At 41.2% G+C, this 107,150-nt stretch overlaps 1 protein-coding gene and 1 pseudogene across 5 annotated transcripts; both read right to left on the bottom strand.

Annotated features, from left to right (window-relative positions):
• Nucleotides 1-5,285: 5,285 nt before the first annotated feature.
• Nucleotides 5,286-13,139, bottom strand: LOC144604601 (tumor necrosis factor receptor superfamily member 6B-like; annotated as a pseudogene). The gene is made up of 4 exons (XR_013548747.1): nucleotides 13,128-13,139; nucleotides 10,490-10,874; nucleotides 8,565-8,759; nucleotides 5,286-6,452 (listed from the first exon to the last, which is right to left on the bottom strand). The product of XR_013548747.1 is annotated as a tumor necrosis factor receptor superfamily member 6B-like (transcript).
• Nucleotides 13,140-17,937: 4,798 nt separating this feature from the next.
• rtel1 (regulator of telomere elongation helicase 1) lies at nucleotides 17,938-102,027 on the bottom strand. 4 transcript variants are annotated; one of them, XM_078419027.1, is made up of 36 exons: nucleotides 101,898-102,012; nucleotides 94,921-95,030; nucleotides 89,306-89,501; nucleotides 88,247-88,337; nucleotides 85,781-85,862; nucleotides 84,414-84,474; nucleotides 82,078-82,153; nucleotides 81,545-81,629; nucleotides 79,148-79,213; nucleotides 77,206-77,359; nucleotides 76,789-76,827; nucleotides 76,098-76,176; nucleotides 72,095-72,192; nucleotides 70,736-70,791; nucleotides 68,752-68,826; nucleotides 68,295-68,376; nucleotides 63,762-63,894; nucleotides 63,032-63,145; nucleotides 61,598-61,638; nucleotides 60,215-60,300; nucleotides 59,446-59,523; nucleotides 59,210-59,287; nucleotides 57,705-57,851; nucleotides 56,659-56,774; nucleotides 55,206-55,329; nucleotides 53,688-53,841; nucleotides 50,531-50,682; nucleotides 44,466-44,552; nucleotides 40,351-40,561; nucleotides 38,574-38,717; nucleotides 30,980-31,114; nucleotides 30,294-30,548; nucleotides 28,247-28,447; nucleotides 24,780-25,001; nucleotides 22,767-22,852; nucleotides 17,938-18,229 (listed from the first exon to the last, which is right to left on the bottom strand). In XM_078419027.1, exons 2-35 carry the CDS (start codon nucleotides 95,020-95,022, stop codon nucleotides 22,770-22,772), a joined length of 3,903 nt encoding a protein of 1,300 aa, XP_078275153.1. In that variant the 5' UTR covers nucleotides 95,023-95,030; nucleotides 101,898-102,012; the 3' UTR covers nucleotides 17,938-18,229; nucleotides 22,767-22,769. The 4 variants fall into 4 exon arrangements, with proteins under 4 accessions (XP_078275153.1, XP_078275155.1, XP_078275154.1 ...); XM_078419029.1 differs by lacking the exon at nucleotides 94,921-95,030 and having other exon boundaries at nucleotides 101,898-102,027; XM_078419028.1 differs by lacking the exon at nucleotides 22,767-22,852.
• Between the last annotated feature and the right edge of the window lie 5,123 nt (nucleotides 102,028-107,150).

Below are 107,150 nucleotides of genomic sequence, written 5' to 3'. Positions count from 1 at the left end.
CTTAAATTAACTAGTGACTCAATGGTAATATTGAATGAATAGGTGACAATTTTATTTGGTGTATAAAACTTATATTCAAATTATACAATGTATTGCACAGTAATAAGTCAGCCTAACATTGGGACTGAAATACCACTCCAACAGGCAGAATAAACTCAATAAAACATGGGTCTGAAGAAGGGTCTCGACCCGAAACGTCACCCATTCCCTCTCTACTAGATGCTGCCTGACCTGCTGAGTTACTCCAGCATTTTGTGATACCATCGAATATGGGTGTATCTTGGTAGATAATACATAAAAGAGAAGAGCACAGTTGGTTTTTAAAATCTAATGTTAAGCAGATTTTTTAATCGATTTCTAAAACAAGAAACCCTTGCTTCATATCACATTGAACTGATAGTTTTGTTCACTTCAAACCAATCCACAGTCTGCAATGCTGTAGCTTAAACTTAATGGATAGCTAAATGCAACTGACATAATTGTAATCAGCAAAAAGTGTTCAGTACTTAAATTGCCAGATATGCATAAGCCTAGCCTCTCAATTCAAAGTAGTGTAAATAGACTCAGCGGGACAGGCAGCATCTCCTTATGAAAGGAATGGGTGATGTTTCGGGTCGAGACCCATCAGGGGAGAGGGAGATACAGTGATAGGGACTAGTAAGATGTGAAAACGAGACAAGGGGGATGGAGATCAAGGAAAATGTAGAACAGATCATTGACAGCTAGGAGAAGGTAACAACAAACTAAACAGATGCAGTGCCCTCCATAATGTTTGGGACAAAGACTCATCATTTATTTATTTGCCTCTATACTCCACAATTTGAGATTTGTAATAGAAAAAAATCACATGTGGTTAAAGTGCACATTGTCAGACATTATTAAATGGTATTTTGATACATTTTGGTTTCACCATGTAGAAATTACAGCTGTGTTTATACATAGTCCCCCCATTTCAGGGCACTATAATGTTTGGGACACATGGCTTCACATGTCCTTGTAATTGCTCAGGTGTGTTTAAATGGCTCCTTAACACAGGTATAATGGAGCTCTCAGCACCCAGTCTTTCCTCCAGTCTTTCCATCACCTTTGGAAACTTTTATTGCTGTTGATCAACATGAGGGGGGGGGGGGGCTATGTATAAACACTGCTGTAATTTCTGCATGGTGAAACCAAAATGTATAAAAATGGCCTTTATTAAAATCTGACATTGTGCACTTTAACCACATGTGTTTTTTTTACAATTACTAATCTCAAATTGAGGAGTACAGAGGCAAATAAATAAATGATGGGTCTTTGTCCCAAACATTATGGAGGGCACTGTACAATGTAGACGAGGACCATCAGACTAGTCGGAGAACTGGGAAGGGGGGAGGGGATGGAGAGAGGGAAGGCAAGCAACTTTGAAATTATCGTACGACAACCATTTCAGGTAAATTGCATAAAGTCTTACTCATCACTGTGTGCTTGCTGACTCACGTTGATGCTTTAATAAATAGACGATACTAAAATTAACTTTCCCAATTTCATTTCTAACCCTGTAATTATTGTTACCCTATGGCACAATTAAATTAAGATCACATCTATGAACGCAAGTAATGGTATTGGCTCCCACAACATTTTTAAAGTGGTAAGTTCTCCTTGTGAAGGGTATCAGTGGCCAGAGAGCAGTGTTGGGATGTCCTGAGAAAGTGAACATTAATAAAGGATTCAAGTTCCGAAGTTCCTTTCAAACTTCCCTCTCAAGGAGTTTTGTCGAAACATATCAGGAAATTCTTTTCAACTCTCAGAATAATTAAGAAGATATCATTAGATGAGCTGGTAGATGCAAAAACTCCAGGATAGTTTCAGAATGAAGAGAAGCCTACTTAGTGGGTGGCACGGTGGCGCAGCGGTAGAGTTGCTGCCTTACAGCGAATGCAGCGCCGGAAACCCGGGTTCAATCCCGACTGCGGCTGTTGTCTGTGTGGAGTTTGTACGCTCTCCGCGTGACCTGCGGGGGTTTTCTCCGAGATCTTCGGTTTCCTCCGAGATCTTCGGTTTCCTCCCACGCTCCAAAGACGTACAGGTATGTTGGTTAACAGGCTTGGTAAATGTAAAAATTGTCCCAAGAGGGTATAGGATGGTGTTAATGTCAATGTTAATAGGCGCGGACCCGGTTGGCCGAAAGGGCCTGTTTCCGCGCTGTATCTCTCTCCAAACCAAACCTTAAAATAAAAGCAATTGTTTTTCTCATTTATTAAAAGAACCCTATAGATTATAATTACTAAACAATGCAAGGAGAAGTGTTTTAAGGATGGCACAGTGCCTCATTGCTGGTGGAGCTGCTGCCTTACAGCGCTAGAGACCCGGGTTCGATTCTGACCGCGGGTGTCCTTGGAGTTCGCATGTTCTCCCTGTGGCCACGTGGGTTTCCTCTAGGCCTTGTGGTTCCCCCTCCCATCCCAAGGCGTGTGCGGATTAGGAGGTTAATTGGCAGCTGTAAATTGCCCCTAATGTTGGGAGTGGCCTATTTCCACGGTGCGTCTTTCAATCAAAAACCATTTGTTGTTTAAGCTTGTTTAAGATATGTTACAATAGAGAATGGTAGAATCTGGGAGGAATTGATAATATGGAGAGGCTAAAGTTGGATTAGATTAGTATATGATTAGTGTAAATAGTGGATGGTCGATGGTCAGCAGAGACCTTGTGGGACAAAGGGCCTGTTTCCGTGCTGTATCTTTTCATCTAAGTGCAAAGGTATACACACTAAAAAATCTGTAACGTGTCATACAAAACTCAGTAATCAACTGCGTCCTGCGGATTATTCCCATGTTATATATTTTCTTAAAATGAACCCTGTTATTGATTTTGAGGTAAAAGAACAATTTGTATACCTAAACTATGGTGCCTCAGACAGCCTCAGGACAACATGAAGTGCTTTAAGTCAATTAAACATTGTAGACCCTTCTCCTACTTAAAATAAAATGGCATACTTAAATTAAATATTAACAAATGGAGAAAAGCTGTTACCTTACATGCAAATATAGCAATGTCCCAATCATCAAAACTTGACGCCTCTTGCATGCGGTCTCAGTGGACTATTTCAATGCACTTTGCTAATCAGGGCGGCACAGTGGTGCAGCAGTAGAGATGCTGCCTTACAGCGCCAGAGAGCCGGGTTCGATCCTGACTATGGGTGCTGTCTATACAGAGTTTGTACGTTCTCCCCTTGACCACTTGGGTTTTCTCCGAGATCAATTTCCTCCCACACTCCAAAGACTTACAGGTTTGTAGGTTGATCGGCTTGGTGTGAATGTAAAGTGTCCCTAGTGTGTGTAGGGTAGTGTTGATGTACGGGGATCGCTAACCGGTACGGAATCAGTCGACCCAAGGACCTGTTTCTGTGCTGTATCTCTCAACTGAGCTACAATAAACTAAAAAGATTCAGGAAGCAGCACAGTTCTGCATTATTTTAAAAGTTTATTAGAACTTTATAAAAACATAGCATCTAATGTAACATAATCCACAACTAATAATGTCACATGGAATGTTCCCAAAACTTATTTGCAATTAGCTACTGTAAAATATCATAGACTGAGGAAATTGCTGGAGTAAATTATTAAAGAGGTAATAACGGCGCATTTGGATAGTGGTAAAAGGATTGGTCCAAGTCAGCATGGATTTATGAAGGGGAAATCCTGCTTGATTAGTCTTCTGGAATTTTTTGAGGATGTGACAAGTGAAATGGATGAAGGAGAGCCAGTGGGTGTAGTGTATCTAGACTTTCAGAAAGCCTTTGATGAGGTCCCACACGAAAGGTTGGTGAGCAAAATTAGAGCACATGGTATTGGGGGCAGGGTATTGACGGATAGAGAATTGGTTGGCAGACAGGAAGCAAAGAGCAGGAATAAACGGGTCCTTTTCACAATGGCAGGCAGTGGAGAGTGGAGTGCCGCAACTATTTACAATATATATAAATGATTTGGATGATGGAATTAGAAGTAACACTAGCAAGTTTGCGGATGACACAAAGCTGGGTGGCAGTGTGAACTACGAAGAGGATGTTAGGAGGTTGCAAGGTGAATTGGACAGGTTGAGTGAGTGGGCAGATGCATGGCAGATGCACTATAATGTAGATAAATGTGAGGTTATCCACTTCGGTGGTAAAAATAAGGAGGCAGATTATTATCTCAATGGTGTCAGATTAGGTAAAGGGGAAGTGCAATGAGACCTTGGTGTCCTTGTACACCAGTCACTGAAAGTAAGCATGCAAGTACAACAGGCAGTGAAGAAAGTTAATGGCATGTTGGCCTTCATAATGAGAGGATTTGAATACAGGAGCAAAGAACTCCTGCAGTTGTATGGGGCCCTGGTAAAACTCCATCTGGAGTATTGTGTGCAGTTTTGGTCTTCTAATTTGAGGAAGGACATCCTTGCTATTGAGGCAGTGCAGCATAGGTTCACAAGGTTAATCCCTGGGATGGAGGGACTGTCATATGAGGAAAGATTGGAAAGACTAGGCTTGTATTCACGGGAGTTTAGAAGGATGAGAGGGGATCTTATAGAGACGTATAAAATTCTGGAAAGGACTAGACAAGCTAGATGCAGGAAAAATGTTCCCAATGTTGGGGGAGTGCAGAACCAAAGGTCACCGTCTAAGAATAGAGGGGAGGCCATTTAAAATTGAGGTGAGAAGAACCTCTGAGATTGTCAGCGTAAGAGCAGGGATGATCACACGTTGAGTGGGGTATAGTCAGTGATTAACACCGACTGAAAATAGATCAAGGTTGCTAAGCCAGCAGGCAATAGGGCGGCAGGGTGGCGAAGTTGTTGCCTTACAGCGCTTGCAGCACCTGAGACCTGGGTTCGATCCCGACCACAACAAGAGAGCAGCGGTAAACTACTATCCATCTCATTGATGACCCTAGGTCTATCCTTGATTGGACTTTGTTGGCTTTACATTGAACTAAACGTTATTCCTTTATCATGTATCTGTACACTGTAAATGGATCAATCGTAATCATGTATTGTCTTTCTGCCGACTGATAGCACGCAACAAAAGCTTTTCACTGTGCCTCGGTGCACGTGACAATAAACTTAACTGAACTGAACTAAGTATACCAATCGCTGGCTTTCTCAGCTAAAGTTTGAATTTAATCTGAACCCGTTTCGGTTGAAGAAAACAAGTCAAGACACAGAAAGCAGCATACTTTCGAATTCCTTTAAAGGTTTATTGAAAATAAATTAAAACTTTAAAAAAACATTGGTTCGATTGAAACATAATCCATATGAAATAACGTAGCATGTAATGTTCCCAAAACCTATTTGAAATTAGCGACTGTAAAATATCATGTGCTGATAGTTCCTTTGCAACTTCAGACTTCGTTAACACTTAGTTGTAACGATGTCTTCTCCCATTTCTTTGTCATGGAGTATCACTCGTTCAAAGCCATCACTGGAAGAAGCTTGTTCCTGGTGATGAATAGGCTATCAGTCCAGTCCAGGTTGAACTCAAATTGCCCCAATACATCTTTATGATAGCACAAAGAATCACACTTGCAACAATAAATATTTCTTGCTAGCACCATCTGTGTGCAAGGAAGTTCCTATAATTCCATGATTTGCTGGATTCAATTAGACTGTGTTCGCAATTTTCACAGAAACTTCGTCAACATTTCATACCACTGGGTGGCGCCCACAATGGCTGACTTCGCCAACTATCTCGTCCCTTATGTATGTTTTAGTATTCTTTAGCTTATTTATGTGGGGGTTGGGGGGGGGGGGGGGGGGAGTGTTGGGGGAAACTTTTTTTTAATCTCCATATTTTCCTGCCCCCCCTCCCCAAGTTTTGTCTGAAATATTTTACAACTCTCTGCTAGAAAGTCGCACAAACTGCAGTATTTGTCTCTTGATTCTTGACTCTCTTGAAACTACAAACCCCGCCACTGTGAGCTGCTGTGTAAGCTGCTGCACAGACTTGCAGGATTGACAGCAAAAGTGGGAAACCAAGTTTGTTTTTGCCTTTCTCTCCCTTGCATCTAACAATGGCCAATAAACGAACTGGAACCTGGAATAAAATAAAAACCCTCTTTCAACGTACAATTTCCTAATACCTTGTCCTTAAACACACTGCTTTTGGGGACCATTCAGGGCGAATGACTAAATATGACCTTAACTGACACCTCACCAAAAACGACTTTGGACCTTTGCTACGACATTATTCAACTTTGCTCTTTCAAGTATTAAGATCATCAACTCTGCAACAGGCAGATTTGACGATTGACTGTTGACAGTTTCTTTCCATTTCATCAGAAGAGGATATAACTTTGCATACATCATATCCCTGTTCCCTTTTGACATTTCCTTAAGTAATTTATGAACATTTTCAGTAGTAAGAGGACGAAGAAGCCTTTTGAGTTTTCTTCTTGCGATCTTCTGATGTGCCACAAACTGAATAAGTGCATCATCACACGCTGTTGAAGGAGAGAAAAAAACATAATTTTACTTTTTATTAGACACCCTGTGTTGGTTTTTAGCAGTAACATTAAATCTTATGCTTTTTTTTTCCATTAATCACAAAAAAAACAATAACATCTTACTTGAACTGTAAACTCCAGACACGTTAGAGAGGTAATATAATGTAATAATGTACTATATAGATTAGTTGCAATAATTCCCATGTTAAGTGTATGAAGTTAGTTTAACTTGGCATCAGTTTCAGCATAGACATTATCAGGTCAGAAGTGATAGGAGCAGAATTAGGCCATTCCGCCCATCAAGTCTACTCTGCCATTCAGTCATAATCGATCTCTTCCCCTCTGGCCCCATTCTCCTGCCTTCTTCCCATAACCCCTGACACCCATACTAATCAAGAATCTGTCTATCTCTGCCTTAGAAATATCCATTGACTTGGCGTCCACAGCCTTCTGTGGCAAAGAATTCCATAGTTTCACCACCCTCTGACTAAAGAAATTCCTCCTTATCCCCTTCCTAAAGGAACCTTTATTTCTGAGGCTGTGATCGCTAGTCCAACTAGTGGAAACACCCTCTCCACATCCACTCTATCCAAGCCTTTCACTATTTGGTATGTTTCAATGAGGTCCCCCCTCTTCTCCCAAACTCCAGTGAGTACAGGCCCAGTGCCGTTAAATGCTCATCGTATGTTAATCCACTCATGCCTGGGACTCATCCCACTCAGTCAATTTACAGAAGCAAATTAACCTACAAACTTGCACGTCTTTGGAAAGTGGGAGGAAACCAGAGCACCTGGAGAGAAACCCACGTGGTCACAGGCAGAACATAAAACTCCGTACAGACAGCACCGTGATTAGGATGGAACCCGGGTCTCTGGTGCTGTAAGGCAGCAGCTCGACCACTGTGCAACCGTGTCAATTGGTTACTGCATTTCATACATTTCCATGATTTAACTGTGCAATACATCAATTCACATTTATTATTGTTACGTGTACCGAGCTTTGAAAAGCTTTGTTTTGCATGCTATCCACTCATATCAAATGATACGATACATAATTTAATCGACAAATTCAGGTCCAATGGGTAGAGCAAAGGGGAAGATATAGAGTGCAGAATGCCGTTTATATTCTTTCATGTTATAAACAGACATAATTAGTTAATTGTAAAGAACTTTGGGTCATCAAAAAATGTGTAATATAATGTGTAATATTTGAACAGGTACATGGATAGGACAGGTTTAGAGGGATATGGGCCAAACGCAGGCAGGTGGGACTAGTGTAGATGGGGCATGTTGATTAGCGTGGGGAAGTTGGGCCAAAGGGCCTGTTTCCACGCTGTGTGAATCTATGACTATAAAAACACGAATTACATTTCTAATGCCATAAAATGTACTACTTAAAATAAAGTTGCAACATTAAGATAAGTGATCAAAAAATGCCTGTATTGGATCGTTAAACTGTTCACACCAGTAGCTGCTTAATCTGATTAGCAAGCAACTATTTCCGTCTCATTTGGCTCAGAGAAAGGTTTGCAAATGTGCTTGGTTATCCGTGAATTATTACTCTTTCATGGATTTTCTGAACAACAGTAAAGTGCTGCATTTATCTGTGAAATAAGGCCTGATTGTATTCATGTATAGTCGTTTCTTTGACTGGATAGCACACAAATAAAGCTTTTCATGTATCTCCATACACTTGTGAATAATAAAAAGTAAGCTGAACTAAACAACATTAAACTAAGCTAAACTAAACTAAACTGCACACAGCTCTCCAATGAGATTGGTATGAATGAATGAATGAATGAATGAATGAATGAATGAATGAATGAATGAATGAATGAATGAATGCTTTGTTGTCGCATGTGACAAGTCACAGTGAAATTCTTTGTTTCAAGGTATGCAAAGAGTCACCACATAAAGGGCGCCAACAAAGTTACAAAGTATCCCAAGCCAGGTCGTACCTTTCTTCTCTCCCCCCCCCCCCATGCCGGGTCCTCCTTTGTCCTAATTTCCCAATTATTTATTCTGATTCACGAAATATAATTCATAAAACATATATGTTAATATTTAGTGATTGTATTGTAGTTACCATACAAAAAAAAACTTTACGCACCTGTGTTTCTGACAGATGGTCGAACATATTTCTTGCAGGAGGTACACAGGGTGTCGTGGTAAAGGTTACCTGGAACATTGACCACTAAACCATCAGTGCACTTTGTGTGTGCAATGCAGTGATCCGTACTAGAGATTGTTGGAGAGAAAAAGCCACTGGGACATTCCGCACACGTTGAATCGCGATAATGGGTTCCTAGAAAACACAAATTCCAAGGGTTCAGTTAAAATTCATGGACAATGCCACGTAGGAATTTTATCCAAAAAAGAACTTTCAGAGAATAAAATATATATACAAAAGAAAACTGTGCATAAATATTCATACATTCATAGAAACATAGAAAATAGGTGCAGGAGTAGGCCATTCGGCCCATCGAGCCTGCACCGCCATTCAATATGATCATGGCTGATCATCCAACTCAGTATCCCATACCTGCCTTCTCTCCATACCCCCTGATCCCTTTAGCCACAAGGGCCACATCTAACTCCCTCTTAAATATAGCCAATGAACTGGCCTCAACTACCTTCTGTGGCAGAGAATTCCACAGATTCACCACTCTCTGTGTGAAAAAAAACGTTCTCATCTCGGTCCTAAAAGACTTCCCCCTTATCCTTAAACTGTGACCCCTTGTTCTGGACTTCCCCAACATCGGGAACAATCTTCCTGCATCTAGCCTGTCCAACCCCTTAAGAATTTTGTAATTGTGTATTCACTACACATTCAATAGCATCATACTCAGCAAAACACCTATACCACTCATGTGGCCCCTGGGGTGATATCCCTGCCCCAGACCTTGATGGTCTCCACCGGACTCTATCCCTCAATGTCCAGCAGCAGAGGAACCCTCGACTGTGGTCCTCCCCCAGAGAGTCTAGATGTTGGCTGCACCGAGCTTCAGTGCCTCCCTCAGCACGTACTCCTGCTGTCTGGATCGGGCCTGTCGGCAATATTTCCCGACAGACATCTCACTCTGCTGGGACACCAACAAGTTTTGGCCAGACCAAAGACCGTCCTTCACCGAGTTGATGGTCTTCCAGCAAGTGTGTCCCTTGAAACAGTCGGTGAATCAGAGAGTGCTCTGTTATGGAACTGTTCGGGATGAACTATGGAAATGCAGATGCTATTGAATGCAATATACATGGTATTGTGGAGTTTAACATTTTTGCCCAGAAATAATCGATTTCCTGTCTATGATGAATTTAGAAACCCGATTAATTTTCAAACAAAGTAGAATAAAAGCAAATAAAATAGTGGGACACTTGTTTGAGAATTATCTCCTACATGCCAACCTCTTAAAATGTCCTTTCATTAAATGAAACATTATATTAGTGGTTGAAATGACAGCCAAATTCAGCTTTGTTACTGAGAATACATAAACGGTTACTTTGAACTAACTTCATCAGTCGAACTATTTATTTCATTCTCTGGTTCAGGATAACTTCACCAGCACACAATCTTCCCAATTTCCCACTCATCTGGAATTAGTGTGCTGCACATATTGTAGTTTAGGCACAAAATGATGGAGTAACTTAGCGGGTCAGGCAGCAAGTCTCATACCTTTTCACACCTCTAGTTTCCCCTCTCCCCTGACTCTCAGTCTGAAGAGATGTTCAGACCCGAAACGTCACCTGTTTCTTTTCTCAAGAGATGCTGCCTGACCTGCTGAGTGACTTCAGCATGTTTGCATCTGTCTTCGGTGTAAGCCAGCATCTGCAGCTCCTTTCTATTCATATTTTAGTTTGGGCAAGCTTTGCAGAAAGATAAACCATGGTCTCAAGGCGATGGGTGAATAGAATAAAAATTAAGATAGACACAAATTGCTGGAGTAACTCAGCGGGACAGGCAGCATCTCTGGAGAGAAGGAATGGGTGGGGTTTCAGGTCGATACCCTTCTTCAAATTGAATATTGGAAATATTAAACGTACCTGTTATCACCACGCCGTGACCATAGGTGCATTTGGCATGTCTCTGGCAGAACTCAATCCGGAAGAAATAGTCAGTGTCGCATTGACAGACCCTGTCGTGCGAGTTGTTGCAGGGGTGAGTTTCGTGCTCATTGTATCCGCACCGGTAGCAGGCACGGCATTTTGTGTAGCGGTTCCAGTATTTAATGTATTGGTCGTTTATGCAGGGCCTGCACACTGTTCGTTGTGTGCTGGTGCACGGTGTTAGCACAACTGAACCTGGCGGGCAATGTTCACATAACAATGTCTGACCAGTATTTGGATCGGTCCATTTGTAAGTAAGCTTGCTGATCACCAACCCCGTTGAACTTGAAACGGTTTCAATCAGTACAAATACGACGAGGCACTGTGGAGGAAATAATAACCCAAAAATAATAATTACTGAAACTACCCACCATTACCATTCACAGCGTCATATCTGAAATAACTTTACTCATTTTGGTTGCCTTAACTTAGAAATGGTAACACTTAAAACTGCACCATCAGACAGACATCTACTGTAGGAAGGAACTGCAGATGCTCGCTTTACACCAAAGATAGACACAAAATGCTGGAGTAGCTCAGCAGGTCTGGCAGCACCCCTGGAGAGAAGGAATAGGTGAACTTTCGGGTCGAGATCCTTCTTCAGACCGCTGAGTTACACCAGCATTTTGTGTCGACCATCAGATCTCTATCAGCAATAAATAGATGATGGAAGCTTTTATTTGATGATGATGATGATGATACATTATTGTCACATGTACCTTAGGCAGTGTGAAATTCTGTGTTCAGTATGCACTGCACAAAGTATGCAAAGAGTCGCCACCTACAGGGCGCCGACAAAGTTACAAAAAGTATTGGCTATAGTCCAATGCTATATTGGTCCCTCTTCATTCATTCTATTTGTGAGGCATGAGGAAATGCACAGGCACGATGGGCCGAATGAACTCCTCCGCTCTCTGATTGCACAAAGTAAAATTTAAAACGTGTCTCTCTTAACTTAAATATATTAAGTTATTTATACAATCCGATTCAAGATCTCAGTAACGGGATGACTCGAATCAATCCCCGCCATGCGCGCGAACCCACAATGTTCAAAATATCAATCAATAAATGAAGCGCAAATGGATGAGTTATATGCATTTTGTAGATCTGTGTCTGGTTTCTACGAGGTCATCTTGTGGCAGCTTCTAGCTATTCTTCAGATTCGAAGAGGAGTTTGAACTTGGAGCAGCTAAGTGTTTGTACTCCATGTGTTCTGCTAATAAAGAACTTCTATACGAAGCTGAATGATTCGGTGTTTATACAGCAACAAATACTTGACACGCAGAGATTCTGAACCTTTCATCCAACTCACTGCCGTGGAAGCAAGGAACTCCAGTCGCTGGTTCAATACACACAAGGACACATGGAGCTGGAGTCTGAAGAAGGGCCTGGACCTGAAACGTCGCCTGCCCATGTTCTCCAGAGATGCTGCAAGACCCGCTGAGTTACTACAGCGCTTTGTGCCCTTTCATCTACTGGAGTAGCAGCGTTGACTGCTCGGATCAGCAGAATGTTTGGGTACATAGAGTTGCGATGTAACACTTTACAGTGTAGGACGCAATTGCCAACATTGAACTCAAAAGATTACTGTAATAACAAGGAACTACAGATGACCAAGATGTAGATACAACTGCAGATGCTGGTTTACACACAAGGACACAAAAGGCATTTAAAAATATAAAGATTGTCCAGGGGAGTGCATTTTCCAGATCCATCTTACATGGAATTCCCTTGTAAGAAGTCCAAATTATTCATATCTGCAACAATGCTCCAACTACTCAACTGAAATCACTGCAAACAACTAACAACGACCTGCACATGCTGGTTTACAAAATAAAAGTACAAAGTGTCGGTGTAACTCAGCGGGTCAGGCAGCATCTGTGGAGAACATATGCTATCCGAGGCACTTCGTCAGACTGGCTGCTATAAAGATCAATACATATCTAGCTTGAGCTGCGAATTGATTAATTGTAACTTATTTTATATGTATGTATATATATATATATATATATATATACTCACAAAATGCTGGAGTAACTCAGCAGGTCAGGCAACATCTCGGGAGAGAAGGAATGGGTGACGTTTCGGGTCGAGACCCTTCTTCAGACTGAAGAAGGGTCTCGACCCGAAACGTCACCCATTCCTTCTCTCCCGAGATGTTGCCTGACCTGCTGAGTTACTCCAGCAGTTTGTGAATAAATACCTTCGATTTGTACCAGCATCTGCAGTTATTTTCTTATATATATATATATATATATATGTAAAACAAAAAGTCTTTTGTTTTCTTATATATATATAAGAAAATAACTGCAGATGCTGGTACAAATCGAAGGTATTTATTGATAAGGTATATATATATATACGCACATACATATAAAATACGTATATATATATATATATATATACACACACACACATACATGTAACACAAGTAACAATTAATAAATATACTCATGTTTCCTCAAAATAAAACTTTCAGAGTAAAACCTTCAGCATCATTGAACAACGATCTTAGCACTGGTGCACCATAGAGTTGATGTGAAGCGAAGCTGTTTGATCTTGTATGCCACCTTACCTTGAGGATCATGCTTGCTCGCTGTGGACGCGCTCAGTTGTTGAGGGTCGAAGTTGGAAGGGCTGGTTTTATCAGCCGAATGACGCGCGGTGGGTGAGTCACTGCGATACCGGCGATGTTTCCGAAGGAGGAACCCCTAACGTGGAATTCCCCACGTCATCCCAGTTCTCTGGTTCATCACGGAATTATGTCTTTTTGGGAAATGTCTGGAAATTTCTTCGGTGTACTGGAAACGACGGCGAGTACGTTTAGTTTAACAAAGGAAGTAAAACGCGTGTTCAATGAACAGAGAGATCGGGACTGCTTCCAACTCAACGAACCACGGCGCTGGGTGGACAATAATGCAGGTGACTTTTTGTTTTACATTGCAAGCTCGACCCAAGTTTGCAGATAATGGAATTGATACTGAAAGCATCAAAGTGGTGGCGTTTACAATGGTCAAGGTTCATCCAAACTCCAGTGAGAAAGTAAAGGATGATTGATGTTCGCATGGATACTTTGTGTGGTTATGAATCATCTTTGATCAAACCCTCTCCTTCGACAAACACATCACAAAGACAGCCTTCTTCCACCTCAAAAACATTGCCCGTCTCCGTCCATCCCTCTCCTCCACAGCTGCAGAACCCCTCATCCACGCCTTCATCACCTCCCGTCTGGACTACTGCAACAGCCTCCTCTATGGCTCACCCTCAAAAATCATCAGTAAACTTCAATACATTCAAAACTCCGCTGCCCGTCTACTCACCCACTCCCCGATCCGTGACCATATCACCCCCGTCCTTTACAAACTCCACTGGCTCCCCATCCCCCAGAGAATCCAGTACAAAATCCTCCTCATGACCTACAAAGCCCTCCATAACCTGGCCCCATCCTACCTGACTGACCTCCACCACAGGCACACTCCCACCTGCACGCTCCGCTCTGCTGCTGCCAATCTCCTGTCCCCCTCCATCCGGACCAAACTCAGATCCTGGGGGGACAGGGCTTTCTCCATCGCTGCTCCCACCCTCTGGAACTCACTACCCCAAACCGTGAGAGACTCCTCCTCACTCACCACATTCAAAACATCACTGAAGTCTCACCTGTTCAGCACTGCCTTCAACCACTGACCGTCACCTCACCTTCTGTCTCCTTTTTCTGTTCGTTTACTTATTTATCTATTTATTCAATTCTCTATGTTCTAGAAATCCCTGTAAAGCGTCTTTGAGTGTTTGAAAAGCGCTATATAAATGTAATGCATTATTATTATTATTATTATGACATGTTTGTGGGACATGGACGATGGTCAACGTTGCGGCGGCCAAGGGGCTGCACAAATCCAGATGTTCACAGAAAATAAACTGTAAATGACGATGGCAGCCGTGCGGTAACAGTGGGGGGGGCAATGTGGTTGTGACCAACGTCCAACCCGGAGCGTGGCAAATTGCAGAATTGAAAGCTGAGATAAGGTACTCCCAAACTTCTTAAGGGATTGGACGGGGTAGATGCAGGAAAAATGTCCCCGATGTTGGGGGAGTCCAGAATTAGGGGGGGGGTCACAGTTCAAGAATAAAGGGTAGGCCATTTAGGACCAAGATTAGGAACATCTTTTTCACCCAGAGAGTTGTGAATCTGTGGAATTCTCTGCCACAAAAGGCAGTGGAGGCCAATTCACTGGATGTATTCAAGAGAGAGTTGGATATAGTTATTTGGGCTAACGGAATCAAGGGATTATGGGGAGAAAGCAAGAACGGGGTACTAATTCTGGATGATCAGCCGTGATCATATTGAATGGCGGTGCTGGCAGCATCTCTGGAGAGAAGGAATGGGTGACGTTTCCGGTCGATACCCTTCTTCAGACTGAGAGTCGGTGGAGAGGGAGACTAGAGACATGGAAGTGTAAGGTGTGAAAACGAGACATCAAAGGAGATGCAGCTTAAGGACAATGTAGAATAGATGTACAAGGCAGTAACAAATTTGGGGTCAATTCCATTGGACTGATCAATGGTTACTGCAGAGTTATACTTGTGGATGAGAGTTGAGAATATCAGGAGCAAGTTAAAGGAACAGTGACCCCATAGAATCACAGACACAGAACCTTCGGCCCATCTTGCCTATGTCGACCAAGGTGCCTCATCTTCACTAGTCTCACCTGCCCTCATTTGACCCATATCCCTCCAAACCTACCCTATCCATGTACCTGTCCAAATGTCTTTGAAATGTTGTTCTGGTACGTGCCTCAATTACCTCCGCTGGCAGCTCGTTTCATATACCTAATACTCAGTATGAAAAAGTTGCCCCTCAGATTCCCTTTAAATCTTTCCCCTTTCACCTTAAACCTATGTCTTTTGGTTCCAGATTCCCCAGCTCTGGGCAAATTACTCTGTACATCGACACGATCTATTCCCCTCATGATCTTGTACAATTCTATATGATCACCTCTCATCTTCCTGCACTCCATGGAATAGTCCTAGCCTGCCCACCCTCTCCCTAGAGCTGTTGCCCTAACGTCCTGGCACCCCCTTGTGCCTGGAAAACAGGGGCATTTGAAATCTAGACATTTCCATGAAGGAATTCAAAAAAACGAAATTTAAAAAATAATCACCATTCAGTAATCAAGCACCTGTAAGCTTCAGAAGGAAGCGTGTTTATTTGGGTGCCAATGTTGGTCTGGTCTGTGGTCTAAACAAGAATAGGACAACCCATTTTCCTCAACGGCCAGAGTTTATCAGAAATTAATTAATTAAAAAAGTAATTTAATTAATTAACATCGTTAAGACATAAGCGACACAGTGGTGCTAGTTACTGACGGGCACGGTGATGGACACAACCCACATCTGTGTCCTCCATACAGCTGGCAAGCTCCTCTTTTGTCTCTACATATGCGTCTTCCATCGACGTCTTCAGCATCGTCTTGTTTGGTCGTTCCGGGTTCTCTTATCAGATCTGCAGTTCGAATAATCTTTCTTGTAATTGAATCCTTTTGGTTTCACTAGAACATTCATGCCATTAAAGATTGTAACCAGTAATACGTTCCCCAAGGCAGTTTCGAGGAATTAAAATTAATGAGAATTGTGAGTCAGTGTTGAGTGCCACATGTAAGATATGACATTCTAAATTAATGTGTAGGAACGAGCGGCAAATGCTGGTTTAAACTGAAGATAAACACAAAATGCTGGAGTAACTCAGCCGGAGAAGCAACATCTCTGGAGAGAAGGAATGGGTGACGTTTCGGGTCAAGACCCTTCTTCAGTCTTGAACTGAAAAGTCACTCATTCCTTCTCTCCAGATGCTGCCTATCCCACTGAGTTACTCTAGCATTTTGTGTCTGACACTCTAAATTAATGTCTAGCTTCAGAAACATGGCACTAAACCTGTCCCTAAACACCTCCAAGACCAAGGAGCTGATCATCAACTTCCGTAGATCACACAACGAGAAATACGCCCCGATCTTTATCAATATGGACAGTGTGGAGAGAGTGTCCAGCTTCAAGTTTCTGGGCACTCACATTTCGGAGGGTCTCACATGGTCCACTAACACCGCTGCGCTGGTCAAGAAAGCACAGCAATGACTGTTCTACCTGAGAACACTGAAAAGGTCTGGTCTGCCACAACAGCTGCTGACGACCTTCACCGCTGCACCATAGAGAGCATCCTCACGCATGGCATCCCTGTGTGGTACCTCAGCTGCACGGAGGCAGGGAGGAGAGCTCTTCAGCGGGTAGTGCACAGAGCTCAGACTATCGGAACACAGCTACCAGCCTTGGAGGACATCTACAGCACACAATACCTCAGAAAAGCCACCAGCATTCACAAAGACTCCTCACACCCCTGCAATAGTCTGTTCGAAATTCTACCATCAGGCAGATGCTACAAGGTCTTCTACGCCCGTACCTCCAGACTCAGGAACAGCTTCATCCCCAGGGCCATAGCTGCTATAAACCGGTCCTCCTGAGCCGGATGGTCATATCGCACAGTGAACCGACACAGACCTACTTGAACTTTATACTGTTTTAAAACTGTTTCTAATTTTGTTTCACTGGGTTGTATAAATTTATACTGATTAGCTAATTAATGTATTGCATCTTATGGGAGGCTCATTCCCAATCTCGTTGTACCCTTGTACAATGACAATAAAGATATATTGTATTGCATTGCCCAGGCTTACATTCCAGTGCAGTTCTGAGGATTGTCTTTTGAACAATAATGTAAAATGCCAAAAAGTATAAATAAAGAACTGTGCTGGAGTAACTCAGCAAATCAGGCAGCATTTCTGGAGAACATGGATAGGCAACGTTTCAGGTCAAGACCCTCCTCAATTTGAATAAGGGCCTCGACCCGAAACATCATCAATTCATGGTCTCCAGAGAAGCTGCCTGATCTGCTGAGTTACTCTAACACTTGGTTTCAATTTAAAATGCCATCTCGTCTGAATGCATGCAGAAGATTCTGTGGCAATACTATTTTTCGAAGACTTGTGGATTAACTCGGATGTCCTGGCCTATATTGATTCCTGTATCTACGTTTCTAAAATATTAACTGATTATAATAACAGTGATTGTTATGTAATCTTGTTAACAGCAGAACAGCAATGCATTTTCCTCCATTTTTCGAATGTACTACATTGATTAAAAAGCACATGGGGGAGAGTCTGAACGATTATCTTGTATTTATGAAATAAATATTTGCATTTACAAATTATAATGAAAAATCTAAAATGTAATTTACCATTCTTTAACAAGTCAGCGCACTATACTTAGTAAAAAACACTTCATGTCAAAGTATTTATTATTTCATGCAAAGAAAATTCAGTGACATTTATCACACTTGAACAGTTCAGAGCACCAGTTAGTAAAAAACCCCCCACTTCATATGATAGTATTTATTATTCACAGACGCTGTGACACAGATACAAAAATAAGATAGAAATTACAGTTCATCGTTTTGACACTTTTAAAAACATATTTATGTTCAAATAAACCACAATTTTCATGATATTCATTGTACTATCCAGTCATTTAAGAACATCCATCAGAACTCTGTGATTCATCTCTCTCAAACAAAACTTGCCTCAAGTATCTTTTCGTGGTGGTTACTTTGCATTTTGGACACATCTTACTTTCCTGGTGGGATGACAGTACAGTAAAAGTTTAAATCATGCGGTATTTCAATATAAACTGTGGACAGCTGAGAGAACAATCTTAGCCATTCATCCACTCAATTTAATTTGGTTCACAATGAGGAATAATCATAATTATAATCAAAGAGATGTCAGCAAAAGCATTAAAGTGGTTTCAAGTTTATTTATTTCAACTCGAATTCCCACTCAATATTCTCATTTCTCAATATTCCCATTTCTCTTGCCTGCCTAACCTACCTTTGATTTTCTAAGGGTAAAACATTGCAATGTTGATGGATAAATAAATAAGTGCGCAGTAAAATGGTGGAAGTAGACAGCAGATCAAGTTAACCTGAAGTGTTATCCGTTTCTCTCCAGATGCTGTCTGATCTGCTGAGTATTTTCAGCATTAAAAAAAACCCGATCTTACTTCCTGGTTTTCATCTTTAAAGAAAAATCATAACATCCATTTATAGTGCAAGCAGGTTGAGAATCCAAGTTTTTTTATTCAATAGTGGTCCTGAAACTTCACCTATCCATTTTCTCCAGAGATGCTGCCTCGTCCGCTGAATTAGTCCAGCAGGTTGAGTCTATCTTTGGTATAAACCAGCATCTGCAGCACCATTTTATTACATTAAGGTTTTGTATTCAGTTGTCCAAATAACAAAGATTAATATTGGTGCAATCTGTGAACCGTAACATGTTTTTGTACTTCAAAGCAATGAGGCTGGTGAGTAATGCTCCGAAGGAAAATGCAACCATGTGAAACCTTAGTGTGGCCAGAATTGGGGGGGGGGGGAGAGGGAAATGGGGAGAAAGGCATCCAGTTGGGGCACAGGAAAGAGAGGGGTGAGGAAAAAGAGAGGGAAGAAGGTGAGGAAGGAGCAGCGCTTGCAGTTTAGATGCCTAAATTTGTAGAATTGAAAGTTTATACCGTTCGGTTATAAGCTACCCAGACAGAATATGAGATGCTTTTCCTCCAGTTTGCATGTGGCCTCACTCAGGCAATGGGGGGAGGCCCGGGACAGTAAGGATCAGTATGGGAACGGGAAAGCAAATTAAAATGATCAGCACCGGGAGATCCAGTCCGTCTTGGAGAGTAAGTGTTCAGCAAAACAACGGCGGTGAACCTCAAGAATTAATAATGGTTACATAAGGCAGCAGATATTTCACATTTGATTTTTCTAAATTAAGGTCTACCATAGACAAAACACAACTGTGCATTGTGCAATTCTAGATAAAACCTGTCTAACATTTAGTCAGCTAAATGCAATTCCACCTACATGAAAGTTGTTTGCACATGGAACTTGAGGGAATCAAAATAAAAATCTATATTTTTCATTAAAAATTGAACTAATTTTAATTTCATCCAAACTGGATTGGAGTGTAGAGCACTTGAGGTAGAGTGGCAGGATGCCAATGGGAAGTAGAGTCTACGAGTGATAGGAAACAGTCTCTACTTTTAACTGCCTCCCAAATTGCGTGAAAGTTGGAGTCACAAGGAACTGCAGATGCTGGAATCTTCATCAAAAACCAAAGTGCATGAGGAACTATAGGCAGCAGAGTACAGAGAATGTACAGACGCCATTTAAAAAAAAACAATGAACTATATAAATTTACAGAACTGGTGCCCGTTTTATCTACTGGATTTAAATGAGCTACTTAAGGATATTCCATAATCCCACGACCTGATTCTTTCTTCAGAGCCCTGTAATTGTTTAGTTTTAGTTTATAGATACAGCGTGGAAACAGGCCCTTCGGCCTATCGAGTCCACACCGACCAGTGATCCCCGCACACTAGCAACATCCTACATACATGAGGGACAATTTACACTTATACGAAGCTGATTAACCTACAAAACTGGACGTCTCTGGAGTGTGGAAGGATACCAAAAATAACGGAGAAAACCCACGCGGTCACGGGGAGAAGGTACAAACTTGGTACAGACAGCACCCGAAGTCGGGATCGAACCCAGGTCTGTGGCGCTGCAAGCGTTGTGAGGCAGCAAATTTGCCACTGCACCATTTGTATGAAACATTTATCCTGCAATAATTATTGCTGCAAAGCATTCAATTTCCAACAAGTTTGTTGTTCTCTTCATCTCTTTCCTCGCTTTGTCAACAACTCTCAACCACAGAAAATACTTTTAACATACATGCAATCAAATCCTTGATATTGAATTGGCTATATTATTTCATCTAATCTCCTTGGTAACCACCACAGCATTCCTAGTGTTTCATGAAAAGATTTTCAACCACTGTATCATTACAGCTATTCCACCACATGTTCAAAATGCCTTTTAATCCTCATACAATCCAAAATCTACGTTACATTGACTGCGCCCTGATAATTTTCTTGCATGGTATGTCCACACATGCCAGAAATTCAATTCATTTGGAAGTGGATGTTAGCATTTTTGGGAAAGTTTTTATACAGTCTAAAGCTTTAGAGTTCTCTTTGCTCCTTTTCAACATTCTTCTTTATTTTTATATATTTCATCAGGTGGATTGTTATGGGAGTGATCCACTCATAAGAGTGGAATTGAGCCATTCGGCCCATCGAGTGTGCAAGCAACAGGCAGGGGTAATTACCTCCAATGGAGCAAATATTGTAAGTGGTCAGAGTTTTGATGCACTTCCTAATTTCCACGTAGCAGAGAAACAGGTGTACATTCAGCGCAGGTTACAATTAACATCCAAAAGCATAAAAGAAAAATCAGACAAAAAATGCAGGATTTGAGACTATGTTTAAGTGTGCGCATTTATGTGTATGTTTACGTGTGCAGTGTATCTAGGTGGTGCAGCAGTAGAGTTGCTGCCTTACATAGTCAGAGACCTGTGTTCAATCCTCCATACGGGTATTGCCTGTACGGAGTTTTTACGTTCTACCTGTGACCGCGTGGATTTTCCCTGGGTGCTCCGATTTCATCCCACACTCCAAATACGTACAGGTTTGTATGTTAATTTGGTTTTGGTAAAAATGGTAAATTGTCCCTGACGTGTAAGATAGTGCTAGTGTTGGGGAAATCACTGGTCGGAGCGGATTGGTGGGCCGAAGGGCCTGTTTCCGCACTGCATCTCTGAACAAATTCAAAGCTTTAGCAATATAGTAATTAAACCAAGTTAAATAAACAAATACTAAAGAAGGGTAAATAACCATCTGTTTTTGAATGCACATGCACTAAGTAACTGTGTTTTTAGTTTACTGCCAATTTTCTCGGATGTAATTTGGTCATGGCTTTGCATAAGCAGGCTTCCAAAATTCAACATCTGTACTCAATGTTCCCTCCTCCCACCACCACAGATTTTAAAATCAGTCTAACCTTTAATAACTGCTTCCAGCAACACATGCAGCAGGTGAATTCACAGTTTTGACAACTAAATGGCACTGTTGCATCAACTCTACAAAGTATACAGTGGAAACCTAGCAGAATATGTTGCAAATTTTAGAATATTTCTTTAAAAAAGATAATCATAAATTGACAGTCTCATTGTCAGACCTTTCCGTACAGTCTATATGTAAAAACAAACAGCAAATCACAGTAAAGGAGCTATCCTAAGATATCTTCAGAGAGTTGAGACAGACTGGAGAGTTTTAAGACAGTAGAAAACTCAGAGTGCAGGAGTAGCTCAGCAGGTCAGGCAGCATCTCAGGAGAACATTGATGGGCAATGTTTCTTGTTGGGACCCTTCAGACAGATGAGGAGGGTGTGGGAGAAATCTGGAAGAGAGGAGGGGCAGGACAAAGCCTGCAGGTATTAGGCTGACGCAGATGAGGGGGGGGTTATTTGATTGGCAGATGGCTGGACACGCCAGAGATGAAGACACAAGGTGTGATACAAAAGGATGGAAGAGTTGCAAATTGTGAAGCTGGAGGAAAGAATGTAGGTGGAAGGAGTGAAGTAGATGCAAGTCCAGGTGGGGCACAGAGAAGAGGTGGGTTATATGGCGGGAGGGTTATGTAGTTACTTAAAATTGGAGAATTCAACTTTCAAAGGGAGTTTTAAGGCAGATTCATGTTGTTCTAACAATTTGGGAAAGTGTTTCCACCAAAATTTTCATACAGTGGTACCTGCTCAGTAAGAACAACTCTAGAACTGTATTGTGCTTTGTTAAATTAACTAGTGACTCAGTTGAATGAAATGGTGACTAATTTTTTTTTGGTGTATAAAACGTATATTCAAATTATACAGTGTATTCCACAGTATTAAGTCAGCCTAACACTGGGACTGAAATACCGTTCCAAAGGCAGAGAAAACTCAATAAAACATCAAATATGTGTGTATCTTAGGAGAGAATACATAAAAGAGAAGAGCACAATTGGTTTTTAAATCTAATCTTAAACAGATTTTTTAATGGATTTCTAAAACAAGGAACCCTTGCTTGTTACCACATTGAACTGATAACAGTTTTGGTCACTTCAAACCAATTCACAGTCTGCAAATGCTGTAACTTAAACTTTATGGATAGATAAATGCAACTGACATCATTTTATTCAAGTGTTCAGTACTTTTAAATTGCTAGATATGCACAAGCCTTACCTCTCAATTCAAAGTAATGTACACAGACTCAGCGGGACAGGCAGCATCTCTGGATAGAAGGAATGTGTGATGTTTCGGGTCAGGCCCTTCATCAGGTTACATCAGGGGAGAGGGAGATACAGTGATAAGGAAGTGTAAGGTGTGAAAACGAGACAAAGGGATGAGATCAAGGAAAATGTAGAACAGGTCATTGTCAGCTAAGACAAGGGAACAACAAGCCAAACAGATAAAATGTAAACAAGGACTATCAGACTGGTCGGAGAACTGGGAAGGGGGGAGGAATGGAGAGAGAGGGAAGGCAAGTATCTTTGAAATTAAGAAACCATTTCAGGTAAATTGCATAAAGCCTTACTTACTCATCACTGTGTGCTTGCTGACTCACGTTGACTCTTTAATAAATAGACGATACTAAAATTCCCAATTTCATTTCTCACCCTGTAATTATTGTTACCCTATGGCACAATTAAATTAAGATCACATCTATGAACGCGTGATGGTATTGGTTCCCCCAACACCTTTAAAGTGGTAAGTTCTCCTTGTGAAGGGCATCAGAGAGCAGTGTTGGGATGTCTTGAGAAAGTGAACGTTAATAAAGGATTCAAGTCCTCAAATTCTTTTTAAACTTCTCTCTCCCTTCTCTTTTCAAAACATATCAAGAAATTCTTTCAACTCTCAGATTAATTAAGAATAAATCATCAGATGAGCTGGTGGATGCAAAAACTCCAGGATTGTTTAAGAATGATGAGAAGCCTACATTAGTGGCAAGTAACCACAAAATAAAGGCGATTGTTTTTCTCATTTATTAAAAGAACCGTATAGATTATAATTACTATGCAATGCAAGGAGAAGTGTTTTAAGGATGGCACAGTGCCTCACTGCTGGTGGAGCTGCTGCCTTACAGCGCCAGAGACCCAGGTTCGATCCTGACCGCGGGTGCTGTGCTTGGAGTTTGCATGTTCTCCCTGTGGCCGCGTGGGTTTCCTCTGGGTGTTGTGGTTCCCCCTCCCATCCCAAGGCGTGCAGGTTGGGAGGTTAATTGGCAGCTGTAAATTGCCCCTAATGTCAGGAGTGGCTTATGTCCATGATGCATCTTTCAATCAAAAACCGTATGTTGTTTAAGATGTGTTAGAATAGAGAGTGGTGTGTAAGTAAGTGGTAGAATCTGGGAGGAACAGATAATATGGTGAGACTAAAGTTGGATTAGATCAGTACATGATTAGTGTAAATGGGGGGTGGATGGCCGATGGTCAGCAGGGACCCTGTGGGACAAAGGGCCTGTTTCCATGCTGTATCTTTCCATCTAAGTACAAAGATATACAACATGAAATGCTATACAATCAATTAAACACTTGTCGAGTGTGGTCCGTACTATAATCTAGGAAACAGCAATTAACACCCTGAAACAAATAGTCAGATCCTCAGTGTTAGAGTTTGATATGGAGACAAAATTCTGTTTTAGATACTGCACAAATTTAGTTTTGTTTTTTTCTGCAAGTATTTTTAAATCCTGGAAGCCACAAATGACATCTTGGTTCAATGTCATATTCAAATAGAGGCATTATCACTGGAGAATGTTCCCAGCTGTTATCAGGCAACTGAACCATTCTACCAACATCTGGACTAGCTACTATCTACTCATTGGAGATCCTCGGACTATCTTTGATCGGACTTTACACTGCACTAAACATTATTCAGGTTATTCTCTTCATCCTGTAGCTGTACAATGTGAATGGCTCGATTGTAATCATGTACTATCTTTCCACTGACTGGGTATCACACAACAAAAGCTTTTCACTATACACGTAACAATAAACTAAACTGAACTTATTTTGTCCAGAACAGAGTTAAGCAGAGGGAAGGACAAAAGACTGAAAGTGAGGGGTTTGAAATTGAATAGAGAAAGCACGGGTGTGAAGAGGATGTGGTTGTGAGGGTATGTGGAGAATTTCATGTTTCTGAATTCACTCTTTTTATCAACTTGGTCTTAGAATAATTGAATTCACTATAACTTACCAAGCTTCACATTTGAGGAGAAAGGCAGCAATGATTCATTTGATGTTGCAGGTCGTATACTTTTTGTTGGCATTTCCTGACCTTTTGACGGGCCGCTTTTTACTGAACTATCATAAACACAATGCCAAGAACTCGATGTCTCCGAAGCACTTGTTTGTTTTAATTTCTCACTCTTTGGAAAGAACGCAGATATCTTACTTTGTGTCGAAACAGATCCTTCACCTACATAAAATAAAATGGCATACTTAAATTAAATATTAACAAACGGAGAAAAGGTATCATCGTACATACAAATATAGCAATGTCCCAATCATCAAATAATCAAACATACTTGTCCTCTCTTATTGAACTACTTTATTTGCTTAGATTGCATGGGATCCAGGGAGAGTTGGCCAGCTAGATAGAAAATTGGCTTCAGAGGATGATGGTGGACGGTTGCTTTTCGGACTGGAGGCCTACAACTAGTGGTGTGTCTCAGGCCATTGCTGTTTGTGGTGTATATCAACCTTTTTTATTGAATGTACAAAGCATGATTAGTTTGTTTGCTGATGATCATATGTGGGGAATAGACAGGGAGAATTCACTTTAATGCACAGTCCTTTACCCAGAATAGGGAACAGGGCATAGGCTTAAGATAAGAGGGGACAGATTTAATAGGAACATAAGGGGAAACTTTTTCCACACAGAGGATGGTGGGTACATGGGGAAAAGCTGCCAGAGGAGGTTGATAAGGCAGATGTTATAGCAGCATTTAAAAGACACTTGAACAGGTGCACGGATAAGAATATGGTCCTTATATAATATGGTTATACGATGTTTTCAAGAGCGAGTTAGATATAGCTCCAAGGGCTAACTGAATCAAGGGATAGGCAGAGAAAGCAGGAACAGAATACTGATTTTGGATGATCAGCTATGATCATATTGAATGGCGGTGCTGGCACGAAGGGCCAAATGGCCTACTCCTGCACTTATTTTCAATGTTTCTATGGTTATATTATATGGTATGTAATATCGTATGATATGATCCAAATACAGCAGATGGAATTAATGTTGGTCGGTATGGGCCGAAGGGCCTGTTTCTGTGCAGTATGACTATGGCTGTGACCTACATAGATATATAGAAAATATAGGTGCAGGAGTAGGCGTCTCGTTGTACTTCCCCTTTTCTGACACTATTCAGATAATAATCTGCCTTCTTGTTCTTGCCACCAAAGTGGTAACCTCACATGTATCCACTCTAAATTTACAGCTCTGTTGTATAATACCGCTGTGAATTTGCTATTTCATTTTAGAAGAGAACGATTTTCAAAGATTATTACTGCTAAAAAATCACTTTCGTTCAAAACCTCATCAAGGGTTTATTTCCTGCTGCACTCCTGAAAGCCTAGTTCCTCACTATACAGTTGACTGAAAAATCATTTGGATCCAAGCCATCCAAATTTGTGCAGCTTATTGATTCTTTTTACCAAGTTTCCCTATTTTAGTATCTACTCGACCAAGTGGACCCGTTTGGCCCAAACCTCTCCCCCCACCATCTCACCCCTCCCCCTCTCTGCCCCATACCCCAAAACCCTCCCCCCCCATCCTTCCCTAGGAGATCGATTTAAACTTTTAAATGTGAATAACTTAAAAAATATAACATCGATTTCAATGAAACTTCTTCCATTAGCACCAAAGGGACGATGGTGAGTAATGTGGGCCTAAAATTGTCGTGCTATCCTGTACCGTTTTGGCTGTAGTTCAGGAATAAACAAACCAACAAACAAACAAGAGTTTTAGTATAAGAAAATAACTGCAGATGCTGGTACAAATTGATTTATTCACAAAATGCTGGAGTAACTCAGCAGGTCAGGCAGCATCTCGGGAGAGAAGGAATGGGTGACGTTTCGGGTCGAGACCCTTCTTCAGACTGATGTCGGGGGTGGGACAAAGGAAGGATATAGGTGGAGACAGGAAGATAGAGGGAGATCTGGGAAGGAGGAGGGGAAGGGAGGGACAGAGGAGCTATCTGAAGTTGGAGAAGTCGACGTTCATACCACCAGGCCGCAAACTGCCCAGGCGAAATATGAGGTGCTGCTCCTCCAATTTCCGGCGGGCCTCACTATGGCACTGGAGGAGGCCCATGACAGAGAGGTCAGACTGGGAATGGGAGGGGGAGTTAAAGTGCTGGGCCACCGGGAGATCAGTTGCGTTAATGCGGACCGAGCGCAGGTGTTCAGCGAAGCGATCGCCGAGCCTGCGCTTGGTTTCGCCGATATAAATAAGTTGACATCTAGAGCAGCGGATGCAATAGATGAGGTTGTCCTCCAATTTCCGGCGGGCCTCACTATGGCATCCTCCAATTTCCGGCGGGCCTCACTATGGCATCCTCCAATTTCCGGCGGGCCTCACTATGGCATCCTCCAATTTCCGGCGGGCCTCACTATGGCATCCTCCAATCTCCTCTGTCCCTCCCTTCCCCTCCTCCTTCCCAGATCTCCCTCTATCTTCCTGTCTCCACCTATATCCTTCCTTTGTCCCACCCCCGACATCAGTCTGAAGAAGGGTCTCGACCCGAAACGTCACCCATTCCTTCTCTGCCGAGATGCTGCCTGACCTGCTGAGTTACTCCAGCATTTTGTGAATAAAAGAGTTTTAGTATATAGATGTTTAACCTCCAAGTATCTTTCTGTTTAATTAAAATCGAAAGGAGACCAGACCTTGCATTTTTGAGGGTGACAGAATGATTTCTATTTCTATTCATTATAATACATTTGCTACCCGAAGCAATTTAGACTTTAGATACAGCACGGAAACAGGCCCTTTAGGGCACAGAGTCCATTGCGACCACTGATCATCCCATACACTAGCACTATCCTACACACTCGGGACAATTTACTGTTTTACAGAAGCCAATTAACCTACAATTAACCTGTACATCTTTGGAGGAAACCGGAGAAATCGCAAGCAGTCACAGGAAGAACATGCAAACTCCATGCAGGCAGCATCCGTAGTCTGGATTGAGCCCGGGTCTCTGGCGTTGTAAAGCACCAGCTTTACCGCTGCGCCACTGTGCCACCCATCAATTGATGAGATTCATCATTAAGATATGGTTTACAATGGCCTTATCATGGAAATATTATACTTAAGAAAACACATTTGAAGTCCATCAGCAACTTACAAGACTAATAATAACTCAGTTGGTATTTATAATAAATATATAATCTACCTACATTATAAGGAGTGGGTATTATGGAAGCAAAGTATTCTTCTTAAATGTTGTAATTACTGGAATATTTATATAGTTCAGTGTCACTGATTTGAAAATTAAGAACTAGCTGGCAATAGAAATAGGAATTCTCTACTTCAAGGCTTAAAAAAGCAGAACTAATTGAAACATTAAAAAAATGCACCAATATGTTTAGAATACACAATATTACTGGCAATGGTTACAGTACGGGGACACTACATATCCGGGATATTCTTACCATTCTCATTATTACTGGCAATCTCATTTTTTGTCACAAGTGCATGTTCATGGGGTTTCTGTTGGTTCTTGTTCAGACTTTCACTTTGTCCATCAGGCTGCGGCTCCTTCTCAATCGACTGCTTGCAGTCCATTCCCGTTAGGTCCTTGCACATCTGATTAAAATGTGTCTTATGATGTGTTCTAACAAACATATAAAACCCTGTGAACGTACAATGAGTAAAAATTGCAAGTCGGTATTTTGATTTTATTGTTTTACGAGTTTGACATGAAAATGCAAAGATGATCCCCCCCATAGAAGAGCTGCAAATCCTAGATGGTCTGAATTGCCCCCACTTACTTGTGTGTGGATTTTGGTTGCTTAAGCAAAGTTTCCCAGTGGGATGTCCTTGATCCATAGGGTATCCATAACCACATTGAATGCCAGCGTATGCTCGAGGTCTACCCTTCCTCCTACGTATTAGATAGGAAGGAACTGCAGGTACTGGTTTACATACAATGTAGACACAGAATGCTGGAGTAGCACAGCGGGTCAGGCAGCATCTCTAGAGAAGAGGAACAGGTAACATTTTGGGTCGAGACTCTTCTTCAGACTGAGAAAAGGGTCTCAGTCTGATGAAGGGCCTCGATCCAAAACAGCACCTATTCCTTTTCTCCAGAGATGCTTCCTGACCTGTCCTACTGATTGTGTTCATTTCCTCATCTAAATGCAATCTCTGGGCCTGATGTTCAACAGATATGGATAGATTCCACTTCTAAACTCAGCCCATCATCTCTATCACCACTTCCAATGGATTTCCTACAGGCAGTGGATCTTTACTGGCAAAGTACTAAAGGAAAAAGGATTGATAAGTTACAAGTGGAAGAAACAGGATATTGTCTATTGCAAGTAGATGCAGTGTCAACAATTGCTCAGAATGTGCTCAAAACAGCAAGTCATGAATTCTTCAAACCTTTACGGGCAAACTATTCTCAGAACCCCAAATGGGATCCCACAGAGTTTAAGGGCGGCACGGGGGCACAGTGGTAGAGCTGCTGCCTTACAGCACCAGAGACCCAGGTTCTATCCTGACTAAGGGTGCTGTCTGCATGGAGTTAGTACATTCTCCCTGTGACCGCATTTATATGGGCTCTCTGGTTTCCTCACACATTCCAAAGACACGCAGGTTTGTAGGTTAATTAGCTACTGTAAATTCCCCCTGGCATGCAGGATGCGAAACTGGAATAACAAATAAATAGTGTACGGGTGATCGATGGTTAGCGCGGACTCGATGGGCCGAAGGGCTAGTTTCCACGCTGTATTTCTAACTAAACCAAGATCAAATACAATGAAGCTCGTTTCAGCATACTCATCTAGGCTATTTGCAAAATACTATTTTAAGTGGAGATGAAGAACATGCCATAGTTTAAAAAAATAAGCCACATTTTTAAAACCAAATTGAACTAGACGGATGTATATTAAACTGATATGGAATCTGGTTTAAGGGGGATTAACATTAAATGAGAAAAAATGCAGACACTGGAACTTGAAATAAACAGAAAATGCTCAGCAGGTCAGGCAGCATCCGCAGATGAAGCACAATACCTCAGAAACAAGTCATAACTTCTTCCCAAATCACAATTCAAGCAATAATGTAATATTAACTGTGTAGCCAGTGCTTTGTAAAATTGTTTTGCAATATTTGGTGAATTTAGCCACTTTCAGAAGAGCACCGTTAATATCTTGAAAGATCAACAATAAAAATGTTGAATTGGAAACTACTTACAGACCAGATACAACCTTACTGTTGTTAGTAAGCAATTACTGTAGAACTCAGCATGAATAAATACCGGAGACACAAGAAACTGTCTATACTGCAATCTTGAGCAAACAGCCGGAGGAACTCAGCAGGACAGGCGGCATCTGTGAAGGGAAATGGACAGACTTGGGTCTGCAGAAGGGTCCTGACCCCGCAAAATAGCTGTTCATTTCCCTCCACAGATGCCGTCTGGCTTGCAGTGTTCTTCCAGCAGTTTGTTTTTTGCTGAACTAAATATTGGTTACTTACTTCTTAGCAAATGAAAGTCCTCAGATCTTTCTGTAAATAGGGCTGCTATTTCAGATACCATGTTTTCATAGTTATCGGTCCTTTTATAAGTCTGAAGTATTGTTGAGAATGCGCTGTATTTACAAGGCCCTAAAGCTTTCTTAGCATCGTTAACATAAGCAGCAAGTAATTGTTGTTTTTTCTGCTCTGCAGTGGTCACTGATGTTTTTGAAGATGCATCTGAAGAACTGGTTGGTTCGTGATTACAGATTTCACCTGAATTCAAAGGAGACAAAAGCCTACATGATATAAAAGTTTAATAAAATTTAAAATCCATTTAGATAAAATAATTTTTTGAAAATCTCATGCACTTTTTTTGATATAGCAAGGACATTAAAGAAGTTTAAATATAAATATTTTTATCTCGTTTCCTTACAGGATTTTAAAGTTTCATTATGATGCAAAACACAGACTGTAATATGGAATTTATATAAAAAATAGACAGATGAATCAGTGACCTATGTATCATTAAATTTACAAAATATTGCACATTTAGTTTTTCCAAATAGGATCATTGATTATATTGGACTAAGAATCAACTTCTTTGACAAAAACTATGGAGAACACAAAATAGGAAAATTAGTTAGCAATAGAATTTTTAATATACTTCAAAATCCAATCTAAGTAATCACAATAAATTCACTTACCTTTGCTAACAGGTCCATACGTTAAGTGTTGACCCCCTTTGTTCAGGTGTGTACAAGCATTTAGCTGTTGAGATGAGCTTGTGCATTTAGTCAGATCAGATAATGCAGGCTCAAATTTCCACTCATTTTCACAGCCTAGATTTTTCATGAAATGATGAATTAACAATTATCCTTTTCAAGCACACAGGCTTGAAGTAATTTGCAGCTTTTCATTCACTCTAGCTAACAATAATTTTGTATTCAAAGCCAATTGTGAAATTCTAGTAATAATTCATGGACAGTAACCAATTCTTGGGAAAGGACAAAGTTCCTGGGAGTAACACAGCAAGTTAGCCAACATCTCGGCAGGCACATGGATGTTTCAGGTTAGGTCCTTATTGTGGTGGGTGGTGGGTTGGGGGGTGGCTGATGAGAGAAAGCTGGAAGAGAGGAGGGGCAGGACAAAGCCTGGCAAATGATGGGTGCATACAGCTGAGGGAAGCTTTTGATAGACAGAAGATTAGGCAAAGGCCAGAGATTAAAAGACAAAGGTGTGAGACAAGGATAGGAGAGATGCGAATTGTGAAGCCAGAGGAAGGAATATAGGTGAAAAAGGGTCTGGACCCGAAACGTCACCTATCCATGTTCTCCAAAGATGCTGCCTGACGCACAGAGTTACTCCAGCATTTTGTGTCTTCTTAGTAAAGCAGCATCAGCAGCTCCCTGCACCTAACTAAGACATGGAGCTCGGCATGTTTCAATTCATTCTCCCAATGATATAGAGCTTTGCCGCTTCATTTCCTGGTGAATTATTACTGGAATTTGACTTGGATCCTAATTCAGACAGACAAAACATTGCGGTGTGGATTTACACAATGCGGCTATTATTGAAAACACCCACCCACGATAACCATTGCTTCTGAAGACCGGGAAACTATTTAATGGTTTTGAATAACCCTGCCAATGTTTACGACGGTGCTTATTTAAACATTTCCAGACCAGTGAGTGTTTCTTTGTAGAGTGAGAGGATCAGAGTCAAGCTTGACTCATGGCCTCAACCTGGACAGTTGAAGAGCGAGCTAAGATTTGGAATCTTAGTTCAGTTTATTGTCTCCTGTACCGAGGTACAGTGAAAAGCCTTGTTGCGTGCTAACCGATCAGTGGAAAGACAATGATTACAATCATGCCATCCACAGTGTGCAGATACACGATACAGGGAATAACATTTTGTGCAGTAAATCCAGTAATCAAAGATAGTCCGAGGGTCTCCAATGAGGTAGATAGTAGTTCAGGGCGGCTCTCTAGTTGTCGGTAGAATGGTTCAGTTGCCTGATAACAGCTGGGAAAAATCTTTAACCCAACCCATTGGCAATACAAGCACAATATAGGAATCAAATCCGAAACCATTTAGCAGTACGATAAAAACAGACCACATGTGCATGCCTGGCTTACAAGCAAGGAAGCAAGTAGACAATAAACACAAAAGTGAAAGTAGCATGACTTTGGGAAACCGAGGTATGCAATACGAGAAACAAAAATATTTATATGCACTTCCTGGCAAATTAATCTGGTTGATTCTGTATTTGAGAAGAACTGCTGGTCACAGCACAGTGGGAAAACTTCTCTGAAGAAACTAAAGGCTAAAAAAGATAAAGCTTTTGCTGCATGCTACAATCTTTGCCAATAAAATATGGTTGTATGTACTGTGATTTTCATTTTCTGGTTATTAACCATATCACAAAACACCAGAGCATGTAACGATAGATGAAATCATTCAGTTTTGTTTTAGTTTTTTTTAGACAAACAGCAAAGAAACAGGCCTTTCGGCCCATCAAGTCCACGCAGACCAACGATCACAAGTACATTAGTTTTATCCTGCATAATAGTGACAATATACAGAAGCCAATTGACTTGCAGACCCAAGCGGTCACAGGGAGAATGTACAAATTCTGTAGATAGCACCCATTGTCAGGATCGAACCTGGGTCTCTGGCTCTGTGAGGTAGCAACTCTATCACGGCGCCATTTAATCATGCTGGCTACAAAAAGATACCAAGACTAATTTAACTCAACAGCTCTTGGTCTTGCAGGTTAAAGCGCATAAATGTTCTTTTGAATACATTGAGGACTTCTACTTCCATTGTGACCAGTGGGATTCCTCTCACCATCCTTTCAGTGACAGAATGTTAGTTTAAATCCCCAAAATTTATCTGCATATTACCATTAGTTAGTGGGCTACTGTCAAGGGAAAAGAGCCCATCCTATTTACATTATCAAGGCTACACATTATTTTGTACATTTTCATTACGACTGTCCTCTGCATTCTAATTTAAAGAAAACAATCCAAACCCAATAATTAATCCTCACAGCAAATATTTTCCAGTCCCGACCGATCCTTGTAATTCAACTGGAACCACCCCAGTATTCTCGCTGTGATGTAAATAGTGTATGCAGTTCCATCATCCCCTTCTTGTTCTTGTATTGCTTTGTAGAATGAATCCACCCTGTGCTTGTATTCAAGACCTTGTCCAATAAACCCTCCCTTTCTTGTAGTCAATCGCTCGTCTAATAAACTGTTCTTGTTCTTATATTCAAAGTATTGCCCAAGAAAGAAAGTTACTCTGCATCTTGGGAGAGAAGGAATGGGTGACGTTTTGGGTCGAGACCAAGGTCTGAAACGTCACCCATTCCTTCTCTCCCAAGATGCTGCCTGACCTGCCGAGTTACTCCAGCAATTTGTGTCTATCTTCGATTTAAACCAGCATCTGCAGGTTTTTTTTTCCTAAAGAAAGTTATCCCACTATTCCACTTAAATACCCGATCTTCTTGCCCAGCAACCTCCTGGGATTTGTGCACATGCATTCCAAAGTCCGATTCCTCTACACGTCCCAGTATGCTACTAAGCTTAACTAAATGCAATTCTAAATGTTCTTTTATATCAAAAATATAATTTAATTCAGGAAATATGCAAAGGTACAGACCTTAATAAAAATGTCACAATTTTTTAAAAAAACGCATATTATTCCATTTCACTTCCAGTAGAAGAATCAGAATAGCCTTTATTGTCATCCAATAAAAAACAAGTCTTTTGGACGAAATTCCAATACCCACAGTCCAACAATTGTCTATTGAAGTGCACAGGATCATGAGCCGTCTGAATCAAATGAATGCTCATTGCATTTTCCCCTTAAGATGAGAGGGGAAGGATTGGAGAAGGAACTCTTGGACAACTTTTTCACTGAGAAGGAAGTCCGTATCTGGAATGAGCCGTCAAAGGTTGCTCCAGAGGCAATACAATTACAACTTAAAAAATACATTTTGACAGATATATTAATAGGAAGGAAGGATTTTGAAAGACATGGGCCAAAGGCAGGCAAATGTGACTAGATGTGACTAGCCCAGAATGCCAACATGGTCATAATGGGGCAAAGGGCCTGATTTAGTGTTGTATCGATCTACGACTATTGTTCTAGGAAACAGAGTTATGTAATACGAGGAAGTACATTGTTTGCATTTCCAAGCAAATTGACCTTTGGATTCTCCCTATTTTTACATTTAAAGGTCACAACTGTGAGTAAAAAAAACACAAGGAGGCCTGTTGCAATCTTTACAAATAAAAAGTAGTTGCACTGTGATTATCATTTCCTATTTATGAAACATATTGAAGATGTAAGAAATGAACAGGCACTATCATTACGTGATACTGAAAGATCCAAAACTCCAGGACTTTATTAACGGAATTTATAAATTTGAGGTGCATACGAATCTATAGGTGACTGGAAACAGAGCATAGTGTGAAGTGTCTTTTTAGAAATTAAAATACTTTGTTTAAAGCTTTACAAACTCAGATTTTGGGGTCAATCTGGACTAATTTACACTGCCTCTCTTGGCCCAAGACACCTGGCAGACATTTATATACCTTTCACCAATAAAATGGTGCCAGGTACTATAAAATCCTCAAAATCCATAGAGCCAAGCAGCATGGAACAAAACCCTTTGGCCCAACCTCCTCATGCAGACTCTTACACTAGTCCCTTCTGCTCACGTTTGGCCCATTCTCTCTAAACCTTTCCTACTCACGTATCTGTCCAAATGTTTTTAAAATGTTGTTCTTCAGTCTGAAGAAGGGTCTCGACCCGAAACGTCACCCATTCCTTCTCTCCAGAGATACTGCCTGTTACGCTGAGTTACACCAGCATTTTGTGTCTACCTTCGATTTAAACCAGCATCTGCAGTTATTTCCTACACATGATTACAATTGACCCATTAGCATTAGATGGAGTTTAAGAAGATCATAGTTAAAGTAAGAAATGTTGCTGTAGGAATAGAGATATAAGGGTACAGAGTGATTGTAATACGAGTTTGTAGATCTGCATCTTTGGCTAGCACGCAATTGGTTGCCTGGGTTGGGCGCCATCTTGGAAGATTTGTTTTGGATCGAGACCCTTCTTCAGACTGTTTCATTCTAAAGAAAACAATCCACACCCAGTAATTATTTCTGACGGCAAACATTTGCTAGTGCTGACCAGTCCTTGTGATTTAACCAAAATCATTCCAGTATTGTAGCTGGGATGTGACTAGTGTTTACAGTTCTACCATCCTCTCCCTGCTCTTGTATTCAATATCTTGTACAATGAACCCTCCTTTACTTGTATTCAATATTGCATGCAATAAACCCACACCATTTTTGCATTCAATTGCTTGTCTAATAAACCCCAAAGTTAGCATCATGAATTTTCCTTTATCTACATTTCTTCAGCAGGCCAAGGGATATTTTTAAAGAGCACAGGTTCCACTTCCTTGGAATACAAATGCAGCATGGCCTGAAACTGTGGACTTCTCCCCAAAGAGCTTGTACTAGCCGCACAACATTTCAGTGGATTGCTCAGTTTGTAGTCTTGCAACTTAACAGTTGGAAGCATTCCATTGTGGATAGCTTCTTAAACTGGAGGAGTTTTTGGACAGAGCAGAGGGCATATTTTATCAAATTGAAGGCTTGCAGCAGCAGTTTACATTTACCTCAATATGCATCCACGGAAATAGCCCTTAGAAGGATCTCGACCTGAAACGTCACCTATTCCTTTTCTCCAGAGATGCTATCTTACCCGCTGAGTTACTCCAGCTTTTCGTGTCTACCTTAGAACACAGAGTTCTGTCCTGCAGTTTTTATTCAGAATGGACAAAGACCATGGGATCTCCCTACAAAACATGTATTCCTAAAGTAAAAGGATGACAGTCCCACTTCCAACATAATTACCTCGAGGGCAACAAGTGACAGCATTAAGGCTCCAGCTGTACACAACGTATCTAACAAGTGGTCATTCTCACCACCAGCCAGGCAAGGTATGGCATTCCTTTGAGAATTTGGATAATGCAATATTCTGCCTAATGAGTTTAATGGACAACCCAAGAAGACATCCAACTGGATCAATCATTTTCTTTTTCCACATATGCTTTGAGGCTTTTCTTGGCAGACATAAGACGTGCTTCAACCAATTTTTCTGGATGAAGTGTTCCATGAAGGACAGGTGGAATGGCACGGTTCTGCCTTGCCAATTATTGTCACCGAGATACAGTGAAAGGATTTATTTGTATGTTAACCAGTCCAATCAGATAATATAAAACAACTGCAATACAGCCCAAGTAGATAGTGCAAAGATAAAAATACCAGAGTGCAAAATATAGTATTGTAGCATTGCAGCATTATAATTACAGAAGAAGTCCAGATAAAAATAGTGTAAAGTCCACAACGAGGTAGCTTGGAAGGTCTGGACTGCACCCATGCTTATGTGAGGACCATTCAATAGTTTGATAACAGAGGGGGAAGAAACTGTTCCCAAGTCTGATGGTGCATGCTTTCAAGCTTTTGTATTTTCTGCCTGATGGGAGAAGAGGAATTGGCTGGTGTGAAAATGGACCTTGTTTATGTTGGCTGCTTACCCGAGGCATCGTGAAGTTGACGATGGGAAAGGCTGGTTTGTGTGATGGACTGGGCTATATCCACAACTCTCTGCAATTGTTCGCAGTCTTGGGCAGAGCTGTCGTCAAAGCAAGCTGTACAGAATCTCAATAGAATGCTTCCTACAGTAAATTTGAAGTTATTGGGAGTCATTGGAGACATATCGAACACCTGTATCCTAATGAGGAAGTGAAGACATTGGTGTGCTCTCTTGGCCGTAGCTGCAATGTGGTTGGTTAAGACATTTTGGTGATATATATGCCTCCAAAATAGCTATAAGGAAGTAACTTGTATTGTTTCTGCTGAACATATACTTCCTTATAGCTATTTTCCTTCCTCTAACACCATTGTACTCAAAAAATATTGTTGGGCAGCAGAGCAGTTTGCTCTGCTATCCCACAGCTCCGAGGCCCCAGAAAAGAAGCTGGTCATCAAATACAGTGTCCTTATTGTGTGATCCATACCATGCTACAGCATATACTCCATTTCATCTGGAGATCAAAATGGAGCATGTCTGCGGAAATGCAACGTACACATCTCCAAATAACATGGTGGGGAAAGTATCTAATATAATCCTGAGAGGTAGTTGTCAGAATCCCGGTTTCTACTTCATCTTAAACTACAGGGTGTTTCCAGCTTATGGTGAACATCCCACCTCCTGTGTACCATATTCCCAGTAACTTCAGCTAGTCCGAGCTGAATGTATAGGCAACCAAAGATTATTCTGAGCAGTTACGAAAGAACGTGGTGTGGCGGATCAGGCCATTCCTCGGGTCAGCCCCCTCGTTACGTGACGGACAGGTGAAAGGGGTTAAAAGCCAGACCAAGGGAAGGCGTGGATCATCCCTTGGAGAACTACGCTGTGGGCACCAGCTCACAGCCTAATAAAGAATCTAACTAAACACTGCCTGGCGTCTTGCCTTTTCTCTGGCCTCCGCCAGGCCACTACAGTGGTCTCATTTCTGCTATAATTATCCCTGAACCAAGAAGCCATTACAAATTGGTCACTGATACGAATCATCTGCAGACCAATGGTGAGTCAGCATTGAGGATGAAGAGGGGAGATTGTGTTTCGTTGTGTGAGATCACACCATTTTATGCCCACATCCTTTTTCAATAGTTTCAAAGGGTTTGATGTAACACAAGGGAGAAATTGTAACCATGTCTAGTTCTTGAATCTTCGCTAATTTACTGGAAGGTAAACACTTAGGGGGTTTAGTGTATTTCAGACTACATTTCCTGTTCAAAATCCTAAACAGAGATGCACATTGTCTGGTTGTACTTCTGTTGGAAATTACCCTTCAGGAACTTCCTTTTTATTATCTGCAAGGGCTCAACAGGGAGCATTTAATATAATTCACGCTATAACTCACTGGAAAATAAAAGCTGTTTTTTGCACCAGCACTCTCATTATTCCCCAAACACAGTGCAAATTGGAGAAAATGTAGAAACATGGAACTGCAGATGCTGGTTTATACCAAAGATAGATACAAAGTGCTGGAAGTGACTCGGGGAAAGGGAGGGGGAGGGGCGGGGGGGGGGGGGGGGGGGGGTGTCGGGCAGCATCTCTGCAAAATGGACATCAATTTGAGAGAAACAGACATGAAACCAGCATATTCCAGTTATTAAAGAAACTTTGGTCTTTTGAACCACATACCTGCATTAGCCTCTTGTTCTACTTTCTGCCTCTCTTCTCGTGGTAAAACATGTTCAGGTTTAAACCCACAGCCTTCACCAGTCAAATTGTAGCAGGCTTCATCAAACATTTTTTTATGATGTGGCCGAACAAACTGATAAAATTCTGTTTGGAAGAAGCATTTGAAATGCATTAAAACAAGTATGTATTTCAGGTGCGGAAAGCAGGAGCAACAAAAAGCTTTTTACTGTACCTTGGTAGACACGACAATAAACTAAACTGTTAAATGACCCTGCCTTTTAAATGTTTTTTACTTATTTATAAAATCACTTACTTATTTTCCTTTATAACCTGACAATTCAAAAATATTTTACTTTTCAAACCATTGTTTCCTCTTTTCATTTTCTATACTGTTTAGCTTTCTGTCTTAACATGAATCTGCTACATACCATAAAGAATAATTTTAATCTCTTAATTTCACACACAAATTTTTCTATGTTACTTTTTCTTTTATTTCTCATTGCGCTAACCAAGCAGATCAGTTTGAAGTTCAGTACATGATACACATCACCAGCATATACAATGCCGGTGATTATATTTATATGGGACACCTTATTTTATCACTAGAGTAGGGAAGCAATGGTACAAAAAAAGACACAAAGTGCTTCACAAAGAGGGTGGTGGGTAGATGGAATGAGCTGCTAGAGGTGGTAGTTGAGGCAGGTACTATAACACCATTTAAAAGATAATTGGACAGGTACATGGATAGAAAATATTTAGAGGGACGTGGCCTAAATGTGGGCAGATGGGACCAAAGACGATGGGACATCTTGGTCGGCATGGGCAAGTTGGGTTAATTCCCGGAATGGCGGGACTGTCGTATGTTGAAAGGCTGGAGCGATTGGGCTTGTATACACTGGAATTTAGAAGGATGAGGGGGGATCTTATTGAAACATATAAGATAATTAGGGGATTGGACACATTAGAGGCAGATAACATGTTCCCAATGTTAGGGGAGTCCAGAACAAGGGGCCACAGTTTGAGAATAAGGGGTAGGCCATTTAGAACGGAGATGAGGAAGAACTTTTTCAGTCAGAGGGTGGTGAAGGTGTGGAATTCTCTGCCTCAGAAGGCAGTGGAGGCCAGTTCGTTGGATGCTTTCAAGAGAGAGCTGGATAGAGCTCTTGAGGATAGCGGAGTGAGGGGGTATGGGGAGAAGGCAGGAACGGGGTACTGATTGAGTGATCAGCCATGATCGCATTGAATGGCGGTGCTGGCTCGAAGGGCTGAATGGCCTACTCCTGCACCTATTGTCTATTGTCTATTGTCTATTGAAGAGCCTATTTCCATGCTTTATGACTTTGTGGCTCTATGTTGGAGTGACTCAAGAGGTCAGGCAGTATCTCTAGAGAACAGATAGGTTGTGCTATGGGTCGGGACACTTCAGCATTAGTACTGCCGTGACAATATGCAAAGGCCGCCAACTCCTCGATGTTAGGTCGCAGCGCGGATGGAGATACGATACGGGGAAAAAATAAAAATAAAAATAAAATTAATTAAAAAAATTTTTTTTTTTAAATCGCATCTCCGTCGAGGTAAGAGATTAGAAAAAGTTTCCCCCAACTCCCTCTAACAAGCTGTAGAACACTAAAAACATACATTTTACACATGCTATTTAAACACAAAGAAGGAAAGGACAGACTAACTGTTGGTGAGGCAGTCATTGCTGGCGCCACCCGGTGGTTTAGTTTTATATACCTAGTAAAGATACCCAATATTTAACTCTACAATTAATTACCTCGCAGAAGATTGTTTTTTCTCAAATCTTCTGTAAAAAGAGCTGCCATTTCACTGAGCATGGTGTCAAAATCATCAGTCATTTTGTACTTTTGCATTGCTTCTGTGAAACGCTCGTAGTTGGCCTTGCTCAGAGCCTCTTTTACAGCCACAATTAAAGATTTAGCCTTTTCTGCTTTAGTCTTCTCCGATGTTGAAAGCACATCAAATCCCTAAATAAAGCATAATAAATTAACCAAAATAAGATAACCTACTGTTAAGATTATCGGATGGACATTTGAGTAATTATTGAAACACATCCTGAAAGTGACATAAATTAATGCTGAATTTTGAGTCTGACCAATTACAAGTTTTCAACACTGTGCGGTAAATGAGAATACTTTTAATGCTAGCTCTATTTGCAGCTACATACATTTTCAAAAACTATCATCATATTTCGAAAATGACTAACTAGATATTCATCTAAAGATCATGTATGAGAAGTGTTTATATAAACTGTAAGAAACCTCTGCAGCTTGAGGCTACCAAAGAGAATTATTTACTTTATGACTTGCTATATAACGTACGCACCAGGCACATTGTGAAGAATCTCAACAAATACTCAGAATTCTCAGAAGGACATTCTTGCTATTGAGGGAGTGCAGCTTAGGTTCACTAGGTTACTTCCAGGAATGGCGGGATTGTCGTATGTTGAAAGACTGGAGCGACTAGGCTTGTATACACTGGAATTTAGAAGGATGAGAGGGGATCTAATTGAAACACATAAGATTATTAAGGGATTGGACACGTTAGAGGCAGGAAACATGTTCCCAATGTTGGGGGAGTCCAGAACCAGGGGGCCACAGTTTAAGGATAAGAGGTAGGCCATTTAGAACGGAGATGAGGAAAAACCTTTTCAGTCAGAGTTGTAAATCTGTGGAATTCTCTGCCTCAGAAGGCAGTGGAGGCCAACTCTCTGGATGCTTTCAAGAGAGAGCTAGATAGAACTGTTAATGATAGCAGAGTCAGGGGGTATGGGGAGAAGGCAGGAACGGGGTACTGATTGTGAATGATCAGCCATGATCACATTGAATGGCGGTGCTGGCTCAAAGGGCCGAATGGCCTACTCCTGCACCTACTGTCTATTGTCTAATTCATTTAAAAAAAAGATGTAATTGAATTTCTAGTGAATGCTCCTGCACCTATTGTCTATTGTCTATTGTGAATGGAAAGTGTGCTGTTACGCATGATGATTCTGGAGCACCTGATTAAGTGCTAAAAAATTTGATTTAAAAACAATGACATTTTATTTTTCCAGGAAAATGTCCAGTCACCCAATTCGCATGACATACTGAAAGTGCAGAATTGCTTCTAGACATAACCTGACCTTTAGTCACACTTTAGTCACACCCTTGTACACTACTCATCCTCCAGTATTTCTACTATTCATTTCTATTGTTCAAAACTAAATTACCGTATTCCATCTTTTCAGGTTGAGTTTAGCTGAGATGAGTTTAGTTTATTGTCACGTGTAACAAGGTACAGTGAAAAGCTTTTGTTGCGTGCTAACCAGTCAACGGAAAGACAATACATGGTTAATGTTGAAATTCCAAATTCAAACAGTGGAGGGAGAAAAAATCTCCTCTCTTCAAAAGATTTTGGCATTGAATGCATGTCCTCTGGTTATTAGTAATTTAGTTGAGAGGACAGCTTACTCAATCAACTCGATTAAAACCATTCATTGTGTCAAAGATCCCTATCTTTTAAACTTCTCTGACCCAAGAAGATCAGTACTAACTTTTCCTCTCTCTCTTCATACCAAGTTACAGGTGTTTTATTGTCAAATGTCCCTAAACAGAACAACGACATTCTTACTTGTAGCAGCACACCAAACTAAACTAACCCTGTTTTTTAAAATATTCTTTTGCTCATGTATAAAATCACTTATTTTTCTTGATTAACATGTCAAATAAAAAAAAATTCAAATCATTGTTTTCTCTTTTCATTTTCTATATTGTTTAGTTTTTGGTCTTAACTTGAATCAGCTAAATACGATAAAGACCAATTTTAATTTATTTTGTCATCAACATATTCAAGATTTTTCTATATTTATCATTTATTTGAAACCCCTAATAAGCAACAAAATAAAGTTCAGTATACATAAAACAAACATTAGTAGCGCAAAGACAAAAATAATGCCCCCAAGTCTATGTAGTTTGGAGCTTATTTGGAGGTTGAGATGTTTAAAAGTCTGATGGCTGTAAGAAGTTGTTCCTGAACCTGGATGTTCCTCAAAACAATTAGCTCCTCTTATTTACTTTGTCCCCTTACCATCTTTACACTTTTTTTTTTGCAGTGTGGCCTCCTAAATTGTCCACTTACAAAATGGCGGCACTGCCCTAGCAGCTGCCGCTCACCTGCGGTCCATTTGTCTTTGTGTTTTTGTTGGTTTTTTTTGGTCTTAATTGTAGTTGTGATGTGGTGTTTTTGTGTTTGTGTACTATGTGTGTATGTGGGGGGGAGGGGGGAAACTGTAACACTGTAAATATGTGTCCCTTCAGAACGGAGACCCGACCTTTGTTTTCTGGGCCGTGTCTCCGTTCCTGCTGCGGCCTACCATCGGCCCAACTCCTGGAGCTGTCAGCCTCCATCGGACTTACCATCCAAGTCCGTGGATCGGACTTACCACCACCGGAGCCGGCCGTCTTCGGAGGCTGCGGGAGCGGCTGCGACTCGCCTTAGGCTCGGGCCGCGTGGATGCCGACATCGGGAGCTCCGGCAGCGGCAGCGTGTTCGCCCGCCCCGGATCGCGGGGCATGGGGCGCGGACATTTCACCGTCCGGCGCGGCCTAGGATGGCCGCGGGATATTTCTCTGCTGGGCGGGGGCTTCAATGTCGGGAGCCACGACCGCCCCGACGTGCAACAACAGCGGCAGCGACAGCGTGTTCGCCCGCCCCGGATCGGACTTATCATCAGCGGAGCCGGCCGTCTTCGGAGGCTGCGGGAGCGGCTGCGACGCGACGCGCCTTGGGCTTGGCCCGCTGTGGACCGTCCGGTGCGGCCTGCAACCACAACAACCTGACTGCGGGCGAGGACAGCGGGAGAAGGGAAAGACATTGTGGCCTTCCATCACAGTGAGGAGAGAGAGGACTGGAGGAGACTCACTGTGATGGATGTTTCTTTGATGGATGTTTCTTTTTTGTGTGTTTTTGGGGTTGGGTGGTTTGAGTGCCTGTTTGATGCTTTTATTGTTGGACTGTGTTTTTGGGGGTTTTGGGGTGTATGATTTGAATGCCTATTCAATGCTTCTATTGTTGGACCGTGTTTTGGGGGGTTTTTGGGGTTGGGTAATTTGGGTGCCTGTTTAGTGCTTTTATTGTTGGACTGTGGGTGATTGAATTAACATTTTGTTCAAGATGGCCGCGCCGTTGTGTTTGGCTGCCTGCCACTGTATGTTTCTTTTTTTCCTAGTCAGATGTGCAGCACTTTGGTCAACGTGGGTTGTTTTTAAATGTGCTATACAAATAAATTGACTTGACTTGACTTGACAATGTTGAGGGTTAATTCATAATATAGAGTTCCACTCTGATCTTGTGTACTCCTTTTTTCGATTTATAAGCTCAAGGTACCTATATGCGTCAATTTATAACTTGCCTCGCCAATTGTAAAGCTTTGCAAATAGATTTCTATTCACCTGCACTCATTCACAGCATTTTGCCTTTGGATACTACTCCTCCAAACGTATATCAGTTTAGTTGAGAGATACAGCCTGGAAACAATGAGTCCACGCCATTGACACGAGTTCTAGGTTATCCCACTTTCTCCTCCACTTCCCACACACTAGGGGCAAGATGGAGATCAATTAACGTACAAATTCTGCATGTCTTTGGAATGCGAGAGGAAACCGCAGAGAGAACATGCAAACTCCACACAGACAGCATCCGAGGGCAGGATCGAACCCGGTCTCTGAAGCTGTGGGACAGTGGCTCTCCCAGCTACGTCTGTGTTGCCCCCAAGTTCACTTTCCCCAGACAGAACTCCATCTGGGATATTTCTGCCTCTGTCATCCTCAGTACACCAAGTCTGGCTTCTTTAAAAAAGTTGAAAATAATGCATGAAATTACACGTGTACGTACATAACTATTCACAAGGGTGATTTTTTTTCTGCCGCCTCTCTGTTCTCCACTCTTATGTTTCAGAGGTGTAGCTGTCATCTTAACTGCCTAAAGGAATACAAAAGTTTAACAATTTGTTAAATTCAGTTATAAACCAAAAGACGACAACTGTTTAAGTAACTTGTATACCATATTAATGCAGTTTCCATTTCCCTCGGTTATGCTGCCATGTATTGTAGCAACAAGTAATGTACTTTGGAACCATGTTCAGTTGCACAATTCCCAATTTGATGAAGGATCTACCGGAAAACAGTCCATTACTACACATTTGGCCATCTGACCCAATGCCTGCCAGCTAACACTCACATTGTTGCAATTGCATAAGTTGATAAATGTGGAAACAACCTCTCCACATCCACTCTATCCAAGCCTTTCACTATTCGAGTGATTTGTGGTGTGCGCGCCACCCAGTTCAAGTAGCTGATCCGTGAGCACATTTTTGGGCTACTCTGATCGTAATGGCGCACCCAAGAGTAGGGAAGAGAACTGGGGGTTATGTTTAGTTTAATTTAGTTTCAGAGACACAGCATGGAAACAGACCCTTCGGCCCACCGTGTCCACACCGATCATCGATCTCACCTGTTAAAGCAAGTTCTAAATATTCCCATTTTCGATGGCAATACCTACACACTCGGGGCAATTTCCAGTGATCAATTGACCTACAAACCCCGGCAAATAAATTACAAGACTGCCCTTGCATGTACATATGTCAACAGTTAAGCCAGCACACATCTTCCTTACCCCTACTCCAGTCTGTTTTCCAGGTATCGACGGTCTTGTTTCAGATTCAGTGTCAAAAAAGTTATTAATTCAACCAAGTTGACAAAATTTCAAAAATACAACAGTTAAATTCATGCCAAGAAAACCACAGTAAATTAATTCAACAGATCAAAATGATGCAATGAGAATGCCAACAAGAATATTCATATAAATGCAAATCCACCTGTTACCCCAAACTAGTTTCGAAGTTGGGAAATCATGTTCTAGCTATCCAAGACGTTGGTGAGTATTGTCATAATCATACTTTATTAGCCAAGTATGTTTTGCAACACACGAGGAATTTGTTTTGTCATTCAGTCCTACCAATTAAAAAGTACCAGAACACCCAAAATACATTTGAACATAAACACCACCATAGTGACTTCTCCACATTCCTTATAGTGACTTCTCCACATTCCTCACAGTGACTCCTCCACATTCCTCCCTTTGTTCTCCCACGGTCGGGGGACTCGAACCTTCCGTTGACGGGATGATCTTGACTCCCGTAGCCGGGGGCGTTTGGGCCTTCCGCATCAGGGCGATCAAGCTCCTGTATCGGGGGGGAATCTCAGCTCCCCCTTGCCGGGCAATCTGACCCGGGGTCGGGGCTGGTCGAAGCCTTCTGCGGCTGGAGCTTCCCGACATCGGTCTCTACCCAAGATTGCGAGCTCCTCGATGGTAAAACCAGCAGGTCGCAGTTGGACGGACGATCCCAGGCAAGGGTTCGCATGCTCTGATGGTAAGTCCATGGCCCTGTGGTGGGGCTCAGAGTCAGTCCCGAGCAAGACCTCCAGCTTTCCATGATATTAGGCAGCAGAGCGACCGGAAATACGATCCGGAAAACAATCGCATGTCCGGTAAGGTAAGAGATTGAAAAAAAGTTTCCCCCGATCTCCCCCCATAAAACAAACCACAGAACATTAACACAAACTTTTAAAACACACTAAAAATAACAAAAAAAAGAAGAAAAAACAGACAGACTGTTGGCGAAGCTGCCATTGCCAGTAGAATGTGCTCAACACGTTATTGGAAAGATGCCATTGCTTGAAAGGGTTCAGAAAAGATTTACCAGGATGTTACCAGGACTCGAGGGACTCAGCGTTTAGGAGAGGTTGAGCAGGCTAGGGCTTATTCCTTGGAGCGCAGTTGGATGAGGGGTGATCTATGTTGTACTTGCGCAGGCTACTTCAGCATTTGTTCACTAAGTTACAGTTGACTCACACATGCAGCATTTGAGAAGATGGGTTTTATACTCCACATCCACAAGGCTAGGTCATCGACCTAGTCAACATTATTCTCTAACAATAAAGATTCATGGTAGGACACAGGACAATTTGGACCGAAGGTAGTCACAAAATGCTGGAGTAACTCAGTGGGACAAGCAACATCTCGGGAGAAAAGGAATGGGTGATGTTTCGTGTTGGGACCCTTCACCTTCCTGTTCCTGGACGATTTGGGCCACTCCACTACCTTGGAGACCACTGTCTGGCACAGGCAGATATTGATATTGAAACTCATCATTCGTCAGCTCCACATTTGGTCAACTGAGAAAAAGGATGTTTGAAGGTCAAGACCTCAAACTTGGCACAACATTCATGGTTTACCAGTCCACAATGATTTCCGTCCTCCTTTACCCTTTTAAGATTTCAACTACTTACTGCAGGCACTGTAAAGTTATCACCAACATTGTGGTATTAAGGCCACCACCCAATAGGCTCATGTTATTGAATGTCATCTGAAAATCCAAATCCACTTGGTTTACTCCCACAGCTCCTACCAAAACTCCTACCAGATTTGAGAGACACCATTGCTCTTTCACAAAACAATGTTAACTCTTTAATACTAACAGTGGTTCTCTTCCCTGACCTCTTGAGTATTACCATCATTTTCTGATTTTATCTTACGATGTTGACTCTGCTCTGATTTTCCAGGGTTCTGCACAATCCTCCATATCTACTGGAAGGTCAGGTAAACTAAAACGCAGTGCCGTCTTCCAAGTCAACACGCCCAGCCACGAAGGCCAAGTTACATCCAGTTTGTTCACCTGGGGCTGGCCATGATGTTCACGGGCCCCACACCAGCCTCTAAAATAAACACTCCATTCAGAGCTCCATCGGAGTTGGTGGTCAAAGAAAAAGATTCAAGGATACTTTCAAGGCTTTCTTGCAAAATAATAAACTTTAAAGTTAAGGCAATTTAAAGAGGTCATTCGGGGCCAATGATCACTCAAAGTAGGGTATCATTTGGGCAGAAATTGGAAACGCAGGGTCCATGAGCCTCATGTAAGCAGTAGCAAGAATTCACCATCTCACAAGTGTATCAACCACCCACTTTCTGCCCCACCAATGGAAGAATTTGCAGTTACTACATTAGTCTTATCAGTCACCTCAGAACTCAAGAATTGGAGCATAATCAAATCAGCTTGATAGACTGACATGGAAGAGTTTATACATCGCAAAATAATATGAATACAACCACGAACCTGAATCATATGCTTTAATCTCGCAACATGGACCCACTACAGTTCGCATACCGTCCGAACAGGTCCACGGATGATGCGGTCTCCCACCGCTCTCTCTCATCTGGACAGCCAGAAGGGGGGGCTATGTGAGGATGCTGTTCATTGACTTTAGTTCAGCTTTCAACACAATTGTCCCCAGCAGACTGGCTGAGAAGCTGCTAGAACTGGGGCTTAGCACCCCTCTGTGTGCCTGGGTCCTGGACTTTCTCACAGCCAGGCCCCAAGTGGTCAGGATGGGAGAACACACATCTAGCCCCCTCACCCTGAACATAGGATCCCCCAGGGTTGCGTCCTTAGCCCCCTACTGTACTCCGTACACACATGACTGTGTGGCCAGGTTCAGCTCAAACTCCATCATCAAGTTTGCTGATGACACTGTGGTGGTGGGCCGGATCTCCGACAACGACGAGAAGGCCTACCGGGAGGAGGTGGCTGATCTGGCACTCTGGTGTCAGGACAATAGCCTCCTCTTGAATGTCAAAAAAACTAAGGAGCTGATTGTGGACTTTAGAAGGGCTCAACATCCAAGGACATACACGCCACTGGAAATAAATGGGTCTACTGTGGATAGGGTGAGCAGTTTTAAATACTTGGGAGTCCACATCAAAGATGTTCTGACATGGACAACGCACATTGCTACACTGGTGGGTAAGGCAAAGCAGCGCCTTTACCACTTTAGACAGCTGAGGAAATTCAGTGTCTCTGAGGATCCTTCATTGCTTCTACTCTGGGGCTGTAGAGAGCATCCTGTTCGCCAACATTACAGTCTGGTTTGGGAACAGCTCTGCCCAGGACAGGAAGGCCCTGCAGAGAGTAGTGCGTTCGGCAGAATGCACCATGGGAACTACACTCGCCCCCCTGCAGGACCTATACATCAGGAGGTGTAGATCAAGAGCAAGCAAGATTATGAGGGACCCCTGCCACCCCAGCAACGGACTGTTCCAGCTGCTACGGTCAGGCAAGCGCCTCCGCTGTCACGCTGTGAAAACGGAGAGGATGAGACGGAGTTTCTTCCCACAGGCCATCAGGACTGTTAACTTTTATAACTCCAGGGACTAAATTTTGTCTTCTCTGTATTCACGTTTATTTACATGCTGTAACTGTAATTCTTTTTTGTGCACAATCCGCAGGCATTGCCACTTTAATTTCACTGCACATCATGACTTAATCTTTGATGTGACATGTCATCAAATGCCCTTTGAAAATCCAAATGACCTATGACTAAGTAGAATAACATTGGGAATGGGAAGTAATACGTTACAAATCTAACATGTTTTTTGAAGTTGTAATTCGCTATCTAAGTGGTCAGTGTTAGGTCACTGGTTAGTTCCCGAGTTACACGACAAGATTTTCTATTTGATTTGTGACACACTATTTATCTTTCAAAATGGAATCCTTTTCAAAATATACCATGTTGACTTTGCAGACATGTAATAGGATGAGGAGAGGAAGGTTACTGGGTGACGAGAGAAAGATTACTGTTTAGTTTTGTGATTATAGCATGGGAACAAGCACGGCCCACTGAGTGCATGCTGACCATCACCTCATCACACTAGATCTATGTTATCCCACTTTCTCATCCATTCCCTGCAGACTAGGGGTAATTTACAGAGGCTAATTAACCTACAAACCCACACATCTTTGGGATACGGGAGGAAACCAGAGCATCCGGAGGAAACCCACTCAGGCACAAGGAGAACGTGCAAACCACACAAACAACACCCAAAGTCAGGATCAAACCTGGGTCTCTGGTGCTGTGAGGCAGTGGCTCTCCCAGCTGCGCCACTGGGTGCTGGGTTACTGTAGATGTAGTAAACAAAAAACAAACTGCTGCAGAAACTCAGCGGGTCAGGCAGCATCTGCGGAAGGAAATGGACAGTGCGCAATTTGGCTCGAGACCCTTCACTTGCGAAGAGGTTAAACAGCGAGAGGAACAGACAGCTGCATTGGTAACCCCAAATGTTTGTTCTCTTCCAAGTGTCCATCAGACTAATAAGCAGCAGCTTCAGAGAAAAAGGAAGCTGTGCCAATGGTTCAGAGTAAATAGAGGCAATTAATAAAACATTTCAGGAAGAGTTTGGCATCTTTGGAAAAGTTCAGCAAAAGGTAGTTTAGCTTAGTTTATTGTCACGTGTATAGAGGTGCAGTGAAAATCTTTTGTTGCGTGCTAACCAGTCAGCGGAAAGACAATACACAATTACAATCGAGCCATTCACAGTGCAAAGATCCTTCAGGAAAAACCATCAGTGCTAGATAAAGCCAGTAAAGTTCGATCAAAGGTAGTCTGAGGGTCTCCAAATGAGGTGGATAGTAGTTCAGGACTGCTCTCTAGTTATGGTAGGATGGTTCAGTTGACTGATAACAGCTGGGAAGAAACTGTCCTTGAATCTGGAGGTGTACATTTTCACACCTTTTGCTCGATGGAAGAGGGGAGAAGAGGGCATGGCCAGGGTCAGAGTCATCCTTGATTATGCTGATGGCCTTGCCGAGGCAGACTGAGGTATAAATGGAATCAATGGAAGGGAGATTGACACAAAAAGCTGGAATAAATCAGCAGGTCTATCAATGGAAGAGAGACTGTTTGTGTGACAGTCTGTGCTACGTTCACAATTCACTGCAATTTCTTGTGGTCTTGGATAGAGCTGTTCCCAAACCAAGCTGTGGTGCATCCTGATAAAATGCTGTTATTATGGTGCCAAAGGGCAGATGGTCTATCGATGACATTTCACTTGATTATACACCCTACCTTTTTCTCACACTGGGATTTCTGTTCATCGGGTTTGAGCTCACTGTGTTCTAAAGCATCAAGGAGACTCACAGGCTTCTTTCTTGTGCTTTTAGAGACTTTTTCATATTCAATGCAGATCTTAGCCAGACCATCTTCCACAGGAGGCTCACCTGTATAACAAAAAAAAAATCAAAGTTACAGTAATTTGCTTTAGAAATATAATTGCATTTCCATTTTAGAGATGAAGACACTGCTGTTCACCTCAACTTAAAAAATACATAGACGAGTAGCTTAATTATCAGAACCCAAGTGTAAATGGATATGCTTCAAAACAATGCAAAATGGCATTTGACAAAATAAAATTGCACTCTTGTAACAGAAAAACACAATACCATTAGGCAGGTCCTCCTAATGCTATATTGGACATATGTTTTGGATCTGCGTATCTCTGGCAAGCCCAGCAGTTATTGTCCATCCCTAAATCCTCTTGAGTAGGTGATGGCCAGTTTCTTTCAAATGAACGTTCTCCTATTGTGCCGTTGAGTAGCGAGTTCCAGGCTTTAGACCCGATGACAATAAAGACTGGTAGGATATTTTCAAGGTGCTACCGTGTGTGAATTGCGAGAGAACATAGTTGGTGGTGTTCCCATGCACCAGCTACCCTTGCTTTCAGTGGCTGTAGAAGTTTTGGGTTTGGGAGGTGTTTCTGCAGAAATCTAGATGAGAAGCTGGTGCCCATTTTGTTGGTGTCATACATAACGGCCAAATATCAGTAGCATAAGGGATGAATGTTGATGGTGGACAATGGGGGTACTGATGAAGCAAGCTGCTTAGTTCTGAATGATAGTGAGTTTAAAGCATGTGGACAGTGTTTCATCACACTGTCGACATGTGTCCCTTCGAAGGTGGAAAGGCTTCAGGTTATCAGGAACTGTGCCACACCACAGAGGATATCTGACCTCTAATCTGTTATTGTAGCCAGGTCGTTTATTTTGGTGCTGAATTGAATTTTTGGTTGATGAAGACTATTCAAATAATGATGGTGGGGAAAAAGTTATGCAAAGCCAATGGAAATCAAGTAAAGTTGATTAGAATTTCTCATGTTGCAATTGCCTTGACACCTCTGCTGCATGAATGTTACTTGCCAATCTTTAGTTCCTGTTTGAATATTATTTAGTCTCAGGGCCTGCAAAGAGGGACTGCTTCATTTGTTGACAAGGTGGGAATTGAATTGAACTGCAATATCAGTGAACACCCTCACTGCTGATCTTGTGGTGGAAGGAAAGTCAGTGATGAAGATGGTTGAAGATACCCTGCTCTGAGGAACTCCTGCAGTGATTTAGTTGATTCGTAATGGTGTCAGGTGTTATGGGGCAAAGGCAGGAGAATGGGGTTGAGAGGGAAAGATAGATCAGCCATGATTGAATGGCAGAGTAGACTTGATGGGCCGAATGGCCTAATTCTACCCCTAGAACGTATGATATCCTGAGGCTAGGAAAATAACTGCAGATGCTGGTACAAATCAAAGGTATCACAAAATGCTGGAGTAACTCAGCAGGTCAGGCAGCATCTAAGAGAGAGGGAATGGGTGATGTTTCGGGTCGAGACTCTTCTTCAGACCCGAAAGTGGTCCTAGGGCGAGATATCCTAGGGGTAGAGTTATTAACTTGCAACAAGCAAACCCATCTTCTTTTGTATGAAGTTTGAAACCAACCGTTGGAGTCCAATGTCTTCAGATCATTGGATTCTTGATCTGAAGGATCTGGACTTCAGGTCCTTGATGTCACACTCAATCAAATGCTGCGTTCGTATCAAGAGCGGACACTTTCAATTCACAACAGCGATGCAGCTCGTTGTTACATATTTGGATCGAGGCGATGAAGAAGTCCGAAGCCAAGTGGTCCGAGCAAAAGCAAAACTGGGCATCAGCGGGTAGACTATTGGTGAATAAGTAACATTTGATTGCACGGTTCTCAGCACTTTGCTGAAGACCGAGAGTAGACTGTGGCTGGTATTTAGCAGATGGATATCAAGAAACTCAAAGCTTACATAGAGGGTGATCAAACTGAGGGTGGCGGGTATATGGAACCAGTTGCCAGAGGAGGTAGTTGAGGCAGGTACTCCTCCTCTCTTCGCTGCTCCCCCTCTGTGATTTCTCCTTCCCTCCTGCTCTACGACCACATCGGTCTGAAGAAGGGTCTCGACCCGAAACGTCACCCATTCCTTCTCTCCTGAGATGCTGCCTGTCTTGCTGAGTTACTCCAGCATTTTGTGAAATAATAAATTTAAAAGACATTTGGACAAGTATATGGATTGGAAAAGGTTAAGAGGATATGGGCCAAAAGTGGAACCAGTGGGACTAGTATAGATGGGGCATCTTGGTCGGCATGGGCACGTTGGGCAGAAGGGGCTGTTCTTTGCTGTATCCAGAGTTATACAGCAAAGGTTAAGGTAGCAGTAAACATCACTGTTGACGAACTGCACTCAAGAATCAACGGTAGTCAGTGCAACAGAGCTGCACAATCAGTGAACACGCTCATCTGACCAAATCCAAAGCTTCTACCCTTCAATACGCTAATTACATTAAAACTTGCATTATACGTCGTTTTGTGGAAGTGACATTAAATCTCCACTTTAAAAATATCTGACATCTTAGCTTCCACAACTGTCTGTGGCAAAGAATTCCACAGATTCAACACCCTCTGGCGAAAATAATTCTTGTTTATTTCCATTCTAAAGGTACTCCCTTTTATTCTGAGGATGTGCGTTCTGGTTCTAGAGTCTCCCATGACTGGAAACATTCTTCCCACATCCAAGTGACATTATAACTTGTGCTTTTGTGCAAGTGGCATTAACATTGCATTGCATGCTGCCTGGCAATGCAAAACTGGGAGCCACCATGAGAAGCTGTATCACATACATGCAGGATCCCCAACACTTTTCTGGGAATGCATGAAACATCTAATCAAATTTAGAAGTCTGTTTATGGAATATTCACTTGCACAATATACAAAACATACCACAGAATTTCTGGGCCGATGACATTTCCTTTTACAAAGATTTAAATTTTACATTTTGTATTTATTTATTGGTAGCCAAGACCAGAAAGAGATTTCTGACACAGAACATGTCACTGATATTCTTAATTCCATTTACAATAACAATCATACTTTACCAGCACGCTTTCTTTTGAGGCTCGGCACATGAGAATCTAATGTTTTTGCTTTCTTCAGCACTGGCCCAGGTGCAGTAAAAAAAGACGAAGCAGCAGAATTGACTTCTGAGTGTTGAGCTTTGCAAGGCACCAACTTTGGTTTTGGTCGAGGCATCTATTCGTGCAATAGAAATATCATTATTCCAGTAATAAACCTCCATGTTAATGGTCATGCAAACAATTCTTTCATCTTACAACCTGAAATTTGCTTTGAAAAATCACATTCTTAAAAACCAAATGTGGCATCGGAGAGGGTTTTTGACATAGTGAACTCCATCAAAACAAAAAGGAATTATATTTTTTGTTAATTAACAAATTTACTTCCTGCAACATGTTCTGGTATATGTCAAGTATTGTTCATCTTTGATCTGGCTTAAAGATGGGATGGCATGCATTTATAATTACACTACATTCATTGTTTTTATATAAAAGGGCTTGAAACAGCTTTCAAAAACTAACGGAGACACTAACAGAAGATGCTGGTTTATAAAAAAGACCCAAAGTGCTGGAGTAACTCAGCAGGTCAAGCAACATCTCTGGAGAACATGGATAGGTGATGTTTCAGATTGGGACACTTTAGAAGATAGACACAATGTGCTGGAGTAACGCAATGGATCAGGCAGCATCTCTGGTGAACATGGATAGGTGACGTTTCAGATCGAGACCTTTCTTCAGACTGTTTATAGTGGGGCGAGAAAGCTGGTAGAGAGGTGGAGGCAGGACAAAGTCTCGCCGGCTTTTGGGCGATACTGGTGGAGGGTTTTCAGAGGGAGATGGCTGGACAAAGGCCAGAGATGAAGAGACAAATCTTTTTCTCTTATCTCACACACGTGAGATAGGGATATGAAGTTCAAACACTGAAGCCAAAGGAATACAAGTGTTAGGAGACAAGGTGAGGAGGAAGGGAGAAATGGTTGTGAATCCAGGTGGGGCAGTGATGGGGAGGGGGAGAAAGGGATATTGGGTTGTTAGTTGGGTTGATGCCTGAAATTGGAGAATTCAATAGTCCCACCCAAAATACGAGGTGCTGTTCACCCAGTTTGTGTGTGGCTTCACTCTGGCGATGGAGGTGGCCCAGGACAGAAAGGTCAGTATGGGAAGGGGAGTTAAAATGGTCAGCAACCGGGAGACCCAGCATGCCTTTGCGGACCAAGCATGCGTACAGTGAAACAGTCACCTAGCCTATGCTTGGTCTCGCCGATGTGAAGGAGGACTCTAGCAAACCCACCTTATTTCTTTTAAAGTTATAATGCAGTGGGGAAGTAAAACATTACGCACGTAAAAGATAGAAAAGATATCCAATTCAATTATAATTTTTGCAAACACATAACGTGCAATTAACTTTTGTACTGGGAATAGATGATTTCAGGAATACCATGCAGTTTCCCCAAAAATTCACCTTTTAACTGCTGTCTTAAGTTTACTTCTTATAAGAGGGCACATGATTTTGTAGGTTCAATTCAAATATTGTATACTTACAATTTTTTGAGCAACTCGAAAAAACTGTGATACATCTCGAATGATATGTCCAAAGTTATCATACACTTTAACATGTGGCTGTAACCATGACGGCAACTGTGATTTCACATCAGTGCCTGTAAATCTACAAAGAGCGACAAAAGACAAACTAAAATGAAGCAGATAAGAAATTGTAAATTAATTTTGGGAAATTAAAATCTGGCCGACACTTAACTGCGACGGTATTTTTGACCAACTATTTAACTAACAAGAATAAACTTCAATGCCAAAAATAAAACAGAAACTGCAACAGTTGTGAAATGTATACTTAATGAATCAGTTTTCTTTCGACATCAGTCTCATTAAATTCATTGGACCAGTTTACTCAACTTTAATCTTGCTTCACAGCAAAGGTTACTTGCCATAATATTATTATGACTATGATGAGAATTGACACACTGTGGGTGAGTGATTATAAATAGTTTCAGGGGAATAACCTTATTTTAGCGAAACATGCAAAAACAAAGATGCAAAAAGATACAAGTCTGTAAAGGAGTGATATAGAGCAAGGCCCAGAATATTAGCATGACGAAACATTTTATTTTAGCGAATGAAAGTCTGGAGTGAAATTGAAATGGAAAGTCATATTGTATTAATAATCACTGTATGCCCTCAAGTGGTGGAATAAAGATTTTCATCTAATTTGCCATGTAGTTAATTTCCCTTATTCGATTAATAATAAACTAACAAATTATTTCCAATTTCTTCTTCCTGTTTGAATGGTGTATTATATATTTAGTTTCTATGTATTAAGATTTTTTAAAGTAAAATAAATGTTAATAGAAAGGTTACATTTGGGATAATGTTATGATAATCTGCAGAATTCTTTGCCATAGAAGGCTGTGGAGGCCAAGTCAATGGACATTTTTAAGGCAGAGATAGATAGATTCTTTATCAGTACATGTCTTAAGGGTTATGGGGAGAAGGCAGGAGAATGGGGTTGGGGGGAAGAAATAGCCATGATTGATTGGCGGAAAGGGCTTGATGGGCCGAATGGTCGAATTCTGCTCCTATCGCTTATGACAATTCATATCATATCATATCATATCATATATATACAGCCGGAAACAGGCCTTTTCGGCCCTCCAAGTCCGTGCCGCCCAGCGATCCCCGTACATTAACACTATCCTACACCCACTAGGGACATTTTCTTTTTTACATTTACCCAGCCAATTAACCTACATACCTGTACGTCTTTGGAGTGTGGGAGGAAACCGAAGATCTCGGAGAAAACCCACGCAGGTCACGGGGAGAACGTACAAACTCCTTACAGTGCAGCACCCGTAGTCAGGATCGAACCTGAGTCTCCGGCGCTGCATTCGCTGTAAAGCAGCAACTCTACCGCTGCGCTACCGTGATTAATGGTACTAGTTGCGTATTGGTGAAATATGTCATCAGTTACTTATTTACGCACCTGTGATCACACAGAAAAATGGCTCCATAGTCATTTCGGTGACGAATTACCCTTCCAATAGCTTGATTAACAGCACGTGAAGCTTGCTGCCTATACCATTCTTGTCCAGATAAATACTTAAAAACAAAAATGCAGGAAGAACTACTAATTTATGGAATAACATAATAATATGATAAATATGATAACCATGGTTACCAATGACAAACTGATATATGAAATAAAAGTAATTAAATGCCTTTATTGACCTAAAAAACACACATTAACTAACAAAAACAAATTAAACCCTGTGACATGAGAGTTGCTCCCATGGGGATAGAAATTTAGATCTTATCCACGTGCAGTGTGATGTATCTGTGTGGTGCTCTTTATTTTTCATGCTGCTTTCTTATGAAAATGTTGTTAGAACAGTACAGTGGATTCCTACCAACAGTTAGATGCTTTCACTTTAATGAATAAAATAAAGGAAAATGTGAGATGGCATTGGCCTGGTTTATTATTGCCGCTTGTATCAAGATGCAGTGAAAAAGCATTGTTTGCAATCAAATCATACTAAACACGAGTCCAATCAAGCCCAGCATGAATACAATTGGTGAAGCGAACAAATACCAAACTGCAGATATAGTGCTACAGCATTGTAGTGTTATAGTTACAGGAAAAAGGTGCACAGTCTGTGATGAGGTAGGTTGGAAGAGGAGAAACAGAAGAGCACGAAAGGTGGGAGGGGAACTGCCGGCAATTATTAACTGGTTCAGCAAGAAGAGCTATATTATAAAGCATGTCCAATGTCTAAAACATTGCTCATTTTGCACAAATCATACAACACTGACTATTTTTAATGAATGATTTTTTCAAACAATGGTATAAAGTGCACATTTTCATAAATATATTTACTCCAATCAATTATCATAAATGCTGAATAGTGCATAACTTTACCAAAAGAAAATAAATATTTATGAAGGCAAATCTGTTACGAATAGAGTAGTTTGATTAGCTTTACTACACAATGAGCCATTGCTGGTCATTGCGTTGAGGAGTGGCTGTTGTACCTTAACATTTCCAATACATTTTCTTCTCATTTCATCAAGGAATTGCATCTTTAGTATTATTCTGGGGTCCATTCGTGGAGGAAACGGCAAACCAGTGACAATTACACCCCGTCCATTCATGTCAGCAAAATCCAAGCCTTCACTGGCCTGCAAAGCGCAAAAGTCATAATAGAGACGGTAAGAGAAAATTTTAAATGGCAAGCAAATTTCTCAATGTACGGATGAATTGTAATTAAATGTATTCAAATGAGACCTAGGAAAGTGAGATGATTATTTCCCACCATTTTGACATGAGATCCAAGTACTATTGGAGGAGAGAATGCTAATCTACTTCTTACTTACTGCTTACATTATTTTCCATTACATAGAAACATAGAAAATAGGTGCAGGAGTAGGCCATTTGGCCCTTCGAGCCTGCACCGCCATTCAATATGATCATGGCTGATCATCCAACTCAGTATCCCGTACCTGCCTTCTCTCCATACCCCCTGATCCCTTTAGCCACAAGGGCCACATCTAACTCCCTCTTAAATATAGCCAATGAACTGGCCTCAACTACCTTCTGTGGCAGAGAATTCCACAGATTCACCACTCTCTGTGTGAAAAAAAACTTTCTCATCTCAGTCCTAAAAGACTTCCCCCTTATCCTTAAACTGTGACCCCTTGTTCTGGACTTCCCCAACATCGGGAACAATCTTCCTGCATCTAGCCTGTCCAACCCCTTAAGAATTTTGTACGTTTCTATAAGATCCCCCCTCAATTTTCTAAATTCCAGCGAGTACAAACCGAGTCTATCCAGTCTTTCTTCATATGAAAGTCCTGCCATCCCAGAAATCAATCTGGTGAACCTTCTCTGTACTCCCTCTATGGCAAGAATGTCTTTCCTCAGATTAGGAGATCAAAACTGTAAGCAATACTCCAGGTGTGGCCTCACCAATGCCCTGTACAACTGCAGCAGAACCTCCCTGCCCCTATACTCAAATCCCCTCGCTATGAATGCCAACATACCATTACCTACATATAACTGCTAAATTTTGTATAAATATATTAATATTGGGCTTATTATTATTATTAATACATTTTATATTGGAGTTATCCCAGCACTGTGTCTTTTTTTTGTAGCCTGATCCACTGAGTTACTCCAACATTGTGTAGATTCTTTGGTAAACCAACATCTGCAGTTCCTTGCAGCTACATTTTATTGTTACTGGATACATTTTCGGTCAAATCATGGAAGCCTTTTCAGGACCTTGGGTTAGATTACTTTCAATTACTCATGCAAGTTCCCACACTTTGCTAATTACCTCTACCTCTTTGATATCCTTCCTAGAACATACTTCTTTGATTAGCCTATCTATTTTTGGGGGTTGGTTTTCCCTTTTCCTCTTGACAACTGCAATGTGTTGTCGGATAATATAGAAACACCAACAAGTTATAGTATATAGTTGCTATTGTTGCTCATTAATTGTGTAGACTACAGTTGCCAATGAATCTGGCTCACTCACCTTTCCTCTACAGACTGCACAGAACAAAGCTCCATTTGATTGTGGATTATTCACTTTATCATAGTACGCTTCGATAACCTGAAACGAATTTGCCATTAACAAGAAACAAAGATAGTGAATATCAGGGATATGAGAAGTGATCAGATAATTTAATTTAGGTTAGTTTGTCATTAAGTTAATGGAAACATAGAAAGTAAGTTCGTTAGTAGGAGAAAATGAAGTATAATTGATCAAACCTCTGTAAATAATCCTTTGCCTTTGACTTCCACAAAGATAGGCTTGATCTCCTCTATTCTACTGGAAATTCCTTCTTCCTGTTGGACAGAATAGTTTAGTTTAGTTTAGAGAGACACAGCGTGGAAACAGGCCCCTTGGCCCGAGTCCGTGCCAATCCCTGGACACTAACACTATCCTACATACACTAGGGACAATTTACAATTTTACCAAGCCAATTAGCCTGCAAACCTGTGTCTTTGGAGTGTGGGATGAAACCTGAGCACCTGGAAAAAACCCATGCAGGTCACGAGGAGAAGCTACAAGCTCTGGTACAGACAACATCCGTAGTCGGTATCGAACCCGGGTCTCTTAATGTGAAAACAAACTCTTTGTCACATAACCTGATAACAAAGTGACGTACGGGGTAGATTACACCAAGTGCCACAAACTCTGCAAGCTGATGGGCAGGAACCTTGTTGAACATGTTCTCAAACAAATTACATAAAAGACCAAGATATACTGTTAAAATTATTATATAAGCTGAATGTGTTAGCTGCTTCTCCTGCTTCTTTTCTGTCATAGCTACCAGGATGTTTTCCTTCAGAAAACTGCTAAAATGTAACAAACAGAAAGGTTGCAAAATAACACAACCCAATGAATCCATAAAGAGTAAACTTACACAGGAGATAAAAATACTTTTCCATATCAGCCCTGTCTAATGTGAAAAGTGAAGCAAATATTTGATTAACCTTCAAACAAAATAAAACAAGATGAAAGAAATTCACTCACCTTCCAATACTGCAGACTTTTTTCCATGACTGGATATGACGGGAAGAACACCAACAAACCATTTGGCACCACTCTGCACAGGTTTACTAGAAGTGAAACATGGAACAAAAACACTTGCATGAAATACATGCTTTGGAAAGTTACCTCATGCTTCCTAATTATTTTGGCAAGGTTTTGTAAAGAATCATTTCAACATACTTTATCAGTTCTGGAGAACAATCCCATACAGAAAACCAACCCTGTTGAACAGCTTCAAGGAAACGGGAGGGTATCTTTAACACGATTCCTCTTCCCAGTCACCCAACCTCCATGATGTTCATCCCAACCTAGAATTTTAAGATCCAAACTCCCAGTTTGAAACGTCATCTTTCCATGTCCTCCAGAGATGCTGCCTGACCCACTGCGTTACTCTAGCACTTTGGGTCCGAATTAAGTAATACTGTATTATCATGCCTACACTGGTCAAAGAGGTTTGATTTCCTCCACTAATAGAGATTAGTGAACCTGATCCTGACTCACGAAGATGGGGCAATGAGAAAGAGAGAGGTAACAAGCAAAAAAAATTCAAACAGCATTGAAACTGTAAAAAGTTGTAATCAATTAACTGCTTGCAATTGCTGTTACAGGAAGGACACATCACCAATTAACAAAACATCTAAGGGAGAGCTGGATATATTTACTCAGTTCGATGCCTCAACTGAATACAAACAAGAGCAAATTTGCTAGTTATAAATGCTATCTCGGTTTTGGTAATGGTAACCATGAGCATTTGATGGCTCTGGGTCGGTGTTTGTGGATTTTAGAAGGATGAGGAGGGTTCTTATTGAAACCTACCGAATAGTGAAAGGCCTGAAGAGAGTGGATGTGGAGAGGATGATTCTAGTAGTGGGAGAATCTAGGACCAGAGGGCACAGCCTCATAATGAAAGGATGTTACTTTAGAATAGTGAAGAATAATTTCTTTAGCCAGGGTGGGGAGTGGGGGGGGAAATCTGTGGAATTCATTCATTCATCAAGAAGCAAAGTCATTGGGTATTCTTAAAGCAGATATTGATAGGGGTCAAAGGCATCAATGGTTTGGGGAGAAGGCAGGAGAATGGAGTTGAGAGGGAAAGATAGATCAGCCATGATTGAATGGCAGAGTAAACTTGATAGGCAGAATGGTCTAATTCTACTCCCGTTTCTTATGGTCTTATGAAATCAAATGCTTGTAAAAGTCAGTGTAGTTCAAGAGTTCATCAATGAAGGAAACCTGTCCTCCTTAATCAGTCTGGCCTACCTGCGACTCAAGAATCGCAAATGCACTTGAATCTTAACTTCCCTCTGAAATGATGTAGGAACAGTTAGGAATGTATAACAAAACAAAAATAAAATTACAACTTACCCATTGTTTTCCCTAGGGAAGACATGTACTCGGGTGTAAATCTACACAGGGAGAGGGAGAAGTGCTCATTACCAAGAGCCATAAAATTTATATGCCAATGCATTTTATATGCGAGTGTTCTCCATCATAAATACACAAAGCTAACTAACTACTGTAAAAGGAATCAGTGTTGGTGCTCGGCTGAACTCAGAAAAACAATTAAATTAACACAGAATCTCAAGTTACACCCTACTCCACAACTATGCAGTACTGCTAAGATTCCAAAGGTAAATACTGAAATAATTGGTTAAAACTACATTGACAACTTTTCTAAACTTTTCATTGATGAACGAACACATCTTAGACATATCCTGTTTATGGACTGTAACTCAGCCTTCAATACCATAATTCCATCCAAACTCATCTCCAAACTTCAGGACCCAGGAACCAATTATCCCCACTGCCAATGAATCCTCTGCTTTCTGATCCATAGACCTGTCAGTGAGGTTCGGTGACCATACCTCCCCGCAATAACTCTCAACATTGGTACCCTGCAAGGTTGTATTCTCAGTCCCTTTAAACCAGTCTGAAGAAGGGTTTCGACCCGAAACGTCACCCATTCCTTCTCTCCAGAGATGCTGCCCTTCCCGCTGAGTTACTCCAGCTTTTTGTGTCTGTCCCCTTTAGACACCTTTTTCATCTACGATTGTATGGCCAAATCTGTCTTCAATTCCATCTATGGGTTTGCAGACGGCATCACCGAGGTAGGCCAAATCACAAAGAATGATGAGACAGATTACGAGAAAGAGATAGAAAAAAAAATATTCTCCTTTTCTTCTCCTTCCCTGTTCCGCAAATGATCTTCGACCAGAAATATTAACTATATTTATAATTCTGCAGGTGCTGCCTGAACCGAGGAGCGTTTTCTTTTTATATTTCAGATTGCCAGCATTCGCGGTTTTGTTTTGATTTTTAGGTCTCAACATTCGTCGTGGTTTGAAGATGTTGTGGAGGCAGATACGACCGTGATATTTAAGAGCCTTTTGGATAGGCACATGGACATACATGCAGGGAATGGAGGGATATGAATCAAGTACAGAGAGAGGAGATTATTCTAACTTGGCATCGTGTTCTGCAAAGTCACGGGCATTGTGGGCTGACAGGCTCGTTTCTGTTCTATGAACATGTATTCAGCACATAGGAATCTACATTTAATTCAAAATGTTTAGATATTGGTTGTGTTGCCGTCACAGATCAGCAACAACCACCTCTTACGAATCATAGCAAGGAATGTGAATTTTCAGACTACCCAGACTGGAAAAGAACTTCAATCACTGACACATTGTGCAAGCACAAGTCAGCAAACGGATTTAGTTTGAAAATCAATATAGCCGCCTGTCAAGTAAGTTATACCAATATTTTATTTGTTATGATATTAATGGATTTGTTTCCTACCTTGTGTTGTATGCAGAGCTCAACTGTACTCCATCAGGGCCCTTTGGAACAATCCCAATCCATATCTGATGCTTATCAATTACATGAGGATTTTCCAGAGTTACAGGGAAAGGACTTGAAAATATATGGCAGCGTTAATACAAATTTAATACTGTTGCACATTTGTATTTTTGTTCAAATAATAAATTTCCTTAACATTAGCAAGTTTGCATTACATATCAATTAACATTAAATATCGATATTAACAATATTATTCCAAGATTTGCTTGCTTTACAATGAAGAAGCATTTATTAAAAACTATTCCCAACTTAGTGAATTTTTTTGGAAGTCACCAGATGGTATATTTAAAAGAATGAGAGCACTTCTAATTTTCTATTACAGGCAAGAACTACATAAAGTAAGCAAATATTATTCTTTCAAATTAATATTACGAAGCACATTTTTTAAAACAAAATAATTGGTAAATGTAAGTAAACATAAAATGTAATTGATGAGCCAATACTGCTCCTATAACTTAAGAACATAAATAATTGACCCCTCAGACTCCTAATTACTGTTTCATTTGATACCAGTTCTGAAAAAAAGCTGAATACATAGACTCACTAAACTTTAAACATTAAATTTATTTTATACATTTAAATGGCAAACCATTTTCAGGTGATAATGTGAAAAACAAGACAAAGAGTTGAGTAACGCGATTCTACACGTCTCAGCAATCGGACGACTCACATTTGCATTTCTGATGTGAACGAGGACAGCGGAGAAAGAGTGCCACTTGTGAGGATGATGGACCGAATCCCTTGGCGAACCAACTCAGCCATACTGTAGCCAGGGGAGAAGCACCAATAGCTTAACGTTTTTCCTGTCAAAATGGTTATGCATTTAACAAGCAGATACCAAAAAAACCAATTAAAGAATAAATGTAATACATTCAAATACATCTCAAAAAGATGCTATCAGATATACTTTAAAGAAACATTTAGACAGATACATGGATAGAGTGGAAATGGACAGGCCACAATTCTTTGTGACGCTTTTACATGTCCTTTCTACAATTACAATACTGAGGAATATACTCAAACAGAAACTGACACAAGGATACAGTAAATAAGAATCCCAACCCGAAACGTCACCCATCCATTTTCTCCAAAGATGCTGCCTGACCCGCTGAGTTACACCAGTACTGTGTGTCTATCTTTCGTATAAACCCGCATCTACAGTTTATTTTATCACAAGGATACTGTTGTTTATTGTACCCCTAGTCCTAAATACTGGAGCTGCTCCCCAACAATCCCATGACAGTACTTGGACTACCAAGAGTGCACAAGTTCAAGAAGGCGGCAGACTTCAAGGGCCGTTAGGGATGGTAATAAATGCTGGTCTTGCTATTGATACCCTCGGAACCATTGTTTGAATAATAAAAACAAAGAAAAATGATAATGATGATTAATTTGCAAAATTTGAATGACATGCCCAATATAATCTGGATACAGAATTTATTGTCAAAAATATATAACATGCATCTATTCATGCAATAAACAAAGTAGCTTTAAATGGACTCAAAGATTGTTTTAAAGATTAATTTATAAATATACATTTCACAGTGCATATCATGGGAACTATGATTTTTTTCCTAAAATTCTATTATCATGTAACAAGTCTTTACTATCGTACATGACCTATGTATCATTTAAAACTCAAATTAAAATTCTGCTTCAAAATTCAGAAGCTGCATAATAATAAAAGGGTCTTATAGCCTTTGCTACGATACATATTAATAATTAATAAAAGACATACTAAAAAGCTCCTACTAAACAGTATATCTATCAGAACTCTTGGTCTTTTCTCATAGCCATTCATCACCTTCTGCTTCTTTTTTCCAATTTCCCTTCAAGAATTTCCAATCACGTATGTCTCATTCACTCTCTGAAGTCAAGTTTCTCATGTTTCGTGGGAACATTATTTTACTCCACAAAAGTTTGAGATTTTATATTGATGTTTATAGGCTTTTAGTGCTCCAGCCAATTGTAGTAAATGAAAACCTTTCATCAGAGAGTTACATTGTTAGAAATACAACTCTCAGACAGATAATTTGCAGCTTGTGAAAATGCCCAATTTGTGCAATCCATTATATAAATAGTAACCCAGATATTTTATTTCTGAGATAAATGTTGTTTTGGTTTATTTGTTCATACAAGCAAATACACGCAATCACAAACTGTATATTTACTGAATTACTTGCTCTGGCCAGACCACAGCAGTGGCCTCAATCTGACCAAAGTTATATTTCAGTATATCTGCAGTCACTTAAATCTAAACCAATAGTAGGTTGCCAAAACAATTCCAAGCCCAACACACAATTTCACATCTTTGGTGAATTCTCCAATCAGGCATTATAAACACCACTAAGCACCGTGTAAAAAAATGAAGCTCACAGATTCCAATGAGACATTTGATGGCTTATCTCTGAAATCACATAAAGGACTTTTCCAGCAACTTTACTGAATCACTTCTAAGATGATGCTTTTTTTTTTGTGTGTCGGTGTTGGGATGGTTTTTTGTTGTTGTTGTTGTGTATGTGTGGGGGGTGGTGGTGTGGTGGTGGGGGAAACCTTTCTCTTTTAGGTCTCTTCCTCACGGCGCGGGGTGCGGCTCGGCCGCGGGGCGCGGCTCGGCCGCGGGGCCTTCCATCGCCCGGTGCGGCTCGGCCGCTGGACTTAACATCGCCCGGTGCGGCTCGGCCGCCGGACTTAACAGTGCCCGGTGCAGCTTGGCCGCGGGGCCTTCCATCGCCCGGTGCGGCTCGGCCGCGGGGCCTAACATCGCTGGTGCGGCTCGGCCGCTGGACTTAACAGTGCCCGGTGCGGCTCGGCTGCGGGGCCTAACATCGCTGGTGCGGCTCGGCCGCTGGACTTAACAGTGCCCGGGTCGCAGGGCCTAACATCGCCCGGCGCGGCTCGGCCGCGGGACATTTCATCGCTGGTGCGGCTCGGCCGCTGGACTTAACATCGCCCGGTGCGGCTTGGCCGCGGGGCCTTCCATCGCCCGGTGCGGCTCGGCCGCGGGACTTAGCTGCGCACGGCTCGGTCGCGGGGCCTTCCATCGCCCGGTTCGGCCGCAAGACGTCTCAGCGCCCGGTGCGACTCGGCCGCGGGGACTTCCATCCCCTTGCGGGGACTGTGCGGGTCGGTCGGGGACGAGCTGTCTGTCCGTGGGCGTGGGGAAGAGAGTGGAAGTTTTGTTGCCTCCATCACAGTGAGGGGGTGTTTGGAGTCACTGTGATGGACGTTTGTGTTGGGGTTATGTGTCTTGTGTTCTTTTTTGTGTGTGACTGCTATGTAGTTTCGTTCGGTACCTTGGTACCGAATGACAAATAAAGCTCTGTTGTTGTTGAATTTGAAATCAGAGAAGTCTGTTTTTATTTGTTTTACACAGGCCAGGATTTTTTTTAAATGGACCAAAAGTCCAATGTTAACAACAGAACCAAAATCCCACAGCCGATTCGGATGGTACCTGGCTGCTTTTCTCTAGGCTTCATGATTCTCTCCAGCTCAGTCTTCCTCTTTCATCATGGTCTCCGACCATATATTTCCCAATAGCCCTGCAAGTACCTCATGCCTTCCTTTCTCATTTGTTTCTTTCCAAGAGATGATTTGTTTGCACCAGGTGCAATTTCAAACTTGAAAACTAGGTTTTTTTTCAGATTTAGAACCAATTAAATATTTGCAGAACAATAAAACAACGAGCGGCAGAGTGAAACCAATTTGATAGTTGCTTCAAAGTGACTGTACATAGACAAAGTTAAACAATCTTCTGTGCTGTATCATTGTGGCTTTTAGTGTCTGTAGAATTAATCGGAACAGAGTGCTGGTGCAATTAAGCAGATCAGGCAGCATCTTTGGAGAATATGGATAGGTCAGGACATTTCAGGTCAGGACCCTTGTTTAGTGGTAAATGTTTTGTTGAAATTGTGTTTCCACTCGTTAATATGTTTTGAAATCTTCAATGTTGAGGGTAATGGATACAAGTGAATTCAGATTCACTTTAGGTCAGAACAGAAAAGAGAAGACCAGAGAGTAACCTAATAGAGGTGTTTAAAAATTCTGATAATTGATTGAATAGGAAATACAGCTCTGTATGAGGGTCCATGGGAAGAAAGAAGGGAGAAAAATCAAAATTAATAGTTATACGATAGCCACAAATAAATGGTTCCCCATAAACCACCTGAAACATTTATAAAATGTAGTGGAGTTATTCAGCTGGGCAAAACCATGTCTGCATGGCCTCTACTGCCAAAAAGGTTAAGGACAAGGGTATGACCACCTACATGCCCCACTCTAAGGTGCACTTCATCTTAATTTGGATATATATCCCTGGTCCCAAATCTTGGAACTCTGTCTGACATCATAACAAGAGTACTTTTGTCAGAAGAACTGCAGTGAGTCAAGGTATTGGCTCCCAGTGTCAGCAGGTATGGCAATAAATGTTAGTCTAGTTGGCGATGCCCACATTACAAAAAAGTGAATAGAAATATAAATTCTCCTCATCCAAAGAGTTATCATAAAGAAAAAAATATTTGTTGGCAACATCGAGTAGTTTAGGGAAATATCATAGAGTTAAAGGAAGGCTAGATACAAACATGGTGAAGAAAGGCATCAATACTGGCAAAGTTTGATAAAGTGAGTTAACTTGAAGCTTGCATGCAGCATCAATACAAACATGGACCAACTCAGTGAAATATTCTATTGCTGTAAAATTTTGAATATTTTTACTAATTGGTTACAGATCATGTATACAAAAACCCATGTTGTTAATATATTCCTGGATCTCTTAGAATAGTTCCTTCGAAGTGCTGACATTTGTTGCATTTTGGGAAATATGGCAATTACTTGGCCCACATTTAGACCCTCCACAAACAGAACATTTTAAAATAAATGTTACATTTTTACTGATATTATGCTCCATTGATAGTTGAACGATTCCTAATAGATTTGCAGCAACAATCTGCTGAAAGAACTCAGTGCATCAGGCAGCATCTGTGCAGGGAAATGGACAGATGACATTTTGGGTCAAGACCCTGCATCAGGTTGAAGATGAACATCCACAATGAAGGGTCCAGAAGAACGGTTTTGAACGGAAACATTGCCTGTCCATTTCTTCCCATGGATGTTGCCTGATTTACTGAGTTCCTCCAGCAGGTTATTTTTTTCCCCTCCAAATTACAGCATTTCCAGTCCTTTACGTCTTCTCAAGCATTTGTACCTTGTTTTCTTGTAACTGACGAAGTCCATAAATCGGTTCTCTGCTGTTTTTTGTTCCAACTGTTATCTGGGTGTATGTGGACCTATTGAAATTAAAAACTGCATTTACTCATACAGTAGTAAAATGGAAATGGCGGTTATGAAAACATTGAGAAAACTTTGTACATAAGAAAACAACAAACATGGTAAAATATTTCCTTCAGTTTAAGTGGGTAAGCAAATATACATAAGGAATACATCATTCTGAATGTGCAGGGTACAGTAATATCCATAATGTAACTTTCAGAATCTGGGTAAACTTGAACTCCACATTTCCAATATACCTCTTAAGGATATGAATAAGAGAATTGACAATTTTACAGAGCAACTAAACATTTTACAAAAGTCTTGATGATTTAGGTCGAGCAATAACATTGTTAGAATACGAACTGAAAAACAAAATAAAATTCAAAGATAACCTTGTAATGCTTGGCAGCACTCTGACCCATTGTTTCCGCAGTAGTACCCTCAGGAGGATCTATACAAAAAACAATCTGAAAAGAACGACCCATTATCAGCAAGACTGATTTATCACAGAAACATTGTGTTATCATCAGCGTTGTGCTATCTAGCAACAGTAATGCAGTAGGTAGAGCTGCTGCCTCTCAATTCCGGCACTGATTTACAGCGCTGCCTCTGTGGAGTTTGGATGTCCTCCCTGCGATCGCACACATTTTCCCTGGATGCTCATGTTTCTTCCCACATCCCAAGGAATTGCTGAGGGGGAGGGTGTTGGTACCCCTAATGTAGACAAGTGGTAGGGGAATCTGGGGGAGTTAACTGGCATGTGAAAGAACAGATTACAGGGTAATAAGTGAGGGGAATGGATTTAAACTGAGAGACTGAACAAACTCAAGTTGATAAAATGTGCTTGATTTTTCATTCCTCTGCATCTGATGATCTGAAACATTGATTCAGTTTCTCAAGAATGCCCCCTGCTTTGCTAAGCACATGTTACATTTATTTCAAATTTCCAGCATCTGCAGTTTTATAGACAATAGACAATAGGTGCAGGAGGAGGCTATTTGGCCCTTCGAGCCAGCACCGCCATTCAATGTGATCATGGCTGATCATTCTCAATCAGTACCCCGTTCCTGCCTTCACCCCATACCCCCTGACTCCGCTATCCTTAAGAGCTCTATCTAGCTCTCTCTTGAATGCATTCAAAGAATTGGCCTCCACTGCCTTCTGAGGCAGAGAATTCCAGATTCACAACTCTCTGACTGAAAAAGTTTTTCCTCATCTCAGTTCTAAATGGCCTACCCCTTATTCTTAAACTGTGGCCCCTTGTTCTGGACTCCCCCAACATTGGGAACATGTTTCCTGCCTCTAACGTGTCCAACCCCTCAATAATCTTATACGTTTCGATAAGATATCCTCTCATCCTTCTAAATTCCAGTGTATACAAGCCTAGCCGATCCAGTCTTTCAACATACGACAGTCCCGCCATTCCGGGAATTAACGTAGTAAACCTACGCTGCACGCCCTCAATAGCAAGAATATCCTTCCTCAAATTTGGAGACCAAAACTGCACACAGTACTCTAGGTGCGGTCTCACTAGGGCCCTGTACAACTGCAGAAGGACTTCTTTGCTCCTATACTCAACTCCTCTTGTTATGAAGGCCAACATTCCATTGGCTTTCTTCACTGCCTGCTGTACCTGCATGCTTCCTTTCAGTGACTGATGTACTAGGACACTCAGATCTCGTTGTACGTCCCCTTTTCCTAACTTAACACCATTCAGATAATACTCTGCCTTCCTATTCTTACTTCCAAAGTGGATAACCTCACACTTATCCACATTAAACTGCATCTGCCATGTATCCGCCCACTCACACAACCTGTCCAAGTCACCCTGCAACCTCATAGCATCTTCCTCACAGTTCACACTACCACCCAGCTTTGTATCATCTGCAAATTTGCTAATGGTACTTTTAATCCCTTCATCCAAGTCATTAATGTATATTGTAAATAGCTGCGGTCCCAGCACCGAGCCTTGCGGTACCCCACTAGTTACTGCCCGCCATTCTGAAAGGGACCCATTTATCCCCACTCTTTGCTTTCTGTCTGTCAACCAATTTTCTATCCATGTCAGTACCCTACCTCCAATACCATGCGCTCTAATTTTGCCCACTAATCTCCTATGTGGAACCTTGTCGAAGGCTTTCTGAAAGGCACGGTACACCACATCCACCGGCTCTCCCCTGTCAATTTTCCTAGTTACATCCTCAAAGAATTCCAGAAGATTAGTCAAGCATGATTTTGTTTTGCTCCAGTTACTGTCAGATTGAGGCACTACTTGTAAACTCAGTATTGCATTTGACCCATAATTGAGCTTCTGAGATGTAAAAATATTGCATTAAAAAAAAATTATGGCATCATAATTCAACAAGAATTTCTTACCTGCAGAATATCAGCTAATTTTTGCAACCCACTTGCATTGGTGAATATTCCAGTATCTAAGATTATGAATAAATAAAGATTTAACTGAAATCTCATATTCCAATGTTGTACAGGTTTGTAGCTTAATTGGCTTCAGTAAAAATTGTAAATTGTTCCTAGTGTCTCGGATAGTGTTAGTGTACGGGGATCGCTGGTTGGCGCGGACTCAATGAACCTGTTTCTGCACCTGTATTTCTAAAGTAAAATGAAATTTCTTGGTAACTTCCCAGCGAGGACAAGGTATGAAGAGGAAAATGACTGGTTTAATATCAAAAACAGATTTCAGATGTTTTCAGCAGACTTGATTATATTCTACTTTAGCATTATTTTTCTGAGTAAAATAAAATCATGTCCTGGTCCAATAATACACTCGAATTAGAATAATATAATGCACACACTCATGGATAAATGGTATTAATAAGGACACCTCATGCAATCTAGGTGATTACCACCATAAGTTTAAACATGATGTCCTTGTAGAAATTACACAATTAATATAAGTAATTCATGCAGTGCTCCGATAGCTTCCTTTTTGATTGTCATGGGGAGTAAATACAATACAATATATCTTTATTGTCATTGTACAGGGGTACAACGAGATTGGGAATGCGCTTCCCATACGATGCAATAAATTAATTAGCTAGCCCGTATTAATTTAAACAACCCAATGAAACAAATTAGAAAAGTTTTAAAACAGATTAAAGTGCAAGTAGATCTGTGCCGGTTCACTGTGCGATGTGATCATCCGGCTCAGCAGGACCGGTTCATAGCAGCTATGGCCCTGGGGATGATCATTCATCAGATCATTTCCCTGAACCTTATCAGCTAAAATATTTAGCTCCAGTTTACATGTACACAGTACCATTATAAATATTCATTTAATTGTATAGACTTCAAAGCTTTCTTTGTAAACTTTATAAATGGTTCATGTTTTGTGAAGTTAAGGAAACCCTCTGGGAACCTAAGAAAGAAATTCTTGCACATGGAAAGTTGTATCAAATTGCATTCCCTAAGAATCTTTCTCAATGCCCTCTTCCTTACTTTCACCCAGTCCCCAATGGCTAAATATTGCAAGTGTACTATGTTTACATATTCTGTTGCAAGTGCTGCTGCAAGTAAGAATTTCATTTTTTTGGTTGTGACTTATGACAATCACACTCTTGACTCTTGAATTGCAAAGGACTCAAATTGTCCGGTTGCGTGGGTTGCACTGTGAGAATGTTTTTTAAATAATGTAAATGCCGCACTATGTTATAAAGTTTCTCAGCCAATACAAGTTTAAGGGACACACAAAAATGAAAATGAAGTGCAAATACTTACTTTCTGACACGGCACTCATAATCTGTTCCAGTGCTTCCAAAATTGCAGACTTGTTTTGGAAAGTAATTTGTGCTTTTGCAAATAATTCATAGATGAAACTGTAAATGAATATTATATTAACTTGAGAAAAAAGAAATTTATCAACAAGAAGTAAAAATACGTTTTTATCCTAGTTAATATGGTTTTGCCTTTCAGCTGGGATGGAATATACGTACAAGAGGACACACAGTGCTGCTAGTACTGGCACATGGCAGAATATACACATGTTGTGTGTCACAAGGCACCATCACTTCATCCAGGACTGCCATAATTGTACTTATGTTTAAAATTATAACTTCCAATTAATAAAATGGGAGGAAATGAGCAAATAGTTTCAGGCATAGTTGCTTTTATTAGTTAAAATGTAAGATCATATCAATTTGAAGAATTAATCCAGTCACATAATTCTGTATGCTACCAAGAATCAGTGATTGTTTCAGCTATTTATAAGAGAGCCAAAGAGAAATTCAGCATGGAAATAGGCCCATTGAGTCCTTGTTGACCATCAACCACCCATTTACATTATTCCTACATTAATCCCATTCTATCAATCCCCCCTCAAATTCTACAATTGACTCACACACAAGGGGAAATCTGCAGTGGCTTTTGCATTTTAGCAACTCAGATCATTTCATGGTCAAGTTTCAGTTATTAATTGGTATTGTCTTTGAACAAGTTACCCACCTGAAATGGATGATCTTATTTCTTAACTTCTGTTGTCCATGTTTTTCTAAATACTCTTCAATCTCTCACAATTTTAAAAAACAACCTTTCTATTTTTACTGCCAAAATACCCAACCTCATTTTTCTCCTCATTCACTTAGTTTCCTTATATCTCTCTATTCTCTTAGCTTCCTTATATTTCCTTGAAGTCTCCCTGCCAGCTGGTTTTCTACCATATCACACTTGGTCTCCTCATACAAATCAATTTTGTCACAGCCTCCAAATGACCCACCCTTTCCTATTCTGTCTTCTATCCATTAGCCAATCTTTAGTCCACATTAGCAATTTATTCCAAATCTCACATTCTCTTACTCATTGAAGCCTTACCGAAACTCCAAAAACACGATATGGAACGGCTCCAAATTATTTTAGGATTTCTCTTTGCCAAATACCTGATTATTAATTAAACCTTTAATACTGCACGATATTAAAAATAGCCCGTCGATAACATAATGAACCAGAAAATCAATTCTCATCAACTACATTAATTTATCTTCGGCACATTACTTTTAATTTAGATTCTATGAGTATTGTGTAGCGGCCCCTGGTGGTAGGCCACACACAGTACATAACCTTCGGCTCGTGAGAGGTCACTAGGAGTCCAAGAGCAGGAGATAAGAGAGTTGGGAAGGAGGGTGCGACACATGGAATAAAGTGGTGTTGGATAACTCAGTGTGCTGCCACAATTGCATTATTATTGGAGCATGTTCTTCCAATGTCCTGGTTTATACTAGCTTTATGGGATGTAGATATCTCTTTTTTCTGTATTGCAGAGTTGCCAATTGGAGAGTCACTTTCATAAACCTTGGACAGATGCACCTTCCTGCAGACTCTCCTCTGTCAGGGGAGCCAGTCCTCCCCTGTGTGCTATCTGACCATTCTCCTGACTTGCTGGACTGAGTGAACTATTGAGTAATACACCCAAGTCTGCTCGCAACACCATTCTTCAAAGGTCTTGAAAGCATCATTCAACGCATGGCAAACCATTGTACTGTGTGCAGTTTTGGTCTCCAAATTTGAGGAAGGATATTCTTGCTATTGAGGGTGTGCAGCGTAGGTTTACTAGGTTAATTCCCGGAATGGCGGGACTATCATATGTTGAAAGACTGGAGCGACTAGGCTTGTATACACTGGAATTTAGAAGGATGAGAGGAGATCTTATCGAAACGTATAAGATTATTAAGGGGTTGGACATGTTAGAGGCAGGAAACATGTTCCCAATGTTGGGGGAGTCCAGAACAAGGGGCCACAGTTTAAGAATAAGGGGTAGGCCATTTAGAACTGAGATGATGAAAAACATTTTCAGTCAGAGAGTTGTGAATCTGTGGAATTCTCTGCCTCAGAAGGCAGTGGAGGCCAATTCTCTGAATGCATTCAAGAGAGAGCTGGATAGAGCTCTTAAGGATAGCGGAGTCAGGGGGTATGGGGAGAAGGCAGGAACGGGGTACTGATTAAGAATGATCAGCCTTGATCACATTGAATGGCGGTGCGGGCTCGAAGGGCCGAATGGCCTCCTCCTGCACCTATTGTCTATTGCGTGCAGACATGAAACATTTCATAAAGATCCCTGGAAAGTACCAAACATTTGTAGAATTGAGTGTGTGTAGGAAGGAACTGCAGATGCTGGTTTAAACCGAAGATAGACACAAAATGTTGAAGTAACTCAGGGGGACAATTGATATGTTTGCTCGTGGAGATTAATCCGAAGTTAACCCAAAACTAATGGATGATCCTCTTAAAATACATTGGTGACGAGTTAGATTCATGTGTTCAGCTGTGAAGTTGACAGGGTACTGGTTGAAATAAATTCGGCAAAGAAGGTTATAAATTACCATTATTGTTATCATGACTCGACTTACTTGTATATTTCTAGCAGTCATTAGTTTTGTGTTTATTGCGTCAAGGTACTTTGACTCAATTGTTTATATATGCTTTAGGAGCTTTTTCTAGTTTAATTTGACATCTAATCCAGAGACAGATTGTGCTTGAGCAAGTATCCACATAATTGTTGCTAATGACAGTCTGAAGAAGGATCTCGACCCGAAACGTCATCCATTCCTTCTCTCCTGAGATGCTGCCTGACCTGCTGAGTTACTCCAGCATTTTGTGAATAAATACCTTCGATTTGTACCAGCATCTGCAGTTATTTTCTTACAAGAATAAAGTAGATACATTCTGTGGATGAGAATGAAGCAGAGCTGGAAATCAAGTTGAGGATGAACACAGCATGGCCAAATGGAGAGACAGCAAGAAGGCACAGCTTGTAGCACAATGTTTCTTTAGTTTCATGTGTACTTGTGTGGTTTTGAATTGAGTATCACTTCCCTTTTACGATGACTTGCATGCAAGTTTACACTGTATGCCAAACATGACTGGTATTTTCATGACAATGAAAGATACTGCAGTAACATTCACCATACATGCTAGTAAAGAATAAACACTATTTTCTGTTCTATTTATTTTTTTAAAAACTATAACCTATTGGTAAATAGCACTACTAACATTTATCTTCCTGCTCTTTATTAAATTCCTTTAATCTTTAGAAAGCAACCTTCTAATTCTGGTTTCTTCCTACAATTCTGTAGTGAGCATTTGCCTGGGCATTAAATCAAGGCTTGGCCAATAGCGTGTACATCTGTTGCCCTAATAACAATGCCATCTGCCTGCCATCGCAGTGAAACGCCAGATCAACATGGTGCTGAAGACTGTCACCTTCTATCCACTCCAAAATTATTCTGGGTAATGAGAGGTTCTTGGCACCTTGCATGCAACAGGAAGTGTATCACTCTCTGTGATATGCAAGAGGTCAATTTATGCTCCAGGCCCGTGTTGTCAAGGATAAAAACATGAACTCCAACTGATACTTCACATTGAATTCATGAACTGCATTTCTCCTTTCCTGATTGTAACATCATTAGATGATTATCGAAGGTATTTATTCACAAAATGCTGGAGTAACTCAGCAGGTCAGGCAGCATCTCGGGAGAGAAGGAATGGGCGACGTTTCTGGTCGAGACCCTTCCCGAAACGTCACCCATTCCTTCTCTCCCGAGATGCTGCCTGACCTGCTGAATTACTCCAGCATTTTGTGAATAAATATCTTCGATTTGTACCAGCATCTGCAGTTATTTTCTTATACTATTCATTAGATGATTAACACATTGCTAAATCAGTAGTGCAAAAGATATCTGGGTGCCACACTTACTATTGAGAAGGGAAACATAATAATATTAATTCATACCTTCCCGGTTTAGTCACTCCACTTCCATTTGATGTCAATTCAATAGAATCTATTGCACTTTCCAGATCAAGGAGGATTTCTTTCAATGCCAGGAGATAAATTAAAAAAAGTAATTTTATTAGTTTGCTGATTAAAGTGGTCATTTTTGCAGTGGAAAGTTTGCACGTATTCTGATATCTGAATGTCTCAAATTTTGCTTTACTTATCAAGCATTAATACCCATACAGAGCGAATTAAATAAATAACTCGTACTTACCGAGTAAAAAAAATTAATTAACCTGCTAAATCAGATCAAAAATTCACATCAAAACTTCAGCAGTTACCAATTCCAATAAGATCTCAGTCTGGCATTCTAGTCTCCTGTGCACCATCCCTGAATTCCTCATCACCGACAGAATCCTCAATCACCTCTTGGTGACACATCCCACATACATCTGCTTTGATACCTCCAAAAATATATCCTATAAATTTCATCTTTTAAGTTACGCTATTAAATCTTAAAGTTGTTCACGCTCGACTGACCCAACCAATTGTAATCTTTCCAAGAATTGATATGACATGGATATAAATGGTTATTGTGCAACTGGCAAAGTATATTTTTGTTCATCTTGACCAGCAGCCAATGCTATTTTTACTCCTTCTAATTATATTTAATTATAAAAGTTATCTTTGAAATTCTAAATCAACTTACTTTTTATTTTGGCTAGATCACTCAAATCCATTTTCATTCCTAAAACAGACAAATTGCATAATTTCAACAGTAAAAGAAAACTATTTAAAATGCAGATTTTGGAAGCTGAGCTCAATGCAAAAATGCTAAAAGAAGTCAGCCAGTCAAGCAGCATGAGTGGAAAAGATATGAAGTGGATTCTGACGAAGGGTTTTCAATTTAATTGTTAATTGATTTCTCTTTATACTTGACGGGCTGAATTCTTTCAGCACTACAGTTTTAGTTGCATATTTCAAAATAATCTTCTCCACCGCTTAAACCTGCCCAATGATTCCAGTTAGTAAATTATAAAATTCCCCATTTCTCATCAATAATCCAAACTCAAATGAAGACATTTACAATAATGCATACGGGCACTTGAAGGATTAATGCACACACCCGAGTTGATTGATTCAGGATTGTCATCCGTGTTGCCTTCAATGTGTTGAAACTTCTTTGCTTCTTCCTCCAGGATCAGATTAACGGCTTCAATTCCAGAGGCAAGATCATAAGAAGTAAGGTCAAATGAAGCAGACTCTTCGCACATTTTTTCCTATAATTAGGGAAAGAAAAGTTTTTCCTAAACTTGCGCATATCACAAAATTATCAATTCAAGTTTCATAATTTTATTGCACATTCTACAACTGTGTTTTGACTTTGATCATTAAGATTGATATTTCTAATAGAATAATGATAAATTATACCACGGATCCACTTAGTTCCATTACGTCGAATCTGGTAAGTATATCACAGTGGAGCAGTTAGTAGAGCTACTATAGCTGCAGTGAAGATTGACACAAAATGCTGGAGTAACTGGGCGGGACAAGCAGCATCTCTGGAGAGAAGGAATGGGTGACGTTTCGAGTCAAGACCCTTCTTCAGACTGGTATCAGGGGAGAGGGAGGTACATAGATCATATTGTAGATATGTTATAAGGGTGGTATGGAAACCAGTCCAGCCCGATTCGTTCATGCCGATCAAGATGCTCAATGTAAGCTTGTCTAATTTTACCCACATTTGGTCCAAACCCCCCTAATCCTTTCCTATCTATATACCTATCTAAATGTCTTTTAAATGTGTCATTGCATTGCCTCAACTCATCCTCTGGGAACTGATTCTATATACCCACCACCCTCTGAGTGAAAAAAGTTGCCCCTCAGTTTCCTATTAAATCTTTCCCCTCTCATGTTAAACCTACATCCTCTGGTTCTTGATTACCCTACCCTGGGGAAAAGACAATGGGCATTCACCCTATCAATTCCCCTCACGATTTTATACACCTCCATGAGATCACCCTTAGCTTCCAACACTCTGAAAAATAAAATTCTAGGTTGCCCAGTCTCTCTCTATAACTCACCCTCGAGACCTGGCACCATCTTTTGCCTTCACTGATAGTACTTCCTCCAGCTGTTTGTTTTTATTCCAGATTCAGTCACTTGTTTTTCTATAAATATTTAGAAATACTTTCCTTCAAGAACGAGACCTTAATGTTGCTTGCATTCCCAACACCATACTTTGAAGTTATTCTATTCTGAAGATGGACGCAAAATGCTGGAGTAACTCAGCAAGACAGGCAGCATCTCTGGAGAGAGGGAATGGGTGAAGGAGAATGAGTCACCCATTCCTCTCCAGGGATGCTGCCTGTCCTGCTGACTTATTCCAGCATTTTGTTTCTGTCTTTGGTTTAAACCAGCATCTGCAGTTCTTTCTGACACATTGTATTCTGAGCTGTGTTGTGAAAGGAGATTCATCTGGTGGATAGAGAAAAAGATTCATTGATCTGTGTAAAGTTTACATCCCACCAGCACTTGGAAAACACGGGCACACATCGGAGGAGGATTATTTGGGATGGTAAGGAGAACATTGAGGCCATACATTGAAGCAGACAGACTACTGAGCAAGTAGAGAAAGGATTTATTCACAAAATGCTGGAGTAACTCAGCAGGTCAGGCAGCATCTCAGGAGAGAAGGAATGGGTGACGTTTCGGGTAGAGACCCTTCTCAACCCGAAACCTCACCCATTCCTTCTCTCCTGAGATGCTGCCTGACCTGCTGAGTTACTCCAGCATTTTGTGAATAAATACCTTCGATTTGTACCAGCATGTGCAGTTATTTTCCTACACTAAGTACAGAAAGGAGATCACTAGCTCGCAAACCACCCCCACCTGCCCAGTCAGTCATCTCCTTGCTTCATTTGTTGAAGAATCTTCCTTTCTCACTTTGTCCAACTCAGAACCCATAAAACCAGAGAGGGAGCAAGTCATCCTTGATCCTGAGGTGAGGAAGGTGAGGGTAAAGATGCTGTGACACAATACAAATTTGCAACCCTGAAAACACTTACCACATTATGTGCTTCATCAAAAATAACTATTGTGCCATTAAGGTTTACGTCATGAGTTTTGCGACTCTAGGGAGCAAAAATACAAAAATTAAACAGATACGATATTCCAATATTTTAAGTAAATGACTTAATGTTTTTGAAGACATTTACAGAAAATAAGTTGAAGTTGAAATACATTGCCTACATTACAATAGTGCTTTTATTCCAAAACTAGATTTGATCTTGAAGTGGAATAAATTGAGGATGTGAAATTGAAATGCATGTCCTTTCTTCAAGTTAAAATTAAACAAAGATAAAATAAACAGATGAGAAAGAAAATTAATACATTTCATATTATAAATTTTAGCCATTCATCTTTCTATTTCACGACTGTAGTTAAACTCATTTTGTCACTCAAGTAAGATTTATCAGTTTCTAATTAAGCATTGTAAATGTGCAATTTGAAAGTTTAATAATCCTATAGAAACGATTTTCTTTGGACCAGATGGAAATTTTAACATTACTAAGACTTGCCACAGAATACTCCAGATGAGATACAATTCCTAATTTAACCGTGGTAATGTCAGCAAAACAAGTCAGTATTCACCATCATTAAATCATGAAAATGACAGATTCTCACATTTTTGCACATTCTGGAGTAACTCCAGCTGGAGCTGGAGTAACTCAGCGGGTCAGACAGCATCTCTGGAGAAAAGAAATAGATGACGTATCGGGTCGAAACCCTTCATTGCTCATTTTTAAAAGATTTTATATTTCAACATCTACTTAATGAAAATATGCATGCTCCAATATTTATTTTATCCTCCGAAATGTTTTTATAAGAGTTAGCTACAAATTATGCCCAAAATTGCAAAACATTCAGAGTGATTGCAACACAAGGAATTTGGTCTAATTGACACTTTAAAGGAATTGCTATAAGTTAAAGAAAAGTCCACATCACAACCTCCTTTGTCCAATCAACAAGTCCTTTTGCCACCAACTAAAAAATCCAACTTTCACTGTGACACTTGCAGACTGACGATTGAAACACAAGCCCAGATATCAAATATCCCAAAGGTAATTTTCTGGACAAAGCCAGCTTCACCCTCAGAGGTAAACTTGATTGTAATTATATATTTTCTTTTCTTTGACATGCAAACAGAATCTTTTCACTGTACCTCGTTAAACGTGACAAAGAAAAACTATACTAAGATCCTGTAAAAAAGTTATATAGCAATACAGTTATTCATGGATGAGTATGGATAAATATGGCAACATACTTATCCATTCAAAGCATGAATGTTTTGGAATGTTCTTGACATTTAAAAAATCGAAAACCATTTGAAGATTATTAAAAATAAGCTATTACAAAAATTACATTGTTTAACATATTTTAATTATAAAACCCAAACACCTAAAAAATTAAATTAAACATAAACAATTATAGCAAATTCAAAATACTAAATTACATTATCCCACATTGATGTTCTTTGTTGAAATCAGTCAAAGAAAACTGTATGCAACATGTCCAACAAGGTGTAGGTTGTTCAAACACATTCCCCAGTGAAAGTGCTAAGAACTGCTGCAAATCCGTGCACTACTTCTGAATTCAATGAGTTCAATCCTCAATTCGCCAATTCTGTTCAACCAGATCAGCCATGATCTTATTAAATGATGGCGTAGGTTAGAGGGATTAAGTAGCTTACTCCTTCCCCCCAACTTGCAGGTTCATGTACTCAGGAATGAATTATCAGCACATTTAGGACTTCTAGTTTCTTGTAGATAGAACAGAAAACCTTGAACTTGCCGGCACTTACACAGGTGATTGCTGGTAACGAGGTGCAGAACTGCCAGAATTTCCCCACAAAATCTAGGACACTAAATTCTACTGCAGGGATGGAATCATGTAATTGCTCAACACTACACATTTTAAATAAGACTAAACTGGCAGAAAGAATATAGCTCTCCATACCACCAGTACACAACGTAACCTTATGCCAAGATGAGTTGAGTTTTATTGAAGATAAACAATTGTTCAAGCAGGAACTTTGAAGTACCCTAATTAACTTTTAAATTAATTAATGCATGTCAAGGTGGAACTTACTACAGTGCCAATTTATTAGCATGATATCCTTAAATGTCCTTAATCAAAACAATGAGCATCACGGAACATGCTTATTACAAAGGGATGCTTTGCAAAACATGATATTTCATGGTAGTATATACTTTATAATGCTTAACAGATTTTAGTATTAATTCTACACATATGCGCATTGAAATCCACTCTTTGCATTTCTTCAAATACTCAAGATATTATTCACACACACCAAGAATTATGGATATTAGTAAGTTTCTAAAATATCAAAAGATCACAACATGGTAAGTCATGAAAATAAAGGAAATGCTATTGAACAATACCTTTGGATCAAGTAAATAGTTGTATGGCATGAAGATTATTTCAGCGTCCTGCTTCAATGCTCGAGACAAATAGTAAGGACAAACCCTGTTTAAAACAACAGTACAAAGCAGGATAAAAAATACAGTTCAGTGTGGAACTTCTAATTAATGCAATCGCATCTCTGATGATAGTTATTTAGAAACACGTTTAACACCAAGATAGAATGAAAATTTTAAAATAGTTTTCATTATTTTTCTGGTCCCAGCCAAAATGGTTAGAAAACATTAACTGTTTTTTTCTTTTCCCTCAACTTTGCATTCAGTGTAATTGAAGTACGGCACGGTTGGGAAGCAGTAGAGTTGTTGCCTTTAGTTTCCTGATTAGTACAGGTTATGGGGAGAAGGCAGGAGAATGGGATTAGGAGGGAGGTATTACAACATCACATAAGAATTTAGAGGATCCTGACAGAGGCACAATCCTATCCAGTACTCTAAGAAATCATTTTAAAAGCAACATACTTTTAAAAAATGTCGTTTCATTTTACACATCGTACCTGTGCTTGTGGCCACCTTTAACAAGATCTTCTACGTCAAGAATGGACTCTGAAAATTCTTTATCAGTACTCTTTTCTGAAACAAGTTGGAGAAATCCTTGAAGTAATACACGTTGCATAAACCATATCATTACCAATTATACGATTTAACCAATATCAATGAATATCTACAAAAAAAAATTTAAATAAGGCTCAGGAAAATGTTGAAATCATTAGATATAGAGGTACAAACTGATCGATCCACAAATAATAGCTATTCCAAATCATCTATCCTACTGACCACAATCACACAAATTAGTAGAACTGAGAAGGGTTAAATTAACAAATTGTTTAAACCTTATGTTTTAATTTAAATAATATTCTCCCTGTCGTAATTTTTAAGTACTCTCTTTATATCTGATCTGTTCAATGGAACATGTCTCAATTGTAGCATTTCAGGCCTTTGGTATCTAAATTTAAGCATTTACGAGCCGATTTGTCAAATAAATGCCTCTGCATGCCTCTTTATTTGAGTTCTCGTGAATAGGAAAGTAGGTCCTTTGAATAATGAACCAGAGTGTCAGTAAAACTTCTTCAGAAAGAACATGCAAATGATGTCTAAAGCAGCATAATTTTGGAGATGTTGGAAATGACAAATATGATGCTGGTGAGTAGGAGGAACTAAACACAGAAACATAGAAAATAGGTGCAGGAGTAGGCCACTCAGCCCTTCGAGCCAGCTCCGCCATTCAATATGATCATGGCTGATCATCCAGAATCATTTCCAAAGCTGTTCCAGCTTTCTCCCCATATCCCGTGATTCCATTAGCCCAAAGAACGATATCGAACTCTCTCTTGAATACATCCAGTGAATTGGCTTCCATTGCCTTCTGTGGCGGAGAATTCCCCAGATTCACAACTCTTTGGCTGAGAAGGTTTTTCCTTATCTCAGTTCTCCCCTTATTCTTAAACTGCGATCCCTGGTTCTGGATTCCCCCAACATGGGAAACATTTTTCCTGCATCTAGCCAGTCTAATCCCTTAAGAATTTTATATGTTTCTAGAAGGTCCCCACTCATCCTTCTAAATTCCAGTGAATATAAGCCCAGTCGATCCATTCTTTCATCATATGTCAGTCCCGCCATCCCGGGAATTAACATGGTTAACGCTGCACTCCCTCAATAGCAAAAATGGCCTTCCTCAAATTAGGAGACCAAAACTGTACACGATACTCCAGGTGCAGTCTCACCAGGGCCCTGTACCACTGCAGTATTACCTCCTTGCTCATATACTCAAATCCTCTCGCTATGAAGGCCAACATACCATTAGTTTTCTTCACTGCCTGTTGTACCTGCATGCTTACTTTCAGTGACTGATGTACAAGGACGCCCAACCTCCCCTTTTCCTAATCTGACACCATTCAGATAATAATCTGCCTTCTTGTTCTTGCCACCGAAGTGGATAACCTCACATTTATCCACATTATACTGCATCTGCCATGCATCTGTCCACTCACCCAACCTATCCAAGTCACCCTGCAGCCTCATAGCATCTGCCTTGCAGCTCACACTGCTGGTTTACACCGAAGATAGACACAAAATGCTAGAGTAACTCAGCAGGACAGGCAGCATCTCTGGAGCAAAGGAATGGGTGAGATTGCGGGTCGTGACCCATCTTCAGACTGAAGAAGTCTGTTCAGGCAGTCTGAGAAAGGGTGTCATCCCGAAACGTCATCCATTCCTTCTATCTAGAGATGCTGCCTGTCTCTCTGAGTTACTGCAGCATTTTGTGTTTATCTTCAACGATCTAAACACTTGTTGGAGGAAAAAGAATAATTAAGGACAGAATCAGAGAATCAACTGAACCGATCTGCTAAAAGGATAGAACTCGTTGGCAGAGGTAATGGAAAAACATTGAGTTGAATAACCCATCCATTTAAAGGATTTTCCCTTCCATGAGCCTAATGCTCTTTGCCTTAACCAATCTTAGAAGGTGTTTCATTAATTTTCCCCAATATGTCTCCATTTACCTCATGTTCTTATTGCACATCAATTAATAGTTATTGTTTTCCACTGAAGTACTTTACAAGCCTTTCTCATTTCTTCTCGAGTATTTTTCTCTCTTGCCTGTCCGGGTACCTTATTTTTTTAATGCATTCAATTTATTTCCAGAGCCATGAAGTGGTTCTTTGAAATTTGAGAAAAACTATCCCAGTAATGGAGGAAATGAAGGCCTGAATAGCAACCAGGTGGTTGCTTCAGATCAGATTGGTAGTTGAGGAATACAAATAGCTATGAAAAATCTTCAATAATAGTTCTGGAATATACACAAATCTTACTATAATAATTCACCTCTCACCCTCAACGTTGGTATAGTAGTGGCAAGTGTGTGTGGCTATTTTTGCTCGACACATATGGACCTGAAAATTAAAATGTCTCAAGTTAATTTAGTCTATGCAAGAAAATATAGTACAATTTTTTTGAGCTGTGGGAATCTACAATTTATTTTCTATAAAAACATTTAGCATGAGACTTTAAAGGGAGGGGTTTCCCATGTATGACAGATAAGTGATTTTTCTTTTTTGGTAACTACTACAGCATTGAATTCTCCAATTTTAGGCAACTTCTTTGATCCCTTCCTTCCCAAACCACTCATCCCCGGGTACTTTCCCTTGCAACCACAGGAGATGCAACACTTGTCCTTATACCTCCTCCCTCGACTCCATCCAAGGACCCCAGCAGCCCTTCCATATGAGACAGAGGTTAACATGCTTCTTTCTAACCTCATCTACTGCATCCGGTGTTCCCGATGTAGGCTCGTGTACATTGGTGTGACCAAGTGTAGTCTTGGCGACAGTTTCACTGAACATTTGCGTTCGGTCCGCCAAGGCCAACGGGATCTCCCGGTTGGGAACCATTTTAACTCCCCTTCTCATTCCTAGACCCATCTTTTGGTCCTAGGCCTCTTTCATTAGTAGAGTGAGGCCATACACAAACTGGAGGAACAGCACCTCATATTTCGCTTGGGTAGCTTACAAACCAACGGTATGAATTTGGAATTCTACAATTTTAGGCCATCTATTGCCGGCATGATTTGTCCTGCCTGTTTTCGCCTCCAGTTTATTCCGCCCGTTCTCCTTACTACAATCAGTAGGATGAAGGGTCCCGACCCATAGCTCATGCCATGGGTCCCGGGATGTCAGAACTGACATACGAGGAAAGAATGGGTTGACTGGGCTTGTATTCACTGGAATTTAGGTGGATGAGAAGGGATCTTATAAAAACATATAAAAATCTTAAGGGATTGGACAGGCTAGATGCAGGAAAAATGTTCCCCAAATTAGGGGAAGTCCATAACCAGGGGTCACAGTCTAAGAATAAGGGGTAGGCCATTTAGGACTGAGATGAGGAGAAACCTTTTCACCCAGAGAGTTGTGAATCTGTGGAATTCTCTGCCACAGAAGGCAGTGGGACCAATTCACTGGATGTTTTCAAGAGAGAGTTAGATTTAGCTCTGAGGGCTAAGGGAATCATGGGATATGGGGAAAAAGCCACAACGGGGTACTGATTTTGAATGATCAGCCATAATCATATTTAATGGCGGTGCTGGCCTGAAGGTCCGAATAGCCTACTCCTGCATCTATTTTCTATGTTTCTATGTTAAAATGTCACCTATTCATTTTCGCCAGTTAATCCAGCACTTTGTGTCCTGAATATTTTTTTTACCTTTAAATGATTGCTTTCCAGTTTCTTTACTTCAGGATGGATACAGAACTGTTCTCTCGATCCAAATACACACATCTTTGGTCTAAATGGGGAAAAAAAAGAATCGTGATTACAGGAGCAATAAGACAAAGATAAATATAACTACCCAGTCAGTACATTTCACCGCTGCACCTACCAATGCTCATAATCTATAATGCAAAATAAAGGCACACTGAATGTAATCTGCAGTTCTGCAAAGTTATCTTAAACAGGTACATAAAATGGCAGATGGTACTCAAAATGGTACAGTGGCAATAACGAAAATGGAAAGGAATGGTTGCTTTATATTCAGATTACTGCATATAGACTCAAAGAACTGCAGATGCTGGTTTACAAAAAAAAAGACCGTAGATGAAAGGACAAAGTCCTGGAGTAACTCAGCAGTTAGGTAACATCTCTGGAGAACATGGATAGGCGATGTTTTGGTTTGAGACCCTGTTCAGACTGATGTTACTTCTGTACGTTACATATTGCATGGAAATATCCCTGCACTTTACCCATATAAATTTGGTGATGTTGATGAAAACATTAAGGAGAAGGAACAGGGAAGGAAAAGAAGCAGGTGGTTTTATAGTACCAATTAGGGAAGTCAATATAGTTTTGGAAGGATGATATCCTGAGGGAATAAGGACCAATCCATTTCGTAAGAGTGAAGGAGGACGTATGATTATTCTGCCAGGGGGAAATTATGTCATCTCCATAAGGGAGAGAAGATAGACTTAAATTACTGGGGAATAACCAAAATCTGCAAAAAAAACAGCCAGATGTCATTCCCCAAAGATCAATTGAAATGACATTTTAGATGAAGTAAAGAACTTCTTTGGCCAATGTGTCAAAGGACCAGCATGGAAGCATACATCGTTGGAATCTGACGCTGGAACCGAGCTAAGCTACATGGATCAAGTATCAAGCGGAGAACTTTTGAATATGAGAATATTGCTGGAGTAAAGCTTGTTGTAAGGACAATAAATAGTGAGATAAATGTTGTTCTATTCACACATAGGACAGACAGGAGAGTGGCACATAGTGGGGGTAAAGCGAGGATCATTATAAATGAAAGTTATTGGAATACAAAGTAAACTTCCAAGATTTGCCAATGGTACCCATGAGGGTATGATTCAGAGGACAAATCCAATTGACTGCAGCATGGTATGAAAGGGTAGAAGCAGTAGACTGGTGGCAGATGGAATTTAGCAGAGGAATATGAATGAGGTGATGCACTCTGGCAGTAGCAATGTGGAGAGGTAATCAATTATAAAGGGAGTGCAGGAAAAGAAGGACCCGGTGGCTAGCATGAATAGATCTTTAAAGGTTGAAGGACATATTGAGTAGCTGGTAAAGCATAAAGTAAATGGCCATAATAAATCGAGGATTTGCAATGTAAAAGCACAAAGTTTATGCTGAACTACAGGTGCTCCTCAACCTATGATGGGGTTACGTTCCGAGAAACCCATCGTAAACCGAAAATATCGTAAGTCGAAATGCATTTAATACACCTGATCACGTGGCCGGAAGCGAACTGTGGTCGCTGCCGTTTGCACCATCACAAAGTCGAAATATTGGAAGTCGAATCACCGTAAGCCGGGGAGCATCTGTATAGCCAAACTGTGGTTCGACCACAAGGGTTTTGCATCTAATTCAGATGACCAAACACAAGCTGGATGTACAGGTCCGTGAGAGGGTGCAGTGGAGTTTTAACCAAATGATTTCAGGGATGAGAGATATTGACAAGGCATGACAAAGGTAAGTTTTAACAGAATGATTTAGGATGAGAAATCTGAACAGAGAAGTCATAATTCTGCTCAGTTTATTTTATTGTCATGTGTACCGAGGTACAGTAAAAAGCCTTTGTTGCATGCTAACCAGTCAGGGGAAAGACAATACATGATTACAATCGAGCCATCCACAGTGTACAGATACACGATAAGGGAATGACGTTCAGTGCAAGATAAAGTCAGTAAACTCTGATATTATGAGCTAGAGTTGCCCTCCGTGGAATATAAAAATGTTAAGAGACAATTTGATAGCGATTTTGAAGGTGATAGGTTTAGATAAGATAGACTAAAAAACAGTTGTCATGAGCTGACACACGAAGTGCTGGAGTAACTCAGCAGGTCAGGCAGCACCTCTGGAAATATGGATAGGCGACGTTTCGGGTCAGGACCCTTCTTCAGACTGAAGATTAAATGACAAGGTTTTTAAAGGTCACGATTATAAACTCCATAATATTGGTAAAGTTACCATGTTAATGATAACACCACACTTAACTGTCAATGAGTGCGCGAAGAATCTTTACACACCATTTTTACAACTTAAGCTTTACGCTGCTATAAATATAGCCCACAACAGTTCATAACCATTATTATAATGATGAGTGCCAAAAAAATAGCAAAGGCTGATTGAACTGCCATTGAAGAGGTATCTCACCTGTATGATGTAGTCTTTAGTTCATTTATAACCTGAGTGAGCTGTGAATGGGTCCTCGAGGCATATATGATCTTTGGAATTTCGCCATAACCTATGTGGAGAAATTTAAAAAAAATCAATATATAGCAAAAAGTGAAAATTATGCATGAGCACAAGTAAAAATGCAAAATAATATTAGTTTCCATACCAGACAAGAACTGCTAAAGCTTCTAAACATGATAGTATGGCATTGACGTAACATAAGGGACTGGGGTCTGTCATACATTTTTTTCTCCATTTTAATTTATGAAAGCAAGATTGCTTTTTTATTTGTCTTGGCCTCAGCAGCGTCTATGGCAATTAATTCCACAGATTCACCATCCTCTGGCTTAATAAATCCCTCCTCGTCTCCATTTTAAAGGAACTTCCTTTATTCTGAGGCTGGTCCCAGATTCTCTCACTACTGGATACAGCCTCTCCATACCCACTCTATCTAGGTCCTTCATCATTCGGTAGATTTCAATGAGATCCCGTCATCCGTCTAAACTCCAGCCATACCCATGGCCATCAAATGCTACTCTTACAGTAACCCAATCGGCCCTGGGATAATTGGCTGTAGGAAACCATGGGGTCAAGGAGTGATCTTCCTGGGTGACTCTGCAAGTCAAAGATTTAAAATAAACTTTCACATCCTATAAGCTTCCGTTTCCAATTTTAAAAACGCCTGCTGGGATCTATCTGGATTGCCCCCATCAGAAGTAATGCTGATCACCATCACAATGTAGGATATTTACTCCACACGGTCATTAAGGAAGCAATTTTTTATAACATTAGATAGTCAAAATCAATGTGGAAGCAGAGATAGCAACACTGACACTGGTGTTACTGTGACAGAGATATGAAGGAAAAAGTCCTGATTCTAATTTCAGCTCAATCCATACTTTCTATTTAAAAGTTCACATCGGTGGCTGTCAGGTTAACACCCGTGATAGATTCCACTTTGGTTTCTCAAAGGAATTGCACCTGTAGAATGCAACTAATAAAAATGATAACAGTAAGCAAGCCAAAAATTGGTCTCACCCAAATCAATGTCTGCAGCTCCTCTGCCCCATGAAGATAGAGACCTGCTATCGAAAAGTTCTTCACCATTTAACCTCTGGACTATTTTATTTGCTGAAATGCTGTCTCTTAAATGCTGCGTCCAAGCTAAGGAAGCACACAAAAGGCAAAGTGTTTTTCCAGTCCCTGTAGGGCTTTCCAGAACCCCGTTTACTTTCTGCAAAATAAGGACACAATACACATTATCTTCCATTGCACCCACAGAAACGCCTCCAATCAACCTTCACCAAGTAAATACATTGTATTCTGAAAAAGAGAAATCGAGAGTGAACATTTTTCACACATAAAACTGGTCAGCTTTGCGAGTGGAAGATTTCTGCCCTTAACTCTGCAACAAAATTGGCAATCCTCATATCAAAAATACATTTATAATTTCACTATTTAACAGAAATGTTTAGTTTAGTTTAAAGATACAGCGCAAAAACACACCCATCAGCCCACCGAGTCCACGCCGACTAACAATCCCGTACACTAGCATTATTCTACACTCTAGGGGAAATTTACAATTTTTACTGAAGCCAATTAACCTTGAAACCTGTACGTATTGAGTGTGGGAGGAAACCGGAGCTCCCGGAGAAAACCCACGCGGTCACCGGATGAACGTACAAACTCTGTATCGACAGTACCCATAACCATATAATAACCATATAACAACTACAGCACGGAAACAGGCCCGTTCGGCCCTACCAGTCCACGCCGACCACTCTCTCTGACCTAGTCTCATCTACCTGCTCTCAGATCATAACCCTCTAATCCCCTCTTATCCATATACCTATCCAATTTACTCTTAAATAATAAAATCGAGCCTACCTCCATCACTTCCACCGGAAGCCCATTCCATACAGCCACCACCCTCTGAGTAAAGAAGTTACCCCTCATGTTACCCCTAAACTTTTGTCCCTCAATTCTGAAGCTATGTCCCCTTGTTGGAATCCACTCTCAAAGGGAAAAGCCTACCCACGTCAACTCTGTCCGTCCCTCTCAAAATTTTAAAAACCTCTATCAAGTCCCCCCTCAACCTTCTACGCTCCAAAGAATAAAGACCCAACCTGTTCAACCTCTCTCTGTAGCTTAAGTGCTGAAACCCAGGCAACATTCTAGTAAATCTCCTCTGAACCCTCTCCATTTTGTCGACATCCTTCCTATAATTTGGCAACCAGAACTGCACACCATACTCCAGATTCGGCCTCACCAATGCCCTGTACAATTTTAACATTACATCCCAACTTCTATACTCGATGCTCTGATTTATAAAGGCAAGCATACCAAACGCCTTCTTCACCACCCTATCCACATGAGATTCCACCTTCAGGGAACAATGCAGTTATTCCCAGATCCCTCTGTTCCACTGCATTCCTCAATTCCCTACCATTTACCCTGTACGTCCTATTTTGGTTTGTCCTACCAAAATGCAGCACCTCACACTTATCAGCATTAAACTCCATCTGCCATCTTTCAGCCCACCCTTCCAAAAGGCCCAAGTCTCTCTGTAGACTTTGAAACTCTACTTCATTATTAACTACACCACCTATCTTAGTATCATCTGCATATTTACTAATCCAATTTGCCACACCATCATCCAGATCATTAATGTAAATGACAAACAACAGTGGACCCAACACAGATCCTTGGGGTACTCCACTAGACACTGGCCTCCAACCTGACATACAATTGTCAACCATTACCCTCTGGTATCTCCCATTCAGCCATTGTTGAATCCATCTTGCAACCTCACTATTAATACCCAACGATTTAACCTTCTTAATCAACCTTCCACGTGGAACCTTGTCAAATGCCTTACTGAAGTCCATATAGACAACATCCACAGCCTTGCCCTTATCAATTTCCCTGGTAACCTCTTCAAAAAATTCAAGAAGATTAGTCAAACATGACCTTCCAGGCACAAATCCATGTTGACTGTTTCTAATCAGGCCTTGTTTATCCAAATAATTATATATATTGTCCCTAAGTATCTTTTCCATTAATTTTCCCACCACAGACGTCAAACTAAAAGGTCTATAATTGCTAGGTTTACTTTTAGAACCTTTTTTAAACAAAGGCACAACATGCGCAATGCGTCAATCTTCCGGCACCATCCCGGTTTCAAATGACGTTTGAAATATTTCCGTCATAGCCCCTGCTATTTCTGCTCTAACTTCCCTCAATGTCCTAGGGAATATCCTATCAGGACCTGGAGACTTATCCACTTTTATATTTTTCAAAAGTGTCCGTACCTCCTCTTCTTTAATCCTCATAATTTCCATCACTACTCTACTTGTTTCGCTTACCTCACATAATTCAATATCCTTCTCATCGGTGAATACCGAAGAAAAGAAATTGTTTAATATCTCCCCCATTTCTTCCGGCTCAGCACATAGCTGTCCACTCTGACTCTCTAATGGACCAATTTTATCCCTCGCTATCCTTTTGCTATTGACATATCTGTAGAACCCCTTGGGGTTTACTTTTACATTACTTGCCAAAGCAGCCTCATATCTTTTTTTTGCTTTTCTAATTTCCTTCTTAAGATTCCTTTTACATTCTTTATATTCCTCAAGAACCTCATTTACTCCCTGCCGCTTATATTTATTGTATATCTCCCTCTTTTTCCGAACCAAGTGTCCAATTTCCCTGGAAAACCACGGCTCTTTCAAATTATTATTCTTTCCTTTCCACCGAACAGGGACATAAAGACTCTGTACTCTCAAAATTTCACCTTTAAATATCCTCCATTTCTCTATTATATCCTTTTCATAAAACAAAAAGTTCCATTTCACTCCTTTTAAATCCTTTCTCATCTCCTCAAAATTAGCCTTTCTCCAATCCAAAATCTCAACCCTTGGTCCAGATTTGACCTTCTCCATAATTATATTGAAACTAATGGCATTGTGATCACTAGACCCAAAGTGCTCCTCAACACATACCTCCGTCACCTGACCCGTCTCATTTCCTAACAGGAGGTCCAACACTGCCCCTTCTCTGGTAGGTACCTCTACGTATTGCTGCAAAAAACTATCCTGCACACATTTTACAAACTCCAAACCATCCAGCCCTTTAACAGAATGTGATTCCCAGTCTATATACGGAAAAATGAAATCACCCACAATCGCTGCTCTGTGCTTACTACTAATATCTGCTATCTCCTTACATATTTGCTCTTCCAATTCTCGTTCCCTATTTGGCAGTCTATAATACACCCCTATAAGTGTTGCTAAACCTTTCTCATTTCTGAGTTCCACCCAAACAGCCTCCCTAATCGAGCCTTCTAGTCTGTCCTGCCAAAGCACTGCTGTGATATCCTCCCTGACAAGCAATGCAACACCCCCACCTCTTGCCCCTCCGATTCTATCACATCTGAAACAATGAAATCCTGGAATATTTAATTGCCAATCGCAACCCTCCTGCAACCATGTTTCACTGATCGCCACAACATCATACTTCCAGATGTCAATCCAGGCTCTAAGCTCATCCACCTTTCTTACAATGCTCCTAGCATTAAAATATACACATTTAAGGGACCCATCATTTCTTATTCTCAGCTTATTTCTTTTCACTTCTTTCTCTCCTACATATTGGGTCTGAGTGTTTCCCTTTTCTGCCTCCTGCCTCACACACTGCCTATTAGCTATCTGTGTTTGAGTCCCTCCCCCCCAACCGTACTAGTTTAAAGTCTCCGCAATTACCTTAGCAAATCTCCCCGCCAGGATATTGGTTCCTCTCTGGTTCAGATGCAACCCGTCCTTTTTGTACAGGTCATACTTCCCCCAGAAGAGGTCCCAATGATCCAGAAACTTGAATCCCTGCTCCCTGCACCAGTTCCTCAGCCACGTATTTATCCTCCACCTCACTCCATTCCTATTCTCACTATCGCGTGGCACAGGCAGTAAGCCTGAGATTATTGCTTTGGAAGTCCTTTTTTTTAAACTCTCTTCCTAGCCCCCTAAATTCTCCTTTCAGGACCTCTTCCCTTATCCTACCTATATTGTTGGTACCTATATGTACCACGACCTCTGGCTCCTCTCCCTCCCCTTTCAGGATATCCTGGACACGCTCAGACACATCCCGGACACCGGCACCAGGGAGGCAAACTACCATCCGGGTCTCCCGACTGCGTCCACAGAATCGCCTATCTGACCCCCTCACTATAGAGTCCCCTATTACTATCGCTCTCTTCTTCCTTTCCCTACCCTTCTGAGCAACATAGTCAGGATCGAACCCGGGTCTCTGGCACTGTAAGGCAGCAACTCTACTGCTGAGCCACCATGGAAATGTTATACTCTAATTTTTACTTCAGATAGTCCAAAAGCTTCAGATTATACAGGAGTATCAGTGGATACAGTTTTCCCCCCATGACCAGCCTCAGTGGCAAAGCTCCAAGCCACAAGCTCCAATCTTAATAAAAAATGCCTAGCATTCTATGTTCATAGTACATTTATAAATGTACTATGTGCTTAGTATCAATAGTATAAATGTACTATACGCTTCTGTTTCCTTAAGAAGTATGTCCACAAGTCACTGCAAAATGTTCTGGTGTTTGAATGGCTGAACTTTATCTATCAATGAGTGTATCAATACTCACCGTCATTAATCAGCAAACTCGACAACAGTGTTCTGTTAGCTTGAGGCAGTTACTTTGAATGATCGGCAGATTATAAAATATAGCACTAATTAAAGGTGATTTTATGTTGTGCATATTCACCTTTTAGGAACATAATTAAGAACATCACATTGAAGCCAAGGTGACAACTGGACGCATGACGACAATAATTATTCTAACTTTAAATGTGTGGCTTATCAAATCATTTGAAATCTTAGTATTATAGACTCCTATATTCACCAGGACCAGACCTTACAATTCTTTCAAGATGATCCTTAATCCATAGCCCTCATGCAAGTTAACTGATCATTAAAAGCAGAGAGAGTGGTTTAATATATACATCTGCACTGTCGGATAGATATTAAATGCGTCAGGAGACAGATGGGAGAAAAATTATAGTTAGGATTTGAAGTACTGCTATTAATATTCTGTAATTTAACAGATTCTTGGTTTCACTGAATGAACAAACCAAAATGTAGCTTGCTTTAACATTAATTTTAAATGCCGGAAGGAAAACATTGAAAATATTGTAGTATAATATGTAATACTAGACCAAGTGGACCCATTGGGCCCAAACCTTGCCTGCATTGGTGCAGCACCCTCTCCTCTCCCACTCCCCCCTCCCTTCCCCCCCTCCTCTCCCACTCCCCCCTCCCTTCCCCCCCTCTCCTCTCCCACTCCCCCCTCCTTTCCCTTTCCCCTCCTCCCCTCCCCCACTTCCCCTCCCCACCACTCCATCCTCCCAAACCCCCTTATCCTCCCCCTCCCGCCCTAGATAGATTTAAACATTAAAATGTGAATAACTTTAAAAATATAACACCGATTTCAATTAAACTTCTTCCATTAGCACCAAAGGAACGACAGTAAGGTGGACCTAAAATTGTCACACTATCGTGTACCGTTTTGGCTGTAGTTCAGGAACAAACAAACAAACAAACGAGAGTTTTAGTATATAGATATTATATGCATGGTTCATTACCTTTTGTAGGCATTCTAAAACCTTGGACATATAATCCTCTTGACATTTATAGGGAATATAAGGAAAATCTATGTTGATCCCATTGAGCTGTATTTGGGGCATCTTGGTCACTGAAAGGAAATTTTTAAAAAGGCATAAAGAAAGAAAAATAAAAACACGATATTAACAAAGTAGCATCTTCCAGCTTTCCAATTTTACTCTAAGATAATCGTATTCAAGTCCTTTTTGATTAAAAACAAATTCTGTTCACTGTCGGACACAAAGTGCTGGAGCATGAGAGGAATAGATCGGGTAGACGCACAGTCTCTTGCCCATAGTAGGGGAATCAAGAACCAGAGGACATAGGTTTAAGGCGAGGGGGAAAAAATTTAATAGGAACCTGAGGAGTAACTTTTTCATGCAAAGGGTGGTGGGTGTATGGAATGAGCTGCAGGAGGAAGTCTGAAGAAGGGTCTCGACTCTGAAACGTCACCCATTCCTTCTCTCCCGAGATGCTGCCTGACCCGCTGAGTTACTCCAGCATTTTCGTCTACCTGCAGGAGGAGGTAGTTGAGGCGGGTACTATTGCAACGTTTAAGAAACATTTAGACAGATACATGTATAGGACAGTCAATAAATAGTCAAGGCAAATGTGGGTCCCTTGAAGACAGAAACAGGGGAATTTATTATGGGGAACAAAGAAATGGCAGACGAGTTAAACCGTTACTTTGGATCTGTCTTCACTGAGGAAGATACACACAATCTCCCAAATGTTCTAGGGGCCGGAGAACCTAGGGTGATGGAGGACATGAAGGAAATCCACATTAGGCAGGAAATGGTTTTGGGTAGACTGATGGGACTGAAGGCTGATAAATCCCCAGGGCCTGATGGTCTGCATCTCAGGGTACTTAAGGAGGCGGCTCTAGAAATAGTGGAAGCATTGGAGATCATTTTTCCATGTTCTATAGATTCAGGATCAGTTCCTGTGGATTGGAGGATAGCAAATGTTATCCCACTTTTTAAGAAAGGAGGGAGAGAGAAAACGGGTAATTATAGACCAGTTAGTCTGACATCAGTGGTGGGGAAGATGCTGGAGTCAATTATAAAAGACGAAATTGCTGAGCATTTGGATAGCAGTAACGGGATCATTCCGAGTCAGCATGGATTTACGAAGGGGAAATCATGCTTGACAAATCTACTGGAATTTTTGAGGATGTAACTAGGAAAATTGACAGGGGAGAGTCAGTGGATGTGGTGTACCTCGACTTTCAGAAAGCCTTCGACAAGGTCCCACATAGGAGATTAGTGGGCAAAATTAGGGCACATGGTATTGGGGGTAGGGTACTGACATGGATAGAAAATTGGTTGACAGACAGAAAGCAAAGAGTGGGGATAAATGGGGCCCTTTCGGAATGGCAGGCAGTGACCAGTGGGGTACCGCAAGGTTCGGTGCTGGGACCCCAGCTATTTACGATATACATTAATGACTTAGACGAAGGGATTAAAAGTACCATTAGCAAATTTGCAGATGATACTAAGCTGGGGGGTAGTGTGAATTGTGAGGAAGATGCAATAAGGCTGCAGGGCGACTTGGACAGGTTGTGTGAGTGGGCGGATACATGGCAGATGCAGTTTAATGTAGATAAGTGTGAGGTTATTCACTTTGGAAGTAAGAATAGAAAGGCAGATTATTATCTGAATGGTGTCAAGTTAGGAGGAGGGGGAGTTCAACGAGATCTGGGTGTCCTAGTGCATCAGTCAATGAAAGGAAGCATGCAGGTACAGCAGGCAGTGAAGAAAGCCAATGGAATGTTGGCCTTCGTAACAAGAGGAGTTGAGTATAGGAACAAAGAGGTCCTTCTACAGTTGTACCGGGCCCTGGTGACCGCACCTGGAGTACTGTGTGCAGTTTTGGTCTCCAAATTTGAGGAAGGATATTCTTGCTATGGAGGGCGTGCAGCGTAGGTTCACTAGGTTAATTCCCGGAATGGCGGGACTGTCGTATGTTGAAAGGCTGGAGCGATTGGGCTTGTATACACTGGAATTTAGAAGGATGAGGGGGGATCTTATTGAAACATATAAGATAATTAGGGGATTGGACACATTAGAGGCAGGAAACATGTTCCCAATGTTGGGGGAGTCCAGAACAAGGGGCCACAGTTTAAGAATAAGGGGTAGGCCATTTAGAACGGAGATGAGGAAGAACTTTTTCAGTCAGAGAGTGGTGAAGGTGTGGAATTCTCTGCCTCAGAAGGCAGTGGAGGCCAGTTCGTTGGATGCTTTCAAGAGAGAGCTGGATAGAGCTCTTAAGGATAGCGGAGTGAGGGGGTATGGGGAGAAGGCAGGAACGGGGTACTGATTGAGAGTGATCAGCCATGATCGCATTGAATGGCGGTGCTGGCTCGAAGGGCTGAATGGCCTACTCCTGCACCTATTGTCTATTGTCTATTGACAGGTTTAGAGGGATATGGGCCAAACACAGGCATGTGAGACAGGTGTAGATGGGACATGTTGGCCAGTGTAGGCAAGTTGGGCCAAAGGGCTTGTTTCCACGCTGTAAAACTCTACGACTCTGACTCAGCGGGTCAGGCAGCATTTTCAATCAAGCAACTGTTGGATGCTGACAGAAGAAAAGATCTCTTCTCACAAATCTGATTCCCACCCTCAGATTTATTTCCCAACAGCCTGATTCTTGGATCAGTCACAAGTGTTACATGCAAATTATCAAGAACCAAAGAGCCAAACATTTAAAGTTAAAGACCTAAACAGTTAAAGTAAACTAAACTTTAAACTAAACACTGGGTTATCTTGAAAGGAGAATAAGAAATTTGAATGGCTTCAATGACAGTCATGGTATAGCTTCCTCCATATTCCAACCATGTGTTCCTGCCTCTTTAGCCCTACTGTTTCTCACCAAGACGCTTGTAATATCTCCATGACTCTCAGTACAAATGTACTAACTACACCAACATTATTATCTCTGTGCATTAGGTCCCTGTCTCCAATCTTGAGATTGCATCTTGAACAAGACTGTTTCAAATTGTTCAAAGCTCGAACCATACTCAGGGGCATGTTCCACACTTACTCAGAAATCAGATTAAGGAGCTCAAACAGCCGCTTGAATTCTTGCACAAATCCAACCACACACTGCCCAATAAAACATATGAATGTTGCAACTTTGAGCCGGTATCTTTCATAAGTTAAAGGAGCAGAATTAAGCTATTCGGCCCATCAAATCTACTCTGCCATTCTATGATGGCTGATCTATCTTTCCCTCTCAACACCATTCTCCTGCCTTCTCCCCATAACAACCTTACTAATGAAGAATCTGTCAATCTCCACTAAAATATCCATTGACGGCCTCCACAGCCGTCTGTAGCAATGAATTCCACAGATTCACCACCCTCTGACTAAAGAAATTCCTCCTCATCTCCTTTCTAAAGGTACGTCCTTTTATTTTGAGGCTAGGGCCTCTGGTCCTTGACTCCCCACCAGTGGAAACATCCTCTCCACATCCACTCTATCACCTTTCACTATTTGGTAAGTTTCAATGAAATACATGCAGAGCAAATGCCCTTCTTGCATGCTGTGAGACACATATTGGCCCATCATTTCTTCTGGTCCCTGTTTGCATAAACTAAATAAAAAACCCTGAATGCGCTCGATTAACTCACCATTAACAACACCCAGTACTTATGAGAACTCGTTCGTGGTATTGATAAACTCACTAACATTTTGTACATCTCTTGCCCTTCTAGTAGTAAAATTGTCTCTTTTTCACCTTTTGCCATATTACTGTTCTCTGTCCTCCCCTCCCCCCTGGTCTATGCCAATATATTTTGCTGACAAAGGCACTGCCATTCATTCCATGTACAGTACAAGCAAATAGAAACATAGAAACATAGAAAATAGGTGCAGGAGTAGGCCATTCAGCCCTTCGAGCCTGCACCGCCATTCAATATGATCATGGCTGATCATCCAACTCAGTATCCTGTACCTGCCTTCTCTCCATACCCCCTGATCCCTTTAGCCACAAGGGCCACATCTAACTCCCTCTTAAATATAGCCAATGAACTGGCCTCAACTACCATCTGTGGCAGAGAATTCCACAGATTCACCACTCTCTGTGTGAAAAAAAACTTTCTCATCTCGGTCCTAAAAGACTTCCCCCTTATCCTTAAACTGTGACCCCTTGTTCTGGACTTCCCCAACATCAGGAACAATCTTCCTGCATCTAGCCTGTCCAACTCCTTAAGAATTTTGTACGTTTCTATAAGATCACCCCTCAATCTTCTAAATTCCAGCGAGTACAAGCCGAGTCTATCCAGTCTTTCTTCATATGAAAGTCCTGCCATCCCAGGAATCAATCTGGTGAACCTTCTCTGTACTCCCTCTATGGCAAGAATGTCTTTCCTCAGTTTAGGAGACCAAAACTGTACGCAATACTCCAGGTGTGGTCTCACCAATGCCCTGTACAACTGCAGCAGAACCTCTCTGCTCCTATACTCAAATCCCCTCGCTATGAATAATAATAATAATAATAATAATACATTTTATTTATATAGCGCTTTTCATATACTCAAAGACGCTTTACAGAGATTTTGAGAACATAGGGAAATGAATAAATAGATAAATAAGTAAATAAATAAATGAACAGAGAAAGGAGACAGAAGGTGAGGTGACCTTCAGTGGTTGAAGGCAGTACTGAACAGGTGAGACTTCAGCGATGTTTTGAATGTGGTGAGTGTGGGGGAGTCTCTAACGGTTTGGGGTAGTGAGTTCCATAGGGTGGGAGCAGCGATGGAGAAAGCCCTGTCCCCCCAGGATCTGAGTTTAGTCCGGATGTGGGGGGATAGGAGATTGGCAGCGGCAGAGCGGAGGGTGCAGGTGGGAGTGTGCCTGTGGAGGAGGTCGGTCAGGTAGGATGGGGCCAGGTTATGGAGGGCTTTGTAGGTTATGAGGAGGATTGTGTACTGGATTCTCTGGGGGATGGGGAGCCAGTGGAGTTTATAAAGGACGGGGGTGATATGGTCACGGATCGAGGTGTGTGTGAGTAGACGGGCAGCGAAGTTTTGAATGTATTGAAGTTTATTGATGATTTTTGAGGGTGCGCCATAGAGGAGGCTGTTGCAGTAGTCCAGACGGGAGGTGATGAAGGCGTGGATGAGGGTTTCTGCATCTGTGGAGGAGAGGGATGGACGGAGACGGGCAATGTTTTTGAGGTGGAAGAAGGCTGTCTTTGTGATGTGTTTGATGTGTTTGTCGAAGGAGAGGGTTTGATCAAGGATGATTCCAAGATTCCGGATGTGAGGTGAGGTGGATACTGGGAGACCATCAATGTTGAGGATGAAGTTTTGGGTGGATTTGGTGAGCATTTTTGGACCAATGATGATGATTTCAGATTTGTTGCAATTGAGTTTGAGGAAGTTTCATTGAAGCCAAGATTTTATTTCAGTAATGCAGTTTGTCAGTGTAGAGTGTGTGGTGGAGGAGATTGACTTGGTGGAGATGAGGAGCTGGATATCATCGGCGAAGCAGTGACACATACCATTCGCTTTCTTCACTGCCTACTGCACCTGCATGCCTACTTTCAATGACTGGTGTACCACGACACCCAGGTCTCGTTGCATCTCCCCTTTTCCTAATCGGCCACCATTCAGATAATAGTCTGCTTTCCTGTTCTTGCCACCAAAGTGGATAACCTCACATTTATCCACATTATACTGCATCTGCCCTGCATTTGCCCACTCACCTAACCTATCCAAGTCACGTTGCAGCCTCCTAGCATCCTCCTCACAGCTAACACTGCCCCCTAGCTTCGTGTCATCCGCAAACGTGGAGATGTTGCATTCAATTCCCTCGTCCAAATCATTAATATATATTGTAAATAGCTGGGGTCCCAGCACCGAGCCTTGCGGTACCCCACTAGTCACTGCCTGCCATTCTGAAAGGGACCTTCACACTTTGCCAGTCCACCTACATATCCACAGCGGAGAGAGAACTTGAAGAGTCTGAAGAAGGATCTCGACCCAAAACGTCACCCATTCCTTCTCTGCAGATGCTGGTTGACCCGCTGAGTTACTCCAGCATTTTGTGTTTACCTACATATCCACAGCATTCATCGGACACCATGACTGTTCCATCACTTCATCCTCACTTACTGTCACAGGAGCAATATCCCAAACTCACCCACAATGTAACTGCCACTAGCTGTTGTTTAGCAAAGGAAAGTTTAGTTTGGAGAGAAAGTCTAGTTCTAACCAAGCATCACTTTGAGTGCAGACCTGACTCAGAGGCTGTTGTAACATTGCATCAGATGTTATGCCCCGTTGATTTTTCAATATAACCCTAATATAAATCAATGCAGCAATGTAAATAACAAAATATCTGAATAACTGAAATGCAATGTTCACTTATGATAGACTGATTCAAGCATATTGAGAATCACATTGATAATTGGAGGTTAAACTGATTCAAACGCATTAAGAATTGGTAATTGATTATCATACATATATATATATTGATAATTGAAAGCACGACTGATTCAAGCACATTCATTGGGAATCATATTGATAATTGGAAGTTAAACTGATTCAAACGCATTAAGAATTGGTAATTGATTATACATATATATATTGATAATTGAAAGCACGACTGATTCAAGCACATTGGGAATCACATTGATAATTGGAAGTTAAACTGATTCAAACTTAAGAATTGGTAATTGATTATCCTACACATATATATATATATATATATATTGATAATTGAAAGCACGACTGATTCAAGCACATTGGGAATCACATTGATAATTGGAAGTTAAACTGATTCAAACGCATTAATAATTGGTAATTGATTACATAATATATATATTGATAATTGAAAGCACGACTGATTCAAGCACATTGGGAATTGGAAGTTAAACTAATTCAAACACATTTGAGAAGTTGTTGCTACTGGTTAAAGCTGTTGGTTTAAACTTCACGGTTCACATTTACCCTGCTGGGGGGGAGATCTGAGCCACGCCGGCAGCCTCCGCGGTCAGAGTCAGAAGCCAGGGTCGGGGCCGGGGCCGCATCCAGGGCTTGGGCAGAGACAGCGGGAATTGAATCCCCGGCTTGGCGGCCTGAAGGCGCGCTCCCGAGCGTGCGAGGGCGGGAGCGGGAGCGGGAGCGCGCCCCCTAGTGATCCGCTCGGTTGGTCCGCCCACGCCCCCGCCCCCTAGTGATCCGCTCGGTTGGTCCGCCCACGCCCCCGCCCCCTAGTGATCCGCTCGGTTGGTCCGCCCACGCCCCCGCCCCCTAGTGGGGCTCTGTGCGCCACCTAGTGATCAAAGATACCAGAGGAACAAGATGGACCACTCCGTTGAAATCGCCTATAGACAATAGAGACAATAGGTGCAGGAGTAGGCCATTCAGCCCTTCGAGCCAGCATGTAAGAAAATAACTGCAGATGCTGGTACAAATGTGAGTCTGTGGAATTCTCTGCCACAGAAGGTAGTTGAGGCCAGTTCATTGGCTATATTTAAGAGGGAGTTAGATGTGGCCCTTTTTGCTAAAGGGATCAGGGGGTATGGAGAGAAGGCAGGTACAGGCTACTGAGGTGGATGATCAGCCATGATCATATTGAATGGCGGTGCAGGCTCGAAGGGCCGAATGGCCTACTCCTGCACCTATTTTCTATGTTTCTATGTATTTATTCACAAAATGTTGGAGTAACTCAGCAGGTCAGGCAGCAACTCAGGAGAGAAGGAATGGATGACATTTCGGGTCAAGACCCTTCTTCAGACTATTCAATGTGATCATGGCTGATCATTCTCAATCAGTACCCCATTCCTGCCTTCTCCCCATATCCGCTATCCTTAAGAGCTCTATCAAGCTCTCTCTTGAATGCATTCAGAGAATTGGCCTCCACTGCCTTCTGAGGCAGAGAATTCCACAGATTCACAACTCTGACTGAAAAAGTTTTTCCTCATCTCAGTTCTAAATGGCCTACCCCTTATTCTTAAACTGTGGCCCCTTGTTCTGGACTCCCCCAACATTGGGAACATGTTTCCTGCCTCTAACGTGTCCAACCCCTTAATAATCTTATATGTTTTGATAAGATCCCCTCTCATCCTTCTAAATTCCAGTATATACAAGCCTAGTCGCTCCAGCCTACGCTGCACGTCCTCAAATTTCGAGACCAAAACTGCACACAGTACTCCAGGTGCAGTCTCACTAGGGCCCTGTATAACTGCAGAAAGACCTCTTTGCTCCTCTTTGCTCCTATACTCAACTCCTCTTGTTATGAAGGCCAACATTCCATTGGCTTTCTTCACTGCCTGCTGGACCTGCATGCTTCCTTTCAGTGACTGATGCAGAAGTGCAGTACGCAAAGGAGCCATTTTAGTAAACAAAACCCATCGTTCGTTATGCCTCTCACAGTGTGATCAGTGTTTTGGGGGAACAGTATGTGTGATGATACCATTAAAATGCAGAATATATCTCATCTATCTACAGAGTTTTGTTATTTTTATTTTTAAATGTTTCTGCAAGTTTCTGCCTACTAAAATGGCGTCATGAGATACTACGGTTTTTAGGGTCGAGTGGTCTATCTTGTTCCTTTAGTATCTTTGCTAGTGATCTGCCGTGGAGGTCCTCCAGTTCCCCCGCACCCCAAGCGCCCCCTAGTGATCTGCTCTGTTGATCCTCCAGCGCTGCTGCAGCTCAAGCGCCCCCTAGTGATCTGCTCTGTTGATCCTCCAGTGCTGCTGCTGCTCAAGCGCCCCCTAGTGATCTGCTGCCCAGTCCTCGCATGACAGGGTCATATTGACACCAAGGACTCAGTTACCTCCTTGTTACTTTCCCCTCAGCCAACAATGAACTATTCTACATTTCCTTGATTATCGTCTGCTTTGACCTGTTGTTTTCAGACCTTACCCTTCCATATCTCTAGTCTCCCTCTCCCCTGACTCTCCGTCTGAAGAAGGGTCTTGATGCTGCCTGACCCACTGTTACTCCAACGTTTTGTGTCTATCTCTGATTGATCTACTCTAGTGGTCCTCCAGCGCCACCACACCCCAAACGGCACCCGCCCCCATGTTGACCGATCTGTCCTGGAGGTCTCAAGATAGACACAAAGAGCCAGAGTATCTTAGGAGTCAAGAGTCAAGTCAGGAGTCAAGAGTGTTTTATTGTTGTAGAACAATGAAATTCAGCGGGTCAGGCAGCATCTCTGGAGAAAAGGAATAGGCAACGTTTCAGGTCTTCAGACTGAGAGTCGTGGAAAAGGGAAACGAGAGATATAGACGGATATATAGAGAAATTTAGAACAAATTAATGAAAGATATGCAAAAAAGTAATAATGATCAAGGAAAGGTGGAGCCCACAATGTGACAACTCCTCTAACTCTTCCAGACACCTGAGGGTACAAGCCAAGTCTCATAAAACAACCCACCCATTCCAGTTATGAACAACATTTTCGGTAAACCGGCATCTGTAGTTCCTTGTTTCCATCTACAGTATTCCAAGTACTTGTTTGGTGAACATTCCTTAAACTGCTTCCAACATGCTAACCAGGGACAAGAAAGATAATATGTGTAGGAAGGAACTGCACCGAAGATAGACACTAAAAGCTGGAGTAACTAAGATAATATTTGTCCATAAAAGTAAACGGGAGAATCACTAGTAAAATAGAAATTATTCCAAAGACAACATGTAAGAATCAAGGAATAACACAATGTAAACAAACCAAAAAACACCAATCAGTTTGGATTAATTTTGTTAATGCTTCATAAATCTCAAGATCCAACTTTATAATTCAACAAAATCCATGAACACAGAGGTGGGGAAATAGTACATATTGATCACCAGCAACACATTAACCACTGTAGACAATCGACTACTCCAACTGCAAATTAAATCAGGAAAGCTTTCACTCCTGAGGAACCTTCATTATTCTGTCAAGTGACTTAATGTCAACAGTAGATTAATTTGTAATGGGATTAAGAAATTATGTGGGCATTTATGCCTTAAGAGAGGATTACAAGTACCTACAACTTGCATTTAAATCGACTAAACCATTTCCACTTGTTTCACTGGCATATTATCAAACACAATAGTGTAAAGAATGAAATCAATGGGTTAAGAAAATAGCAGCTGTGGTAGATAAAATAAAAAGCATGTAATGTTAGGGGAAGTCAAATAACAAGCTAAAGATTGGAAAGAAGTCATACTAAGTCCACCTGTTTATAAAGAGCTTGTGGGATGTTTATATTGAGGATAAAAAGTCCTGCTTAAAAGAACAGTCTGAAGAAGGGTCTCGACCCGAAAATGTCACCCATTCCTTCTCTCCAGAGATGCTGCCTGTCCCGCTGAGTTACTCATGTATCTATCTTTAGAGATAAGAATATTGCTTATTCATTAATAAATTTAAGGAAAGAGTAAAAAAAAACTACAGATGTGGTAAACTTAAAACAATAAATGTCGGAAGCTCTATATGGCTCATGTTGTATCTGTGGAGAAAGAAACCGAGTCAACATTTCAGACTAATTGCTGGTAGATTACAGTTTTTACTTTTCCTTCATTCTTTTATATACTGACACTTCTCTCCCAGAAATACACAGCTCAAAGAAGTTCAGCTCGGCTGCACAATGGGATGCCTTTGACCTGTAATGTAGTGATGCTCCTGTTTCTCATGTTTTGTTCTTACCACTGTTAACGTGCCATCCCTTAAGAAGATTACTGGAAGCTGATCATTGAACTTTTGTTGGATAGGTCATGCAAAATACCTTAAAAAGCAAAAATTAACAGTTTCTCTACCTGTGTCTTCATGAAAAGAATACCCAATTCCTTTTTTCCCCCCAGAGGGTTGGAGTAACTCAACAGGTTGGACAGCATCTGGGAAGGGAATGGATAGGGGCCGTTGCAGGTCGGAACCCTTCTTCAAACTGAAGAAGTCTCCAGACCCAAAATGTCACCTTCAGTCTGAAGAAGGGTTCCCGAATGGAAATGTTTTCTACCCATTCCCTCCCCAGATGCTGTCTGACCCACTGAGTTACTCTAGCACTTTGTGCTTTGCTCAAGATTCCAACTTCTACAGTTCCTTGTGTTTCTTGTTATTCCCCCTGTTTCCCCTCCTCTCTGTCCTTTCCACTATCTCTCTCTCTCTCTCTCTCTGGCTTTACACTTCACTCCTCCTCTTCTTCCTCTTCTTCCATTATGTGACACCTGTTTTCCTCCTTTTCACCTCTAGCCTTTGGCACTTTCTCCACCATCTACAATTTAATACGCACCTATCACTTGGTGACCAGACTTGGTCCCACCCTTACATCTCTTTTCCAGCATTCTCCCCTCTATCCAATCAGTCTGACGAAGGGACCCAACCCAAAATGCCATCCAGTCATTTCCCTGCACAGATGCCGCCTGACCTGCTGAGTTCCTCCGGCACTAGGGTCCCCAATCCTTTCTTTCCCTTAATAATCTTATATGTTTTGATAAGATCCCCTCTCATCCTTCTAAATTCCAGTGTATACAAGCCTAGTCGCTCCAGCCTACACTGCACGTCCTCAAATTTCGAGACCAAGAAACAAGACATGGTGCTGGCTCTCACGGTTATATCCTTCTGGTTTGCATTGATGGATTAACCATTAGTCCGAGAAAGTATTTCTCAGGTACTTCTAAACCTGTGCCCTCACCAAGAGCGGCACAGTGGTGCAGCTGGTAGAGTCGCTGCCTCAGAGGGCTGGAGTCCCAGGTTCGATCCTGACCTCAGGTGCTGCCTGTGTGGAGTTTACAGTGGGTGTAGTAACCAAGCGCTCCGGTTTCCTCCCATATCCCAAAGACATGCAATTTTGTAGGTTAATTGGCTTCTGTAAAATTGACTTTAATATGTAGGGAGTGGGATATTTGACTTTGATATGATTGAGTGGGATATTTGACTTTGATATGATTGAGTGGGATATTTGACTTTAATATGAGAAAGTGGAATAACATAGAATTAGTGTGAATGGGTGACAGATGGTTGGCTTGGACTTGGTGGGCCAAAGGCCCTGTTCCCATGCTGTATCTAAACTAAACTAAGAAGGATTAGGGCAATAAGCACCATGTGTTGGTAAATTAATTATCGTGCATGGAATCAGGTAATGTGCTGGCTTTGATTTAGGTTTAGGTTTATTATTACCACGTGTAGTAAGGTACAGTGAAAAGGACACAAAATGCTGGAGTAACTCAGCAGGTCAGGCAGCATCTCTGGAGAACATGGATGGGTGA

Source organism: Rhinoraja longicauda, chromosome 22 (genome assembly GCF_053455715.1).
Source record: "Rhinoraja longicauda isolate Sanriku21f chromosome 22, sRhiLon1.1, whole genome shotgun sequence".
In the NCBI taxonomy this organism is placed as follows: domain Eukaryota; kingdom Metazoa; phylum Chordata; class Chondrichthyes; order Rajiformes; family Arhynchobatidae; genus Rhinoraja; species Rhinoraja longicauda.
This window is presented reverse-complemented; position numbering and strand designations above follow the sequence as displayed.

Bases quoted from the DNA above. Each gene is read 5' to 3' on its own strand.
- rtel1 (XM_078419027.1), bottom strand. From the start codon at position 95,022: ATGCCCCAAATACAGCTCAATGGGATCAACATAGATTTTCCTTATATT. The intron at 79,214-81,544 runs GTATTGTTCAAT...TTTGCTCCCTAG, and splicing joins ACTATTTACTTGATCCAAAG to AGTCGCAAAACTCATGACGT. The intron at 44,553-50,530 runs GTAGGGTGTATA...GTATTCCTTTAG, and splicing joins AATCCCAGTGTGAGAAAAAG to GCAGTTAAGATGACAGCTAC.